Raw genomic sequence first — 140903 nt, 5'->3', positions numbered from 1 at the left:
ATCATATCAGAGAAGTGAATGCAGATATCACACTCAGAGAAACAAAGCAAATATAAAGATCAGTGATGTTTGTTAGTGTCCATGTGGTGTAATTTAAATTTAAAAGGTTAAAATGTGAAAATAATCGTATGAATAACTTCACACATTCTTTTTTTGTGGACCCAGCATCAAATTTCTGCTTTTAATCCATTTAGAGAGAATATATTAGAGGATTATGGTAAAAATGTCTAAGTGGTGTAACCATAAAAACTTTGGACCAAATAATTCAACTTGCTTAAAAACAGTAAATAGTCAATAAAACACCTTCCTTCCTTCCTTCCTTCCTTCCTTCCTTCCTTCCTTCCTTCCTTCCTTCCTAACACCATATCAACTAGTTTGGCATGATCTTACATCCTTCCTTCCTTCCTTCCTTCCTTCCTAACACCGTATCAACTAGTTTGGCATGATCTTACATCCCTTCCTTCCTTCCTTCCTTCCTTCCTTCCTACCTTCCTTCCTTCCTACCTAACACCATATCAACTAGTTTGGCATGATCTTACATCCTTCCTTCCTTCCTTCCTTCCTTCCTTCCTTCCTACCTAACACCATATCAACTAGTTTGGCATGATCTTACATCCTTCCTTCCTTCCTTCCTTCCTACCTAACACCATATCAACTAGTTTGGCATGATCTTACATCCTTCCATCCTTCCTTCCTTCCTTCCTTCCTTCCTACCTAACACCATATCAACTAGTATGGCATGATCTTACATCCTTCCTTCCTTCCTACCTAACACCATATCAACTAGTATGGCATGATCTTACATCCTTCCTTCCTTCCTTCCTTCCTTCCTACCTAACACCATATCAACTAGTTTGGCATGATCTTACATCCTTCCTTCCTTCCTTCCTTCCTTCCTTCCTTCCTTCCTTCCTTCCTACCTAACACCATATCAACTAGTTTGGCATGATCTTCCTTCCTTCCTTCCTTCCTACCTAACACCATATCAACTAGTGTGGCATGATCTTACATTATAACTTTTATATTAAATAAAGCTAATGGAATACTATTGTTCTAAATATTTCATTTAATCTGGAGAATCATGGAGATCAGGTTTACATTTAGTAATTATTAGTAGTCCACTTAAACACATTTAATATTTATCATTCTTTTGTGGTTACACCATTTGACATTTTCAGGTAAAAAATGGTGCAAATGTTGAATTTCTCATCTTATTTGTCACTGAGCCATGAAGAGTTCCTTATGTCACATTTTCTCAGATTGCTTTTTCTAATGTGGGACAGTTCAGGCTGAAACATTTCACCTTCATTCATACAATAAAACCTTCTCTGTTCAATAAAACTCAAGGCCAAAGTTACACATAGTCATGTATTATATTATATATCAATATTAGTAATAAAACATTTGTATTCTGCCTTAAAATAACAACATATTTTAAAGGAACATATATGACTGCTCCACATTAATAAAACCATATTTTTCAAAGATAGACAATAAAAAATTCACTTAAATAAAACAATTAACATGTTTTCATTATATTACAGCACATTTTGATGCATGAATATATAATAAACTCAGTCTGATGGTTTAATTTGACATCAGTCCCGTTTGAAGAGACTGATGCGTTTTAGTTGATCTGTCCCACTTTACTCCACTAAAACTGACGGAAAGAGGATTTCTCTAAATGTTGCATAGTTCCTTTATGGATCTTGTATCAGTGCTTTAATGCTGGTCGTCATTTTAATGAAGGATTTATGGAAGTAGATGAAGAACAAAGTGTCTCCTCTAATAATTCCTTTGGCTGGCTGCAGGTTTGAAGATGTTTTTATTCGTTATTTATAATAAAATAAAATAAAACTGACACATTTCAGTAGGAACACATTTGATATTTCTCCAGCCAGACAACAAGGTGGGGACAAAGGCTTTTATATTTAGATGTGATTGTTTAAAAATCCCTTTCACGCACGTTTTAAGACATAAAAATGCTCCTCTTTGTGTTCTTTGAACCGGCTTTAACTGAACACAGCTGCTGGTTGTCTTTCAGCCACAGATTCAGGAAAGGATTCATTAAAATGTTTCACCTTTAATATAGAAATTATACATTAAATTATATTGGTGTACTCTGCATAAAAGGAGCTTTATTTAACCTGTAACCCTGAAAATAAAAACCGTTGGAGTGAAATGTGCTCAGCCTTGTAGTCATGATGGTGTAAAACTCACAGCAGAGCACATAAACACACATTTAATCCATTTTAAAACATTTAAACTGTGTTTTTACTTCTAGAAACCATCCAAGCTCTTTATAAAGCCATTATCACTCTTCCTTGCCTAGTTACAGTTGCTAAGCTATGATTGGACAATCACTATCCAAGGGGGCGGGTTTAACACACAGTCAATCAGAAGGCCTTTGGGTTTATACATTTAAAAGTTGGGTTCTGAATTTAGGTTTTATACAAAAAACATCCTCATAATTAAACAACTGCTGGTAAAAAACTAGGTTTAGTTTCATTACGCCATCTAGTGGACAAACAGTCGCATCACTGTTAAACTATAATGATGTTTAATGATCATGTGACAGCTCTGATTAGGTTTGAGCTTAACCCCCCTGTTGTCCTTGTGTCAAGGAAGGAAAGGAGGGAGGAAGGAGGGAGGAAGAAGGAAGGAAAGGAGGAAGGAAAGAAGAAAGGAGGGAGGAAAGAAAGAGAGAAGGAGGGAAGGAAGGAAAGGAGGGAGGAAAGAAGAAGGAAGGAGGGAGGAAGGAAAGTAGGGAGGAAAGAAAGAAAGAAAGAAGGAGGGAAGGAAGGAAAGGAGGAAGGAAAGAAGGAAAGAAGGCAGGATGGAAGGAAGAAGGAAGGAAAGGAAGGAGGGAGGGAGGAAGGGAGGAAAGAGAGAAGGAAGGAAAGGAGGGAAGGAGGAAGGAAAGAAGGAAGGAAGGGAGGGATCATAATTTGAGTTAAATTAATACTTCCTTAAAGTTACATCCACTGTGTTTTTTAGATGTTTTTATGTCTTTTAGATATTTTTTTTGTTACTGCAGAGCATTTTACTGGCATACCCTGCTTTATCGTCACATATAAAATCAGGGAGGCCAAAATGTCCCAAATGAACATCATACTGCATTGAAGAAGGCTTTAAACTAGCGATTGAGACCATAAACACATTTTGAAAACGTTTACTGAGGTTAGAAATCAAGTGAGAAGTTGGTGAATTCTCCATTGACTTGTATAGAGACGGTCGCCCCCTGGTGGCCTTTTGATAGAATGCAGCTTTAAGTTACTTCCTGGTTGGCCTCATTTCAGAGAACTGGAACTCCCCGCCTGGTGCAGCTAAACTGATTTCTTTGGATTAAACTTAAAATATAAACATACTATAAAAGACAGATTGATGCGACACTTTTGATTTTTGATTGATTTAACCTCATCAGTTGGTGGTTAATCCTTAATGAAGCTTTCAGAAAGCAGAGAGATGGAGAATAAAAGAATAAAATGATACTATAATATAATAACATAGTGGTTTCAATAAATGACGATGATGAAGGGTGAATAAACGTATTTTTGAATGGTAGTTTTTGAATTTTTGAATAAATGTGAGTCGATCTCTCAACAAAAATCTGCACAAATATTCCCATTTTTCTATAATCTGAGTCACATGAAGATAAATCATCAGTTTCTGCCTAAAAGTAAAGTTTTTAAAGATGTTTTTTTGCTTCTATTAAATATAAAAATGGGTCAAATGGGACCCTGAACAGTATGTACGGGTTAATATTAAAGGGATTGTTCATGACTTTGACCTTTGACCTGTACTATATCCACACATAGAGTCAGAATAATTAAAACAGCTGTGTGAGTGTTTTAAAATATACTAGAAATAGAAATATAGACTTAAAGGTTAAACACCCAAAAATCCTTCACAGTGTTATTAAAGGGCAACTTAACACTGAATACACTTTTATGATAAATAACTTATAATTTACTCTCAGTTCCTTTAAACAGTAATTAATTATTGGTTATTTCTCATTATTAGTCAGATTAAACTGAAACCACTGCAACTCCCTCTGGTCACAGTTAGTCTTCTGTTCTTTATTTAACCGTCCTGTTGTCCTCAGGTCAAGAAATGAGGAAGGAAGGAAAGGAGTAAGGAAGGAGGGAGGGAAGGAAGTGAAGAAGAAGGAAGGGAGGAAGGAAAGGAGGAAGGAAGGAAGTGAAGAAGAAAAGGAAGAAGGAAGGAGGAAGGAAGGAAGTGAAGAAGAAAAGGAAGAAGGAAGGAGGGAAGGAAGGAAGTGAAGGAGTAAGGAGGGAGCGGGGAAAAGAGGAATGAAGTAAGGAGAGAAGGAAGGAAAGGAGGAAGGAAGTGAAGAAGAAGGAAGGAAGTATGGAAGGAGGAAGGAGCAAAGAAAGAGGGGAAGAACGAAGGACAAATTAAAGAAAGAGGAAGGAAGGAAGGAAGGAAGGAAGGGAGGAAAGAAGGAACAGTCAAAAGAGATGGGAGGACGACAGGAGGGTTTTTAGTTTTTAGTCAGATTTTTCTCTTTCTACGTGGAATCAGCTGTTAGCAGCCGTGTTCAACCATCGCTGGATCACTTATTAGGGCTCCGATGTTTCCTGTTGTTTAATATTCTCACATCGTATCACATCAGGCGTTTAATCGTCTGCTGCCAAACTTCAGCGTGAGTTTGTGTCGAGTCGCTACACAAACTTCTAAAAAAAACTTCTGCATGCTTCCTCGCTCACTGCTATGTGTTTATTTATCCATTAATTTTTATTTTTGATTCCACTTTCCTCTCATGCACCTGCCACGACTCTACTCAGCTGTGCAGAGATTTCTTTCATAAAGTGAAAAGAATGAAAATCATGTCTTCTTTTATGTACTTCTACTATATAGAAAAACATTTTAAAAAATGTGTTAAAATGAAACTTCAATCACAGCTACTCAACCACAACTCACATTACAGTCTGAACTGGATTGTGAGTGTATTTTCTTTGTTAAGTTGCTCTTTAAGTGATATTTTGCACAGTTTGGTTCCGTTTTTAAAAGTAAAATCAAACAGAGTGAATCCTTCGCTGTGTTTCTGTCTGCACGCCTGTCACTTTCTACATTTCTGATTGGACGTGAGCTGGTCAGGTGACGGCAGGTGATGAGCTGAAGTGGGGGTGAGGTGGTGTGAGGGGCGGGGAGGGGGGCTCTAGCTTGACCCCGCCCCTGTGTTGCTGTTGGCTGACTTGTTGCGGGCGGAGCGGGAGCCGTTTCGGCCAATGGGAAGGAAGGGGCTGGTCTCGGAGGTGATGACGATGCTCGGGATGCGACCGATCGTACCTCTCATCATGTGACCGTCTGTGATGTCAGAGCTCTGTCAGACAGGAAAACACGAAGTCTCCCTTTAATCACCAAAAACTGAACAATGAACAACATGCAGCTTCAGTCAGAACTTTAAAAGTCACTTTTCAATCGAGTATGACCTAATTTCTGTTATGTAGACGAGATGCAGGCAGGCAAACCATATCAGACAATAAATATATAATAACCAGCGCTGTCAGCGTTAAAGTGTTAATCCTGATCAGATTAATGCAAATGGTTGCAGTTGGTTGATTGATTGATTGGTTGGTTGGTTGATTGGTTGAATGGTTAGTTGATTGATTGGTTGGTTGGTTGAATGGTTGGTTGGTTGATTGATAGAATGGTTGATTGGTTGATTGGTTGGTTGAATGGTTGATTGGTTGATTGAATGGTTGATTGATTGGTTGATTGATTGATTGAATGGTTGATTGGTTGGTTGATTGGTTGGTTGAATGGTTGATTGGTTGGTTGATTGATTGATTGAATGGTTGATTGGTTGATTGGTTGGTTGAATGGTTGAATGGTTGATTGGTTGGTTGGTTGGTTGAATGGTTGATTGGTTGATTGGTTGGTTGAATGGTTGAATGGTTGATTGGTTGGTTGAATGGTTGAATGGTTGATTGGTTGATTGATTGAATGGTTGATTGGTTGAATGGTTGATTGGTTGAATGGTTGATTGGTTGGTTGATTGATTGATTGAATGGTTGATTGGTTGATTGGTTGGTTGAATGGTTGAATGGTTGATTGATTGGTTGATTGAATGGTTGAATGGTTGATTGGTTGAATGGTTGATTGAATGGTTGATTGGTTGGTTGGTTGGTTGAATGGTTGATTGGTTGATTGAATGGTTGATTGGTTGGTTGATTGATTGAATGGTTGATTGGTTGATTGATTGATTGAATGGTTGGTTGATTGGTTGGTTGAATGGTTGAATGGTTGATTGGTTGAATGGTTGAATGTTTGATTGGTTGAATGGTTGATTGGTTGATTGGTTGAATGGTTGATTGATTGATTGGTTGATTGGTTGAATGGTTGGTTGATTGGTTGGTTGATTGATTGATTGATTGAATGGTTGGTTGGTTGATTGGTTGGTTGAATGGTTGAATGGTTGAATGTTTGATTGATTGAATGGTTGATTGGTTGAATGGTTGATTGGTTGATTGATTGGTTGATTGGTTGGTTGAATGGTTGATTGGTTGGTTGGTTGAATGGTTGAATGGTTGATTGGTTGGTTGAATGGTTGAATGGTTGGTTGATTGATTGAATGGTTGGTTGATTGGTTGGTTGATTGATTGGTTGATTGGTTGGTTGAATGGTTGATTGGTTGATTGGTTGATTGGTTGGTTGAATGGTTGAATGGTTGATTGGTTGGTTGATTGGTTGAATGGTTGATTGAATGGTTGGTTGGTTGATTGATATAACAGGACAAAACAGACATGCTTCCTGTCAGCTGGCTGGATGACATCACATGAACGCTGCTCTGTCTCTTCCTCTGACAGTCAGGACCGATAATATCAAACCATCATCAGCTCATGTTTTAACTCACTGACTCACATTTACACTGACATTTAACACGGCTCAAAGTGTTCAGAGAGTTAATAACTGTGTCTGTAAATGCATCTGTTGCTGTCGTACCACCCAGTTAAAATCTCTAATCTAGACAAGAAAATAGAATATAATCCTGTGGTCAGTTTAAAGAGGACATATTGAGCTTTATGTGCTGTTATCATGTCAGATAAACTTCAATCTGTGTGTTTTTTCTGCCTGAAGGGCCATCCTTGGTTGCTAAGGTGGTTGCTAAGGTGTTTCCATGTGTTGTTTGTCATATTTCAGACCTGATTCACTGTTTGTTTGTCCTCTCATTGTGAATAAATGTATTTTGACTCGTCCTGCTGATAAACTAGTGAGTGACTCACGTTTGGGACGCTGTTGCGTTCACTGACCCCGGCCATGGAGATATCATTGTCGTAGGACGTCTGCAAGGAGAAAGCAAACACACACTCAGTTTATTTCATCCTTACTGATCAGAGCTGTAAGAAATGAGACTCAGTGATGGTGATCTAAGAGGATTTTCTGCTCTGAGCTGAAAAGCACATCGAGCAGATTAACAAGCGGCGGTCCTCTGCCCACCCCTTAACATGAACACCGGTGGCTGCTGTATGGTTTATAGGAAGGATTCTGATTGGCTGTCAGGCTGCTGTAGGGTTTATAGGAAGGATTCTGATTGGCTGTCAGGCTGCTGTAGGGTTTATAGGAAGGATTCTGATTGGCTGTCAGGCTGCTGTAGAGTTTATAGGAAGGATTCTGATTGGCTGTCGCTGTTTTTCTGAAAGTGATCCAACGATATCGTTCAACACTGTCGATGTCTTTATAGTTGTGGTGTGAACTCCTCCATCCACTGCAGTTACAAACATTTAACTATAAATGTATAGTTATCGTTATAGTTATAGTACTTGGTGTGGACGGGAAAGCTTCAACTTCTTATTTTTTACTTGAATTTACACATTTTATACTTTTTTCCAAGTTTCCAAAATAAACAATAAAATCTTCATTTCAGTTTTAGACAGATTTCTTCTGCCGACATTTGTATGTATTTGGTTTAGCAAACAAAAGCTAGTTCAAGCTACTGAGGAAAGTCACAAAGCCACCACATTTGATTTGATTTTTTAAATAATCAGTTCATGAATGATGTGATTTCACCTTTTCAAAGATGCCTGAGTCGTGGCTCTTCATCTTGGACTTGAAGCTGGATGAAGGTTTGAAGTCGGGGAACTCAGCGGTGTCTCTGCTGATGTCACAGGACACCTGGCGGCTGGCGGGTCTGGAGCTCATACTGGACATATCGTTCTCCGTGTCCGTAAGACCCTGCAGAGGAAGAGGAAGGAGAAATTGTAAATTTGCTGCTCACCAGTACAATCACGCAGCTATCCATCAAAGTCCATCCGAGCTTACCGATTCGCTGTCGGAGGCGGAGGAGAGGCGGGACTTGTTGGTGCTCTGCCGCCTGAACTGGCTGCTGATGTCGGAGGTCTGACTGGTGACGGTGGAGCGACGCGTGGACACGAAGCTGCTGCTGGCTGAGCGCAAGTCACGAGGATGAACACACAGCAGGGTCCCAAGAAACGGGATGTACTTCGCCAACGCCACCCTGAAGATGGACACAGAGACAGAGGTCAGTGACAAATAAGCATTTAGTGTTTTTTTTTAACCAAAAGTAAGACTGAATGCTCCTGAAAATGTCAAATGGTGTAACCACAAAAGCTACAGTGTATTTAAGTGGACTTATACTGATAATGACTTCATTTAAAACATGTAAATGGTTCCTGATCTCCATGGTAACCAGATGAAATGTAATATTTAGAACAATAGTATTCCATTAGCTTTATTTAATATAAAAGTTATAATGTAAGATCATGCCACACTAGTTGATATGGTGTTAGGTAGGAAGGAAGGAAGGAAGGAAGGATGTAAGATCATGCCACACTAGTTGATATGGTGTTAGGTAGGAAGGAAGGAAGGAAGGAAGGAAGGAAGGAAGGAAGGTAGGAAGGAAGGAAGGAAGGTAGGAAGGTGTTTTATTGACTATTTACTGTTTTTAAGCAAGTTGAATTATTTGGTACAAAGTTTTTATGGTTACACCACTTAGACATTTTTACCATAATCCTCTAATATATTCTCTCTAAATGGATTAAAAGCATAAATTTGATGCTGGGTCCACAAAAAAAGAATGTGTGAAGTTATTCATACGTTTATTTTCACATTTTAACCCTTTAAATTTGACTAAACCACTCTGATCCCTTTGATTCTTGTGCATCTTGGCAGAAGTTTAAAGCCTCTATTAGCTACAGATCTGTAGCTGTTCTATCATTACACAGGTGACTTAGCACCTACTAAAACATCAAAAAATAAGTTATTACACAAGCATTAAGTCAAGTCTTCATATCTAAACTCATGTTCAGCTCTTTGATCAAAGTTACGTGTTTCATAAAAACCCACGAGTTTGTTTTCATCCTGCAGCTTTTAAGTCTCTCAACAATCAGGGTCATGTGTCCTGCATTAAACCTCTGTGTGTGTGTGTGTGTGTGTGTGTGTGATATTAATTCTGTCCAGTCCAGTTAACATTCAGGTTAATTGAGCAGCGGTTGGTTCAGCTGAGGTGTTAGAGCGCTTACGGCGGCCGAGCTCTCTCTGATTGGATCGATTGTCGGACAGCGTGACGGTTCACTGAGCCGCAGCGACGCAGGTTAGACGCATCAAAATAAACCAGTCGGTACAACAAAGGCTCGAATTAAAGAGTTCAGATACAGTCTGACTCTCCACATTATCTGTTACGCTCTGAAAAACGTGGAAGGTAGGTTTGAGACAGGATTATTGTGCTTTCGGTGATAAAGGTAGAAATAAGCCGCATTAAGTTTAAGATTTAGTTTCTTTCAGACCTGTTCTGTGCCTCAAATCTCTTCTTCTGTTCTTACACTTCTTAATATTTGGAGGTCATGAGTGTTCACACTGAGAAGTATAGAGACATGCAGAACTATGAGTACCTGGATGGTATGCTCAAAAGAGTCAAAATGGCAAGATGATGAGTACTAACCTGTACTTTGGGTGTGTGATGGTGTAGATGAGTACTAACCTGTACTTTGGGTGTGTGATGGCGTAGATGATGGGGTTGTGGATGGCCGAGGCCTTGGCGATGACAGCAGGCACAGAGTTCATGTAGGGCGTCAACATGTCGGCGTACCTGCAGCAGGAAACACAACGAGGAACCAAAATGACTCAAAGATATTTCAGCATTAGAGTTCCAGTTTAGTCTGAAACTAAAGACACAGAAATATCTCTAAGTATAGTTAAACATATAGTAGCATCTAGTGGACATTAGAGGAACTGCAGCTTTCTGAATAAACTGAAAATATTCACCAACAACATTCAACCAAAACAAACATTTCCTCTGATATACTTGGTAAGTTCTCGGAGAGAGCTACTGGTTGGTTTTTTACCCGGCGAAGGCGGTGAGGGCGACGCTGGAGTACGGAGACCAGGAGATGACGTACAGCAGGATGATGATCAGAGCAATCTTAGCCATCTTCCACTCGTTCTGCAGCCGATGGAAACTCTTCACTGAGTCTCGAGTGCTGCCGTGACTGTGAGTGCTGCCGTTAATCTTCCCCACGGCCCTGAAGACACACACAAAGACACACACACATAAATACACACAAACCTGTAGTTTACACTTACGTTACATTTATAGCTGCACATCTCCAAAAATGTGTTTCTTTGATAACAAATTTCAGTCAAAGCTAAAATACTGAGGACATAAAAACAGAAGGAGAGAAATTAACTACGAGTCTCAGGGTAATATACAGTAGAATACAGACAGTGTACAGAACATGAACATATATGCTGTTATCAGGGAGAGTCCTGACACGCTGTGTTCACTAACACTGAGGATATTCTTTAATGTAAAATTATCATAGAGATTTATTTAAGAATTATTTCAATGGGAGAACAGAAGAAAAACAATATGCTGCTCTATTTTTTCTTGTTGAGTGCTGCCTATTAGTGTTATTTAAACATTATAATTGGAACTCTGCAACATAAATAAAAATTAAAGCTGCTAGAAGCGGCCCTCGCCACCCCATGTATGTCGGTTTACAGATACAATAGGGCTTCGCATTGGTCAGCGTTCGGACCCTAATTATGATTTCAATCATGTAATTTTTGCAGCTCAAACACTGAAATCAAATGTAAAATCCAGAAGAAAAATCTGTTTAAACAAAGCTATTCTTTTTTAAATATTCAGTTGTACTGACTGGTTGGTGGCGCGGATGGCCCGGAAGATGAAGACGTAGCAGTAGATGATGATGAAGAGTGGCAGGAAGAAGACGAAGATGAAGAGCAGCATTGTGTACGCTCGCACCGATGGGGTGAAGGTCATGTAGTCCCACGTACAGGAAGTCAAAAGACCCTCGGGGACGTACGCACCTGCAGGACGAGACACACAAACACACACAGGAAGATAATTGTGATGTTTTAGATCATAATAAAAACATAATCTAGAGAGAAAACACTGAATGTTTAACCAGGATACATTGGAGGGGTTTAAATATCCTCACGTATGCAGACGATACCCAATTCTACATCTCCACTGAGCCAACAAACCCAGACAGCCTTAACTCTATAAGCGCCTGTCTAGTCTCCATAAGTGACAATTCTTTAAAACTGAATGAGGACAAAATGGACTTAAAAAAACTTATATTGGGACCAAAATCAAAGATTTTAAGTAAACTCTGAAGCCTCGATCACCAGACCAAATCTCATGTGAATAGTTTAAGTTTCATTTTAGATTCTGATTCTTTCTTTCTTCCACCTGAGAAATGTTGCAAAAGTACAAACAGGATGCTGAGAAATTAACTCTAATGAATTCTTTCATTACACGCAGGTTAGATTACTGCAATGCACTTTTTACTGGCCACCCAAAAAAAGTGTACAAAGAAATTACAACTAATACTGAACTCTGCAGTAAAAGAGAGAGCACATCACTCCCATCTTACCTGACCTGTACTGACTCTCTGTTTCTTTTGGAATTGATTTTAAGGTCTTTTAAATTACCTACAAAGCTCTACATGGTATAGCACCCTCATACATAGCTGAAGTTTTAATACTCCATTAGCTCCATAAACCTGTTTGATCATCCCCAAAACGTTTAATCTGTTTTTTCTTCTTATTTGTTTTAACTTTGTTTTTATAATCTATGCTGTTGATTTTAACTAGCAAAGTCTTCTTCAGTTCTGCTGCTACAGGCCTAGATTGCAGGGAGACTTCTCCATCTGTGCAGTCATGTACCATTAATGCATGTTATTAACTCGGCTTCTCCCCAGGAGTTTTTGTGATTTCTCATCTAAGCTGCAGACCGACTGCTGTCCAGCGTGACGCAAACCAAAAATAAAACATGTACTGTGAATATTTTACTTAAAGCTACAGCGTTACTCATCAGATGGACAAAATTCTGTAGGTGTGAACAGTGTTTGTCATGAGTTCATATCGACAGTTTTCTGCGCAGTAAGAAGTTAGAGTGTTTCAATCCACACTCCTAAATTTCTATATGTTTTCCAAAAGAGTGATGGTGTCTTTTATTCTGAAGGAAACACATCAGACCAGGAATTGTCTTCACAAAACACCTCCAGTTTAAAAGCAGCTCCTGACAATAAGGAACTTAACTTTAGAAACCTCAGTTTTTGCTCCAAGACTGACAAAACATTTAAGAGCTAAAAGTTGCTCCTCTGTCTGAGGAAAGACAGAAGAAGTCCAGAGGACCCTGAGTCACTGAGAGCTGCTCACAAGCTGAATGTTTGTGAACATGTTATTCCTATAGGCCTACATACTACATAACATCATTATAGTGTCCTATCAGAAGTACTACTCATGTCTCCACCCGGTTACCACAGTTATAATCAAGTGCACCTGCAGAGCAGCTGCCCAACATCTCCTCATGTTTAACCTGTTAGACCTTTAATGCTGTTTTTAATCATCAGTGATGTGAAAGCATCAGATCTGTGAGCGTCCTCGTGTTGTTTCAGTTAGAAAGTCCAAACGCAGCACGGAGCGTCTCTCTTTGTTAGTGTCCTCTGTCTCCATTGTCCCCATCTGTCTCCATCGTCCCCCTCTGTCTCCATCACTGTTATGTATTCAGGTCATTTAGTGATGAGAATCTGTAAAACTTTACCGCCTGCTGTGCTGTCAGGCCACGTTGTCTGTGTGTGTCGAGACGTGGCTAAAAAAAGGAGATTTGACTGACAAAATGTGACTCAACTGATGCATCAGCGACTTTTAGAGGAGCAATTAGGAGAAACTTTGAGCCTGAGGATGTTTGTGAATACGACCCCGGTTGTGTACCAGCCTTTTATTAACAACACTAAGTCTGTGTGTGTGTGTGTGTGTGCTCTGTCATAAGCTATTTAATTTTTGGGGACAAATGTCAGACTTGTGACCAGTTAATTGGGGACAGACTGAGCAGCTGGGGACAAAAGTAGATTTTTGGGTCAGTGGTTAAAATTGTGGTTAGATTATGTCTCCAGAAAATTAATGTAAGTTTATATAATGTCCCCAAAAGTGACCATGGTCTGATGTGTATGTTTGTGCATGTTATAGGCTACTTTTGGGGACAAATTTCAGACTTGGGACTAGTTAGTGCAACTGGAGACAAAAGTCGTCTCTCCAATCGAGAAAAGGGACCAATTTCAGACTTAGGACCAATTAACTGGGGACAAAAGTCATGCGCTCAACTGAGAAAAGGTAGATTTTTGGTCCAGTGGTTAAGGTTAGAGTCAGTCTCCAGAAAATGAATCTATGTATATGCAATGTTCCCAAAAGTGACCATAGTCTGATATGTGTGTGTGCTTGTCATAGGCTATTTTTTGGGGACATATTTCAGATTGTGCAACTGGAGACAAAAGTCGTCTCTCCAATTGGGACAAGGATGATTTTTGGGTCACTGGTTAAAGTTGAGGGTAAGTCTCCAGAAAATAAATGTGTGCTTTGTCATAGGCTACGTTTTGGGACAAATTGCCAACTTAGGACCAATTAACTGGGGACAGATTGCACAATTGGGGACAAAAGTTATGTCCTCAAATGGGTCAGATTTTTGGGTCAGTGTTGATGGTTATGGTTAGGTGAAGTCTTCAGAAACTTAATGCAAGTCAATGAAATGTCTCCCAACAATGGACCATGGTGTGTGTGTGTGTGTGTGTGTGTGTGTGTGTGTCCTCTCACTCCATCCGAAGAACGGCGGCAGGCTCCATGCCAACGAGTAGAGCCAGGCCGCCACGAGGATGACGAGGGCCCGTTTCCACGACAACATGCCGATGGAGGCCAGAGGCCGAGTGATGACGAAGTATCGGTCGACGGCGATGACGGTCAGCGTGATCATGGAGCAGATCCCGAAGAGAGCACCGCAGAAGGCGTACAGCTCGCAACCTGGAAGTCAGAAAGTAAAGGATAAAAGTTTCATTAAAGTTTCTTTTAATTGAATTTTTCAGTTTAAATGAACTCCATCACCTCCACATTAGAGCCGCAGCAGAGACTATCAGCACAGAGACGTTTGACTGGAGGGAAGAGACGTGACTGTGTTTAGCTTTTGGGGGTTAATTTGGTGAAGTGACCCTTTAAACACAAACTCAACACTGTGGGAAATTGATTTAATATGAAAAATGAGTCTTTTGCTTTTGAAGTTTCTGTAAATGTGATTAATGATAAAAAGCATGAAATCAACACGTGAGCTGCTTTCGCTTCCTGTCGCTCTGGAGATTAAAACCCCCCCACAGGAAATCTGTCGCTGGCAAATTAAAATGACCTCAAACACGACGCTGCTGTTTTCATACAACAACAGGAAAAAACAAAACGCTCACGTCAGATTATAACTTAAAAATAACACATTTAAAAAAAGTTGTTTTTCTCTCATCTTAAAACTAATTTCATGTTTCAGTAATCCATCATCAGCAGGACCAAAAACTGTCAGAGGCTTTTATTTTTTCTCCTTGTTTTAGGACGAGGAGTAAAATCATCTTATCAACTTTATCAACCTGGGAAATCACTCGTATCTCTGCTGACATCTGAGTCAGTTTTTATGTGTCCATGTGGTGTAGTTTAAATTTAAAGGGTTAAAAAGTGAAAATAAACGTATGAATAACTTCACACATTCTTTTTTTGTGGACCCAGCATCAAATTTCTGCTTTTAATCCATTTTGAGAGAATATATTAGAGGATTATGGTAAAAATGTCTAAGTGGTGTAACCATAAAAACTTTGTACCAAATAATTGAACGTTGCTTAAAAACAGTAAATAGTCAATAAAACACCTTCCTTCCTTCCTTCCTTCCTTCCTTCCTTCCTAACACCATATCAACTAGTTTGGCATGATCTTACATCCTTCCTTCCTTCCTTCCTTCCTTCCTTCCTTCCTTCCTTCCTTCCTTCCTTCCTTCCTACCTAACACCATATCAACTAGTTTGGCATGATCTTACATCCTTCCTTCCTTCCTTCCTTCCTACTTAACACCATATCAACTAGTTTGGCATGATCTTACATCCTTCCTCCTTCCCTCCTTCCTTCCTAACACCATATCAACTAGTTTGGCATGATCTTACATCCTTCCTCCTTCCTTCCTTCCTTCCTTCCTTCCTAACACCATATCAACTAGTTTGGCATGATCTTACATTATAACTTTTATATTAAATAAAGCTAATGGAATACTATTGTTCTAAATATTACATTTAATCTGGAGAATCACGTATTTTGTGGTTACACCATTTGACATTTTCAGGAGCATTCAGTCTTACGTTTGGTCAAAAATGGTGCAAATGTCATTTAAATGATATAAAACCAACAAGAATACTAAATGTAAATTTTTTTTAATATATTAATTATATTGAAGTGGGTGTAACCTCCATGATGTCTTGCTGCGGAGACGCTGATTTCAGTCTGAATTTATCTGCTGCTGTTTTAACCTGATGCTGCTTTTAAAACTAGTTTAACTGATTTATGAATTCATCCTCTCACCAACATTTATTGTTACTGAGACTGTCTTTAAACGTAAAGCACTTTGAGCTGCATTTCTTTTATGAAAGCTGCTTCACAAATAAAGTTTATTTTTTGTCTTTTTTCCTCCACACCTGCATCATCCTCGTTAACTCTGCACCTCGTTGGCTCGTTAAATCAATTAATATTTTAATTCCTGGTTTTCACTTCAGTCTTGTTGGATTCTTTGTTGTTTATACTTCAGGTTTGTTGTGTCATGCTGTTTGCTGCTCTGCCTGAAACCTGAGTGAAGGTATTCAGATGACTCATTCTGTCTGAGGATGAAATGCGTGAGAAAGGAAACATTTTTTATATGTTTCAGGATGAATCCCGACACAAGACACAATAACCTTGTTGTGTCGGGATTCATCCTGAAAAATACATTTCTTCACATCTGTCTCACGCGTTTCTTCCTCAGACAGGATGAGTCACCTGACAACAGTATTTACTTCTCTTTCATATATCAAGGCTGAAGTGATGATGATAAAATCCTGCTTGATTTTACACAGCGATCAATCACTGGATCATTAAACACAGTAACGATGAGCTGCTGTATAAATTAAAACTATTAAAGTCTTCACAGTAGATTGTTTTACCTTTCTCTCCAAAGATCCACCTCTTGTGCATGCTGGTGGTGAAGAAGATGGGCGACTGGGTGACACACATCAGCAGGTCTGTGATGGCCAAGTTAATGATGAACATGTTGGCCGGCGTCCGCAGGCTGCGACTCCTACACACAGACACAGACACACAGACACACGCACACGCACACACACACACACACACACACACACACGCACACACACAGACAGACAGACACACACACACACACACACACACACAGAGACACACACACACACACACACACACACACAGACACACGCACACACACATACACACACAGCAGTTTGTTATTTCACTGACAGACACATTCATCCAGCTCTGATCTTTACTGATGATTGTAGAACAAACTGAGCGTAGGAGTAAAAACATTTTATCAACTCTGGATATTTAAGATCTGAAGCATCAGTGAGCAGCATGTTACTGTTGTAGCTGCTGGAGGTGGAGCTAGTTTACACTACTTTATATACAGTTAGCTAGTTTATACTACTTTATATACAGTTAGCTAGTTTATACTACTTTATATACGGTTAGCTAGTTTATACTACTTTATATACAGTTAGCTAGTTTATACTACTTTATATACGGTTAGCTAGTTTATACTACTTTATATACAGTTAGCTAGTTTATACTACTTTATATACGGTTAGCTAGTTTATACTACTTTATATACAGTTAGCTAGTTTATACTACTTTATATACAGTTAGCTAGTTTATACTACTTTATATACAGTTAGCTAGTTTATACTACTTTATATACAGTTAGCTAGTTTATACTACTTTATATACAGTTAGCTATTTTATACTACTTTATATACAGTTAGCTAGTGTAGTCCAGTGGTTCCCAACCTAGGGGTGGGGCCCCTCCAAAGGGTCAGCAGATAAATGTGAGGGCTGCTGAGATGATTAACGGGAGAGGAGAGAAGAAAAAACAAAGTTCTGATACACAAATGTGTTTTCAGTAAAGTCAATATTGGATCATTTGAACAAATCAACAAAACAAAATTTGTTTGCAGGCACCCGAGTGTGATTGATGATTTCACACCAACGAAAACGAACCAAACTAAGAGCTTTTGGTCTGAATGGACTGTTTAGTGTGAAAGCTCCCTTAGTTACTCTCCATCTCTGATTTTAAGTCTCATTTGGTATTTACTGAGTGTAAAATCACTCAGCTTCTTCATTTCTATCAGAGGAACACTTGTCTGCTTTTAAAGGAAGATCAATATGTTTCCCATCAATGATCGGATCAATAAGTGTGTTGATGTGCCGAAGCTTTTCAAAGGATTCTGTGTTTCAGAGACATTTGTGTGCAGAGATAGAAGATGAAAGTGTTGGTCGATATGAGTCGAGCAGTGATGACTCGTTACAGACACACAGGTCCTGGTCTTATCACTGCAGGAGGCTCGGCTGAAGGTTTACAGGCCAAACAGCAGCTCACACCAATTACATCCTCATCAAACACAGACGAGATGATCTGTGTCCCTTCTTTTATAAAACATTACAGGAAGAAACTATAGAAGCAGCCGCAGAGGAAAAGAGATGTTTCTTCTTATTGATCTCTGCTTGTATGTCTCCTAATCATCTCTGATATTGTAAGCTTTAGAAATTGTTTTAATTATTCTTAATAATACAGAATATAAACTCTGCTTCATACGTTCTGACTGTGTTTCTTCAGGTTTCTTCTTGTAAAGGGAGTTTTTCCTCACTGCTGTCAGTAAGTGCTGTTAATGGAGGAATGTTGAGTCTCTTTAAATTAAATTACAGAGTACAGTTCAGACCTGCTCTATGTGGAAAGTGCCTTGAGGTGACTTTTGTTGTGATTTGCTGCTTTATAAATAAAATTGACTTTGTTAAAGTGTAATTTTTGCAGGTACGTCGATCCCTCCGAGAGAAGTGACGTCATTTAATGTGACTTTCTTTCATTTTATAAGTTTGTTTTTTGCCCTTTTAGGATAATCAGCTAAGAGGAAACCACTTACTGGAGATTTTTACTATCACATGCAGCTTTTTTCACATTTTAACCCAAACTCTGATCGTTCCGTCTCTGAGATGTTTTTTGTTAAATGACACAGAAAGGTCAGAAATGCAGCGTGCTCCTGTGTGACGGATCTCTGCTTTGTTCTGTCTGCAGGTTTCTGATTAACTGGAACACTGATCAGCAGGATGAGACACCTGAGCCCGATGTCACACCTCACACTACAGGACTGATTTTATGGACTAATCCCACCAAGCTGTCATTTTGACTGCTTTATTTTGATTAAATTTACTTTTGCATGATAAAATACCTGCTTTCTTTCTTCCCTCCTTCCTTCCCTCCCTCCTTTCCTTCCCTCCTTTCCTTCCTTCTTCCTTCTTTCCTTCCTCCCTCCTTTCTTCTTTCCACCCTCCTTTCCTTCCTCCCTCCCTCCTTCCTCCTTCCTTCCTTCCTTCCTTCCTTCCTTCCTCCCTCCCTTCCTTCCTCCCTCCCTCCTTTCCTTCCCTGCTTTCCTTAATTCCCTCCTTTTCTCTTTCTTTCCTCCCTCCTTCTTTCTCTCCCTCCTTTCCTTCCCTCCTTTCCTTCCTTCTTCCTTCTTTCCTTCCTCCCTCCTTTCTTCTTTCCTCCCTCCTTCCTTCTTCCTTCCTTCCTTCCTTCCTTCCTTCCTCCTTTCCTTCCCTGCTTTCCTTAATTCCCTCCTTTTCTCTTTCTTTCCTCCCTCCTTTCCTTCCCTCCTTTCCTTCCTTCTTCCTTCTTTCCTTCCTCCTTTCTTCTTTCCTCCCTCCTTTCCTTCCTCCCTCCTTTCCTTAATTCCCTCCTTCTCTCTTTCTTTCTTCCCTCCTTCCTTCCCTCCCTCCTTTCCTTCCCTCCTTTCCTTCCTTCTTCCTTCTTTCCTCCCTCCTTCCTTTCTTCTTTCCTCCTGAGACTCAGTCTCAGTACCACAGTCTGGAGCCAGGCTGTGACACCTGGTACATATGTTTGGTTTATTTGCACAAAAATAAAAGTCAGAGAAATATAAAACTAAAAAATCATGTATAGGTGAACTCATCTTAAAACCTCACCTATATGAGATAAAACACAATGCAAGGTGTATTAACAACAATAAACATTAATATAATTAATAAATATAATTAAATTTATTATGTACAAACAATGGAAAAATAAAATAAAGGAAAACAGCAAAGAATTGTAAGTTAAAACATTACAAAAATTTGACTTGAAATTCTAATTTATGCTCTGTAATTAATATATTTTTTAAGAATATTGGTTTCCTATGTTTAAATTTCTCAAATACATTTATTCACCTTGAAATTTAAACTAATCAAGAGAGTTTTATTTGTTTTATTTGTATAATTTTTGGGGTATTTTTAGTAATAAGTTGTATTTGTCTTTTTCTATTGGATAGTTATAAATGTGTTTCTGTGGATGTAGCTGTTGTAAACTGAACTATTTACAGTATAATCAATAAAGTATCGATCATTATTCATGTATTGATTTTGTTCTACAGTATATTTGCGTGTGTCGATTGATTGTCCTCTTAATCAATAATCAATATACAAAAACCTGAAATGAAATGTGCAGAAAAATTACATAAAAGTAGAAACATCTTTTAAATGAACAGCATCCATTAAAAGCATTAACTGAAACTCTGATTTCCGTGGTACCCTGAATGCAGCGTGGGTCTCACAGGAAGTATGTGACCATATTTGGGGCGCAGACTCACTTGCTGAAGGCATAAATGACCAGGAAGTTTCCGATCATGCCGGTGATGCCGATGGCGAGGATGACGGAGCCGATGGTGTAGTGCGCGTGATCGGGCACGTCCACGGTGGGGAAGGGGTGGGGGGCGTCGTGCACCATCGCCACCTGGTGGACAAAACACAGACAGACAGCTGTAAAACACCACAAATTACTTTTATTCTGAAATTTGAACCAGAGTTTCTTAGTCTCCCAGCTGGATGGAGATGTGTGTGATGCCCCCGCCCCCCCCCCCCCCCAATCAGGCTTCAAGTTTCCACATCACACCTGTGTGAGCTGAATCCTGGATCATGATTGGCTCCAGACTAGTGATGTCATGAATTAAGCACGTAGTTACACCTCGTTAACCCTTTACATACTGATGGTAAAAACATGCCAAATGTCTTTTATTCTGAAATTTGATGACTTTTCCTAAAATGGCCCAAAATGCACCAAAAATGTAAATATATTAAATGTTATATTTTAGTATAGATGCTACTGATGTTAGTCACTGAGGCTGTTCTGGGTCAGATTATCTCTGTATCTATGTCCTCCTTCCCTCCTTCCTTTCCTTCCTTCCCTTCCTTCCTCCCTCCCTCCTTCCTTTCCTTTCCTTCCTTCCTTGGAATGGATGTCCATGTGTTTTAGTGAAATGAATAGTTAATAGTTTTAATAAGATAGTAGTTATGAGGATGAAGACTGATGGCTCTAATGGTTCTACAATAAACCCCACACTTCCACAAAGCTCTGCTCATTTTACCTTTACATGAATAAAATCAACCTACAGTTAGTTTGAGTAACAGCTGCCATCTAGTTACCATGGCAACGTAGAGATGCAGAGACTAAAGAGACTCAAAACTACCAGAAAGAGACATTTCCATCATCATGTCTATGTTATATTTTCATGTCTGAGGTAAAACATGATATTGTGTGATAGGAGATGTTTAGTCTCTCTGCTCTCTAAGACATGAATCAAGGTTTAACTCTCCTGTTGTCCTCGAGGAAGGAAGGAAAGGAAGGAAAGGAGGAAGGGAGGAAGAAGGAGGGAAAGGAAGGAGGAATGAAGGGAGGAAAGGAAAGAAGGAAGGGAGAAAGGAAAAGAAGGAAGGAGGAAATAAGGAAGGAAGGCAGGGGGGAGGACAGAAAGAGAGAAGGAGGGAAGGAAAAAGGAGGGAGGGAGGAAGGAAGGAAGGAAGGAAGGTAGGAAGGAAGGAAAGAAGGACAGAGGAAAGAAGGAAGAGAGGAAGGACAGAAGGAGGGAAGGAAAAAGGAGGGAGGGCGGAAGGAAGGAAGGAAGGAAGGAAGGGAGGGAAGAAGGCAGGGGGGAGGAAAGAAAGAGAGAAGGAGGGAAGGAAAGAAGGAAGGGAGGAAGGAAGGATGCTTTCTAAACACATCTGTGCTTCAACATTTGGTATGAACACTTTTTATGAGGAGAACAAACTGTGAGGAGAGAATATGAACAGGATGTGAGGGTTATTAAAGAACAGTATAAATTATGATCTGAATGGTTTTATGTCGTATTATCTGCTGAATGAACATGAAAGTGTGTAAAGATGCTTCATTAAAGCTTTAATTCCCTCTGAAACGTTAATATCTTCACATCTTGTGCATCAGTGTTTCTAATTAACCTCCTAAGCGCTTCCCTCCCTTCCCTCTCCATCCTATCTCCCTTCCCTCTCCATCCTATCACCCTTCCCTCTCCATCCTATCTCCCATCCTATCACCCTTCCCTCTCCATCCTATCACCCTTCCCTCTCCATCCTATCACCCTTCCCTCTCCATCCTATCTCCCATCCTATCACCCTTCCCTCTCCATCCTATCTCCCTTCCCTCTCTATCCTATCACCCTACCCTCTCCATCCTATCACCCTTCCCTCTCCATCCTATCACCCTTCCCTCTCCATCCTATCACCCTTCCCTCTCCATCCTATCACCCTACCCTCTCCATCCTATCACCCTACCCTCTCCATCTTATCTCCCTTCCCTCTCCATCCTATCACCCTTCCCTCTCCATCCTATCACCCTTCCCTCTCCATCCTATCACCCTACCCTCTCCATCCTATCACCCTTCCCTCTCCATCCATCCTATCACCCTACCCTCTCCATCCTATCACCCTTCCCTCTCCATCCTATCACCCTTCCCTCTCCATCCTATCACCCTTCCCTCTCCATCCATCCTATCACCCTACCCTCTCCATCCTATCACCCTACCCTCTCCATCCTATCTCCCTTCCCTCTCCATCCTATCACCCTACCCTCTCCATCCTATCACCCTACCCTCTCCATCCTATCACCCTTCCCTCTCCATCCATCCTATCTCCCTTCCCTCTCCATCCTATCACCCTTCCCTCTCCATCCTATCACCCTACCCTCTCCATCCTATCTCCCTTCCCTCTCCATCCTATCACCCTTCCCTCTCCATCCATCCTATCACCCTCCCCTCTCCATCCTATCACCCTTCCCTCTCCATCCATCCTATCTCCCTTCCCTCTCCATCCTATCACCCTACCCTCTCCATCCTATCTCCCTTCCCTCTCCATCCTATCTCCCGTCCCTCTCCATCCATCCTATCTCCCTTCCCTCTCCATCCATCCTATCTCCCTTCCCTCTCCATCCATCCTATCTCCCTTCCCTCTCCATCCATCCTATCTCCCTTCCCTCTCCATCCATCCTATCACCCTACCCTCTCCATCCTATCACCCTACCCTCTCCATCCTATCACCCTACCCTCTCCATCCTATCACCCTACCCTCTCCATCCTATCACCCTTCCCTCTCCATCCTATCTCCCATCCCTCTCCATCCTATCTCCCTTCCCTCTCCATCCTATCTCCCTTCCCTCTCCATCCATCCTATCACCCTTCCCTCTCCATCCATCCTATCACCCTACCCTCTCCATCCTATCTCCCTTCCTTCTCCATCCTATCTCCCTTCTCTCTCCATCCTATCACCCTTCCCTCTCCATCCTATCTCCCTTCCCTCTCCATCCTATCTCCCTTCCCTCTCCATCCTATCTCACATCTCTTCATCCCGTCTCCCCGTTGCCATGTTAACGGCATAAATTGCTCACTGCTCTGCCGGCAGACGTATATCACACTGAGATCATAACAGGTGGAGGTCAGTCAGAGCAGCACAGAACTAACTGCAGCTTTATTAAAAATGTCTGAAACGTCTATGGACCCTGGCATGCCAATATAATCCCATTACCTTCCCAGTATACTGCCAGTCATGGCCGTAGCTATCATTGAGGACACCAAGTTTTAAAAGCAGCATCGGGTTTGTTAAAACAGCAGCAGATAAATTCAGACTGAACTCAGCGTCTCCGCAGCAAGACAGCATGGAGGTCCGAGTTACACCCAGTTCAATATAATTAATATATTTAAAAAAGATCAATAAGAGAAAACTGCATCAATGTGTAATTAAGATTTTGTTGTTTAGTAATTGTTTTATAAATGGATGAATGCAAATAAAGTAATAAATAAATAAACAGGAGGCTTGTGAGTGCAGCGGTGACGGTGATGGAGTCAGACTGGTTGTGACAGCAGCTGATGGAGCTGATGCAGCAGGAGACGAACCAACAAACACGTTCAAGGACAAGACGGCGACGTCCGAGTGAATCAGCAGGAAGAGAACTTCAAAATAGAACTCTCAAAAACTCTGTTATAAATATATAATGCTTCAGGTTTCAGTCGCAGTTATTTTAACATCTTTAAAACCTGTTTTTTAAAGTCTCATTCTGCTCAGAACTGCTGCTGTTGGTTCACGTCTCTGATATAATGAACGTTTTGTATATTTTGAAGCCTGAAGAGCTGCAATGATTCGTTTTCCAGCAAAAATGCTCAAATATTCTGTTTCTGATGCTCTTCTTTATCACACATGATCATTATCTCCTTTACTAAAACATTATCCTCTTATTGTCCTGTCAATAAACTCCAGATAGGAGAAACTCAGACTTCATCATAATATTAATATCTTTATATGAGTCACTGTTTGGTTGCTATTAATCTATAAGTTATTAATAAACAGTAAGTTATTTATTCTTTTTGGGTTTCACTTCCTGAATACATTCTGATAGAAATCCTACAGACGCTGCTCTCCACTTTAAAAAGCAAAAACAATCATTTCATCTGTTTATTTAAAGATAAATCTCCCAAAAAGACAAAAGAACGAAACAATAAAAGCAGTAAAGAGCACAGCTGTTTGTCGTAATGATGGAAGTATGTCATCATTTACTAAGTTTAAAAGTTCGATGCAGTTTTATTATCAATGAATCCGCCAAATATTTTCTTTATTAAGTTATTTTGTCTGTAAAATATCAGAAAAATGTCTGATGAAATATTATTTTCCAACAGTTTATTATCACGACATCGAAAAGATTCAAATCTTCATATTTGAGAAACATTTTTTTGATTAATTGATTATCAAAATAGTTTCTGATTAAATTCGGATTCATTGTCGATATTGGAAACATTTTTATGACTCGACTCAAAGGTTTATTTAAAAGGAGCAGTGTGTTCGATCTACTGACATCTAGTGGTGAGGTCGCAGATTACAACTGAATAAGAAAATTAATTACATTAGTATTCACCAGATTAATTAATTAATTTGTTGGTGTGTTTGTGGAAAGAAGAGTTTTCTAATTCACTTCAATGAGTCGGGTTTCATCACAGCAGCACCTGGTGGACATTAGAGGAACTGCAGCTGTCTTTCCCACAGACTGTATAAAAGAAACAGACGTAACATCTGTGACGTCACCCATTGGTTTGTGGACTGCTGCTCGGAAGCCAATAGTTTCTAATCTAGGCAGCGCCATCTTGAAAATTTCAGGTGCATGCTGGGAAAAATAAAAACACGGATTCTACTTATATGGGCATGAGGCGGAGTCATGGGCGGAGCGGGGAGGTCGCTATGGTTGTGAGGGCTGGATCTCGAGGACATTGGTCAATCAACCTGTCAATCAGGACGTAGCCACGCCCCCTAATGCATACCCTGCTTTATCGTCACATATAAAATCAGGGAGGCCAAAATGTCCCAAATGAACATCATACTGCATTGAAGAAGGCTTTAAACTAGCGATTGAGACCATAAACACATTTTGAAAACGTTTACTGAGGTTAGAAATCAAGTGAGAAGTTGGTGAATTCTCCATTGACTTGTATAGAGACGGTCTCCCCCTGGTGGCCTTTTGATAGAATGCAGCTGGTTGGCCTCATTTCAGAGGACCAGAACTCCCCGCCTGGTTTTAGTTTTATTTGAGACAAAAGTCGACTGATAGTGAAGCGCTGTTGTTGCTGTGAGGCAGAAAATCATCAAGTCACAGAATCATTTTAAACACGGATAAACGCACATTTCCACTTTCATCTAAACCTTCCTGCAGTCCGTCTCTCTGTGTTTGTTTTTTTTTCTGTAAACCTTCATTATTAAAATCTTTTCCGTCTCATCAGCAGCGACTGTTTTCATTTCGTGTTGTTTTTTTTTTTTTGCCGCAAGGTCACAAATCTCACAGCGAATCACATCGAAGCAGCGCAGCCGTCACAAAGATTCAGAGGAGCTGCGTTCAGGTCACAGAGGATCAGTCTGAGCATTACAGTCTGTCTCACTCTCTTCCCCTTCCTCCTCCTCCTCCTCCTCCTCTTCCTCCTCCTCACCCTCCTCCTCTTCCATTTCCCCTTCCCCTTACTCCTCCTCCTCCTTCTTCTCTTCCTCCTCCTCACCCTCCTTCTCCTTTTCCTCTTCCTTCTCCTCCTCCTCCTCTTCCTCCTCACCCTCCTTCTCCTTTTCCTCTTCCTTCTCCTCCTCTTCCTCCTCACCCTCCTTCTCCTTTTCCTCTTCCTTCTCCTCCTCCTCCTCCTCCTCCTCACCCTCCTTCTCCTTTTCCTCTTCCTTCTCCTCCTCCTCTTCCTCCTCACCCTCCTTCTCCTTCTCCTTTTCCTCCTCCTTAATAATAATCTCATAATCTAATATTCTATAATCTGAAATCCTCAAATTCCCAAAAACACTCTGGGAATAACGTTGCGTTCACTGCACGTCGGCAGGATGGGAAAATGTTCAACTTAATAGTATTTACACATTATTATTAATAAATTTATTATCCTCACTTAGAAAGTAAATTGGCTTCATTATTTAGCCTAAAAATAGTTTGCATGGTTATTCTGTGAACTTAATATTCACACATGAAGAGATAAAAACTGACTGAATATATTTCTTTAATTTACTACAGTTTCTTTCTAATTATAATGAGTTTTTTTTAACAGTCAGCATGTGTATTGTGACATCCTTAAACTCCCTTTTAGTTTAGAAAATTCTCATTAATATTCTAATTAATTTATACATTTGCTAAAATACTGATTAGTCTGCTAATCCTGATCATAATGCATGTTGGACCGTAACCGCTACATGAAGCAGGAACTCATTTTAACCCTTCATGATGAGATGAAGCGGCCCACAGCTCCCAGTCTGAGCTCATTAAACCATCAAAAGGAGCCGCTGATTGAGAAAATGACCATAATGAGAAAAACGACCTTTTCAGCAGAAAGTCACAAAGATAATTAACATGCGAGGCGGAGCAGCTTCCTCTTCTCATCAGCGGGTCATTAGCTCAACGTACAGAAACCGTTTAAAGCAGGAACATCTTCAGTCTGCTTATTTTATGTTTTATATCTGATGTCTCTGTCTGTGGCATAGTCTGTATAAAAGAAATGGACGTAACATCCGTGACGTCACCCATTGGTTTGTGGACTGCTGCTCGGAAGCCAATAGTTTTGAATCTGGGCAGCGCCATCTTAAAAATTTCAGGTGCATGCTGGGAAAAAAAAAACACGGATTCTACTTATATGGGCATGAGGCGGAGCCATGGGCGGAGCGGGGAGGTTGCTATGGTTGCGAGGGCTGGATCTCGAGGACATTGGTCAATTAACCTGTCAATCAGGACGTAGCCACGCCCTAATGCATACCCTGCTTTATCGTCACATATAAAATCAGGGAGGCCAAAATGTCCCAAATGAACATCATACTGCATTGAAGAAGGCTTTAAACTAGCGATTGAGACCATAAACACATTTTGAAAACGTTTACTGAGGTTAGAAATCAAGTGAGAAGTTGGTGAATTCTCCATTGACTTGTATAGAGACAGTCACCCCCTGGTGGCCTTTTGATAGAATGCAGCTCTAAGTTACCTCCACGTTGGTCTCATTTCAGAGGACCAGAACTCCCCGCCTGGACTGTGGCTGTGAGGTCATGTGATGCTTCAGCTGTCAGAGGAAAGGAAACATGATGGATGAAGGTGAAACGTTCCTTCATCCATCAAGAGTTTCCTTCAACGTCCAAACGTCCTTGAACGTTACTCACTGAGCCGCCGACTTTCTGAATTCAACTTTACGAGACAGGTCAACGAGGTACACACTCACACACACACACACACACACACACACACACACACACACAGGTAGGTGAGTCACTCTCTCACAGACTTTTTGTTTCTGTCACAAAATCTCTACAGCAGGGAGTCAAACATGAGGTCCGTGGGCCAGAACCGGCCCACCAAGGGGTCCAATCCGGCCCTCCTTCCTTCCTTCCTTCCTTTCCTTCCTCCCATCTGTCTTCCTTCCTCCCTTTCTTCCTTCCCTTCCTGCCATCTGTCCTTCCTCCCTTCCTTCCATCTGTCTTCCTTCCTTTCTTTCCTTCCCTCTTTTCTTCACTTCCTTCCTTCCTTCCTTCCTCCCTTTCTTCCTTTCCTCCCTCCAATCTATCCTTCCTCCCTTTATTCCTTTCCTTCCTCCCTCCCATCTGTCCTTCCTTCCTGGTTTAAGTTCCTCCAACGCTTCTTTTCATGTTTCACACCAACGTTTAGTGAAAGTTTAGTGTTAACATCCTGAAATATATCCTGTATATAAAGTAACTCATTAAAACATATATTAGTGAATATTAGTTTCTGTTTCTGCACCTTTAAGCATCAACTTGTGCTCGTTTCAGCTTCTGGAAACCATTTCAATCTGCACGCTCGTCTTTAATTTACTTCTCTTGTCTTTGAGGAAGCGAGGCCTTGAGCTGACAGAGAGAGAGAGAGAGAATGTGTCACTACAGGACGGTAAAACAGAAGCTGATGTCTGTGTCTGAGTTCATTCTGTTCACAGTTCAGCTTTGTTTTCATTGATTTTCTCTCTTTTTCTGTCCGTCAGTGGAAACCAAACAATCCAAGAAAGCTCCAACAATCAACAGCAGATTTACTCCGTCTGTCTTTCTGATCTAAATCAATACTTTCTCTTTTCTCTCTCTCTGATCCTTCCTGCTGTAAATCTCTGCAGCTCTGGTCCTTTAACTCATTGGCTGCCAACCATTTTCAGAGCAGAGGCCCATACTGTTCTATGACTATGTAAACACCAAAGGTACCAAAAGGGTTAGGGTTAGGGTTAGACAGAAAAACATAATTGACGTTAATGGCAGTGAACGGTTGTAATCAGATTGACGTCTATAGACTTCAATGGCAGCCTATGAGTTAAAGACCAACTAAAGCTGATGTTCATCCAGGTGAGAGTTTCATCTGCAGATTACTGATCATTAAAAGTCAGTATCTAGTAGTATATTTATATTGTTCTTAAAACATCCAGCACAGTTTGATTTAACATGTAGTTTATAATATCACGTTATATAAGAGTCACTGCTGTTTGTTTGTGTCCATTTAAAACACAGGTAGGTGAGTCACTCTCTCACAGACTTTTTGTTTCTGTCACAAAATCTCTACAGCAGGGAGTCAAACATGAGGTCCGTGAGCCAGAACCGGCCCGCCAAGGGGCCCAGTCCGGCCCACTTTCCTTCCTTCCTTCCTTTCCGTCCTTCCTTCCTCCCATCTGTCTTCCTTCCTCCCTTTCTTCCTTCCTTCCCGTCCTTCCTTCCTCCCATCTGTCCTTCCTCCCTTTATTCCTCCCATCTGTCCTTCCTTCCTTCCTCCCTTTCTTTCTTTCCTTCCCTCTTTTCTTCACTTCCTTCCTTCCTTCCTCCCTCCCATCTGTCTTCCTTCCTCCCATCTGTCCTTTCCTTCCTCCCATCTGTCCTTCCTCCCTTTATTCCTCCCATCTGTCCTTCCTTCCTTTCTTTCTTTCCTTCCCTCTTTTCTTCACTTCCTTCCTTCCTTCCTTCCTCCCATCTGTCTTCCTTCCTCCCTTTCTTCCTTTCCTTCCTCCCATCTGTCCTTCCTCCCTTTCTTTCTTTACTTCCCTATTTTCTTCACTTCCTTCCTTTCCTTCCTCCCATCTGTCCATCCTTCCTTCCTCCTTTCTTTCCTTCATTCTTTTCCATCCTTTCCTTCCTTCTGTATTTTTTCTGCTTTTAATCCATTTTGAGAGAATATATTAGAGGATTATGGTAAAAATGTCTAAGTGGTGTAACCATAAAAACAGTAAATAGTCAATAAAACACCATATCAACTAGTTTGGCATGATCTTACATCCTTCCTTCCTTCCTTCCTTCCTTCCTTCCTTCCTTACACCATATCAACTAGTTTGGCATGATCTTACATTATAACTTTTATATTAAATAAAGCTAATGGAATACTATTGTTCTAAATCTTATCACAGTGAGATTTGGAGCCTTGAAGGACAGCAGTCTGTAATGATTCGTAGCTCATAACAGAAGCAATCTGAGCGTCCTGTTTGTGTACTGTGTCGTTAATTCAGAGTTATTTTATTTATATTCTGCTCAGTTAACATTGAGTTAGAAACAAACTGTCTATAAAGTATTTATTTAGTTGTTAGTTGTCGTGTCTCGTGTTAAACGGTCCGTCAGTATAAATGTTCCCCTCAGGTGTCGTTAATGAGCTCAGTTTTATTTTGTTGACCTCTTTCAGGATCCAGTTTAGTTAAATTAATCACATTTGTTTTATTCTGTGTTATTTTGGAATAATTAAAACACTTAAACTTCATTAATATACTGTTATAGTGTTTCTACAGCAGAGTCACTTCTCTCTCAAACATCAGATCCACACAGTCAGAGAAACTGTTCATCATGGTTCAAACTGCTGCTCCTCGTACATCTCTGGTCTTTTATTAACCTTTTAATTATTTAACTACTAAACACAGAGACTGGAGTTAAAAACAGGCCTGAAGATAAAAAGTCTCTATTTTTTATGAATCGTAGACAAAACAGAGTAAAGAAGTGGAGACAGGAGACGAGACGAGACTAATGAGGCTGACACAGGACAGATGTGGAGGGAACACAAGTAAACTAGAAACATTCGTACTAAACCCAAAACATGTTAAACCATGCAAGACCAAAACCCATCAACATAAACATCAGCTAACCAATAACAGTCCAACTCAGAGGTAACCCTCCTGCTCTACGGCCGACGGTAAGGCTGCATTTTTATCGTAGCTTCTTCTTTCTCTTCCTTTTCTTTTAGTTTTTTCTTTCCTTTGGCCTCACTGAGCTTTCCGTCACCGCCAGCGTTCGTCCATTTTCCACTAGCTGATCATTTTTCCCACACGCTCGTTAATACGACAGCAGCGTGGCTTGTTAACCAATCATCACCTGCCCAGCTGTTGGCTTTTATTTGACTCTGATTGGATAATACTGCTGTCGGGTGTAAAACCTCATAACTCCATATTTCATTTGGGACACACTCGACTGACAGAAACCATAATAACCAACATCAACAGAACCGGTCAGACCTCGTGACATTTTCCAAAGCTGCACACATTATTCTTCCTCCTGTCACTGAGGTTTGTTAGATCCAGCCATGGTCAACGGGAAAACAACAGGAAGTATAAATAATCAAGAACAAACGACCAAAAGGACTGAACTATAATATCAGAAACTAAGAGAACAAAGAGGCAGACCTTCACTGTTTGTTTGATTGTTGGTGCATCATAGATGTTTCATGGTTTTTCTCCCAGAAACAGGAAGGAGTAAAAAATGAGATGTGAAAAATAAAATCCTAGTTCTCTAATGTGCAACGAAGTAAAAAACTATTGAAAGTTTTATTTAATAAAGAGAAGTGGTTCATTCATTGCTTTCCCTGGTCATTAATATCACAGTTTTATTATTTCTATCAAAGTATAAACCGATCACCAGCTTCATATTATTGAACAACCAGCTTAACCGATCACGCTCTTAACAAGGTGCTAAACAGTCTGTGTCTTTAACACACTGCCTGTTTAATGGGTTAATGGTTGTTTCACCATGTAGCTGCCTGTCTGTCTGTCCTGGTTATTTGGTTGTTTGGATGTTAGTTTAGTTGGTTGGTTGTTAGTTTAGTTGGTTGGTTGGTTGCTAGTTTAGTTGGTTGGTTGGTTGGTTGGTTGGTTGGTTGGTTGGTAGTTTAGTTGATACGTTGGTTGTTAGTTTAGTTGATTGGTTGGTTGGTTGGTTAATAGTTCATTGGTTGGTTGGTTGGTTGGTTGGTAGTTGGTTGGTTAGTTTAGTTGGTTGGTTAGTTTAGTTGGTTGGTTGTTAGTTTAGTTGGTTGGTTGGTTAGTTGGTAGTTTAGTTGGTTGGTTAGTTTAGTTGGTTGGTTGTTAGTTTAGTTGGTTGGTTGGTTGGTTGGTTGGTTGGTTGGTTAATAGTTCAGTTGGTTGGTTGGTTGGTTGGTAGTTTAGTTGGTTGGTTGGTAGTTTAGTTGGTTGGTAGTTTAGTTTATTGGTTGGTTGTTAGTTGGTTGGTTGGTTGATAGTTTAGTTGGTTGGTTGGTTGTTAGTTTAGTTGGTTGGTTGGTAGTTTAGTTGGTTGGTTGGTTGGTTGGTTGGTTGGTTGGTTGGTTAATAGTTCAGTTGGTTGGTTGGTTGGTTGGTAGTTTAGTTGGTTGGTTGGTAGTTTAGTTGGTTGGTAGTTTAGTTTATTGGTTGGTTGTTAGTTGGTTGGTTGGTTGATAGTTTAGTTGGTTGGTTGGTTGATAGTTTAGTTGGTTGGTTGGTTGTTAGTTTAGTTGGTTGGTTGGTAGTTTAGTTGGTTGGTTGGTAGTTTAGTTGGTTGGTAGTTTAGTTGGTTGGTTGGTAGTTTAGTTGGTTGGTAGTTTAGTTGGTTGGTTGTTAGTTTAGTTGATTGGTTGGTTGTTAGTTGGTTGGTTGGTTGATAGTTTAGTTGGTTGGTTGGTTGGTAGTTTAGTTGGTCGGTTGCGTGTTTGTTAAGTTGTTTGTTTGGTAGCTTGTGTGTGTGTGTGTGTGTGTGTGTGTGTGTGCGTGTGCGTGTGTGTTTGTTGCCTCTCTGCAGTGACGTGGGCTCAGCAGCCATCAGCAGAGATTTAAAAAGCACAGACTCAACAGGAGCATGATGGGAGGAATCAGAGCGAGGCGACGAAGAAGAAGAAAAAACAACTGCTTGATGTGTCAATTCCTGTTCCCATCAGCCCCTGGGAGGAGGGGGAGGAGGAGGAGGAGGGGAGGGGGAGGAGGACTACTACTACAAGTACTACTGTTGCTGCTGCTACCAAACACTGACCCCCCTCCTCTTCCTCCTCCTCCAGATGTTTCAAATTGAAAACACACTAAAGGCTCCAGAAGCTGTGTTTATGCGACCCTGAACATCTGCAGCTCGTTCTGGGCTTCATGACGTAACTCTGTGCTATTAATACAAAGTCACAGACAGCTGACCCACATCTACACACATGGATATGATCAATAAGTTTATATATTTATATCCAACATGAGCATGAATGAGGTCAGGAGCTTTTATTTTTGGTAAAGCAACAGTAGTCTAACCTCAGTGGATAATACCACATTACATAACATAACAGCTTCTTTCTAAAAGTTACCTAACACTGCTTATGATTGGCTGATTGTTCTTTCTGTTAATAAATAAAGTGTCTGATAACAGCGTGCAGCTCACATACACAACAGATTTACTGTGACATTAATGTCTCTCATCATCACGAACCAAGACAAAGTCAAAAACATTAACCCTCCTGTTGTCCTCGAGTCAAGGAAGGAAGGGAGGAAGGAAGGATGGAAGGGAGGAAGAAGGAAGGAAAGGAGGGAGGGAGGGTGGAAGGAAGAAACGGGGGAGGAAGGAAGGAGAGAAGGAAGCAAGGAAGGAAAGGAGGGAGGAAGGAAAGGGAGGAAAGGAAAGAAGGAAGGGAGGAAGGAAAGGAAGGATGGAGAAAAGAAGGAAGGAAGGAAGGTAGGAGGGAGGGAGGGAGGAAAAAAGGAAAGAAGGAGGGAGAAAGGAAAGGAAGGAAGGGAGGAAGGTAAGGAAGGAAAGAAGTACAGAAGGAAGGAAGAAAGAGGGATGGAGGAAAGAAAGAAGGAAGGGAGGAAGGGAGGAAGGACAGAGTCAAAACAGACGGGATCAATTTGACCCGGGAGGACGACAGGAGGGTTAATTATGTAACGCCTTCATGTCTCTGTTATCTGAAATAAAATTATAATAATGTGATTTATCAACTTAACGTTTCTCAATTATGAAATCAGGGTTTCATTATTATAAGAAAACGATGCTGTAACTCATATTAATTCTCACAGTGGAGAGAAATCTAAAACACTGATTCATAAATATTAATATAATACTTTATACATAATAATGAACATAAACGTATTTAAATCGCAGGTCTGATGAGTCTGAAGTCGTGAACGTTTGAACTCTGAAGTTAAGGAAGGAAGGAAGGAAGGAAGGATGGATGCAGGAAGGAAAGAAGGAAGGACCGATGGAAGGAAGGAAGGAAAGCAGGAAGGAAGGAAGAAAGGAAGGAAAGAAGGAAGGAAGGAAGGACAGATAGAGGAAAGGAAGAAAGGACAGATGGAGGGAGGGAAGGAAGGAAGGAAGGATGGACAGAAGGAAGGAAGGACAGATAGAGGGAAGGAAGGAAGGAAGAAAGGTAAGAAGGAAGGACAGATGGAAGGAAGGAAGGAAGGGAGGAAGGAAGGAAGGAAGGAACGAAGGAACATTTACTCTAACAGATGAAAACTTTGGTTAGAAAATGAGAAAAGTCATCAAATGTAATAAGTTACATTACTTTGATGAAGTCATTGAAATAGTTATATTACTTATTACATTTTAAACAGAGTAACTAGTAATCTATTACATTTTAAACAGAGTAACTAGTAGTATTAGTTAATAATCATTGTTGGATCAGAAGTCACTGCTCGGCCCCGCTGTGCATTAACGAGGGATTTCTCCTTCCTTTACAGTTTGATGGATTATGAGCAGAACTTTTGAACCCGACCCGTCAGTGAACCGCTTCATTCCTCAGAGAAGAGATCACAGCGTTATAATCACAGATGGAGGGAAGGAAGAAAGGAAGGAAGGACAGATGGAGGGAAGGAAGGAAGGACAGACAGATGGAGAGAAGGAAGTGAACCGCTTCATTCCTCAGAGAAGAGACGGATCAGCGTTATAATCACAGCGTTACCACACCGCCATCCTTCACTGGTAGAAAGATACAGCGGGAACCACACAGGGAGGAAGGGAGGGAGGAAGGACAGAAGGAAGGACAGATGGAGGTAAGGAAGGAAGGAAGGACAGAAGAAAGGACAGATAGAGGGATGGATGGCCCCGCTCTGAACCCGACCCGTCAGTGAACCGCTTCATTCCTCAGAGAAGAGACCGATCAGCGTTATAGTCACAGCGTTAACACACCACCATCCTTCACTGGTAGAAACATACAGCGGGAACCACACAGGGAGGAAGGGAGGGAGGAAGGACAGAAGAAAGGACAGATGGAGGAAAGGAAGGAAGGGAAGACAGATGGAGGGAAGGAGGGAAGGTAGGAAGGAAGGACAGATAGAGGGATGGATGGAAGGAAGGACGGATGGAGGGAGGGAAGGAAGGAAGGAAGGACAGATGGAGGGAAGGTAGGAAGGAAAGAAGGAAAGAAGGAAGGAAGGAAGGACAGATAGAGGGAAGAAAGGAAGGACAGACACGTGGAGGGAAGGAAGGAAGGACGGACAGATGGAGGGAAGGTAGGAAGAAAGGAAGGAAGGACAGAGGAAAGGAAGGAAGGACAGACACATGGAGGGAAGGAAGGACGGACAGATAAAGGGAAGGAAGGACAGATAGAGAGAAGGAAGGAAGGAAGGAAGGACAGATGGAGGGAAGGAAGGAAGGACAGATGGAGAGAAGGATGGAGGGAAGGAGTAACTAGTAATAAATAAGATGATCAATTCAATAAATCAGTTAAACTAGTTTTAAAAGCAGCATCAGGTTAAAACAGCAGCAGATAAATTCAGACTGAATTCAGCGTCTCCGCAGCAAGACAGCATGGAGGTCGCAGCAAGACATCATGGAGGCCGCAGCAAGACATCATGGAGGCCGCAGCAAAACAGCATGGAGGCCGCAGCAAGACATCATGGAGGCCGCAGCAAGACAGCATGGAGGCCGCAGCAAGACAGCATGGAGGCCGCAGCAAGACAGCATGGAGGCCGCAGCAAGACATCATGGAGGCCGCAGCAAGACATCATGGAGGCCGCAGCAAGACATCATGGAGGCCGCAGCAAGACATCATGGAGGCTGCAGCAAGACATCATGGAGGCCGCAGCAAGACATCATGGAGGCCGCAGCAAGACAGCATGGAGGCTGCAGCAAGTCATCATGGAGGCTGCAGCAAGACAGCATGGAGGCCGCAGCAAGACATCATGGAGGCCGCAGCAAGACAGCGTGGACATCGCAGCAAGACAGCATGGAGGCCGCAGCAAGACAGCGTGGACGTCGCAGCAAGACAGCGTGGACGTCGCAGCAAGACAGCATGGAGGCCGCAGCGAGACAGCATGGAGGCCGCAGCAAGACATCATGGAGGCATCAGCAAGACAGCATGGAGGCCGCAGCAAGACATCATGGAGGCCGCAGCAAGACATCATGGAGGCCGCAGCGAGACAGCATGGAGGCCGCAGCGAGACAGCATGGAGGTCGCAGCAAGACATCATGGAGGCATCAGCAAGACAGCATGGAGGCCGCAGCAAGACAGCATGGACATCGCAGCAAGACAGCGTGGACGTCGCAGCAAGACAGCATGGAGGCCGCAGCAAGACATCATGGAGGTCGCAGCAAGACAGCATGGAGGCCGCAGCAAGACATCATGGAGGCCGCAGCAAGACATCATGGAGGCCGCAGCAAGACAGCGTGGAGGCCGCAGCAAGACAGCGTGGACGTCGCAGCAAGACAGCATGGAGGCCGCAGCAAGACAGCATGGAGGCCGCAGCAAGACATCGTGGACGTCGCAGCAAGACATCGTGGAGGTCGCAGCAAGACAGCGTGGAGGTCGCAGCAAGACAACGTGGACGTCGCAGCAAGACCGCATGGATGCCCACTTCAATATAATTAATATATAATGTCTGTGTGTGTGTCTCTGTCTCTGTGTGTATCTGTGTGTCCCTGTCTCTGTGTGCGTGTGTGTGTCTCTGTGTGTGTGTGTGTTGAACTATATTACCTTGATCGATTTATCCTGCTTTCTGCTTTTCATTTCTCTTCATTCTCTTTCCTTCATATAGTTTCTTCTATCATTATTTCATAGATTTAGTCCATTTGTCTTGACTTGTCGTCTTCATGTCCAGATTTAGAAAAGTCGTGTTTCATTTGCAGGATTTTAAAACACCTGAAGAGGTTAAACGTGTTCAGCAGTGTTCATTTCATCAAAGAAACCTCTGATAATCCTGCATTAGTCTAATTAAACTGTTTGTTTAATCCAAACACAGAATGGGAAGGTCTGAGCTGGACAAACACACACACAGACAGACAGACAGACAGACAGACAGAGACACACACACACACACACACACACACACACACACACACAGAGAGACAGACAGAGACACACACACACACACACACACACACACACAGACAGACAGAGACACACACACACACACACACACACAGACAGACAGACAGACAGACACAGACACACACACAGAGAGACAGACACAGTCAGAGACAGACAGTCAGAGACAGACACAGTCAGAGACAGACACACACACACACACACACACACACAGACAGACAGAGACACACACACACACACACACACAGAGAGACAGAGACACACAGAAGTTCTAGTTTAGCTTCATTTTATGGCCAATTTAACACTTTTAATCATATTTAAATGGCTGGGAGAGTCTGGTGTTAAGACCGGGACACTATAAAATAATTCATAGATATTATTGGACTCTAGTCAGAGGTAAAAAAAATATTAAGAAAGTGTAATTTAAATGTAATTTAAAGCAACGACTGCTGGAAATATGACAGTGTCCCTCATGTGGGACAACCTGCTGGTTTTTTCCATTTTAGGGAATAAACAAAAAATGAGTTTTTCTGCCTGCAGGATTCACAAAGCTGCTGGCGGAGCTGAGCTTCACTAATCTGAACTCCAGACACTTCAGGAGGATGTCAACTACTGCTGACAAACTGAGCTCTGTGTGACTGAAAGCACAGACAGAGATTTAGAAACCTAGACAAATAATCTAGGGCTGTCAATGGAGAATTCACCAACTTCTCACTTGATTTCTAACCTCAGTAAACGTTTTCAAAATGTGTTTATGGTCTCAATCGCTAGTTTAAAGCCTTCTTCAATGCAGTATGATGTTCATTTGGGACATTTTGGCCTCCCTGATTTTATATGTGACGATAAAGCAGGGTATGCATTAGGGCTGAAAGCACAGACAGAGATTTAGAAAACTAGACAAATAATCTAGGGCTGTCAGCGTTAACACGTTAATTTTTTTTAATCACATTTTAATGTAGCAAGCCTTTTTGTCCCTTCTACTCCCCCGTAGACGGCTCCTCTAGCTGTAGCGCTATGCTTTGAAGTGGCCTCCTGCAGTAAACCTACCACGCTGATGGAAAGTAAGAGAGCTACTGGACTTTTGAACGGCTTGTTTAACTTTAAAACACTTCCAGACGCTTCAGTTGACAAGTCAAAAGTAAAATGCAACCTGTGTCAAACGGAGTTTAACTACCACCGGAGTACGTGGAGTTTGAGTTTACCAACACTTATTTATTACTGACCTTTTTTCTTCATATTTCCTCCTGCAGCACTTTTTATTTGACCTCTGTTTCTTTTCCAGACATACGATCACATCAGAGGCTTCAGATTCACCTTTTTGTGGTTTCCTCTTATTTATATCCTGTTCTGATGTTGGGCGTTAAACATGATCAAAGTTCAGAAACTTAAAGTGAACATATGTAGAAATGTCAGGATTCAGCCTTTTTTTTCTACCTTGCCGACGAGCTGACATCATTTTGTCTCACATGGTCATAAACAGCCGTCTGTTCTCTAGCTTTGGTTGCTAAGGTGGTTGCTAGGGTGGTTGCTAGGGTGTTTCCCCTCTCATATTTCAGCTCATGATTCAGCTCCAGCATGTACGGATGGATCTGAGAAGTTATAGAGACAAAAAATTAACTAAACTTTCACCCATCAGCATGTTAGCAGTGATTTAAAACAGATCAGAGTCCTCGTCCTCGTTCAAACCGCTCACATTTTCCTCACAGAAGAAGAAACGGCGGCGGCAAAATGTCATCAAAATGTCATCAAAAAAATACAGTTTACCGAGCGGCATCAACGTGTCACATTAACCTACATCTGTCTGACGGCCGCTTACAGGAAAACATGCTGTGTGTTCACATCCATCAACCTCCTGCTGCAGGCATCTCAACCTGCTCTCACACACACACACACACACACACACACACACAGAGACACACACACACACACACACACACACACACACACGGCCTGGTAATTGAAGTGTGTGTGTGACAGAACATTTCTCTGAACGCAGACCAGCCATTAAAAATCAAAAGCAGGAACTGAATGAGACATTTATGGGATAATGCTGCATTCAGGGTCCATCGGAATCACTGTAATTACCAGTTTCTGATTAGAAACAGCAACAATCAACATCTGAGTCATAATTATTAACTGGGACACTCAAACTCCACAACAGCTGCAAATCAAACCAACATGAATGAATCACATCAGCTGAAGTTCGTTATCTAAAGTCATTAAATCTGAATTTAAAGGACGGAGATTTACTGTCCGCATTTAACACTCACAGCTGCTATGATTAGTCCATCAATACAACATTTATAAGCTTCTATTTTAATAATCAAATAATCATTTTTTTGAAGCAGAAATGCCAATAAATCATCTGGTTCCAGCTTCTCTAAGAAGATTTTCTGCTTTCATGTAGATTAAAATATCCTTATATAACCTCTATATTTCATTTCTGCTGAGTCCACTTTATTAGATGATGCTAAATTCTACAAACTGCACCTTTAAACGCCACTAAAGAGCAATAAGGAGACTGTAACGTAACGTAAACCAACCAAACCCGCCTCACAATAATGATTATTTTCATTATTAACCCTCCTGTTGTCCTTGAGTCAAGGGAGGAAGGAAGGAAGGAAGGAAGGAAAGAAGGAAAGGACAGAGGAAAGAAGGAAGGAAGGAAGGAAAGGAGGAAGGAAGGATGGAAAGAAGGACAGAGGAAAGAAGGAAGGCCAGAGGAAGGAAGGAAGGAAGGAAGGAAGGAAGGAAGGAAAGAAGGAAGGAAAGGAGGAAGGGAGGATGGAAAGAAGGACAGAGGAAAGAAGGAAGGCCAGAGGAAGGAAGGAAGGAAAGAAGGAAAGAGGAAAGAAGGAAGGGAGGAAGGTAGGGGGGAGGAAAGAAAGAGGGAAGGAGGGAGGGAGGAAGGGAGGAAGGGAGGAAAGGAAGGAAGGAGGGAAGGAAAGAAGAAGGGAGGGAGGGAGGAAGGACAGACAGAAGGAAGGAAGGAAGGAACCGTAAAAACAAACAGGGTCAATTGGACCCGGGAGGACGACAGGAAGGTTAATTATTTTCCCAGTGAATGAAGAACATGGTGAAAAAGATCAATCTGACGTCCTCAAAGAGAATCAGTTCACTGTCAGAGACTCAAAGAAAGCTGGAAATATTCACATCTAAGAAGCTGAATCACAGAATATGAACATTTTAAGATGAAGACAGAAAACTCAGACACATATTTCTCTTCATATTGTAAGAAGCAGCAGAGTATTTAGGGGCCATCCACACGGAGACAACCTGGTCCCAGGGTGACGCAGCCCTTGAGTGTTCGTTTGGATGGTGAAGACGCATACCTGCGTTTCGATGATGTCATCGCCACACCCCTCGAGCTTAGCCTTCCACTGTGATAACATACAGTCAACAGGTACAGCCTCAGCCATGGATGTACGTCCAAGGCTTGAACAGGCTGTGCACATTCCCCTGGGCCCTAAACACAGTCTTTGAACGTACAACGGGCCCTTGAACGCACCGTGTGTTTGAACATACAGCGGGTCCTTGAACGCACCGTGTGTTTGAACATACAGCGGGCCCTTGAACGCACCGTGTGTTTGAGCATACAGCGGGTCCTTGAACGCACCGTGTGTTTGAACATACAGCGGGTCCTTGAACGCACCGTGTGTTTGAACATACAGCGGGTCCTTGAACGCACCGTGTGTTTGAACATACAACAGGGAAACAGCTGCAACGGAGTAACTATTGTGTTTGTGTTAGCAAACCGAGTGCTGCCTGTTAGAGTGTAACTCTGTTAAAATGACACAGTCACACTTAAACAGACTGATTGAGGATGTTAGATGTTGCGCCGCCTACAGGCTGGAATATGAAGTAGCGTGTTGAGTCGTGTTGAGGTGGATCCGTTTGTACGCAAATATTCTTGAAACGATGTCAGGGAAAACGGAGGGGGAAAGATCGTTTTGGTACGTGTGGACTTGGCCTTATTTTATCATTTTAGGTGAACTTACCCTTTAATAACTGAAACTGACACGATTGGCTCATTAACTGGTTAATTATCAGCCTTGAAGATGCCAAACATCCTGTGGCTGCTGATTGGTGGAGATAACACCTGTAGACTCAGGTCACGTGTGATGGATTGATGATTAATTGGAAAGAAAAGATGAACTGATGATGAAAATAACCCGAAGACACATCTGAGCTCTCTTATCATCTGCTGCTGTCTCTGTGACAAACGGGAGAGAGCCTCAGCCTGCAGAGTAAATACCAACCTGCCTGCTGAATATCAACACAGCTTCCTGTCACTCACACACACACACACACATACACACACACACACACACACACACACACACACACACACACACACACACACAGGAACACACTCATACAGACACACACACACGGGAACACACACACACACACAGGAACACACTCATACAGACACACACACACACACACACACACACACACACACACACACACACACAGGAACACACACACACACACACACAAACACACACACACACACACACACACACACACACACACACACACAGGAACACACTCATACAGACACACACACAGGAACACACAAACACACACACACACACACACACACAGGAACACACTCATACATACAGACACACACACGGGAACACACACACACAGGAACACACTCATACAGACACACACATACACACAGGAACACACTCATACACACACACACACTCATACAGACACATACACATACGACACACACACACACACACACACACACACACACACACACACACACACACACACACACACGGGAACACACTCATACAGACACACACACACACACACACACACGGGAACACACTCATACAGACAGACACACTCACATAAACCTAACTAACCTGACTACACACACACACACACACACACACACACACACACACACAGTCACACACACAGGAACAGTCAGTGGAAAGTTGGCCTGAGGATGAACCAGACTCGGCAGCACGAACCAGCTTTATAAAGCAACACATGTTGAATCAATACATGTACAGAAGCACAAAGCACTGCTGTCAATATGTGTGTGTGTGTGTGTGTGTGTGTGTATGTGTGTATGTGTGTGTGTGTGTGTGTGTGCGTGCGTGTGTGTGTGTGCGTACAACAACATGCAGCAGCAGGCTTGCAATTACACAATCAATATCAGACGCAACACTACACCGTCATGAAGGCGGCTGTTCAGGTTATCAAGGTTACTGTGGAAATGTAATAGATTACTAGTTACTCTGTTTAAAATGTAATTGATTACTAGTTACTCCGTTTATAATGTAATAGATTACTAGTTACTCTGTTTATAATGTAATAGATTACTAGTTACTCTGTTTAAAATGTAATAAGTAATGTAACTATTTCAATGACTTCATCAAAGTAATGTAACTTATTACATTTGATGACTTTTCTCATTTTCTAACCAAAGTTTTCATCTGTTAGGGTAAATGTTCCTTCCTTCCTTCCTTCCTTCCTTTCCTCTATCTGTCCTTCCTTCCTTCCCTCTATCTGTCCTTCCTTCCTTCCTTCCTTCCTTCCTTCCTTCCTTCCTTCCTTCCTTCCTTCCCTCCCTCCATCCTTCCTTCCTTCCTTCCTTCCATCTGTCTGTCCTTCCTTCCATCCTTCCTTCCATCTGTCCTTCCTTCCTTCCTTCCCTCCCTCCATCTGTCCTTCCTTCCTTCCTTCCATCTGTCTGTCCTTCCTTCTTTCGTAAATGCTTTATACAGTAAAATAAAACTGTTGTTCCCATACGAGGACAAATCTACTTTCTGTTTAAAAGATGTTTTAGTTTTTGTAATTATAAGCTCCTACTAATCCCAAATATCTAGGAGAGATTAAACATGCATACCAAACAAAAGCTCAGGTTGTGAGTCCTGAGTGGGATTGAACAGGGCAAATTATGCAGGTCTCACATGGTTTCAGTAGCATGGGCCCCATTTAAGGTCCATACTGATCCCACTTAGCCACCATACGAGCAAACACATGAGGCCTACATGGGTCTCACCCAGGCGGGGAGCTCCAGTCCTCTGAAATGAGGCCAACGCAGAAGTAACTTAGAGCTGCATTCTATCAAAAGGCCACCAGGGGGCGACCGTCTCTATACAAGTCAATGGAGAATTCACCAACTTCTCACTTGATTTCTAACCTCAGTAAACGTTTTCAAAATGTGTTTATGGTCTCAATCGCTAGTTTAAAGCCTTCTTCAATGCAGTATGATGTTCATTTGGGACATTTTGGCCTCCCTGATTTTATATGTGACGATAAAGCAGGGTATGCATTAGGGCGTGGCTACGTCCTGATTGACAGGTTGATTGACCAATGTCCTCGAGATACAGCTCTCGTAACCATAGCAACCTCCCCGCTCCGCCCATGACTCCGCCTCATGCCCATATAAGTAGAATCCGTGTTTTTATTTTTCCCAGCATGCACCTGAAATTTTCAAGATGGCGCTGCCTAGATTAGAAACTATTGGCTTCCGAGCAGCAGTCCACAAACCAATGGGTGACGTCACGGATGTTACGTCCATTTCTTTTATACAGTCTATGGTCTCACCCTCCTGAAACCCAGTCAGAACCCACCTGAAGCCCATTGGGGCAAACACAGGTGGGGTCGCCATGGAAACTGTTGACAAACCCACATTGGAACCATATTTACAGCCCAAATTTAACCCTTATGGGCCCACATGGACCTGCTGACTGGGATATTAAATATTAAAACATGAGTAAAATCTTAAAAGGTGACTTCAGATGTAACTTTGTAATCGTCAACATTTACAGATTACACTGACTCAGTCCTTCCTCTGATCAGCTGATCATCCTGCAGGTTTCCACGGTCGCCTCAGCAGCAGCAGCAGAGGAGAAAATACAGTCGACCTTTGAGCCGTGAACCGTGACGTCTGTGCAGCTGTGAGGTGTTGGTGAGGAGGAGCGATAACAGACTCCTGCATCCTTCTCTCTATATATACATACATATATATCAGCACACACACACTGAAGCTCCGTCCCTTTGTGCAGCCGTGTGTGTGTGTGTGTGTGTGTGTGTGTGTGTGTGTGTGTGTGTGTGTGTGTGTGTGTGTGTGTGTGTGTGTGTGTGTGTGTGTGGTCATCTGCTTGTGTTTCATTTTTTTCATTCAGAAGCACAAACAGTTTGACCGATGAACCAAACGAAGCCCACAGAGCAGAAAAGTTGCATTCATGCAGCTAATAAGAGACACAGTGTGCTGTCAGCGTGTCTGCCTCCATCTCTCAGCTCGTTAGTCACTCAAAATGACAAAAGCAGTAATGCAATCAAAAACCTGTTTAATATAATTATAATAATAGTGAAATACACCTGAGCAGACACAGTGTTTTACAGCCAGACACTAATAATGTAAAGAATGAATGCGAATGTCCAAACATCCTTTATTCATATTTTAACTTTTTAAATCAAATATCTGACCATCATAGCATCAAATTTAAATATTTATGACCATATAATCATATTCAACCCTCTGATATGGAGAGAAAACATTCTGCTTTACATTTTTTTTTTTTTGTACAGTGTGGTCCCTCGCTCTGCCGTCAAAGTGAATTTAGGTCATCGAAGTTTCCTTTTTATCTGATCAATAGGTGATCAATAGCTTATGTGCCTATATGATACAATCCAATAATCCTAGTCATAAAGATGAGCCAGTAATATATGTTCTATAAGTCAAAATATGGCACCTAATCTGATGAGAATCTGCATTTATATCGTCTTAATATGTTTTTAAGCACAATAAACCAAACTCAGTGTAAAAATGAAATGAGTTTTTAAAGAGATGTTAAATGCAGCTGTTGCACATCAGGGTTGCTCTCAGCTCCACACTGTGTTTCTCAGTTTCTATTTAACTGTAAATTAATATTTTGTGTGATCTTTGGATTGTTGATGAGACAAAACAAGACGATATTACATTTTAATTTTTCACCATTATTTGACATATTAGAGAGCTCAACTGCTTTTGTTGCATTTGTAGGGTTTGCTCTCACATCCAGACTGTTTTATAATGAACATTTCTCTTCTTTATTAAACAGTCTGATTGATTATTTTCATGCAGAATTGAAGAAAGACTCAATCATTTTGCTCATCTTCATGTGCACTGTATAATAAAACATTTCTAATAATACGCATTTGAATGTTAAATCGCTGCAGTTTTCTACACAGTTGGGTTAAAAACTCTCCAAACCAGCAGAATAAAAGAGGAAAGTTTGTGCACTCACCGTCTGGGCGGCCAAGGCGGGAAGCTGGAGCTCCACGAGCCGGTAAGCATCCACTGCAGAGCCGTTACTGCTCCATGTGCTCTGACCAACACTCATCCTCCTCCTCGTCTTCCTCGCTCCTCCTCACGAGCTCTGACTGCAGGAGGGGAGAGAGAGAGAGAGGGAGTCAGAGAGAGGGAGAGGGAGAGGGAGGAAGAGAGAGAGAGAAAGAGAGAGAGAGAGACACAGAGAGAGGGAGGGAGAGAGAGAGAGAGAGAGAGAGAGAGAGAGAGAGAGAGAGAGAGAGAGAGAGAGAGAGAGAGAGAGAGAGAGAGAGGGAGAGAGAGAGAGGGGGGGCGAGAGAGAGAGAGAGAGAAGCAGAGAGACATACAGAGACAGAGAGAGAGCGAAAGATACAGAGACGGACAGAGAGAGAGAGAGACAGAGACAGAGACAGAGACAGAGAGAGAGAGAGAGATTGACAGGTGATGAGGTCTCATTTATTTTTATTTTAATGTCTTAGCAGGAAAAACAGCATAATATTAAATACATGAACCTACAATGTTTGGTTGTAATCTAAACTTCACCACTAGATGCCACTAAATCCTACAGACTGCTCCTTTAATGAGTCATTTTATGACATTTTAAAACGGTGATGTGATTTGGTACAAATTAAGAAAAAAAGTAAAAAAGCATTAATTGGCCTAAAGCTCCGTCCACACTAAGAACGATAACTATAACTATAAAGATAACTGTGATGAACTGTAACTTCCTGTCTCTGCAGCTAATGAAAATAGATAAAGATGAGCTGTTACTGCTGTATGTTTATATATACATATATATTATAATTATTACTATATATTATATTATATTATATTATAATAATAAAGTTAGACAAACTGCTCTAAAGAAATCACCTCTGAATCGGCTGAGAGAGGAGCAACGCTGCTTTACTATAAATACGTATCAATAAATAAATAAAATCATAATTAAGATGATATTTGAAGGTTTTGAAGTTTTATTGTAAATGTCAGGCTGCTGTTTGGTTTATAGGAAAATATTCAATATTTGTTAAAAGTCTGTTTGTTGGAAATCAAACACTTCAACAACACAGCGCTGCGTGAGTTATCAGGAACGGTGATGTTACTTTAGACGTCAAGTAAGACTCCCTTATGTCTCAAGTAAGGCTCCCTTATGTCTCAAGCAAGACTCAGTTATGTCTCAAGTAAGACTCAGTTATGTCTCCAGTAAGACTCTTTTGTGTCTCAAGTAAGGCTCGGTTATGTCTCAAGTAAGACTCCCTTATGTCTCAAGTAAGACTCCCTTATGTCTCAAGTAAGACTCTTTTATGTCTCAAGTAAGACTCCCTTATGTCTCAAGTAAGACTCTTTTATGTCTCAAGTAAGACTCCCTTATGTCTCAAGTAAGACTCCCGTATGTCTCAAGCAAGACTCTTTTATGTCTCAAGTAAGACTCCCTTATGTCTCAAGTAAGACTCCCTTATGTCTCAAGTAAGACTCCCTTATGTCTCAAGTAAGACTCCCTTATGTCTCAAGTAAGACTCCCTTATGTCTCAAGCAAGACTCCCTTATGTCTCAAGAAAGGCTCCCTTATGTCTCAAGTAAGACTCCCTTATGTCTCCAGTAAGACTCTTTTATGTGTCAAGTAAGACTCCGTTATGTCTCAAGCAAGACTCCGTTATGTCTCAAGCAAGACTCCCTTATGTCTCAAGTAAGACTCCCTTATGTCTCAAGTAAGACTCCGTTATGTTTCAAGTAAGACTCCCTTATGTCTCAAGTAAGACTCAGTTATGTCTCAAGTAAGACTCCCTTATGTCTCAAGTAAGACTCCGTTATGTCTCAAGTAAGGCTCCCTTATGTCTCAAGTAAGGCTCCCTTATGTCTCAAGCAAGACCCAATTATGTCTCAAGTAAGACTCCCTTATGTCTCAAGTAAGACTCTTTTATGTCTCAAGCAAGACTCCCTTATGTCTCAAGAAAGGCTCCCTTATGTCTCAAGTAAGACTCCCTTATGTCTCCAGTAAGACTCTTTTATGTGTCAAGTAAGACTCCCTTATGTCTCAAGTAAGACTCCCTTATGTCTCAAGTAAGACTCCCTTATGTCTCAAGTAAGACTCCCTTATGTCTCAAGTAAGACTCCGTTATGTCTCAAGTAAGACTCCCTTATGTCTCAAGTAAGGCTCCCTTATGTCTCAAGTAAGACTCAATTATGTCTCAAGTAAGACTCCCTTATGTCTCAAGTAAGACTCCCTTATGTCTCAAGTAATACTCAGTTATGTCTAAAGCAAGACTCAGTTATGTCTCAAGTAAGACTCCCTTATGTCTCAAGTAAGGCTCTTTTATGTCTCAAGTAATACTCAGTTATGTCTCAAGTAAGGCTCTTTTATGTCTCAAGTAATACTCAGTTATGTCTCAAGTAAGACTCTTTTATGTCTCAAGTAAGACTCCCTTATGTCTCAAGTAAGACTCAGTTATGTCTCAAGTAAGACTCAGTTATGTCTCAAGTAAGTCTCCCTTATGTCTCCAGTAAGACTCCCTTATGTCTCCAGTAAGACTCTTTTATGTCTCAAGTAAGGCTCCCTTATGTCTCAAGTAAGGCTCCCTTATGTCTCAAGTAAGACTCAATTATGTCTCAAGTAAGACTCAATTATGTCTCAAGTAAGACTCAGTTATGTCTCAAGTAAGACTCAATTATGTCTCAAGCAAGACTCCCTTATGTCTCAAGTAAGACTCAATTATGTCTCAAGCAAGACTCCCTTATGTCTCAAGTAAGACTCCGTTATGTCTCAAGTAAGACTCCCTTATGTCTCAAGTAAGGCTCCCTTATGTCTCAAGTAAGGCTCCCTTATGTCTCAAGTAAGACTTCGTTATGTCTCAAGTAAGACACCGTTACATCTCAAGTAAGACTCCCTTATGTCTCAAGCAAGACTCCCTTATGTCTCAAGTAAGACTCCCTTATGTCTCAAGTAAGACTCTTTTATGTCTCAAGTAAGACTCCCTTATGTCTCAAGTAAGACTCCCTTATGTCTCAAGTAAGACTCCCTTATGTCTCAAGTAAGACTCCCTTATGTCTCAAGCTAGACTCCCTTATGTCTCAAGTAAGACACCCTTATGTCTCAAGTAAGACTCCCTTATGTCTCAAGTAAGGCTCCCTTATGTCTCAAGTAAGACTCCCTTATGTCTCAAGTAAGACTCCCTTATGTCTCCAGTAAGACTCCCTTATGTCTCAAGTAAGACTCCCTTATGTCTCAAGTAAGACTCCCTTATGTCTCAAGTAAGACTCCCTTATGTCTCAAGTAAGGCTCCCTTATGTCTCAAGTAAGACTCCCTTATGTCTCAAGTAAGACTCCCTTATGTCTCAAGTAAGACTCCCTTATGTCTCAAGTAAGACTCTTTTATGTCTCAAGTAAGACTCCCTTACGTCTCAAGTAAGACTCCCTTATGTCTCAAGTAAGACTCAGTTATGTCTCAAGTAAGACTCCCTTATGTCTCAAGTAAGACTCCCTTATGTCTCAAGTAAGGCTCCCTTATGTCTCAAGTAAGACTCCCTTATGTCTCAAGTAAGACACCCTTATGTCTCAAGTAAGACTCCCTTATGTCTCAAGTAAGACTCCCTTGTGTCTCAAGTAAGACTCCCTTATGTCTCAAGTAAGGCCCCCTTATGTCTCAAGTAAGACTCAATTATGTCTCAAGTAAGACTCCCTTATGTCTCAAGTAAGACTCTTTTATGTCTCAAGTAAGACTCAGTTATGTCTCAAGTAAGACTCCCTTATGTCTCAAGTAAGACTCCCTTATGTCTCAAGTAAGACTCTTTTATGTCTCAAGTAAGACTCCCTTATGTCTCAAGGAAGACTCTTTTATGTCTCAAGAAAGACTCCCTTATGTCTCAAGTAAGGCTCCCTTATGTCTCAAGTAAGGCTCCCTTATGTCTCAAGTAAGACTCTTTTATGTCTCAAGTAAGACTCAGTTATGTCTAAAGCAAGACTCAGTTATGTCTCGAGTAAGACTCCCTTATGTCTCAAGCAAGACTCCCTTATGTCTCAAGTAAGACTCAGTTATGTCTCAAGTAAGGCTCCCTTATGTCTCAAGTAAGACTCCCTTATGTCTCAAGTAAGTTTCTTTAAAAACAGCAGCTGCTTTCATCAAGAACTTAAAAATCTGTCTGTGACAAAGTGAGAACACACCAGTTGAACATTTATACCATAAAACTTATTAATTTAACTTGTGAATTGTTTGTTAAGCCATAAGTCAATCAGTAACTTGCAGACATTTACTCTCCCAGGTTTGTTTGTGTTTTATATTTGATTCTAATTCACATTCAACTTGACATTTCAGTTCATTTAAAACACAGACTTAAAGTTTTACATTTAGTTGTTTATTAATTTAGTTCTGAGTTTCATAAGTTAAGTATTTTCTTTCTGTGCTACTTACCCAGCATGTGCTCAACAGACTAAAGGAGGGGCCAAACAGCTACTTCCTGTATCCATATAGACTGGTGACATCATCAGTGATGTCAGTGGGTCAGACTAAATATGGGGGGGGGGGGTTATTAGTTAGTTAAATGTTTAGTTTCTATCTGATTTATTCTTGTTTTGTCTTGGAGGGACATATGAGGGGACAGATGGAGGTTTAGAGGGTGATGGTGTACCTGTGCCTTAGATGTTTATCCTGACTTAAGACAGTTAAATTTGATCGCTTTTATTCTTCTGAATTGAATAAATCAGTCTGGGTCCGTCTCCTAACACCTTACTCAGGCTTCATCACACTGTTAAAGAATTGTTAGGAATCTGATTTATTGAGATTTCCAAAATATAATGAATCAGCATTAATGACACTTCAAATTTAACACTTTTCTTCTTATAATTTGTCCAAAAAGAACCTTTAAAGCCTGCAAATGACTCAGAAAATGTCCAGGAAATAAAAAGAATAAAACATTATCAATTATTTTCATTACTGATTAATCAGACATTTGGCTACTGAGTTGTAACACAGTTAAATTACCTTTCTCTCTCCCTCCCTCCCTCCCTCCCTCCCTCCTTTCCTTCCTTTCTCCCTCCCTCCTTTCCTTCCTTCCTTCCTTTCCTTCCTTCTTTCCTCCCTTCTACCTCCCTCCTTTCCTTCCTTTCTCCCTCCCTCCTTTCCTTCCTTCCTTCCTTTCCTTCCTTCCTTCCTTCCTTCCTCCTCCCTCCTTTCCTTCGTTCTTCCTTCCTTCTTCCTCCCTTCCTTCCTCCCTCCTTTCCTTCCTTCTTCCTTCCTTCCTCCTTTCCTTCCTTTCTCCCTCCCTCCTTTCCTTCCTTCCTTCCTTTCCTCCCTTCCTTCCTTCCTTCCTCCTCCCTCCTTTCCTTCGTTCTTCCTTCCTTCTTCCTCCTTTCTCCCTCCCTCCTTTCCTTCCTTCCTTCCTTTCCTTCCTTCCTTGACTCGAGGACAACAGGAGGGTTAAAGTGATCAGATGCTTTTATTGAATGTGACTGTGGAGGTGGGTGAAACAAAGCTTGAGGAGAACAATGAAAGTGACGCAGACCTGAACTGATAATGACAATAACTGTTGTATCTGCAACCTTGAAGCAGTGGAAACGCTTTTATAATCAACACAACAGCTCATGCATCATTTATGCTACAGAAGTCACTTTTCTTATCATTATTATTGTCTAAGAAACAATTAGAAACTCGACCAGTTGCCACTTTAAGAAGGGAAGAAGCTTTTCAGACATTTAAATTGAAATCACAACACCTAATATAGCCCATCCATGAGAACTGAGATAAATCACGTCCAACCAAAAAACCCTTAAAAGTATTATTTATCACTTAACACATGTATTCAATTTTTAATTCAATAATTTACAACTTCAAATATTTATAAAAACATGTTAAAATCATTCAAAATCTAAAACTAACAATACTTATGACAATACTACTAATAAGATACTATTATAATCATCTTGGTTTTAAAATACCTTTTTCATTAAACTGTTGGCCCTTAAACGTTGTAATATGGTTCACCTAATATGTGTTATTTGTGGTATGAAAGATACTGTAAGCTGTTTATCACAAAGAGAAATTACAGGGCAACATCATAATGGTATTTATTTGTTAAATTAAAAAAGATATCAAACGTTTTGATTACACAGCTGATTAAATAAACTTCAAAAGCCCATTTAACATTTCCTTCATGTGTTCCTATCCCCATAGTCCTTAGCTTCAAAAGGTGCTATTTAAGAAAAGAAATGTAGAAAGCAGGATACTCATGACCATATTCTTTCAGCATAATTAAAGAGTAAAATTAAAGAATCCCCCAATAATAAGGATTTGTGCCAGTCCTCATGAATGGGTGATTTACAGATCTGCAGACAGAGTTTAACTGATTACCTGAACTGGACTTGAAAAGCCCGATCCTCGATCAGCCAGAGGAACAAAGTGCCACCAAACTCCAGCTGTCTTCTGGTGGATTATCTTCACTTTCAGATTCAGAAGTTTAAAAAAAAAAAGATCCTCAGAGTGGAAACTGTCTCTGCTTCAGCATCCAGACAGCTGTTAAACCAACAAGACACTCCAAGTTCACACCATGAAAAACCGACAGGCGTCCAGTCATCAGCTCCTGCGTCCTGATTATGAGATGATGGATCCTGACAGGACTGAAATGTTTGAGAGTCTGCAGAGACGGACAGCCGCAGACAGAGCAGATTAAGTGGAGTACACATGTTTATAAGGGAGAGAGCAGCACACACACAGCGTACACACACGATATGTGGGTCTTTAGGTCAGCACTCTGATGAACAGTCATTATGTTGATTATCTGCTGACCTGCTGCTGCTGTGACTTCATTCACATCAGAGGAAATTATGAGATGAGGTCAAACTCTCCCGCACACGATCACATAAAAACATTGGTGAAAAACTCTGATCACTTTAATGGGCAGCAGGGTTCAAGCTGAAATCCCCCTCAAATATATCAGGACGCCCACATCTGTCAAAGTAAAGAGATGATGAAGAAGATGATGATGAAGATGTGACTCAGACCGCCCAGACAGTCTGAGCTGAGGTGCGTTCAATGACATTGAAAACCAGCAAACATTAGAAAAGGCATTTTTACACACTGAACACAAAGGACAAACACTTACTCACTTTATAATGTGACAAGATTTACATTTATATCAAAAAATCCTCAATGAAAATATCGAAAATATAATATATCGATGAAAATAACAGTATAGACAATGTAAATAGCAGAATGGCCTTTGTTGGATAAAAAGCTAACCGTGATATGACCAAATACAGGTTTTTATTTAATGGAAACTTAACATCTGGCTGTGATGGCAGCTAAACCCAACGAGTCCTGAATGATTCCTCCATGATGTAAGATGAAGACGTGAGCGAGTGTTTGAGGTTTTTTGATGGACGACACATGTTGAGAGTTAATTTACAGCGAGCAGCAGATGTTTCTCTGTTTTCATGTCCCGAAAACAACTTTTACACCTCAAACCCAGAAGAAGAAGCCAAAGAACTACGTGAAGAAACAGGTTCAGTTCAGTTCAGTCACTTTATTATCCCAGATGAGAAACTCGACTTGCAGACAGGGGCACGAGAAAAAAAAACAAAAGTACTCAAATGTTTCCTGTTCAGAAAACATATAGAAAACAATAAGACATCAGAACAAGCTCTAAAATGCTACGTTACATGTGCAGATTAAGCAGGGTTATTGCACAGGGAACAAAGGCGTTTTTCCTCCTGCAGTAAGTCTCAGCCTGAGGGGAGACTTTCAGACTCAGTGAAGGGGCTGCTGGTCATTGCAGTCTAATATAGACCTGGTCTTGCAGAGATCCTGCTGGTCAAAGAAAGCCATTAGGGAGTCTGTGGGACACTTATCATCTTCATAATAATCTTCTTGATATAGTTTGGGAGGTTTTAGTCTCTGATGTTCAAGTTACTACAGCTAGCAATCATAGAAAAACTAACACACTCAATAATGCCTGTAACACATCATTTTGCTATCAACATTAAATATTCTATATTTAGAGTTTTTTTTGTGTATGTTGCTTTTAAAAGGCAGGAAACTTTCATTATGAAGAATTTAAATATGTACCTTGTAGTCATGTGTCTTCAAACTGCATCTCTGAGGTGCTGCTGGGATTTGAACCCAGGATCTCCTGTTTACAAGACAGGCGCTTTAACCAACTAAGCCACAGCACCTCTGGGAACTCTACTTCTCATATTAAAGTTGTAGTCGCATTCTGAAATACAGCTGAAAATAATAACTCTTTTCATAATCAATTAATTTAAAACATCTGACATGTTGAAGGTCTAATATAATATTTACTTTCACCGGATCCAAACTGGGCAGTTTCTTATTTTAGTGAGACCTATCATAGACTTGATCCCTGTGAGGTACTGCTGGGATTTGAACCCAGGATCTCCTGTTTACGAGACAGGCACTTTAACCAACTAAGCCACAGCACCTCTTGTGTCGCTTGTAGAGGTTGTTCAAACATTCATTGAGGAAGACATTTACGAAAACCAAATTGATACTGATCACTACAGTGAGATCAATAAAAAGGTCTAAAGCAGTGATCACCAACCCTGGTCCTGGAGAGCTACAGCCCTGCATGTTTTAGGTCTTGAACACAACTGATTCTGATTATTAACTTGTTATCAGTCCCTTGACAAGCTTCAGCTGCTTGAATACCTAAGGCCAACGCTGCAGACCACTTTTCGGTGTGTTCTTGAGGTTAGAGGTTCTCTCTTTTTCTTGATGCATCTTTGTTTTCATGGAGCAGACTCAAAGCACAGTATGAGGATTGAATTTCACTCAGGTAGTAGTGGATTTCAGGAGATATTTCAAAGAGGTACTGCTGGGATTTGAACCCAGGATCTCCTGTTTACAAGACAGGCGCTTTAACCAACTAAGCCACAGCACCTCCGATGCTCCTTTTAAGTGTTGTTCAAAGGTTCATGAAGAAGACATTTACCAACAGATTAGTGAGAAGATTTATAGATTTTCTCCTTTTCTTGTGGTTGATTCGTAAAGTTTCAGGATACTGTTATATTGTGTTTTATAGGTACAGTAACAGTAATCACTTGTGTGTTTCTTACAGAGAATCAGCATTATAACTGTGAAAGGGATCCACCTTTGATTCTGTAAACTGAACTATCTTTCATACGGAACAGAGTCGGAATATCAAGGAGATATTTACTCTGTAAATCAGGTGCTGCTGGGATTTGAACCCAGGATCTCCTGTTTACTAGACAGGTGCTTTAACCAACTAAGCCACAGCACCGGTGTTTGATTCTTCATTTGATTGAAATCTGAAAAGTTATCTATGACCAGAACTGAAAATATAATCAAGAAGAAAACAAACTCCTATGTGGGTTTTGATGCATATGAGTGTTTATTCATGGAAGCAATCACACCAGTGGCGGCTGGCCCATAGGGGGCGCTGGGGCACCGCCCCACCAGCTGTTTAGGGGAAAACATATCTTTTACATTTAAAAACAATAATCAATGCCAGTTTTACTTAATAGTGTGTGTGCCTACATGCAATTTAAATCATTTAAACAACATTTCCACCAACTGACACTCATTAAACAGTGAATTTCCACTGACAGACAGTGTATCATTCTCTCATGGGGCGCTCAGCAGAAGTGCCCCTGACCTGCAGCTAAACAGCCAATCCGGTATGGTTGCTAGGGAGAAATTATGAATAATTGGCCTATCAACGTCGCCAAATTTAACGCCGGTGGGGCGCTGGAAATTTCAGCCCAACTGCTACGTAAAATGCATGAAGGTTTAGGATTGCTAAAGCTACATGAGGAGCCAGCGATGGTTTTTTTCGTATTGCGACTCCCAGACTCTGTCCTACGCTACGGCGGGGAAAAAAATACGTGCTACGACGATGGCGGTGACAACCGGAGTTCAAGAGCAGCTTCCACCAAATTCGGTTAAACCATTATTAATCTACCCTTTTGCAAGACGGACGACGGAGGAAAAACTTCTCGTTAAGGAGCTGGAACTGGAACTGAAACATCGATGCTGTCTACATCGCAGGAATCACCCAGGCATTCATTAACCGCATGCAGGCTATCAGGTATGTTAAATGCATTATTAGGTAGCCTAGCCTAATTGTTAATTCTCTGCATAAATTATGTGTAGCCTAAAATGCTTATGTCATCTTATTCAAATTATTAATTTATCTGTGAAGTTTAGATGAAATAATTATAACAACCTTGGGTTTGGTTAATATATCCCTAACCAGTTTTCACAACTGACTCATAAAACTTATGTATTGGATCAGGGAGGCTGTTCCTAATCTGACTGAGGATGAGGAGTACAGGGGACCTGTTCAGGAGCCACCCACAAAGAAACGGAGAACATTGGGAGAAGACATGCAGAGGAACAGACACACAGAGGACCAGAGACATTCTTGTGTCTTTTAAGTTGTGTATATATAGCTATATGTTGTCAATATGTAATATTATGTAATTGTAATATAGTTGTGGAGAATGCTGTGACAGGCTGTGACAAATGTATGACACTGATGCTGCTTTTTGTCTTGATTAGAGAGGGTATTAAAATCATCTGTTTTATGTTTAATTTTTGAAAATAACTTGGTTCTAAATTCTTTGTATATGTTACACTTTAATAGGAAAAGTTCTCTTTCATTCTCTCTTCTCAACCCACACTCACCTTAGACACTCCCCCCCTCCACTCACTCATTCACTCACTCACTATTGATTTGTATAGATTCAGCTGAAATCATACCCTTGTTGTGAATTTATCCCTTGATTGTATTGTATAGTATTTGATAGCATAAAGTCTAATTATAGCTGTAAATTGTTACTTTTTCTATGAAATTAAATTATTATTGTGGAACTGTAGTCATTTTCCGACTGTTCATTTGAATGCTTATGCTAGATTAGGCAGGGAAATCTGTTGGCACACCAGCCCCACCAAAAAAAAATTTCACCAGCCGCCACTGAATCACACAAAGGCACTGCTGGGATTTGAACCCAGGCTCTCCTGTTTACAAGACAGGCGCTTTAACCACTAAGCTACAGCGCCACAGATGTGCAAATGTAATCCAGGTGAAAATAGGAAGTATTTAATAACTAAAGAAAAAAAATTACATTCTCAAACGTTGTAAAGATAATCAGCTAATGGATAGATGTTAACTTCCTGAGAGAGCAGCCTATTTTTAGTATCTTTGTGGTGGATGCAGAATAGAGAAAGACTATATGGAGGTGGTGCTGGGATTTGAACCCAGGATCTCCTGTTTACTAGACAGGCGCTTTAACCAGCTAAGCCACAGCACCTCTGATCACAGCTACTTTCATATGAACTTTATGAACTGAAATGATAAAGTTATGTTATTGACTTGGTCATCAAGCAAGGGGATAAGATGTACCCATCTGTTAGATTGGTACTACTGGGTTTACTGATGATGCAAACGCAAGATTTCTAGCTTTGCTGCTTCAAAATAAAATGTTTCTAATGACAGGTTCTTCATTCCTCCTTGCAATGTGTCTTTAAACAGCATCTCGCAAGTAGTGCTGGGATTTGAACCCAAGATCTCCTGTTTACTGAACAGGCACTTTAACCAACTAAAACACAGCACCTCTGAAGGACGTGTGTCAGAGTCGTGTTCAGTTACTGCTGATGCAAACCAAATATTTCCTGATTTAGTGCTTCAAATTAAAATCTTTTAAAAGGCAGGAAGCTTTCATTATGAAGAATTTATAGGAAATTAAGTCAGACCATGTAGTTCCCTACATAACTCACAGGTACTGCTGGGATTTGAACCCAGGATCTCCTGTTTACAAAACAGGCACTTTAACCAACTAAGCCACAGCACCTCTCTATGAAGCGTGTCAGAGTCGTGTTGAGTTACTGCTGATGCAAACCCAACATTCGCAGCTTTAATCCTTCATTTTAAAACGATTATCTGAGAGGAACATTTCATTAGGAAGAATTTATAGAAAAGTGAGTGTGTTCCTCAGTGCCATGTGTCTTTGAACAACATCTCACAGGTGCTGCTGGGATTTGAACCCAGGATCTCCTGTTTACTAGACAGGCACTTTAACCAACTAAGCCACAGCACCTATAAATGATTTGCCTTTTGCTCTCATTTCATCCAAATGTGCAAAGTCCTTAAGGCATACAGAGGTACTGCTGGGATTTGAACCCAGGATTTCCTGTTTACAAGACAGGCGCTTTAACCACTAAGCCACAGCACCCCCTACATTCCCTTTAGATGTTGTTCCAAAGTTCATTGACGAAGACATTTACCGAAAATAAACAAGATACTGATCACTACAGTGAGACCAATAGGAAGTTTCAGAGGTTCCCTGCTTTTCTTCTTGTGGCAGGTATATCAGGTACTACTGGGATTTGAACCCAGGGTCTCCTGTTTACAAGACAGGCACTTTAACCAACTAAGCCACAGCACCTCTGACACTCCTTTTAAATGTTGTTCAAACGTTCATGAAGAAGACATTTACCATCAGATCAGTGAGAAGATTTACAGATTTTCTCCTTTTCTTGTGGTTGACTCGTAAAGTTTCAGGATACTGTTATATTGTGTTTTATACGTACAGTAACAGTAATCACTTGTGTGTTTCTTACAGAGAATCAGCATTATAACTGTGAAAGGGATCCACCTTTGATTCTGTAAACTGAACTATCTTTCGCACCGAACAGAGTCGGTCTTAATGAGATGCTTTCTCTGTAACTAAGGTACTGCTAGGATTTGAACCCAGGATCTCCTGTTTACTAGACAGGCACTTTAACCAACTAAGCCACAGCACCGGTGTTTGATTCTTCATTTGATTGAAATCTGAAAAGTTATCTATGACCAGAACTGAAAATATAATCAAGAAGAAAACAAACTCCTATGTGGGTTTTGATGCATATGAGTGTTTATTCATGGCAGCAATCACACAAAGGCACTGCTGGGAGTTGAACCCAGGATCTCCTGTTTACGAGACAGGCGCTTTAACCACTAAGCTACAGCGCCACCGATGTGAGTATGTAATCCAGGTGAAAATTGGAAGTATTTAATAACTAAAGAAAAACTTGTGATGAGTGTTCCCCACAGTCCAAGCTGACGTTCTCAGACGTTGTAAAGATAATCAGCTGATGGATAGATGTTAACTTCCTGAGAGAGCAGCCAACTTTCAGTATCTTTGTGGTGGATGCAGAATTGAGAAAGACTACATGCAGGTGCTGCTGGGATTTGAACCCAGGATGTCCTGTTTACTAGACAGGCACTTTAACCAGCTAAGCCACAGCACCGGTGCTTGATTCTTCATTTGATTGAAATCTGCAAAGTTATCTATGACCAGAACTGAAAATATAATCAAGAAGAAAACAAACTATGTTGTTCAAAGGTTAATTGAGGAAGACATTTACACAGAAACAACAAGATACTGATCACTACAGTGAAACCAAATGGATGTGTTAGAGGTTCTATCCTTTTCTTGTTGTGTCAGGTAGATCAGGTACTGCTGGGATTTGAACCCAGGGTCTCCTATTTACAAGACAGGCACTTTAACCAGCTAAGCCACAGCACCTATAGCTGATTTGCCTTCTCCTCTCATTTCATTCAAATCTGTAAAGTCTCTATGAACAGAAATAAAGTGGGTTTTGATTTATGCAAATGAGCCTTTAATTTTCGGTAATAATTCTCTCTGAGGTGTGTCAGGGTCGTGTTGAGTCACTGCTGATGCAAACCCAACATTTGCTGCTTTGCTCCTTCATAATAAAACATTTTAAATGATTATCTGAGAGGAACATTTCATTAGGAAGAATTTATAGAAAAGAAATTGTGTTCCTCAGTGCCATGTGTCTTTGAACAGCATCTCACAGGTGCTGCTGGGATTTGAACCCAGGATCTCCTGTTTACAACGCATTACCTTCAAAGTGGGTTTTGATTTGTGCAGATGAGTCTTTTATTTTGGTAAAGGAAAGCAAGGCATACAGAGGTACTGCTGGGATTTGAACCCAGGATTTCCTGTTTACAAGACAGGCACTCTAACCACTAAGCCACAGCACCGCCTACTTTCCCTTTAGATGTTGTTCAAAAGTTCATTGACGAAGACATTTACCAGATAATAAACAAGCTAATGATCACTACAGTGAGACCAATAGGAAGTTTCAGAGGTTCCCTGCTTTTCTTCTTGTGTCAGGTAGATCAGGTACTGCTGGGATTTGAACCCAGGGTCTCCTGTTTACAAGAGAGGCGCTTTAACCAGCTAAGCCACAGCGCCACAGATAACATTTTTTCTTACTTTAAAGGTGCAGTCACACTCAGGTGAAGACATTTATGAACTGAAATGATAAGTTTTTGTCTTGATTTCTGATCCATATTGTTACTTTGGTTGTAAATGAGGAAAGAACATTTTAAAGCAAATTGGTCTCCAAACAAGTGTCCAAGGATAAGATGGAGATATAAAGCCTCGAAGAAGATAATGAGTTGTCTCTTTACTATCATAGTAACCCAACAACCATCAGGTACTGCTGGGATTTGAACCCAGGATCTCCTGTTTACTAGACAGGCGCTTTAACCAACTAAGCCACAGCACCTCGGGGAACATGGCTTCTCATAATAAAGTTGTAGTCGCATTCTGAAATACAGCTGAAAATAATAACTCTTTTCATAATCAATTAATTTAAAACATCTGACATGTCGAAGGTCTAATACAATATTTACTTTCACAGGATCCAAACTGATGATTTCGTGCATGTCAAAGTGGGCAGTTTCTTATTTTAGTGAGATCTATCTCAGACTTGATCCCTGTGAGGTATTGCTGGGATCTGAACCCAGGATCTCCTGTTTACGAGACAGGCACTTTAACCACCTAAGCCACAGCACCTCTTGTGTTACTTGTAGAGGTTGTTCAAACATTCATTGAGGAAGACATTTACGAAAACCAAATTGATACTGATCACTGCAGTGAGATCAATAAAAAGGTCTAAAGCAGTGATCACCAACCCTGCTCCTGGAAAGCTACAGCCCTGCATGTTTTAGGTCTTGAACACAACTGATTCTGATTATTAACTTGTTATCAATCCCTTGACAAGCTTCAGCTGCTTGAATACCTAAGGCCAACGCTGCAGACCGCTTTTCGGTGTGTTCTTGAGGTTAGAGGTTCTCTCTTTTTCTTGAGCATAACAATTGAATTTCACTCAGGTAGTAGTGGTTTTCAGGGGATATTTCAAAGAGGTACTGCTGGGATTTGAACCCAGGATCTCCTGTTTACAAGACAGGCACTTTAACCAACTAAGCCACAGCACCACATACATTCCCTTGAGATGTTGTTAATAGGTTAATTGAGGAAGACATTTACACAGAAACAACAAGATACTGATCACTACAGTGAAAGCAATTGGATGTGTTAGAAGTTCTCTCCGTTTCTTCTTGTGTGAGGTATATCAGGTACTGCTGGGATTTGAACCCAAGATCTCCTGTTTACAAGACAGGCGCTTTAACCAACTAAGCCACAGCACCTCTAATGCTCCTTTTAAATGTTGTTCAAAGGTTCATGAAGAAGACATTTACCATCAGATTAGCAAGAAGATATACAGATTTTCTCCTTTACTTGTGGTTGACTGGTAAAGTTTCAGGATACTGTTATATTGTGTTTTTTAGGTACAGTAACAGTAATCACTTATGTGTTTCTTACAGAGAATCAGCATTATAACTGTGATATATATAACTAACTTATATCTTTCGTACGGAACAGAGTCGGTATCAAGGAGATGTTTTCTCTGTAACTAAGGTACTGCTGGGATTTGAACCCTGTTTACTAGACAGGCGCTTTAACCAACTAAGCCACAGCACCGGTGTTTGATTCTTCATTTGATTGAAATCTGCAAAGTTATCTATGACCAGAACTGAAAATATAATCAAGAAGAAAACAAACTCCTATGTGGGTTTTGATCACAGACTGTATAAAAGAAATGGACGTAACAACCGTGACGTCACCCATTGGTTTGTGGACTGCTGCTCGGAAGCCAATAGTTTCTAATCTAGGCAGCGCCATCTTGAAAATTTCAGGTGCATTCTGGGAAAAAAAGAACACGGATTCTATTTATATGGGCATGAGGCGGAGTCATGAACGGACGTATGGGCGGGACCAACGGCGGAGCGGGGAGGCTGCGATTGGTTGCGAGGGCTGGATCTGGAGGACATTGGTCAACCAACCTGTCAATCAGGACGTAGCCACGCCCTAATGCATACCCTGCTTTATCGTCAAATATAAAATCAGGGAGGCCAAAATGTCACAAATGAACACCAGACTGCATTGAAGAAGGCTTTAAACTAGCGATTGAGACCATAAACACATTTTGAAAACGTTTACTGAGGTTAGAAATCAAGTGAATTCTCCGTTGATTTGTATAGAGACGGTCACCCCTTGGTGGCCTTTTGATAGAATGCAGCTCTAAGTTACTTCCGCATTGGCTTCTTTTCAGAGGACAGGAACTCCCCACCTGGTTTTGATGCATATGAGTGTTTAATCATGGAAGCAATCACACAAAGGCACTGCTGGGATTTGAACCCAGGCTCTCCTGTTTACGAGACAGGCGCTTTAACCACTAAGCTACAGCGCCACAGATGTGAATATGTAATCCAGGTGAAAATAGGAAGTATTTCATAACTAAAGAAAAAATTGTGATGAGTGTTCCCCACAGCCCAAGCTGACATTCTCAAACGTTGTAAAGATCGGCTGATGGATAGATGTTAACTTCCTGAGAGAGCTGCCTACTTTTAGTATCTTTGTGGTGGATGCAGAATAGAGAAAGACTACATGTAGGTGCTGTTGGGATTTGAACCCAGGACCTCCCGTTTACTAGACAGACACTTTAACCAGCTAAGCCACAGCACCTCTGATCACAGCTGCTTTCATATGACCTTTATGAACTGAAATGATAAAGTTATGTTTATTGAGTTGGGCATGAAGCAAGTATTCTGGGATAAGATGTAGAAATAATGCCTCAAAGAAAGTTTGACAGTCATTTTGTTCATTAGGAGAATCAACATTATACCTTTCTAGAGAATCCAACAAGGCCGATTGAAGACACAATATTCATTCCTCGACCTAGCGTTGAAGAACGTGCTGTGAAAGTAACCCAACAACCATCAGGCACTACGGGGATTTGAACCCAGGATCTCCTGTTTACTAGACAGGCGCTTTCACCAACTAAGCCACAGCACCTCTTGCCCTTCCTGTAGATGTTGTTCAAAGGTTAATTGAGGAAGACATTTACCAAAATCAACATGACACTGATCACTACAGTGAGACCAAACTGGAGGTTTTGAGATTTTCTCCTTTTCTGTGCTTTCATGAAGTAGACTCATAAAGTTTCAGGATACTATGAAGGGTTTGTTGATTTCTTGGAGATAATCTGTTAGATTGGTACTATTGGGTTTACTGATGATGCAAACGCAAGATTTCTAGCTTTGCTGTTTCAAAATAAGATTTTTCTGATGACGGGTTCTTCATTCCTCCTTGCAACGTGTCTTTAAACAGCATCTCACAGGTAGTGCTGGGATTTCGAACCCAGGATTTCCTGTTTACTAAACAGGCGCTTTAACCAACTAAGCCACAGCACCTCTGAAGGACGTGTGTCAGAGTCGTGTTCAGTTACTGCTGATGCAAACCAAATATTTCCTGATTCAGTGCTTCAAATTAAAATCTTTTAAAAGGCCGGAAACTTTCATTATGAAGAATTTATAGGAAATTAAGTCAGACCATGTAGTTCCCTACATAACTCACAGGTACTGCTGGGATTTGAACCCAGGATCTCCTGTTTACAAGACAGGCACTTTAACCAACTAAGCCACAGCACCTCTCCGTGAAGTGTGTCAGAGTCGTGTTGAGTTACTGCTGATGCAAACCCAACATTCGCAGCTTTAATCCTTCATTTTAAAACGATTATCTGAGAGGAACATTTCATTAGGAAGAATTTATAGAAAACAAAGTGTGTTCCTCAGTGACATGTGTCTTTGAACAGCATCTCACAGGTGCTGCTGGGATTTGAACCCAGGATCTCCTGTTTACAACGCATTACCTTCAAAGTGGGTTTTGATTTGTGCAGATGAGTCTTTTATTTTGGTAAAGGAAAGTAAGGCATACAGAGGTACTGCTGGGATTTGAACCCAGGATTTCCTGTTTACAAGACAGGCGCTTTAACCACTAAGCCACAGCACCCCCTACATTCCCTTTCGATGTTGTTCAAAAGTTCATTGACGAAGACATTTACCGAAAATAAACAAGATACTGATCACTACAGTGAGACCAATAGGAAGTTTCAGGGGTTCCCTGCTTTTCTTCTTGTGGCAGGTATATCAGGTACTGCTGGGATTTGAACCCAGGATCTCCTGTTTACAAGACAGGTGCTTTAACCAACTAAGCCACAGCACCTTTGAGAACTTGACTTCTCATATTAAACTTGTAGTCGCATTCTGAAATACAGCTGAAAATAAAATCTTTTCATAATCAATTAATTAAAAACATCTGACATGTTGAAGGTCTAATACAAAGTTTACTTTCACCGGATCCAAACTGATGATTTTGTGCATTTCAAACTGGGCATTTTCTTACTTTAGTGAGACCTATCATAGACTTGGTCCCTGTGAGGTATTGCTGGGATTTGAACCCAGGATCTCCTGTTTACAAGACAGGCGCTTTAACCAACTAAGCCACAACACCTCTTGTGTTGCTTGTAGAGGTTGTTCAAACATTCATTGAGGAAGACATTTACGAAAACCAAATTGATACTGATCACTGCAGTGAGATCAATAAAAAGGTCTAAAGCAGGGATCACCAACCCTGCTCCTGGAAAGCTACAGCCCTGCATGTTTTAGGTCTCGAACACAACTGATTCTGATTATTAACTTGTTATCAATCCCTTGACAAGCTTCAGCTGCTTGAATACCTAAGGCCACTGCAGCAGACCGCTTTTCGGTGTGTTCTTGAGGTTAGAGGTTCTCTCTTTTTCTTGAGCATAACGATTGAATTTCACTCAGGTAGTAGTGGTTTTCAGGAGATATTTCAAAGAGGTACTGCTGGGATTTGAACCCAGAATCTCCTGTTTACAAGACAGGCACTTTAACCACAGCACCTCTGAGGGTTCTTTTAAATGTTGTTCAAAGGCTCATGAAGAAGACATTTACCATCAGATTAGTGGGACTTCTTTTCTTGTGGTTGACTGGTAAAGTTTCAGGATACTGTTATATTGTGTTTTATAGGTACAGTAACACTAATCACTTGTGTGTTTCTTACAGAAACTCTGTTTCTTACAGAGATTCAGCATTATAACTGTGAAAGGGATCCACCTTTGATTCTGTAAATTGAACTACCTTTCGTACGGAACAGAGTCGGGCTTAAGGGGATGTTTTCTCTGTAAATCAGGTGCTGCTGGGATTTGAACCCAAGATCTCCTGTTTACTAGACAGGCGCTTTAACCAACTAAGCCACAGCGCCACAGATAATGGTCTATTTCACTTTAAAGGTGCAGTCACACTCAGGTGAAGACATTTATGAACTGAAATGATAAAGTTTTTGTCTTGATTTCTGATCCATATTGTTACTTTGGTTGTAAATGAGGAAAGAACATTTTAAAGCAAATTGGTCTCCAAACATGTGTCCAAGGATAAGATGGAGATGTAAAGCCTTGAAGAAGGTAATGAGTTGGCTCTTTATTATGACAGTAACCCAACAACAATCAGGTACTGCTGGGATTTGAACCCAGGGTCTCCTGTTTACAAGACAGGCGCTTTAACCAACTAAGCCACAGCACCTCCGCTGTTCCTTTTAAATGTTGTTCAAAGGCTCATGAAGAAGACATTTACCATGAGATTTACAGATTTTCTCCTTTTCTTGTGGTTGACTCGTAAAGTTTCAGGATACTGTTATATTGTGTTTTATAAGTACAGTAACAGTAATCACTTGTGTGTTTCTTACAGAGATTCAGCATTATAACTGTGAAAGGGATCCACCTTTGATTCTTTAAATTGAACTATCTTTTGTAGGGAACAGAGTCGGGCTTAAGGAGATGTTTTCTCTGTAAATCAGGTGCTGCTGGGATTTGAACCCAAGATCTCCTGTTTACGAGACAGGCGCTTTAACCACTAAGCCACAGCACCCCCTACATTCCCTTTAGATGTTGTTCCAAAGTTCATTGACGAAGACATTTACCGAAATTAAACAAGATACTGATCACTACAGTGAGACCAATAGGACGTTTTAGAGGTTCTCTCCTTTTCTTGTTGTGTCAGGTGTATCAGGCACTGCTGGGATTTGAACCCAGGATCTCCTGTTTACTAGACAGGCGCTTTAACCAACTAAGCCACAGCGCCACAGATAATGGTCTATTTCACTTTAAAGGTGCAGTCACACTCAGGTGAAGACATTTATGAACTGAAATGATAAAGTTTTTGTCTTGATTTCTGATCCATATTGTTACTTTGGTTGTAAATGAGGAAAGAATATTTTAAAGCAAATTGGTCCCCAAACAAGTGTCCAAGGATAAGATGGAGATGTAAAGCCTTGAAGAAGGTAATGAGTTGGCTCTTTATTATGACAGTAACCCAACAACAATCAGGTACTGCTGGGATTTGAACCCAGGGTCTCCTGTTTACAAGACAGGCGCTTTAACCAACTAAGCCACAACACCTCCGCTGTTCCTTTTAAATGTTGTTCAAAGGCTCATGAAGAAGACATTTACCATCAGATTAGTGAGAAGATTCACAGATTTTCTCCTTTTCTTGTGGTTGACTCGTAAAGTTTCAGGATACTGTTATATTGTATTTTATAGGTACAGTAACAGTAATCACTTGTGTGTTTCTTACAGAGAATCAGCATTATAACTATAAAAGGGATCCACCTTTGATTCTGTAGATTGAACTATCTTTCGTATGGAACAGAGTCGGTCTCAAGGAGATGTTTTCTCTGTAAATCAGGTACTGCTGGGATTTGAACCCAGGATCTCCTGTTTACTAGACAGGCGCTTTAACCAACTAAGCCACAGCACCTCTGGGAACTCAACTTCTCATATTAAAGTTGTAGTCGCATTCTGAAATACAGCTGAAAATAATAACTCTTTTCATAATCAATTAATTTAAAACATCTGACATGTTGAAGGTCTAATATAATATTTACTTTCACCGGATCCAAACTGGGCAGTTTCTTACTTTAGTGAGACCTATCATAGACTTGATCCCTGTGAGGTACTGCTGGGATTTGAATCCAGGATCTCCTGTTTACGAGACAGGCGCTTTAACCAACTAAGCCACAGCACCTCTTGTGTGGCTTGTAGAGGTTGTTCAAACATTCATTGAGGAAGACATTTACGAAAACCAAATTGATACTGATCACTACAGTGAGATCAATAAAAAGGTCTAAAGCAGTGATCACCAACCCTGCTCTTGGAGAGCTACAGCCCTGCATGTTTTAGGTCTTGAACACAACTGATTCTGATTATTAACTTGTTATCAATCCCTTGACAAGCTTCAGCTGCTTGAATACCTAAGGCCACTGCTACAGACTACTTTTCAGCGTGTTCTTGAGGTGAGAGGTTCTCTCTTTTTCTTGATGCATCTTTGTTTTCATGGAGCAGACTCAAAACACAGTATGAGGATTGAATTTCACTCAGGTAGTAGTGGTTTTCAGGAGATATTTCAAAGAGGTACTGCTGGGATTTGAACCCAAGATCTCCTGTTTACAAGAGAGGCACTTTAACCAACTAAGCCACAGCACCTCCTACATTCTCTTGAGATGTTGTTCAAAGGTTAATTGAGGAAAACATTTACACAGAAACAACAAGATACTGATCACTACAGTGAAAGCAATTGGATGTGTTAGAGGTTCTCTCCTTTTCTTGTTGTGTCAGGTATATCAGGTACTGCTGGGATTTGAACCCAGGATCTCCTGTTTACAAGACAGGCACTTTAACCAACTAAGCCACAGCACCTCCTATGGTCCTTTTAAATGTTGTTCAAAGGTTCATGAAGAAGACATTTACCATCAGATTAGTGGGAAGATTTAAAGATTTTCTCCTTTTCTTGTGGTTGACTCGTAAAGTTTCAGGATACTGTTATATTGTGTTTTATACGTACAGTAACAGTAATCACTTGTGTGTTTCTTACAGAGAATCAGCATTATAACTGTGAAAGGGATCCACCTTTGATTCTGTAAACTGAACTATCTTTCATACGGAACAGAGTCGGTATCAAAGATATTTTCTCTGTAACTAAGGTGCTGCTGGGATTTGAACCCAGGATCTCCTGTTTACTAGACAGGCGCTTTAACCAACTAAGCCACAGCACCGGTGTTTGATTCTTCATTTGATTGAAATCTGCAAAGTTATCTATGACCAGAACTGAAAATATAATCAAGAAGAAAATAAACTCCTACGTGGTTTTGATGCATATGAGTGTTTAATCATGGAAGCAACCACACAAAGGCACCGCTGGGATTTGAACCCAGGATCTCCTGTTTACGAGACAGGCGCTTTAACCACTAAGCTACAGCGCCACAGATGTGTATATGTAATCCAGGTGAAAATTGGAAGTATTTAATAACTAAAGGAAAAATTGTGATGAGTGTTCCCCAGAGCCCAAGCTGACGTTCTCAAACGTTGCAAAGATGATCAGCTAATGGATAGATGTTAACTTCCTGAGAGAGCAGCCTACTTTTAGTATCTTTGTGGTGGATGCAGAATAGAGAGAGACTACATGCAGGTGTTGCTGGGATTTGAACCCAGGATCTCCTGTTTACTAGACAGGCGCTTTAACCAGCTAAGCCACAGCACCTCTCTATGAGGTTTGTCAGGGTCGTGTTGAGTTACTGCTGATGCAAACCCAACATTTGCTGCTTTGCTCCTTCATATTAAAACATTTTAAATGATTATCTGAGAGGAACATATCTTTAGGAAGAATTTATAGAAAAGTGAGTGTGTTCCTCAGTGCCATGTGTCTTTGAACAGCATCTCACAGGTGCTGCTGGGATTTGAATCCAGGATCTCCTGTTTACAACGCATTACCTTCAAAGTGGGTTTTGATTTGTGCAGATGAGTCTTTTATATTGGTAAAGGAAAGTAAGGCATACAGAGGTACTGCTGGGATTTGAACCCAGGATTTCCTGTTTACAAGACAGGCGCTTTAACCACTAAGCCACAGCACCCGCTACATTCCCTTTAGATGTTGTTCAAAAGTTCATTGACGAAGACATTTACCCAAAATAAACAAGCGACTGATCACTACAGTGAGAACAATAGGAAGTTTCAGAGGTTCCCTGGTTTTCTTCTTGTGGCAGGTATATCAGGTACTGCTGGGATTTGAACCCAGGATCTCCTGTTTACAAGACAGGCACTTTAACCAACTAAGCCACAGCACCTCTTGTGTGGCTTGTAGAGGTTGTTCAAACATTCATTGAGGAAGACATTTATGAAAACCAAATTGATACTGATCACTACAGTGAGATCAATAAAAAGGTCTAAAGCAGTGATCACCAACCCTGCTCTTGGAGAGCTACAGCCCTGCATGCTTTAGGTCTCGAACACAACTGATTCTGATTATTAACTTGTCATCAAGCCCTTGACAAGCTTCAGCTGCTTGAATACCTAAGGTCACTGCTACAGACTACTTTTCAGCGTGTTCTTGAGGTTAGAGGTTCTCTTTTTTTCTTGATGTATCTTTGTTTTCATGGAGCAGACACAAAGCACAGTATGAGGATTGAATTTCACTCAGGTAGTAGTGGTTTTCAAGAGATATTTCAAGAGGTACTGCTGGGATTTGAACCCAAGATCTCCTGTTTACAAGACAGGCACTTTAACCAACTAAGCCACAGCACCTCTGATGCTCCTTTTAAATGTTGTTCAAAGGCTCATGAAGAAGACATTTACCATCAGATTAGTGAGAAGATTTACAGATTTTATGCTTTTCTTGTGGTTGACTTGTAAAGTTTTAGGATACTGTTATATTGTGTTTTATAGGTACAGTAACAGTAATCACTTGTGTGTTTCTTACAGAGAATCAGCATTATAACTGTGAAAGCCTTTGATTCTGTAAAGGAACTATCTTTCATACGGAACAAAGTCAGTCTCAAGCAGATATTTTCTCTGTAAATCAGGTACTGCTGGGATTTGAACCCAGGATCTCCTGTTTACTAGACAGGCGCTTTAACCAACTAAGCCACAGCACCTTTCTATGAGATCTGTCAGAGTCGTGTTGAGTTACTGCTGATGCAAACCCAACATTTGCAGCTTTAATCCTTCATTTTAAAACGATTATCTGAGAGGAACATTTCATTAGGAAGAATTTATAGAAAAGAAAGTGTGTTCCTCAGTGCCATGTGTCTTTGAACAGCATCTCACAGGTGCTGCTGGGATTTGAACCCAGGATCTCCTGTTTACAACGCATTACCTTCAAAGTGGGTTTTGATTTGTGCAGATGAGTCTTTTATTTTGGTAAAGGAAAGTAAGGTATACAGAGGTACTGCTGGGATTTGAACCCAGGATTTCCTGTTTACAAGACAGGCGCTTTAACCACTAAGCCACAGCACCCGCTACATTCCCTTTAGATGTTGTTCAAAAGTTCATTGACGAAGACATTTACCGAAAATAAACAAGCTACTGATCACTACAGTGAGACCAATAGGGCGTTTTAGAGGTTCTCTCCTTTTCTTTTTGTGTCAGGTACTGCTGGGATTTGAACCCAGGATCTCCTGTTTACGAGACAGGCGCTTTAACCAACTAAGCACCAGCACCTCTTGTGCTGCTTGTAGAGGTTGTTCAAACATTCATTGAGGAAGACATTTACGAAAACCAAATTGATACTGATCACTGCAGTGAGGTCAATAAAAAGGTCTAAAGCAGTGATCACCAACCCTGCTCCTGGAAAGCTACAGCCCTGCATGTTTTAGGTCTTGAACACAACTGATTCTGATTATTAACTTGTTATCAATCCCTTGACAAGCTTCAGCTGCTTGAATACCTAAGGCCAACGCTGCAGACCGCTTTTCGGTGTGTTCTTGAGGTTAGAGGTTCTCTCTTTTTCTTGAGCATAATGATTGAATTTCACGCAGGTAGTAGTGGTTTTCAGGAGATATTTCAAAGAGGTACTGCTGGGATTTGAACCCAGGATCTCCTGTTTACAAGACAGGCACTTTAACCAACTAAGCCACAGCACCTCTGAGGGTTCTTTTAAATGTTGTTCAAAGGCTCATGAAGAAGACATTTACCATCAGATTTTACAGATTTTATGCTTTTCTTGTGGTTGACTCGTAAAGTTTCAGGATACTGTTATATTGTGTTTTATAGGTACAGTAACACTAATCACTTGTGTGTTTCTTACAGAGAATCAGTATTATAACTGTGAAAGGGATCCACCTTTGATTCTGTAAACTGAACTATCTTTCATACGGAACAGAGTCAGGCTTAAGGAGATTTTTTCTCTGTAAATCAGGTGCTGCTGGGATTTGAACCCAAGATCTCCTGTTTACAAGACAGGCGCTTTAACCACTAAGCCACAGCACCCCCTACATTCCCCTTAGATGTTGTTCCAAAGTTCATTGACGAAGACATTTACCGAAAATAAACAAGATACTGATCACTACAGTGAGACCAATAGGACATTTTAGAGGTTCTCTCCTTTTCTTGTTGTGTCAGGTGTATCAGGCACTGCTGGGATTTGAACCCAGGATCTCCTGTTTACTAGACAGGCGCTTTAACCAACTAAGCCACAGCGCCACAGATAATAGTCTGTTTCACCTTAAAGATGCAGTCACACTCAGGTGAAGACATTTATGAACTGAAATGATAAAGTTTTTGTCTTGATTTCTGATCCATATCGTTACTTTGGTTGTAAATGAGGAAAGAGCATTTTAAAGCAAATTGGTCCCCAAACAAGTGTCAAAGGATAAGATGGAGAGATGTAAAGCCTTGAAGAAGGTAATGATTTGGCTCTTTATTATGACAGTAACCCAACAACCATCAGGTACTGCTGGGATTTGAACCCAGGATCTCCTGTTTACAACGCATTACCTTCAAAGTGGGTTTTGATTTGTGCAGATGAGTCTTTTATTTTGGTAAAGGAAAGTGAGTCACACAGAGGTACTACTGGGATTTGAACCCAGGATTTCCTGTTTACAAGACAGGCACTTTAACCACTAAGCCTCCCCACCGCCTACTTTCCCTTTAGATGTTGTTCAAAAGTTCATTGACGAAAACATTTACCAGAAAAACAACAAGCTACTGATCACTACAGTGAGACCAATAGGAAACTTTAGAGGTTCCCTGCTTTTCTTCTTGTGTCAGGTACTGCTGGGATTTGAACCCAGGGTCTCCTGTTTACAAGACAGGCGCTTTAACCAGCTAAGCCACAGCACCTACAACTGATTTGTCTTCTCCTCTCATTTCATTCAAATCTGTAAAGTCATCTATGTATAGCAATAAAGTGGGTTTTGATTTATGCAAATGAGCCTTTAAATTTCGGTAAAGGAAAGTGAATCACACAGAGGTACTGCTGGGATTTGAACCCAGGATCTCCTGTTTACTAGACAGGCGCTTTAACCAACTAAGCCACAGCGCCACAGATAAACGAGTATTCTACTTTAAAGGTACAGTCACACTCAGGTGAAGACATTTATGAACTGAAATGATAAAGGTCACCAAACAAGTTTCCAAGGATAAAATGGAGATATAAAGCCTCGAAGAAGGTAATGAGTTGTCTCTTTACTATCACAGTAACCCAACAACCATCAGGTACTGCTGGGATTTGAACCCAGGATCTCCTGTTTACAAGACAGGTGCTTTAACCAGCTAAGCCACAGCACCTCTTGCTCAGTGTGGAGAAGCTTTTTATGAAAATGGAAGGTATTTTGTACCTTTGGTTGTATTTAAGGTTTGTTGTTGCATTTAATAGGAGATCATTTGTGTCATATGAGCCTGTAATAGTCTCACACTACGAGCACACACTGATGAGATGGAGTTTCTAATTTCTATATAGAGAACCTTTAAAAACATTTAACTTTAACACATGCTGCTGTCCTTTCTTACAGACCACAGAGATGTTTATAATGTTGTAGAAACTCTGATGAAGGTCTGAGATGATGAGCAAGATGATGTCCTTTGTCTTTGTGGCATTTAACTGGAGAAAAGCTTCATTACACCATCTGACAAACTAATCTACCACCAGCTCCGGCTCAGATTCATCTTTATGGCGCAGGATGATGATAACTGAATCAGGATGTGTCAGTAACACTTCAGATTACAGCCTGTTACATACAGCGTAATTACTCTGTACTAACAGTGTACCAGTACAGTATGTACCGGTACATGTGTCTGTGTACAGGGAGACAAGATAGGAAATTATAGAAGAGGGTGAATAAGAAATCAGGAATATATTTATTACTGTGTATGTACGACCTATTGAGCAATAATATGTGGACAGACTTTAGAAACTCCCATCAGAGTCAATTTCTTCTTCTACGATATCAAACCACGTTGTTAAATTTCTTTTCTGTGATTAAAGCTGCATGTTAATGAGGGTTTACAGTGTGTGAACAGCAGATACCTGCCATCCTGTAATTCAGATCACAGAGGAATATAAAGAAACACTGATTTGAAAGAGTTTAATCACATCTTCATTTTATCACCAGGTTGCAGTTATAGCTTATATAAGAAAAATATAAACTAAACAAGATAAGTTCACAAGATTAAATTATATATTTGTGTCAGGTTTTTATGTACATCCTTCCTGCTCAAGGTGAGTTTTCCAGTTATGAATCATGTGACACTAAAGGTTGTTTTTATAGAAAAAGTAAATTATATAAAAATAAAAATTGGACAATTCGAATAGTTTTAGTTATTTGATGTCTGCTGCTTACATCGACTGGTGGAAGAATAATTGCAATCAGTGCGTGTGTGTGTGTGTGTGTGTGGTTGCTGATGACAACCACACACACACACACACACACACACACAAACACACACACAGAGGGTAATAACAGAAACCCTTCGTCCATTTAATCAACAGTTAAACTGATGGAGGCTGTGAGAAATGTAGGACACTGAATGATTGACAGGTAGGATGGTACACAGGCACACACACACACACACACACACACACACACACACACACACACACACACACACACACACTTGAAGGTCATCTCTCAGGTTGAACAGAAAGCCTTTTCACTGACATGAAAGTAATGACAGTGAACATCAGAGCATTACACACAGACTTCAGCCTGCAGGTTTTCAGGGTCATAACTGCTTCGTCCTGTCAGATGAACTCAGCTCCTCCATCACCCGCAATCTGCTCCTGGATCTCATTAAACACCATTTATTATACAAACATTAATGGTAGCTCGTTTGTTCAAGTTTGCATTAGCCAGAGTGAAACCTGGAGCGACAGAAACTGAATGTTTCCTCTGTTAGATTAGAATAATCACTGATTATTACTTTACTGTAGTACAGTTTGAGGTACTAGTACTTTACTGTAGTACAGTTAGAGGTACTTGTACTTTACTGAAGTACAGTTAGAGGTACTAGTACTTTACTGTAGTATTTCCACGTGATGCTACTTTCTACTCCACTACATTTATTTAACAGCTTTAGTTACTTTTCAGATGCAGATTTGACTCAATGGAAAATATAACAAGCTTTTAAAATCCAACACATTGTTAAAGATGAAACCAGTCAGCAGTGTGCAGTCGGCTCACATTTCAGATGTCTATGAGTTGTTAACAGCTCCACCAAATACTGATTCTTCCCTCTAAACTTCTCACATGCTTTCATTTCAATAAATGTTCAAATGATCCAAGCTTCTCACCCTATCTCTAAGGGAGAGCCCAGACTGGACCATGGACTCGGATTTGGAGGTGCTGATTCTCATCCCGGCCACTTCACCCTCGGCTGCGAACCGATCCAGTGAGAGTTGGAGGTCACGGTCTGATGAAGCCAACAGGACCACATCATCTGCAAAAAGCAGTGCCCCAATCCTGAGGTCACCAAACCGGACCCCCTCAACGCCCTGGCTGCGCCTAGAAATCCTGTCCATAAAAATTATGAACAGGATCGGTGACAAAGGGCAGCCCTGGCGGAGTCCAACCTTCACTGGAAACAAGTCCGACTTATTGCCGGCAATGCGGACCAAGCTCTGACACCGGTCATACAGGGAACGGACGGCCCTTATCAGGAGGTCCGATACCCCATGCTCCTGGAGAACCCCCCACAGGACTTTCCGAGGGACACGGTCGAATGCCTTCTCCAAGTCCACAAAACACATGTGGACTGGTTGGGCAAACTCCCATGCACCCTCAAGGGTGCAAACAGGATCCGTCCCCCCACCCAAAGCGGAGGGAGGCTACCCTCTCGTCTACCGGGGTAAACTCCAACATACAGGCACCAAGCCAGGGGGCAATAAGTATTGGCAAGGGACACGGAAAACCATTTCTTTTGGTCGTCATTAGGGTCTTCTGAGCTACCCTTTGTCTGGCCCCTCCCCCCGGACCTGTTTGCCATGGGAGACCCTACCAGAGGCATAAGAGCCCCCGACAACTGAGCTCCTGGGGTCATTGGGACACGCAAACCCCTCCACCACGATAAGGTAGTAGCTCAGGGAGGGATCCAATATTTCAGCAAAAATCAAAGATTAGAGAAAAAGTCCAAAAACTGAAAACACATTTGTGTATCAGAACTGAGGCTGACAGGAATCTTAAGCCACCATTGTGCAACCAAAAAGGTTTTCTGGGTTGTTTCAGGTCAAAATATTTGAGTGCATTTAGTGAAAGTAATAAAAAGTAGCTGTAATCCAGAGAGCAGATAATCTTTGTCAAACCTCTTTGTGTGATTCTTTTATCAGCTCTTGGCCTAAATATATATAAGAGATAGACTTTAACATAAACAAATCTCTACAGTGCTTTTTCAGTCTGAAGCATCTTTAAAGAACAAATATCTGCACAGTTTCCATCAGACTGTCTGAGATGACGGAGTGTCGTCTGTGTCTCAGGACTTCTGCCTGATTGGTGAGTGACGCAGGAAGCAGCAGGTGGACAGTTAACCTGCTTCCTCCCAGGACACATCAACTCTGTGACACACCAACACATGTTAATTCATTTTATTTAAAACACAAAGCTCACTCTACAAGACAAAAATAATCCTAGTGAATATATGAATCATGTCAAGAAATCCCCCCAGCGTTGGACTGATGTGTGATGTTCTTATTTGCTTGATTTTCATGCATTTCTAGTGATGCATCAAGTCCGATATATCAGAGTTTAAATATAACACTGATATTGATGTTATTTACAAATCTGAATCTCATATTTCCAATATTACCTGAATGCAGCACCTGATTCTGATTAGAAACTCAAAACAAACATTACTTTCAGGCTCAGGAGGCGGAGCGGTCGTCCTCCAATAGGAAGATCGATGGTTCGATTCCCGGCTCCTCCAATCCACATGTTGATGTGTCCTTGGGCAAGACACTTAACCCCAAATTGCTCCCGTTGCTGTGCCAACGGTGTATGAATGAGAATAAATGGTTAAATTCCCCCTGATGAGCAGGTTGGCTCCCTGCGTGGTAGTATCAGTGTATGAATGAGTTGTCATGTAAAGCGCTTTGAGTGGTTGCAAAGACTAGAAAGGCGCTATATAAGTACAGAACATTTACTTTTATTTGTTCCAATACAGCGATGTAGAAATACTTAAATACTCAAAAGTAGAAAAGTATTAAGTGTAGAAAGTAGCATCACATGGAAATACTACAGTAAAGTACAAGTGCCTCAAACTGTACTCGAGTAAATGTACTTCTTCAGCCAATCAGAGGTGATGCAGACTGATGCCACCGCCTGCTGTTTCTGTATCAACTGCCAATCAGGCTGAAGTCCTGTGTGTGTGTGTGTGTGTGTGTGTGTGTGTGTGTGTGTGTGTGTGTGAACTGAGCAGCTGCATAAAGGACCAGTAGAGGATAAATAAGTAGTTTTTAACTATAAATCATGTAAAGATATTCCAGTAGAGACTCAATGTCTCCAGATTTGGACTCAAACTTGTCTGGTATGAATGGACAGTACCACTACATACAGTACAGAGTGCAGGAGGCTTTAAAAGTGAACACAGTGATGAAATGAAGGTTTAATTTTCCTCTGAAGGTTGTTTCTTATTGTCTCATTCAAAGTGCTTCAGCCTCTGTTCAACACACACACACACACACACACACACACACACACACACACACACACACACACACACACACACACACACACACACACACACACACACACACACACACACACACACACTCTTCTACTCTATTCTTGTTTGAGCAGCAGTGTCTCCAGTGAGAGCGCCCTCCAGTGGTCACTCACTGCACCAGTCTGTGTGTGTTTGACTTCTTTATTAACAGTAAAGATGTTTTTCACTTATTAGTAAAGTTAAAATATTCCTGATGCAGAAAAAAATGCCCCTGAGTAGAATATAATTACATATTTTAATATTTGATTACATTTAATGATCTTATATCATGAAGTCATTTCCACATTCATATCCAGAATGAAAAAACAGTTAATACAGTTAAATGATGAATCACATTACAGTCATTTTCTTTACTAATGACGGAAATGCTTCATAAATAAATGTGGAATAATGTCAACTAATCAAATAAATGTTACTTTTATTTGACATTTTGAAGTGAAATTGTATGTTGTTGTTTTTTAAGTGAAGCAGTTGACATGTTAAATTCATATTTCAAAATTAAGAATCTAACAATAAAAAACAATAACATCATTTTAATTGTTAGTATCCAAATAAAAGCGATATTTAAAATGTATTTAATGTGACAAGGTACAAAAATGAATCGCAGGTCTGAATAAAAAGGATAATAATATTAATAAGGATTTTATGCCTTAGGTGGGAAAATATGTTTCTTTGGAGGTTTAACATGTTTTTTTATATTGTAGATTTCTTTAAAAACCAAAATAAAAAAAGTTAGTGATGAAAAATGTGTAAATGAGGTTTGACAGAATGAGCCATGCATGTACTGATGTGATGAAGTTAAAGATTCAACATGGTAGCTTGTTTATGGGATTTCAATCCATGTTATCTACAGTGTAATCTACATAATGCATCATATTTTATATGCTGGTATGTTTTGCATTTCAAAGTCTTAATCAGCAGATTGAATAACTGCTGTTGCCCCTGAAATGTAGTGAAGTAGGGTTAGGGTTAGGAGAGAAGGAAGGGGGAAGGAAGGAAAGGAAGTAAGGAGTAGAGGCATAATTATATTCTACTAGTGATTAACCCTCCTGTTGTCCTCAGGTCAAGGAAGAATTTAGAGAGGAAAAGAGGAAGGAAGTAAGGAGAGAAGGAAGGAAGGAAGGAAGGAAGGAAGGAAGGAAGGAAAGGAGTAAGGGAGGAAGGAAGGAAGGAAGGAAGGAAAGGAGTAAGGAGTAGAGGCATAATTACATTCTACTAGTGATTAAACTAATGATGTTTTATTAGTAGTTCAGTCCTTGTGCTGCTTTCAGTAAATGATCTGAATACTTCATCCAGGGTTTGAAGGAAGGAAAGGAGGAAGGAAGGAAGGAAGGAAGGAAGGAAGGAAGGAAGGAAGGGTTTGAGCCAAATATACTTTCTCTCTTATTCATTAAACCCAAATTATTGTACCTGTGTGTGATGTTGGAGCATTTTAACACTGATGTAATATGTAGATTAGTTTCTGCACAGTTTTGGTCTTTCTGCACTTTTGGCCTCTTTAACCCAGTTTGGACCCAAATGTCACAGTTTTGTAATGTTCATTTGCTAAAAGAGCTCAAAGAGCGGCTTGGCTGAGCTGTGACTGCCACCTTGTACTCTGCATTAAAGCGGGTCATCGTAGTGAATTAATGCTCCATCCATTATAGATGAATATGTTTTATAACACATATTGTTCAGGGGAAAGTGGAGCGCTGTAAAGTGTCCTTGATGTCTGCTTTGTGACAGACGTCATTAACTCCTGAACACATAAAGAACATTTCACTGATGGAAACACTGAAGTCTGTAGAATCAGTGAAGGAAGGAAGGATGGAAGGAAGGATGGAAGGAAGGAAGGAAGGAAGGAAGGAAGGAAGGAAGCAAGGAAGCAAGGAAGGAAAGGAGTAAGGAGGGAAGGAAGGGAGGAAGGGATTAATGAGCAAAAGAGGAAGGAAGTAAGGAGAGAAGGAAGGAAGGAAGGAAAGGAGTAAGGAGGGAGGGAGGGAGGAAGGAAAGAGGGAGGGAGGAAGGAAGGAAGGGAGGGAGGAAGGAAAGGAGGAAGGAAGGAAGGAAGTAAGGAGAGAAGGAAGGAAGGAATGAAAGAAGTAAGGAGGGAGTGAGGAAGGAATAAATGAAGGAAGGAAGGAAAGGAGTAAGGAGGGAAGGAAGGAAGGGAGGAAGGAAATCAGTGAAACCAGGGTTAGGGTCATCAGGATCAGGATGGAAAATCTACACACTTAGCTTCATATTTCATTTTGTGTATTTAGAGAGAATATTGGATTTAAAGGTGTTCATGTAGAGATGTTAAAGATCTCCTGCAGACATTTAATCCTTTATTTAAGGCTCAGTGACAAGAAGAGTTGGTAAGATGATGAATTCAATAAATCAGTTAAACTAGTTTTAAAAGCAGCATCAGGTTAAAACAGCAGCAGATAAATTCAGACTGAACTCAGCGTCTCCGCAGCAAGACATCATGGAGGTCGCAGCAAGACAGCATGGAGGTTACACCCACTTCAATATAATTAATATATTAATAAAAGATCAATAAGAGAAAACTGGATCAATGTGTAATTTAAGATTTTATTGTTTAGTAATTGTTTTATAAATGGATGAATGCAGAAAAAGACCTTAAACATCTTTAAAAATAGTTTTAAAAGTCATATTTTAATAGTCAGTATGAACAGGAGGAACATGTGTCAGTGATAATAAATGTTGGTGAGATGATGAATTCATAAATCAGTTAAACTAGTTTTAAAAGCAGCATCAGGTTTGTTAAAATGTACATTTAGTATTTTTGTTGGTTTTATATCATTTAAATGACATTTGCACCATTTTTTACCAAAAGTCAGACTGAATGCTCCTGAAAATGTCAAATGGTGTAACCACAAAAGAATGATAGATATTAAATATGTGATCAGCTACAGTGTGTTTAAGTGGACTTATACTAATAATGACTTCATTTAAAACATGTAAATGTTTCCTGATCTCCATGGTAACCAGATGAAATGTAATATTTAGAACAATAGTATTCCATTAGCTTTATTTAATATAAAAGTTATAATGTAAGATCATGACAAACTAGTTGATATGGTGTTAGTTATGGCTGGGTCCACAAAAAAATAATGTGTGAAGTTATTCATACATTCATTTTCAAATTTTAACCCTTTAAATTTAAGTTACACCACATGGACAGATACAATTTCCTCATCAGCGTTGTGCGTTAGTTTTATAGATATTATTTTAATGTGTTTTAATGGTGAAAACAGGACTGTACCAGCTGCTGATATGATCATCAAAACTTAACTGGAATCATAAAATACAAACTGTTTCAGCACAGGCTTGATGTTGTTATGAACAGAAGCAGGATATGATTTGACCTGCATGTTCCATAACCTTGGTAAGTTACCTGCCTGGTTACCTGTCTATACACATAATATACCAAATGACCACTGTTTCATATTTCCAGCTGAGACTGTGAGAAAACTACAACACGTCATCATTATTTCTACTCTGCTGCTCTGACTGTGGTAAAACAGCCACGTCTCACTCTCTCCCAGCAGTAATCCTTCTCCTGCTGAAAGTCACAGTCAATTCTCTTCTGCTTCATTCATTAGTTTTAGTCCTCGTTAACTCTCAGTGTGATTCTGAGACGCTTGATAAATATGAGCCCAGGCTCACAGTCTGACTTATAACACCTGTTTTTATCTTTTCTGCATCAAACAGCTCATGTAGAAAACATCTGTAAAGTGCTGACTTCAGCTAAATCCAGAGATAACTGTTCAGTTTGGAGTCAGTTAAGAGACTTAAGTGAAGACGACAAAATCCAGATCCAGACTCCAGATGGATCATCAGGATCCAGCTGATCCTCTCTCAACACTCCTGGATGTTCTCTCTCACTCTGACAGAGATCAATCCAGTACCCTCCATCTGATGAGAGAAGAAGAAAGAACAGAGGACATAAATGAGACTCACTTGATCAGCTGTCAGTCAGTGATGCAGCACATCCAGTATAAAGAGCAGCAGGGACTTCAGTCCTGTTCAGACCAGAAGTGGAACAGCTGTGCAGTGTAGCTTGCTTCCTTTCAGCTCTCATGTTAACGTGTTGGAGTGAACACACTGAGCTCCAAGCTCACACACCTGCACACACTTTTACTATCAAGTGTGTTTCCTCTGCAGATTTCACTCAAGTACACAGAGGAAATAAAGTGCTGAGAGTCATGAACACATCATTACTGCAGAAACAGAGACATTCACTCATCAGTTTACTGATGGATTTACTGCTGATACATGTCAACTCTTATCAAAGTTTAAAGCTACAGAGTCTCTGTGGGATTTGAAGATGTTTCCTGCTGTTAAATCATCACATGACAATCAGTCAGAGCTCTCAGCTAAACAGCTGCTGTGATTCCTGGACTTCAGCAGAGGTTCTGGTCTGTATAAAGACCACATGGTTACTAAACGTAATGATGCTTGTGTGAAATCAGAGCCAGTGATTTGCAGGCTGCAGTCAGACTGATCTTAGAGCTCTGACAAAGATGAACTGATCAACTCAAACACATGATCACAACAAGCTTCTGGCTCATCTGATTGGCTGAGCACTGAGAAGGTTGGAGCTTCACCAGGAAATACTGGATCTTTGCTTTGATACTGACTGTGTTTAATACTAAACTGCTGAAACCAGCACAGACTGACTCCAACTCTCTACTGACCTCAGAGTCTTCAGTCTGCAGTCTGGACTCTGCTGAAGATCAATCAGCTGCTTCACGTCTGATTCCTGCAGGTTGTTTCCACACAGATCCAGATCTCTCAAATGGGAGGGGTTGGCCTTCAGAGCTGAGGCCAGATAATCACAGCTGATCTCTGACAAACTGCAGACACACAATCTGAATAAACAATAAATGAAGTCAGTTTAGAAACAAAGTTCATGTTTGAAATTATTAAATGTTTCATAATCTGTTCAGAGCTGAAGAAGATTTAAATGTAGAAGTTTAGAAAATGTGTCTGTTTGTGTGAGTGTGTGTTTGTATGAGTGTGTGTCTGTGTGTGAGTGTGTGTGTGTGTGTGTGTGTGTGTGTGTGTGTGTGTAATTGTCTATGTGTGTGTGTGCATGTGTTTGTGTGTGAATGAGTGTGTGTCTGTGTGTAAGTGAGTGTGTCAGAAACATATGAATACACACACACTTCACAACATGTATGAGTGTGTATTTGTCATTGTGTGTGTGTGTGTGTGTGTGTGTGTGTGTGTCTGTGTGTGTGTGTGTGTGTGTGTGTGTGTAATAAGTCCAGTTGAAGCTAATATGAGGCTTTGACAGTCTGGTAGACTCACACTTGATTAGTGTGACTCAAAGTTTCAGAATATTTAGAACTAAATTCCCTCTTTGAGTTTGGATCCCTCCACTGCAGCTCAGCAAGGAAACACTGAAGAAACACAAACATACTTACTTGATATGTGGAACTCAGACTGCTGAAGCCTCATATTAGTTTACACTCTGGAAGTCATTTTTACTCACAACAAGACTGTGGATTTTAAATCCCTGAAAACATTTACATTCTACACATTTGTGTTCAACAAATCCTGAAAATTATGAACCAAACATTTGAAACTTCACTGAAGAATTTGAATTTAATAAATAGAAATAAATCTACCAAAGCTACAGTCAGTGAACTCACCTCAGAGTCTTCAGTCTACAGTTTGGACTCTCCAGTCCAGAAGACAGACGCTTCACTGATGAATCAGACAGTTTGTTGAAGCTCAGGCTCAGATGTGTCAGATGAGGGTTGGACTTCAGAGCTGAGGCCAAAACTTCACAGTGAGTCTCTGAGAGTCCACAGTCCTTTAGTCTGTCATGACACAAATATTACAACATATGTTATCATGAAAGAGGACGCTTTATATTTACTTCATGCATTTGATGATCAAACAGTTTGACATTCATTATTTTGCAGAGAGGAACCATGGCCTGAGACCCCTTAAACAGAAAGAGCCACTCCATGATAGGAGAAAAGAAATGTGCACTTCTTTTGTCAGGCTCCACAGAAATATGACACAAAGCTTTGAAATCTTGTATGTCCAAAACTAAATATGGAGTTATAAAGTTTCCACCCGACTGCAGCATTATCCGATTAGAATAAAATAAATGTTTCCAAGAAAGTCTTAAGATTGACAGTTTTATTTGTCAATTTGACAGCTGGGTGATGATTGGTTAACAGGCCACAGTGTGATGTGGTTAGTTCACCAGAGCATGAGCTTCAGCGCCCCATGGCTACTAATCCAGCCTTGAGGGGAACCTTCAGGGCCTTCTAGAGCAGAGGTCACTAATAGACGGACCGCGGTCTGGATCTGGACCTGTAACTGATGAAATATTGAGGATTATTACATTTTGTCAGAGTGTTTCTATTTTAACGGGCGCAGCTTCTCCAGCTATTACGGTAAAAGTGGAGCGGCCCTCAGAAACTCACAGACCACTGTGCTTAGCCAATCTGCTCACCTGACGCTAATCAACCAATCAAATCTGTGCATTAGGACACGCGGAGAGAGTCGACTGTCAGTGAGATACACAGAGAAAAGAGTTCATATGTGTTGAGATGTTTTATTATAAAGTTATTAGATGTTAAATTAAGTTTATGGTTTAAGTTTAAAAGTAAAATTATTAATATGGACTGTCCCTGACTAATAAACTAATAAAATAAAATAAGAAAAAAACCCTAATAAATGAATTCTACTGTATTTATTTACTGTCTATAATCTGCTCACTAGACACAGACGCTGATGGAACTACAAAGCTACTTCAAGGTCCTGAAAAATAACACGGACATTAAGATGTTCTGGATCTTCACTTGAGGAAATGTTCACAAATTGGACCTCAGTGCATTTTAATTGAATACCTCTGTTCTATATCAGCATATATGAGCATATAAAATGTTAACATTTAATTTTGTTTATTCTTTAATTTCTTTAACTTTTTCATAATAAAAAGTACCAGGTACTATCTGTAATGGAAACAAAAAAAACAGAGTAGAGTCGAGTTGAGTAGCGCTAGAACTGTGTAATGGAAAAGCACCATGAGGCAAGTCAGTTGTATTTAAATATGTGTATGTCTTCTATTATTTTGTGCTGCAATCTTATATTTAATGCTCTATTCTAGCATTTTATTTATGTCTTTCTATTTTTCTGTACTTTGTTTTTATTATGGGGGTGTGGGGTTAATTGTATGTTTTACTCTTTCTCAAATGACATGTTTTTCTGTTTTATGTAAAGTAGGGCTGAACGATTTATTGTTTTCTGATCGAAATTGCGATTTCAGACAACGCGATCATGTGATTGCCAAAGCTGTGGTTTTTGCAGCGCTCCTGACTGACCCAGGATCTGTTGTGTCAACTATTTTACACATACATGCCGCCTCCCTACCATCCTGCCAAGCTCACCAATCAGAAGTGGCATGCTACTCCTGGACAGGTCACGCTAACCAATCAGTATTAACCTGCTCCTTAATTATAATTATTCAGAAATAGCTTCAGCTTGACCAGAAGCAGAGTTAGGGGATTTAATCCCCAAGAAAACCAAAATTACAGCATTTTTTGCCAGTGTAACTCCGTATGATAAGAGCAGCGGAGACACCGAGAGATGTCACTGTGAGATTTAAAAACCTCGTCCGCACGCTGGACAGAAGATATATGATTCCCTCCTGCACCTACTTCAACCAGGTTGCCATCCCACAGCTGTACGCAGAGTGTAAATGCTGAGTGATGTAGAGATGTCAGGGAAGAGAGTACTATTGTTAATTGTTAAAAGTACTTTTGGGATTTTATTTGTTATGCACTTCACCCTGACTTGTGGTGTTAGCCTTTGTTTAAAAAAAGGTATTTGAGTTTTATTTTATTACCATTACTTGTCAAATTCACTTAAAAAGATAGTCCAGGTTTCTTAATATACAGTAGGGTTGAATAAAGTACGTTAACTGCTGCGAGATAAGCTAGCTCTCTTGAGCCATAAAAGACTGACCTTGACCTACCTACTTGACTGTTGGACAAGATCCTTTTTTCCTTTATTGGAATTGTTGAATTTAGTTTTTCTTATTACTTATTTAGCATTGTTTAGTTTTTTTGGAATTGTTTTGTATTCTATTTAACTTCTTTTTTTTTAAATGAACACAATTAAGGACTCTTTTAGTTCTTCATTTGTAATAACTACCATTGGTCTTTAGTTTTTACCCTTGCATTAGAATAATAGCATTTAATGTTTTAATGTTAGTGTACATTGTGAATATTGCACTGAAGCTTGATTTAAAGGAAATCGTGAATCAAATTGAAATCGCAATATCTGCCAGAAAAATCGCAATTAGATCTTTTCCTACAATCGTTCAGCCCTAATGTAAAGCACATTGAGTAACTATTGTGTATGAAATGCGCTATATAAATAAAACTGCCTTGCCTTGCCTTCTGTGTGTGTGTGTGTGTGTGTGCGTGTGAGTGTGTGTGACTGTCTAAAAAGATTCATTCAGCTATAAACAAGTAGAGCACTATTTTAACAATAAGAATTTTATATTATTTATATTTGAAGAACTAAACTACTAATCTACACTGATTTATAATGTTAATCACATCTGGACTTACTGAGCCTTTCTGCAGTTCCTCACAGCTGGGATCAGTCTCAGTCGTCCCTCCTCTGATGTGTTGTACTTCTGCAGGTCAAACTCATCCAGAACCTCCTCTGACATCTGCAGCATGTAGGCCAGAGCTGAGCAGTCAAACACAGAGAGTTCCTTCTCTGATCTGTTCTCTGACTTCAGGAACTCTTGGATCTCCTGATGTACTGAGCGGTCGTTCATCTCCATCAGACAGTGGAAGATGTTGATGCTTCTGTCAGGAGAGATATAACGACTGTTCATCTTCTTCAGGTTGTTGATGACTCTCTGGATGGTTTCTGGACTGTTGTGTGTCTGACCCAGCAGGCCTCCTAAGAGACTCTGGTTGGACTCCAGAGAGAGGCCATGAAGGAAGCGGACAAACAGGTCCAGGTGGCCATTTTTACTTCTGAGAGATTTCTCCATGGCTCTCTTCAGGAAGTCATCCAGAGATGTTAAATCATCATTACTGTCAGGTGGATTGATTCCGAAATAAGCTGAAACTTTCACGAGGAAAGACTTTGGTTTTGGTTCTCCCAGGAAGTCCTTCAGTACCTTTGTCTTCCTGCTGGTGTAACAGTGGTACATGTAGACTGCAGCCAGAAACTCCTGAACGCTCAGATGAACAAAGCTGTAGACTGTTTTCTGGAAGATCACACTCTCTCTTTTGAAGATCTGTGTACAAACTCCTGATAACACAGAGGCCTCTGTGACATCAAGACCACACTGCTCCAGGTCTTCTTGGTAGAACATGATGTTTCCTTTCTCCAGTTGTTCAAACGCCAGCCTCCCCAGCTTTAGAAGAAGGTTCCTGTCAGCCTCCGTCAGTTCCTGTGGACTCGTCTCATGTCCCTCATCATACTTGTTCTTCTTCCTCTTTGTCTGAACCAGCAGGAAGTGTGAGTACATGTCAGTCAGGGTCTTGGGCAGCTCTCCTCTCTGGTCTGGAGTCAACATGTGGTCCAGAACTGTAGCAGTGATCCAGCAGAAGACTGGGATGTGACACATGATGTGGAGGCTCCTGGATGTCTTGATGTGTGAGATGATTGTGCTGGACTGCTTTTTATCACTGAATCTCCTCCTGAAGTACTCCTCCTTCTGGTCGTCAGTGAAGCCTCGTACTTCTGTTACCCTGCTAACACATGAAGGAGGGATCTGATTGGCTGCTGCAGGTCGAGAAGTTATCCAGATGAGAGCTGAGGGAAGCAGCTTCCCCTTGATGAGGCTTGTCAGCAGCACACTGACTGATGACTTCTGTGTGACATCAGACACGACCTCACTGTTGTTGAAATCCAGTGAAAGTCTGCTTTCATCCAGGCCGTCAAAGATGAACAAAACTTTACAGCCAGCGAGCTTCTCTGCTGTGAGCTTTTGTAATGTTGGATAGAAAACATGGATCAGCATGAGCAGACTGTACTGCTTATCTTTGATCAAGTTCAGTGACCTGAACGAGAACAGAATCAGCAGACTGATATCTTGGTTGTTGGAGCGCTGTGCCCAGTCCAGAGTGAACTTCAGCACTGAGAAGGTTTTTCCAACGCCAGCGACGCCGTTCATCAGAACCACTCTGATGTGTTTCTGTTGGTCAGGTAAGACTTTAAAGATGTCCTGACACTTGATTGGAGCGTCATGGAGGGTCTTCATCTTGGAAGCTGTTTCAAGCTGCCTCACCTCATGTTGGGTATTAACCTCTTCACTCTGTCCCTCTGTGATGTGGACCTCAGTGAAGATGCTGATGAGGAAGGTTTTAGTTCCTGCTTCATCAGTTCCTTGAGTCACACATTCACATGTGCTGCTCAGACTGATCTGATGTTCATCTAAAACCTCCTGCAGACCACTTTCTGCTGAAAGAGAAGAAAAAAGGTAGAATGAAACAGAAATCAGTGTGACTGTTAATGTTCAGTAGGATAGAGGAGGTAGATTCCTGTTTTCAGAGATGATGACATCAGCAGACAGATCTTCAGTCTTACTTTGTACAGTGCTGGTCTGACTGTCTGTCTGCAGTCCAGGTCTGGTTCTGGATCTTTCTGCACACTGGGGACAGGAGGAGTCTCCTGATGAAGCAGACTGGTCCCAGTATGAGGTGATGCACTGTCTGCAGAACCAGTGTCCACAGCTGGTAGAGACTGGATCCTTCAGGACGTCCTGACACAAAGAACAGCAGGACAGCTGCTCCTCCACAGAAACAGCCCTCCTCTTCCTCTCTCTGTGGACATGAACACATTCTTTATGTCACATGACATTAGTGGAGGCCAACCGACAGCTCACAAGCTGCATGCAGCTCTTTCCCCACATAATAATAATAATAATAATAATAATAATGCATTTTATATAAAGGCGCCTTTCAAAGCACTCAAGGTCACCTTACAAGGCAATATGAACGAGACGTCAAAGTGCATTAGTACAATAAATAAACAAGAATGAAGATTGCATAGTTAATGGGAGATAGAGTAGGCCACTCTGAATAGGTGCGCTTTCAGGCGGGATTTAAAGGTGGAGACAGAGTCTGAAGTGCGAATGTCTGGTGGGAGAGAGTTCCATAGGGGGGAGGGGGGGGGGGGGGGTAAACAGTCCAGACTGTCAGTGTATTTACTTACACAGTTTCTGTTCTTCAGACTCCGAGATTCAACACATTCAATTTGAAATTAAATAATATATAGTAAGAATACAAGAGTTCAACAGTAATTAAACAGAGAAGAAGAAGAGGACTGCAAGCTAGTAAACATGGATGTAAACAATGCAGGATTTAAAATAGATGTTTGATGAGGAGGGAAGTGGATTCAACACATTAGTTCGACCACAAGGAGACACACAATGTGTTTTAGTAAGTAAGTCAATGTGAACATGACTTTAGTCTGTTAGAAAACTCCACAGGCTCCTTTAAGCTACTCTGATCCATTAAAAGTCAGGAACAATAAGCAGGAGGAAACTGAGCCAAACAGAAAAGTCCACTAGTGAAAAATAACAGACTGCTGCTCTTTTGTGTTGTGCTGCTGAACAGAGAGCTCTGCTAAATATCTTCATAATGCATCTTTTCATGAGTGTTTCTCTCTCTTTTTCTGCTATAGTCTCTCTCCCTCTGTGTGAGTGTGATACAACACTTTGACACATTTGACTTTTCCCAAACGTTAAACATGAGACTCAGTTTCCTCTGCTGCAGTGGTCAGTCTGCAGTGATAAATCAGCTGCAGCAGGCTGTTTCTATACATTTACATGACCTCCTCCCATATTTAGTGTCTTTGAACAGGAACACGTTAAGACACAGTCTGTATTACATGAGACCAAACATTGTACCTGCTGCTGCAGTCCTTTAGTAAATAAGGACAGACACAGTTTGACTTGTTAGTAAATCCAATACCAACCCTGTCTCTGTCTCTGTACAGGGACACAAAGATATATAAAACTCTGAAGTGAAAACCAGGATGCAAATACAAAGTGTTCATATAATCATTGATTTACTGGCACTTAAACTAAAGACACTGCTGCTGATGCTGGACTGTCACATTAACTTGTTCATGTCTACAAAGAAAACTAAACTATCTGACCTCTGCAACTTAACCTGTATTAAATATTGGTTCAAGCTACTAATAAATATTTCAGAACAGCATCAAACACTCTTTCCACTAAATGAAAGATATAAACAAAGAAATAATGCAGTCAATCAAATGATATTAAACTGAATCATCTTCAGGTCAGTTTACAGTAGAAACAGTCTCTTACTTTGTGTCTGAGGGTCCAGGTTCATTACTGAAGACTAGAGGATGCTCTTTAGACTGGTCACTCTTCATAGACAGACAGCTGGATATTACAGACTCTGCTCCGTCCTCCTCTTCCTCCTCTTTCTTCATCTTCTGGAGTCTGAGAGGTAAACCAGTAACACTGGAGACACACACACATACACAGTATAATAAACCCAGTCCTGCCTCTCAACTTAGTAGCTTCTTATTAGTTGACATGACTTTAACTACAACCATGTGTGTTTTCTAGTCATCACAAAGAGAAACTTTGACTCTGGTTTAAATCCAACAAACAGACTTCAGATAAACATGTGTGTGCTTCTTAACTGTGACTTCTCTCTATTTAGAGCTCAGCAGCGAGTCACGTTACATCGCTGTGAGGACGCACAAACCAGGAAAACAACAACAGGAAACAATGTTTCAACGCCTCAAACTCTGTCATTTCACATTATTCTGACACACTTTAATCAACTAAACAATGAATGTGATAAATAATCATCAGATTGATCAATAATGACAGTAATCATTATTTACAGTCCTGATATTAACACTCACCTGCCTCAGACTTGCTGTTTTCCTCCTTCTGCTCTGATGACTGTGAAATGGCGTCTAAATGCACTCCACCCTTCTTTACTTAGTGTGTGTTTGTCTTGGTGTGTGTATTCCATTGTGAAGGGGTGTGAATATTTTCCTGATGTGGGCCGGATCATTAAAAAGAAGACAGGAAGGAAAAGAAGACAGGAAGTAAAGTGGGCTGGATTGGACCCCTTGGCAGGCCGGTTCTGGCCCATGGACCTCATGTTTGACTCCCCTGCTGTAGAGGGTTTATAGATACTTCGGAGCTCCTGAAGAAACAACAGTCAGGTGACTATCAGAGGCTGCTGAATGAAGATGTGACTTAAAGAAAGAAAGGATGAGGAGGAGTGAAAGCAGAGGGCAGCGAGCCTGGAGTCACTGTGAGGAAACATCAGAGTACACACACACACACACACACACACACACACACACACACACACACACACACACACACACACACACACACACACACACACACACACACACACACACACACACACACACACACACACAGTAAAACACACATCCAGCTGAAGGAAGAGGAGAAACTGGTTTTGGCTGATGAGACTTTAAATAAACAACCTGACTGATTATTTCACTGCTGAGACTTTTTAGAAGTGATTTCCTCTGAGATATAATTCATCATCACTGACTGAGAGACTCACACTATCAACTTTACTCCAACATGAAGAAAACAACATCACATTTATTCATTTAAATACACTTTGAAGTCAGCAGCAACACACACACACACACACACAGTAAAGCACACACACAAACATACACACACACACGCACACACACACACACACACACATATACAGTAAAGCGCGCGCACACACACACACACACGCACAGGTAAGCGCACACACACACACACGCACAGTAAAGCACACACACACACGCACACATATGCACAGTAAAGCGCACACACACAGACACACACACACACACACACATATGCACAGTAAAGCACACACACACACACACACACACACATATGCACAGTAAAGCGCAAACACACAGACACACACACACACACACACACACACATATGCACAGTAAAGCACACACACAAATATGCACAGTAAAGCACACACACACACAAACACACACACACACACACACATATGCACAGTAAAGCGTACACACACACACACACACACACACACACATATATATGCACAGTAAAGCACACACACACACACACATATGCACAGTAAAGCACACACACACACACACATGCACAGTAAAGCACACACACACACACACACACAGACACACACAAACATATGCACAGTAAAGCACACACACACACAAACACACACACACACACACACACACACACACACACATACACAATGCTTTTTTGTCATGAAAATACAGAGAACATTTCACCTACACACCTGGTAGAGAAGCAACATCAGAGTGCAGTGACAGCTTTGTTTACCATCAACAAGCTGCTTTCAGACTCCACGTCTGGTTAGAACAAGCATCTTCATTTAAGTTGGCTAATTAGCGTTAGCTAGCCGGTCTGGTGATGTAAGTTATAACCATTAGGTGAGGAGTGGAGACAAAACAACGGAGACATTAACCCGGTAACTATTAACCTCTGAAGCCTGAGAGCCGCCGGAGGGGAAACAGCGCCCCCTATAGATTAAAAACGTCTCAGGGCAGTTAAACAAGCACGAATATATTCATCCAAACAAACTTCCCATTGTAAATGTACAACTACAAATGATGTCTTACCTTCGCTGTTTTCATGGTTAAAAGTTGTGTCTGGTCTCATAATATTCCTAGTAACAGCTTCAAGTCAGATTCAAGCTAGTTTCCATTTATTTCCATGAGGGATGAAGAGCAGATAGCTGCCGCGTCCTCCTCAATGCGGACACACGGTTTCTGTCGCCATCTAGTGGTTGAACTGTGCTATTGCGACAGACTGCACTACTTTCTAGAGGGCGCGAACTTGCTGCTGGAGCCCAATCTTTTCTTCATCAATACTTTTAATTTAAATTTCCCTCATTTCTGAGCTGTGTAAATTAATGAAGATAAAATAAATTGAAGATTGTTGACTCTTGGAAGCCATTTTCTTTAAATAGTATCAGTTGCAGGACAAAACGTACCACATTTGTGTTTTGTATATTTGCATAACTTTTTCTCTGAAGACAGAAATAAGATCGTTCTCTAAAGCAAGTGTTAACTAAAATCAGTGTCCCAGATAAACACGTTCAATAGATGATTTAGTAGTAAGCTAAAAGTCATCTAAAAGTATTTAGAATACATTACTTTACTTGAGTAATCCAAGGGAATACATTACAGATTACATTTTAGGACATGTGATCAGTAACCCTCCCAACACTGTAAATAAACAAGTTTCAACCATAACGTCTGATGAGGTTTTGTACCTTTGCTCCTCTTTTGACTGGAGATCAGCTGTTGATTGACTTTTTGCTCTGATTTTTAACCTGTAATGTGCTTTTTCGACCACGAGGTGGCAGAAAAAAAGCATTTATACGAATGAGGACAACAGGTCAAAGTTCAGCAGTAGATTTTATTTGTGGGGAAAAAGACATTTAAAATCACAACTTAATGATCCAGGAGAACATTTTATAGAATATAATGAATACAGCAATATGTATGAATGCTGATTTTTTAAAAATGAAAACAGTGAATATGAATAACTAAACACACATCAAGTCATCTTAAAACCATCAAAGAGTAAATATGATTATCATTCTTTGGTAAATACATTCTGCCTAGTCAATCAATTATATACATATAGGCATTACACTTATAACTTCTCATAATATACTCTATAATTAAAAAAAAGGAAATAAATGCTCATGAAAATATACAGAATACAACTAATTATCAACTCTGAGCGTTAAATACTGCAAACTAATTAAAGCACCAATGTTTTAAAATCTACAATCAATACAATCAATATTCAGCATATGGAGTAAAAAGTAAGATTTAATAATATTAAAACATTTCAATACAAAGTCAAAATCAAAACACTGAACACACTGAATCACATGGTAGAGTGAGTGACACACTTTCCACACAGTAGAGGGTCACCAGCATGAAGAGGTTACTAGCTCTTATGATGCATGCTGGGATGGATCCCATCTTGTGTCATTGCTCTAACATTAAACACAGCTGGGAGCAGTTGGGGAGGAGCTTACCATAACAGCTGAAGCTTTGTTAACAGGCTCACATTTCCTCCACAATATTTTCATTCTCACTTATTTCAACTTGTTCATTTTCCTCCTGACAAATGATAAACAACCATCTGATGTTTCATTACTTTAACAATATGATCTCTGTTCCTGGTTTGAGTTCAAGTGTGACAGCAGCAGTGTTCTGTGTTAGTTTTATAGATATTATTTTAATATGTTTTAATGGTGGAAACAGGACTGGACCAGCTGCTGATATGATCATCAAAACTTAGACTGGAATCAATAAATACAAAGTTGTTCAGCACAGGCTTGATGTTGTTATGAACAGAAGCAGGATATGATTTGACCTGCATGTTCCATAACCTTGGTAAGTTACCTGCCTGGTTACCTGTCTATACACATAATATACCAAATGACCACTGTTTAATATTTCCAGCTGAGACTGTGAGAAAACTACATCACGTCATCATTATTTCTACTCTGCTGCTCTGACTGTGGTAAAACAGCCACGTCTCACTCTCTCCCAGCAGTAATCCTTCTCCTGCTGAAAGTCACAGTCAATTCTCTTCTGCTTCATTCATTAGTTTTAGTCCTCGTTAACTCTCAGTGTGATTCTGAGACGCTTGATAAATATGAGCCCAGGCTCACAGTCTGACTTATAACACCTGTTTTTATCTTTTCTGCATCAAACAGCTCATGTAGAACTAATCTGTAAAGTGCTGACTTCAGCTAAATCCAGAGATAACTGTTCACTTTGTAGTCAGTTAAGAGACTTAAGTGAAGACGATGAAATCCAGATCCAGACTCCAGATGGATCATCAGGATCCAGCTGATCCTCTCTCAACACTCCTGGATGTTCACTCTCACTCTGACAGAGATCATGACCATCTGATAAGAGAAGAAGAAAGAACAGGGAGATAAATAAGTGTTTAGTGAGACTCACTTCAGCAGCTGTCAGTCAGTGATGCAGCACATCCAGTATAAAGAGCAGCAGGGACTTCAGTCCTGTTCAGACCAGAAGTGGAACAGCTGTGCAGCGTAGCTTGCTTCCTTTCAGCTCTCATGTTAACGTGTTGGAGTGAACACACTGAGCTCCAAGCTCACACACCTGCACACACTTTTACTATCAAGTGTGTTTCCTCTGCAGATTTCACTCAAGTACACAGAGGAAATAAAGTGCAGAGAGTCATGAACACATCATTACTGCAGAAACAGAGACATTCACTCATCAGTTTACTGATGGATTTACTGCTGATACATGTCAACTCTTATCAAAGTTTAAAGCTACAGAGTCTCTGTGGGATTTGAAGATGTTTCCTGCTGTTAAATCATCACATGACAATCAGTCAGAGCTCTCAGCTAAACAGCTGCTGTGATTCCTGGACTTCAGCAGAGGTTCTGGTCTGTATAAAGACCACATGGTTACTAAACGTAATGATGCTTGTGTGAAATCAGAGCCAGTGATTTGCAGGTTGCAGTCAGACTGATCTTAGAGCTCTGACAAAGATGAACTGATCAATAGTTTAGTGTTGAAATGAGAGAACAAACACTTTGAGATCAGATTTGATGATGAGGATCACTGTTTCTATACATCTTGTAAGGCTGTCAGATGTAATCCAGCTTTATTTCCTGCAGACATCAACACAACAACAACAGTCGTCTTCACATCAACTCAAACACATGATCACAACAAGCTTCTGGCTCATCTGATTGGCTGACTGTTCTCTCTCTCTCTGTCTTTCTGTCCAATCCTGAAGCCTGTCACCATTCTCCTCTCACAGCTTCACTGAGGAAAGCAGCACTGAGAAGGTTGGAGCTTCACCAGGAAATACTGGATCTTTGCTTTGATACTGACTGTGTTTAATACTAAACTGCTGAAACCAGCACAGACTGACTCCAACTCTCTACTCACTCCAGAGTCTCCAGTCTGCAGTCTGGACTCTGCTGAAGATCAATCAGCTGCTTCACGTCTGAATCCTTCAGGTAGTTTAATCTCAGATCCAGCTCTCTCAGATGGGAGGGGTTGCACTTCAGAGCTGAGGCCAGATAATCACAGCTGAGCTTCGACAGACTGCAGCGCCACAATCTGAATAAAGAATAAATGAAGTCAGTTTAGAAACAAAGTTCATGTTTGAAATTATTAAATGTTTCATAATCTGTTCAGAGCTGAAGAAGATTTAAATGTACACGTTTAGAAAATGTATATATATATATATATGTGTGTGTGTGTGTGTGTGTGTGTGTGTGTGTGTGTGTGTTTTCTGAAGGATCAATATCAATGATCAATTATTCATTAAAACACATTATAGAAAATAAAGAAATATCTCTCCATCAAGTAAACTTGATCAGTTTCAAACAGATATTAGTTGAGAGGATCTTCTGTATACAGATGTGACTCTTTACCAACAATTATAAACTTCACTTTAACAACTAGCAGTGGACATTTTCTACATTTTCTTTAACAATCTTTTATAACTACACACTACACTTTGTACAGTAAAAACATGAAAACATTCAAATAAATTAAGTTGAAACAAGTGATCCTCATTATGTAAGTTATGTATGAACATAAATTAGGTTCAGTTGTTAAACATTAAGATCAACAATAGTAACAGAATGTTAGTATGTATTTTCATAGCCATGCTGTTCACAGCATAATAGACTGGAATGAAGATATCTGACCCTCTCTGACACAGTATAAGGAATGCAGACCTGCACCGAGCTTGTATTAAAACATGTATTAAGACAAAACTCCTGATTTTATTCATCTTTGCCGATCAACTGACACACAGTTTTCGCATTATCACAGACAGTCAGTGAACTGACCTCAGAGTCTCCAGTTTGCAGTGTGGACTCTTCAGAAAACCAAACAGCTGCTTCACGTCTGAATTCTCCAGGTAGGTCCAGCCCAGATCCAGCTCTCTCAGATGGGAGGGGTTGTCCTTCAGAGCTGAGGCCAGATAACCACAGCTGATCTTTGACAAACTGCATCTCTCCAATCTGAATAAAGAATAAATGTAGAAGTTTAGAAAATGTGTTTTTCTGTTTGTGTGTGTGTGTGTGTGTGTGTTGTGTGTGTTTGTGTGTGAGTGTGTGTGTGTGTGTGTGTGTAATAAGTCCAGTTGAAGCTAATATGAGGCTTTGACAGTCTGGTAGACTCACACTTGATTGGTGTGACTCAAAGTTTCAGAATATTTAGAACTAAATTCCCTCTTTGAGTTTGGATCCCTCCACTGCAGCTCAGCAAGGAAACACTGAAGAAACACAAACATACTTACTTGATATGTGGAACTCAGACTGCTGAAGCCTCATATTAGTTTACACTCTGGAAGTCATTTTTACTCACAACAAGACTGTGGATTTTAAATTCCTGAAAACATTTACATTCTACACATTTGTGTTCAACAAATCCTGAAAATTATGAACCAAACATTTGAAACTTCACTAAAGAATTTGAATTTAATAAATAGAAATAAATCTACCAAAGCTACAGTCAGTGAACTCACATCAGAGTCTCCAGTCTACAGTTTGGACTCTCCAGTCCAGCAGACAGACGCTCCACTGATGAATCAGACAGTTTGTTTCCACTCAGGTTCAGATCTGTCAGATGAGGGTTGGACTTCAGAGCTGAGGCCAAAGCTTCACAGTGAGTCTCTGAGAGTCCACAGCCAGACAGTCTGTAGTGACACAAATATTACAACATATGTTATCATGAAAGAGGAAACTTTATATTTACTTCATGCATTTGATGATCAAACAGTTTGACATTCACTATTTTTGATGAACATTTGATCTTCAGTGGTTCAGATCATCTTTTAGTCTTGTATGACCAGTTCTTTACGGAGGTTAATGTTGGTTAACGTTAGCTAACTAACATATTCAATTAAAAAAACATTTAATAATAAAAGGAAAAAAAACTGTTTACAAGTTGTGATTGCAGGATATTTAGATATTTAGTGAACAGTTCCAGTTGAGAAAACTCATCTCTCTTTGCTACCTGCTGCTGTCAGGTTCACATCCATAAGCAGCTACATTTACTGACTGTTCACAAACACTAATGAAACTAATGACCTGACAATATTACACCTGTACATCATTAAATATGAATGGATTCAATATTTAGATGTTTAGTTGTCCACTTTCTTTTCTGAGAATCTGAACAACTGATTCAGCACAAACACAATGAACAAACCAATCAGGTTGAATTATTTGAACATGATGTCATCAGAAAGATGTTATCAGGGTATCAGCATTAAAATATAACATTGAGCTTTAATGTGGTATGTATTTGATGACTACATACTGGAATTTAAAAATAAAATAAATACAGTTCAATTCAGAAACAGATCAAAAATGATTCAGATTTTATTTTAAAGCCTGCAAAATAAAATCAGGTATTATCTGTATGGCTGATTATATATCATGTAATAATAACTTTACTGCTTTCACTGATAACTGTAAAATACTGATATATGTGGTGATAAAATGCTGCTGTAATAAAACCTCAACCACAACCTCTAAAGTCCTTCATGTGTTTCACCAGGTTTGAATGAATCCCCCAACACACAAAGGAAGAGAAAGAGAAGAAAAAACTGTAAAATCCAATAATTACTAGAAATAAATAAGAAATACATTCATGACCTATTTAATGTGTTTATAAGAAAATGTCTGAATTAAACATCAACATTATTTAAACTAACAACATTTAAACACCTCAAGAACATCTGAGACTAAATATAACTGACAAGTTATTTCATCTAGAAACAAGTAGAGCACTATTTTAATAATAATAAGAATTTTATATTATTTATATTTGAAGAACTAAACTACTAATCTACACTGATTTATAATGTTAATCACATCTGGACTTACCGAGCCTTTCTGCAGTTCCTCACAGCTGGGATCAGTCTCCGTCGTCCCTCCTCTGATGTGTTGTACTTCTCCAGGTTAAACTCATCCAGAACCTCCTCTGACATCTGCAGCATGTAGGCCAGAGCTGAGCAGTGGATCTCAGAGAGTTCCTTCTCTGATCTGTTCTCTGACTTCAGGAACTCTTGGATCTCCTGATGTACTGAGCGGTCGTTCATCTCCATCAGACAGTGGAAGATGTTGATGCTTCTGTCAGGAGAGATATCACCACTGTTCATCTCCTTCAGTTTGTTGATGCTTCTGTCAGGAGAGATATCCTCACTGTTCATCTGCTTCAGGTTGTTGATGACTCTCTGGATGGTTTCCGGACTGTTGTCTGTCTGACCCAGCAGGCCTCCTAAGAGACTCTGGTTGGACTCCAGAGAGAGGCCATGAAGGAAGCGGACAAACAGGTCCAGGTGGCCATTTTTACTTTTAAGCGATCTAACCATGGCTCTCATCAGGAACTCATCCAGAGATGAGTAAATGTAGTATCTTCCCAGGAAGTCCTCCAGTACCTCTGTGTTGCTGCTGGTGTAACAGTGGTACATGTAGACTGCAGCCAGAAACTCCTGAACACTCAGATGAACAAAGCTGTAGACTGATTTCTGGAAGATCACACTCTCTCTTTTGAAGATCTCTGTACAAACTCCTGATAACACCGAGGCCTCTGTGACATCAAGACCACACTGCTCCAGGTCTTCTTGGTAGAACATGATGTTTCCTTTCTCCAGCTGTTCAAACGCCAGCCTCCCCAGCTTCAGAAGAAGGTTCCTGTCAGCCTCCGTCAGCTCCTGTGGACTTGTCTCATGTCCCTCATCATACTTGTTCTTCTTCCTCTTTGTCTGAACCAGCAGGAAGTGTGAGTACATGTCAGTCAGGGTCTTGGGCAGCTCTCCTCTCAGGTCTGTAGTCAACATGTGGTCCAGAACTGTAGCAGTGATCCAGCAGAAGACTGGGATGTGACACATGATGTGGAGGCTCCTGGATGTCTTGATGTGTGAGAAGATTGTGCTGGACTGCTCTTCATCACTGAATCTCCTCCTGAAGTACTCCTCCTTCTGGGGGTCAGTGAAGCCTCGTACTTCTGTTACCCTGTCCACACATGAAGGAGGGATCTGATTGGCTGCTGCAGGTCGGGAAGTTATCCAGATAAGAGCCGAGGGAAGCAGCTTCCCCTCGATGAGGCTTCTCAGCAGCACGCTGACTGATGACTTCTGTGTGACATCAGACACGACCTCACTGTTGTTGAAATCCAGTGAAAGTCTGCTTTCATCCAGGCCGTCAAAGATGAACAAAACTTTACAGTCAGCGAGCTTCTCTGCTGTGAGCTTCTGTAATGTTGGATAGAAAACATGGATCAGCATGAGCAGACTGTACTGCTCATCTTTCATCAAGTTCAGCGCCCTGAACGAGAACAGAATCAGCAGACTGATATCTTGGTTGTTGGAGCGCTGTGCCCAGTCCAGAGTGAACTTCAGCACTGAGAAGGTTTTTCCAACGCCAGCGACGCCGTTCATCAGAACCACTCTGATGTGTTTCTGTTGGTCAGGTAAGACTTTAAAGATGTCCTGACACTTGATTGGAGCGTCATGGAGGGTCTTCATCTTGGAAGCTGTTTCAAGCTGCCTCACCTCATGTTGGGTATTGACCTCTTCACTCTGTCCCTCTGTGATGTGGACCTCAGTGAAGATGCTGATGAGGAGGATTTCACTTCCTGCTTCATCAGTTCCTTGAGTCACACATTCACATGTGCTGCTCAGACTGATCTGATGTTCATGTAAAACCTCCTGCAGACCACTTTCTGCTGAAAGAGAAGAAAAAAGGTAGAATGAACCAGAAATCAGTGTGACTGTTAATGTTCAGTAGGATAAAGGAGGTAGATTCTGTTTTCAGAGATGATGACATCAGCAGACAGATCTTCAGTCTTACTTTGTACAGTGCTGGTCTGACTGTCTGTCTGCAGTCCAGGTCTGGTTCTGGATCTTTTTCCACACTGGGGACAGGAGGAGTCTCCTGATGAAGCAGACTGGTCCCAGTATGAGGTGATGCACTGTCTGCAGAACCAGTGTCCACAGCTGGTAGAGACTGGATCCTTCAGGACGTCCTGACACAAAGAACAGCAGGACAGCTGCTCCTCCACAGAAACAGCCCTCCTCTTCCTCTCTCTGTGGACATGAACACATTCTTTATGTCACATGACATTAGTGGAGGCCGACAGCTCACAAGCTGCATGCAGCTCTTTCCCCACATAAACAGTCCAGACTGTCAGTATTTACACACTTACACAGTTTCTGTTCTTCAGCTTCTGAGATTCAACACATTCAATATGAATTAAATAATATATAGTAAGATTACAAGAGTTCAACAGTAATTAAACAGAGACAACAATGTACCAGCAAAGACAGAGAAGAAGAAGACGAAGACTGCAAATTAAAGTTTCAAGCACAAAGGTTTCCGTTAGGGGCATTTAGATAATAAGTAGATATACATTACACACACACACAGACACACACACACAGACACACACAAACACAAACAGACACACACTCACACACGTGTTTGATCTAGACTTTGACAGCAATGTCAGTGAAATAGCTGACAGACTGCACAGATATCTAAAAACATAATAATACAGTCAATAAACTCGAACTAGAAACAGAAAACTGAGGCACCTTTTCCTCATCAGGTAGCATGAGTCATTACAAGTTTTCTCCACTGGGTGGCACACTAAGACCACAATTGAATCAGGATGACTGCACAGCACAAATGAGCCAGCTGCGCGCGCGCACACACGCACACACACACACACACACACACACACACACACACACACACACACAGACACACAGACACACACAGACACACACAGACACAGTCGTTGCCATGGTAGTTAACGACATAACAGCATGAGGACAGAGCATGCATAGACGGTATGGAGATTTGAATGGGACAGGAACAAGGTGCACATGTGGGTCCGCAGATCAAGAAGTGTAAAACATAGCCAGACCAAATTACACACATCTATAGATGAGATTTGTGGCTACATTTTGACATGGAGTCTGTAGATGAAAGTATGCAGGAATAATGTATATATTTTAAAATGCCTGAAAAATCGTCAAAAATCATACATTTAAAGGCAAAATGTGCACTTCCTGTCGGATTTAGGTCAGGTGTGTCAGCACGTGATTTGTAGGTCTTGATAAGACAAATAATTGAGTTTTGGTTTGATCTCTCTATGACATTCCTATCAGGTGTAGTGGCTGGTTTAGTGTTTTTAGGTGGTGCTAGAGGGTTCAACGTTGTTTGTTTTTCCATTTTATCGAATTTTTTGCCAGACCTGATGTATGTTCCAAATTTGGTGAGCTTTCGAGCAGGTTTAGGGGGTCAAATTAAGGTGCAAAGAGGCGGTAGAATAAAAAACGTCAAAAAAAAAAAATAGGGTCCTTGCCTCCAGGCAAGGGCAGGACTCCAGAGTCAATCGCTTGGAACCTCAGCAGAGTAGGTACTAAAAAAGTGCCAGGTACTAAGTTGAGTCAAGTCGAGTAGTGCTAGAACTGTATAGTGGAAGCGCCATTAGATGTAATTTGGTTTTCCACATACTTTTGGTCATATAGTGTAACTGCAGAGGTAGAGGGAGATTTAGAAAGGTGGAAAGAGGAAGAAGGAAATGAGAAAAGTGGACTGACAAGCCAGAGAGATGAATAAATGAAGATGGGAGGAGGAGGTGGGGAGGAGGCGTTTGGTGGTTCAGACGGAAAGAGAGAAATTGAAAGTGAAGTGGGCAGCACAGGGAATGAGATTGAGAGGGTGAAAGACTGAAAGAGGGGGAATGGTGAAGAATACACAATGAGGAGAAGGGGACGTGAGGTATCGAGTCAACACATCTATCCAGTAAACCACATGTGGCAGACACACTCACACAGCTGTTTCATGCATTGTTGAAACCAGTTTCTGATGTTGGAAGAGTCTCACAAATAAATTTTATATCTACGCTTTCTCTCTCTCAACCAGACGCATTTTAATCCTCCTGTCGTCCTCCCGGGTCTCGTTCCTTCCTTCCTTCCTTCCTTCCTTCCTTCCTTCCCTCCTTCCTTCTTTCCTTCCTTCCTTCCTTCCTTTCTTCCTTAATCTTTTCCTTTCTCCCTCCCTCCTTCCTACCTTTCTACCTTCCTTCCACTCTTTCCACTAAATGAAAGATATAAACGAAGAAATAATGCAGATTATCAAATGATATTAAACTGAATCATCTTCAGGTCAGTTTACAGTAGAAACAGTCTCTTACTTTGTGTCTGAGGGTCCAGGTTCATTACTGAAGACTGGAACAAGACCTTTAGACTGGTCACTCTTCATAGATGGACAGCTGGATATTACAGACTCTGCTCCGTCCTCCTCTTCCTCCTCTTTCTTCATCTTCTGGAGTCTGAGAGGTAAACCAGTAACACTGGAGACACACACACATACACAGTATAATAAACCCAGTCCTGCCTCTCAACTTAGTAGCTTCTTAATAGTTGACATGACTTTAACTACAACCATGTGTGTTTTCTAGTCATCACAAAGATAAACTTTGACTCTGGTTTAAATCCAACAAACAGACTTCAGATAAACATGTGTGTGCTTCTTAACTGTGACTTCTCTCTATTTAGAGCTCAGCAGCGAGTCACGTTACATCGCTGTGAGGACGCACAAACCAGGAAAACAACGTTTAACACCTCAAACTCTGTCATTTCACATTATTCTGACACACTTTAATCAACTAAACAATGAATGTGATAAATAATCATCAGATTGATCAATAATGACAGTAATCATTATTTACAGTCCTGATATTAACACTCACCTGCCTCAGACTTGCTGTTTTCCTCCTTCTGCTCTGATGACTGTGAAATGGCGTCTAAATGCACTCCACCCTTCTTTACTTAGTGTGTGTTTGTCTTGGTGTGTGTATTCCATTGTGAAGGGGTGTGAATATTTTCCTGATGTGGGCCAGATCAGGAAGGAAAAGAAGACAGGAAGTAAAGGCCTCATGTTTGACTCCCCTGCTGTAGAGGGTTTATAGATACTTCTGAGCTCCTGAAGAAACAACAGTCAGGTGACTATCAGAGGCTGCTGAATGAAGATGTGACTTAAAGAAAGAAAGGATGAGGAGGAGTGAAAGCAGAGGGCAGCGAGCCTGGAGTCACTGTGAGGAAACATCAGAGTACACACACACACACACACACACACACACACACACACACACACACACACACACACACACACACACACACACACACACACACACACACACACACACACACACACACACACACACACAGTAAAACACACATCCAGCTGAAGGAAGAGGAGAAACTGGTTTTGGCTGATGAGACTTTAAATAAATAACCTGACTGATTATTTCACTGCTGAGACTTTTTAGAAGTGATTTCCTCTGAGATATAATTCATCATCACTGACTGAGAGACTCACACTATCAACTTTACTCCAACATGAAGAAAACAACATCAAATGTATTCATTTATACACTTTGAACTCAGCAGCAACACACACACACACACACAGTAAAGCACACACACAAACATACACACACACACGCACACACACACACACATATACAGTAAAGCGCGCGCACACACACACACACGCACAGTAAAGCACACACACACACGCACACATATGCACAGTAAAGCGCACACACACAGACACACACACACACACACACACATATGCACAGTAAAGCGTACACACACACACACACAGTAAAGCACACACACACACACACACACACACACACACACATATGCACAGTAAAGCGCAAACACACAGACAGACAAACACACACACACACATATGCACAGTAAAGCACACACACAAATATGCACAGTAAAGCACACACACACACAAACACACACACACACACACACATATGCACAGTAAAGCGTACACACACACACACACACATATATGCACAGTAAAGCACACACACACACACACATGCACAGTAAAGCACACACACACACACACACACAGACACACACAAACATATGCACAGTAAAGCACACACACACACACATACACAATGCTTTTTTGTCATGAAAATACAGAGAACATTTCACCTACACACCTGGTAGAGAAGCAACATCAAAGTGCAGTGACAGCTTTGTTTACCATCAACAAGCTGCTTTCAGACTCCACGTCTGGTTAGAAGAAGCATCTTCAGTTAAGTTGGCTAATTAGCGTTAGCTAGCCGGTCTGGTGATGTAAGTTATAACCATTAGGTGAGGAGTGGAGACAAAACAACGGAGACATTAACCCGGTAACTATTAACCTCTGAAGCCTGAGAGCCGCCGGAGGGGAAACAGCGCCCCCTATAGATTAAAAACGTCTCAGGGCAGTTAAACAAGCACGAATATATTCATCCAAACAAACTTCCCATTGTAAATGTACAACTACAAATGATGTCTTACCTTCGCTGTTTTCATGGTTAAAAGTTGTGTCTGGTCTCATAATATTCCTAGTAACAGCTTCAAGTCAGATTCAAGCTAGTTTCCATTTATTTCCATGAGGGATGAAGAGCAGACAGCTGCCGCGTCCTCCTCAATGCGGACACACGGTTTCTGTCGCCATCTAGTGGTTGAACTGTGCTATTGCGACAGACTGCACTACTTTCTAGAGGGCGCGAACTTGCTGCTGGAGCCCAATCTTTTCTTCATCAATACTTTTAATTTAAATTTCCCTCATTTCTGAGCTGTGTAAATTAATGAAGATAAAATAAATTGAAGATTGTTGACTCTTGGAAGCCATTTTCTTTAAATAGTATCAGTTGCAGGACAAAACGTACCACATTTGTGTTTTGTATATTTGCATAACTTTTTCTCTGAAGACAGAAATAAGATCGTTCTCTAAAGCAAGTGTTAACTAAAATCAGTGTCCCAGATAAACACGTTCAATAGATGATTTAGTAGTAAGCTAAAAGTCATCTAAAAGTATTTAGAATACATTACTTTACTTGAGTAATCCAAGGGAATACATTACAGATTACATTTTAGGACATGTAATCAGTAACCCTCCCAACACTGTAAGTAAACAAGTTTCAACCATAACATCTGATGAGGTTTTGTACCTTTGCTCCTCTTTTGACTGGAGATCAGCTGTTGATTGACTTTTTGCTCTGATTTTTAACCTGTAATGTGCTTTTTCAACCACGAGGTGGCAGAAAAAAAGCATTTATACGAATGAGGACAACAGGTCAAAGTTCAGCAGTAGATTTTATTTGTGGGGAAAAAGACATTTAAAATCACAACTTAATGATCCAGGAGAACATTTTATAGAATATAACGAATACAGCAATATGTATGAATGCTCATTTTTTAAAAATGAAAACAGTGAATATGAATAACTAAACACACATCAAGTCATCTTAAAACCATCAAAGAGTAAATATGATTATCATTCTTTGGTAAATACATTCTGCCTAGTCAATCAATTATATACATATAGGCATTACACTTATAACTTCTCATAATATACTCTATAATTAAAAAAGAGGAAATAAATGCTCATGAAAATATACAGAATACAACTAATTATCAACTCTGAGCGTTAAATACTGCAAACTAATTAAAGCACCAATGTTTTAAAATCTACAATCAATACAATCAATATTCAGCATATGGAGTAAAAAGTAAGATTTAATAATATTAAAACATTTCAATACAAAGTCAAAATCAAAACACTGAACACACTGAATCACATGGTAGAGTGAGTGACACACTTTCCACACAGTAGAGGGTCACCAGCATGAAGAGGTTACTAGCTCTTATGATGCATGCTGGGATGGATCCCATCTTGTGTCATTGTTCTAACATTAAACACAGCTGGGAGCAGTTGGGGAGGAGCTTACCATGACAGCTGAAGCTTTGTTAACAGGCTCACATTTCCTCCACAATATTTTCATTCTCACTTATTTCAACTTGTTCATTTTCCTCCTGACAAATGATAAACAACCATCTGATGTTTCATTACTTTAACAATATGATCTCGGTTCCTGGTTTGAGTTCAAGTGTGACAGCAGCACTGTTCTGTGTTAGTTTTATAGATATTATTTTAATATGTTTTAATGGTGGAAACAGGACTGGACCAGCTGCTGATATGATTAGGGTTGCAAAGGGGTGGAACATTTCCAGTGAATTTCCGAAAAGTTTCTGGTAAATTTCCATGGGAAGTTAAGCTCGGGATTTTGGAAATAATCCAAATTGGAAATTTTCCATGGGAATTATGGGAATTAAATGGGACATATTTATAAGTTGAACGATCAAACAGTACAAAAACATGAACGTGGAGTTAAATATTACCCAAAAATGAACTTTGTGCAGTCCACATGCTCAAAAGTCTGGTTTTAGTCAGGATTATGCTAAAATATTATTTTACACAACTATATTTAAGTTCCCTAATAAGAACGTACCTTCAGTTTAGTAAATTCCCGGTTTATTCCCGTTAAGTCCCATGGAAAGTTTCCAAGTTTGAACATTGCCGGAATTTTGCAACCCCAGATATGATCATCAAAACTTAGACTGGAATCAATAAATACAAAGTTGTTCAGCACAGGCTTGATGTTGTTATGAACAGAAGCAGGATATGATTTGACCTGCATGTTCCATAACCTTGGTAAGTTACCTGCCTGGTTACCTGTCTATACACATAATATACCAAATGACCACTGTTTCATATTTCCAGCTGAGACTGTGAGAAAACTACAACACGTCATCATTATTTCTACTCTGCTGCTCTGACTGTGGTAAAACAGCCACGTCTCACTCTCTCCCAGCAGTAATCCTTCTCCTGCTGAAAGTCACAGTCAATTCTCTTCTGCTTCATTCATTAGTTTTAGTCCTCGTTAACTCTCAGTGTGATTCTGAGACGCTTGATAAATATGAGCCCAGGCTCACAGTCTGACTTATAACACCTGTTTTTATCTTTTCTGCATCAAACAGCTCATGTAGAACAAATTTGTAAAGTGCTGACTTCAGCTAAATCCAGAGATAACTGTTCAGTTTGGAGTCAGTTAAGAGACTTAAGTGAAGACGACGAAATCCAGATCCAGACTCCTGATGGATCATCAGGATCCAGCTGATCCTCTCTCAACACTCCTGGATGTTCACTCTCACTCTGATGGAGATCATGACCACTTCAATCTGATGAGAGAAGAAGAAAGAACAGAGGAGATAAGTGAGTGTTTAGTGAGACTCACTTGATCAGCTGTCAGTCAGTGATGCAGCACATCCAGTATAAAGAGCAGCAGGGACTTCAGTCCTGTTCAGACCAGAAGTGGAACAGCTGTGCAGCGTAGCTTGCTTCCTTTCAGCTCTCATGTTAACGTGTTGGAGTGAACACACTGAGCTCCAAGCTCACACACCTGCACACACTTTTACTATCAAGTGTGTTTCCTCTGCAGATTTCACTCAAGTACACAGAGGAAATAAAGTGCTGAGAGTCATGAACACATCATTACTGCAGAAACAGAGACATTCACTCATCAGTTTACTGGTGGATTTACTGCTGATACATGTCAACTCTTATCAAAGTTTAAAGCTACAGAGTCTCTGTGGGATTTGAAGATGTTTCCTGCTGTTAAATCATCACATGACAATCAGTCAGAGCTCTCAGCTAAACAGCTGCTGTGATTCCTGGACTTCAGCAGAGGTTCTGGTCTGTATAAAGACCACATGGTTACTAAACGTAATGATGCTTGTGTGAAATCAGAGCCAGTGATTTGCAGGCTGCAGTCAGACTGATCTTAGAGCTCTGACAAAGATGAACTGATCAATAGTTTAGTGTTGAAATGAGAGAACAAACACTTTGAGATCAGATTTGATGATGAGGATCACTGTCTCTATACATGTTGTAAGGCTGTCAGCTGTAATCCAGCTTTATTTCCTGCAGACATCAACACAACAACAACAGTCGTCTTCACATCAACTCAAACACATGATCACAACAAGCTTCTGGCTCATCTGATTGGCTGACTGTTCTCTCTCTCTCTCTCTCTGTCTTTCTGTCCAATCCTGAAGCCTGTCACCATTCTCCTCTCACAGCTTCACTGAGGAAAGCAGCACTGAGAAGGTTGGAGCTTCACCAGGAAATACTGGATCTTTGCTTTGATACTGACTGTGTTTAATACTAAACTGCTGAAACCAGCACAGACTGACTCCAACTCTCTACTGACCCCAGATCCTCCAGTCTGCAGTCTGGACTCTGCTGAAGATCCATCAGCTGCTTCACGTCTGATTCCTTCAGGTCGTTTCCCCACAGATTCAGTTTTCTCAGATGGGAGGGGTTGGACTTCAGAGCTGAGGCCAGATAATCACAGCTGATCTTTGACAAACTGCAGTTCCACAAGCTGAATAAAGAATAAATGAAGTCAGTTTAGAAACAAAGTTCATGTTTGAAATTATTAAATGTTTCATAATCTGTTCAGAACTGAAGAAGATTTAAATGTAGAAGTTGTTTGTATGTGCGTCTGTGTGAGTAGTGTTAGTGTGTGTGTGTGTCTAGTTTTAGTTTAGTTTATTTAAAATATGTTAAAATAGCGAAACAAAACCAATAGGCAGTGGTTTTCCTCCATTTTTTTTCCCTTTCTCCTTTTTCAGGCATACAACACACAGTAAATATCTAATGTTCAAATGGGTGTAGGATGAAGCTATGAGCTTTTCTAGTCCAAGCATTCAAAACAATATGAGTGAATATCTCAGTCCACCTCTTTGTTCATCCTGTCTGTATTGGTCAAAAGTGTTATATGTGTCTGTGTGTGTGTGTGTGTGTGTGTGTGTGTGTGTGTGTGTGTGTGTGTGTGTGTGTAATAAGTTCAGTTCAACCTAATATGAGGCTTTAACAGTCTGATAGACTGACACTAAAGGACGTGCACAGGTACAGGCTATTGTTGCCCTGGCAACAGCCCATTTGCCCTCTTTAGCTGAGCTGCCCCTCCAGAGGGGAAACAAAGATTTTAAATGTATTAATTTAGCTGTTGTATGAATAAAGACAAGTAGTGTTTTCTGAAATGAGACCAAATGAATTTAAAATAATATAACTCAAACTTTTATGACTTTGTGATTGACTGTGTGACAGATGGGAGGGGTCCAGAGCAGAGCTGCTTAATCCGGCCCAGGCCCAAAAAACTATCAGACGCAGCTTTCAGGAAGACGCTGTAGTGTGACACTGAAGCTGTTATGAGAACACCAGGTGAGTTTAGAGTTATGGAAATGATTAACGATGGATGATATAACCTGTCAGATGATCTGTGAATAAACATCTATACATATACTTCTGAATGTGAAGCCAGATGGTCACGTGTGCACCAATATTCCCTTATATTATATTATATTATATTATATTATATTATATTATATTATATTATATTATATTATGTTATATTATATTATATTATGTTATATTATATTATATTATATTATATTATATCATATTATATTATATTATATTATAGCTTAGCTAGCTTTAGCTAGCTTTAGCTTGCTGGATATATCAGGATCATTCTTCAGCTCTGTTGTGATTACATGAAGTGTAACTGTTGAATCATGTTAGATAACAGATAGTTTACAGTCAGTATGAAGCTGTTTGATGTTCAGCTTCTTTCTAGCTGAGACATGAACTGCTAGCTTTGTTCTTCATTCATTCAGGTTGTGATTCATTTTCAACCAACAAGCAGACGGAGCTGATAGAAGTCTTATTATTATTATTATTATTATTATTATTATTATTATTATTATTATTCACCTCATTATGAGATGACTCAAATTGGTTAAAATGTGTTATGGACTGGGGTCAGTTTTGTTCTGTTTTTACTTTTGTTTTGGCTGTGGTTATGTTTTTCTCTTTTCTCTTCCTGTCTCCTGCAGGGCAGGTGGTGGCTCAGGGGGCGGGGCTGACCTACTTCCTGAAGAGCAAGGAGCACACCTGAGTTCAATCCACTAATCATCTCACACCTCCATAAAAGCCTGGTTCACCTCCACACCACTGCCAGAAGATTTTTCAGTCACCGAGCCTCATGGTCAGCCAGCCTCCTGCCTCCAGCTACCACTGCCTGCACCACCGCCTGAAGTGGCCCGTTTTGAGTTCGTTCTTCCCCCGTGAGGAAGCCCTGCCCGACCCCCCTATACCGCTGCTTCCAGCGGCTCCTTGAGTTTTGGTTTTTGCAATTAAACCGCTGTTTGAATTGCTCCCTGGTCTCCTGCCTTTTGGGTCTACCCTGCACACAAACCCTCACAGAATCTTCTGGCCAAAATGGACCCGGCGGAGACGGACCACCTCAAGCGAACGCTCGCTTTGCAGGGCGCTCTGGTGAGCAAGCATGACTCCACTCTCCGGCAAGTTATGGACAACCTGCAGCAATTAGCTGCGGGCATTACGGATCTTGGAGGGAGGATTGATGCCATCACAGGCCAACTAGCTGCTCTCGCTCATGCCATCCCCCCTCCTCCTCCACCTGCTCCAGCTCCAGAACCCGCCGCAGCACCCATGCTTGCGCCCCGGGAACCCTACATCCCCACACCTGCCAGGTATCCCGGTCACTTAGGGACTTGTTCTCAGTTTCTGCATCAGTGTTCACTAGTTTTTCAACAACAACCAGGCACTTATGCCACCGATCAGTCAAAAATAGCCTTTATCATGAGCCTCCTGTCCGACCAAGCCTCAGCCTGGGCTCTAGCCATCTCTACTCACTCCCCAGAACTCACCCAGGAGTATGATGTGTTCACCCAGGAAATGAAAAAAGTGTTTGACCATCCTGTTAAAGGGAAGGAGGCAGTAGGCCAAATGCTTAGGTTGAGACAGGGCACACAGTCAGCTTCACAGTATGCACTTGAGTTTCGCATTTTAGCTGCTGAAAGTGGGTGGAATGACACCGCCCTGCAGGGGATATTCCTCAAGGGCTTGTCAGAGGAGTTAAAAGATGAGTTGGCCACCAGAGATGAGCCTGATAGCTTAGAGGCCTTGATACACTTAACCATTAGGTTAGATAATAGGATTAGAGAGAGACGAAGAGAAAAGTTCCAGGGACAGAGGTCTCGGTCCCTTGCCTCTGCTCCAGCCACCCAAGTGGCTATATTCCCTCCCACCATTGCCTCACCATCTAGCAGTCCCACAGCAGACACTGGCCCTCCTGCTTCCACGGCGGAGGAACCCATGCAGTTGGGGCGTGCTAAGTTGTCCCCAGAGGAGAGACAGCGACGCTTCATGAACCGGCTCTGTATCTACTGTGGCCAGAAGGGGCATTATCGAGCACAGTGTCCCGAAGCGCCAAAAGGACAGGCTCATCAGCAGGAAGGAGGACGCTGGTGAGCCGAACCTCCACGGCTTCCTCCACTAACCGCATCCGATTACCAGGTATGATACACTGGACCCAACATACTCTCCCGGTTGACGTGTTAATTGACTCTGGGGCTGACGATAATTTCATAGATATTGACTTAGTACGAGAACACAATCTCCCAGTTCATCAACTAGTCCGACCCAAACGAATCCTAGCAATTGACGGCCAACACATTGACAGCGTCACACACAAAACCCAGCCTATTAAACTCACCCTGTCAGGTAACCATCATGAGCAGGCAGAGCTATTTGTCATTTCATCCCCTTTAACCCCCATCGTTCTTGGTTTGCCCTGGCTACAAACCCACAACCCCCATATAGACTGGGTGACAGCCTCGATTCGCAATTGGAGTGATCACTGTCACCGACACTGTCTTTTTTCGGCCATCCCCAAACCCTCTGCTGATTTGCCTGTACCTCCCGAAGACATAGACTTGACTAATGTTCCCTGTGAATATCATGAGCTGAAGGAGGCATTCAGTAAAGATCGAGCTCTCACCCTTCCACCACACCGACCATATGACTGCGCTATTGATCTGCTCCCTGGCTCATCTCTTCCCACACAACGACTATACAACATCTCCAAACCTGAAAAGGAAACCATGGAAACATACATCAATAACTCATTAGCGTCAGGTCTCATTCGTCCCTCCTCTTCCCCGGTTGGCGCTGGTTTCTTTTTTGTTGAAAAAAAGGACAAAACTCTGCGGCCCTGCATCGATTACACTGGTCTAAATGCTGTCACTGTCAAAAACAAGTACCCTCTTCCGCTGCTAGTTTCGGCCTTCACACCACTTCATGACTCAGTCATTTTTACAAAGTTGGACTTGAGAAATGCTTACCACCTAGTCAGAATTAAAGAGGGGGATGAATGGAAAACAGCATTCAACACACACTTGGGACACTTTGAATATCTGGTGATGCCTTTTGGTTTAACAAATGCTCCTGCTGTTTTCCAGGCCTTGGTTAACGACGTGCTCAGGGACATGCTGAACAGGTTTGTTTTTGTGTACATTGACGATATTCTGATTTTTTTCTCGCAGTCATGAAGAGCACGTGGACCATGTAACACAGGTATTGAAAAGATTGCTCGAGAATAAATTGTATGTAAAGGCAGAAAAGTGCGTCTTTCATACCACATCCATTAGCTTTTTGGGGCACATAGTCGAAAAGGGGCAGCTCAAACCTGATCCTGAGAAAATCAGAGCAGTGGAACAGTGGCCTGCCCCGGCCACCCGTAAACAGCTACAGAGGTTTCTGGGTTTTGCCAATTTCTATAGACGATTTATTCGTGACTACAGTCGCCTTGCTGCCCCTCTCACCCAGTTAACCTCCGTCAAGAAGACATTTGTTTGGTCACCGGAGGCACAGGCAGCTTTTGAGAAGCTGAAAACTAAGTTCACTGCAGCCCCTGTGTTAATTCATCCTGATCCAGACCTCCAATTCATAGTGGAGGTTGACGCCTCAGATTCGGGGGTCGGGGCTGTCCTCTCCCAGCGCTCACCTGCAGACCACAGAATTCACCCATGTGCTTTTTTCTCCAGACGCCTAACTCCAGCAGAGAGAAACTACGATGTGGGGAACCGAGAGTTGCTTGCGGTGGTCTTGGCCCTTCAGGAGTGGCGGCACTGGTTGGAGGGGACGGTCCAGCCATTCATCGTCTGGACTGACCATAAAAACCTGGCCTATCTCCGTTCGGCTCGCCGACTGAACTCGCGCCAAGCCAGATGGGCCCTCTTCTTAGGAAGGTTTGATTTCACCCTCTCCTACCGCCCAGGCTCGAGAAACACTAAGCCAGATGCCCTCTCTAGGCAGTTCACTCCGGAGGGAGAGGAGGGTCTGGAGGAAACCATCCTACCATCGTCCTGTGTGATCGGGGCAGCCAGGTGGGAAATCGAACAGAGTGTCCTAAAGGCTCAACATGGGGAAATGGTTCCAGATGGGTGTCCGCCTGGACGACTGTATGTTCCCCAGTCTAAGAGAAGCCCTGTGCTCCAGTGGGGGCATGCATCCAAGGTAGCCTGTCACCCCGGAATACACCGCACCCTCTTCTTGCTCCAGCAGCGTTTCTGGTGGCCGACCATGACCACCGACACAAGGGAGTTTGTCACAGCCTGTACCATCTGCGCCAGAAATAAAGCCTCTCACCGTGCACCAGCGGGTCTCCTCCAACCCTTACCCATCCCACACCGCCCCTGGTCACACATAGCTGTGGATTTTGTCACCGGCCTCCCTCCCTCCAAAGGTAATACCACTATTCTAACCATCATTGACCGTTTCTCCAAGTCTGTTCACTTTGTTCCACTTCCCAAGCTCCCCTCGGCATTGGAAACCTCTGATCTCCTGGTTCAGCATGTTTTCCGTCTACATGGTATCCCCCAGGACATCGTCTCGGACAGGGGTCCGCAGTTCACCTCTCAGGTGTGGAGGGGTTTCTGCCGAGCCCTTGGGCTGACAACAAGCTTAACATCTGGATATCATCCCCAATCTAATGGTCAGACAGAGCGGGCAAATCAGAGCCTGGAATCATCGCTGCGGTGTGTGGCGGCACGTCTCCCGGCCTCCTGGTCCACGAACCTGCCATGGGTGGAATACGCCCACAACTCCCTGGTCAGCTCTGCTACGGGTATGTCTCCTTTCATGGTCTCCAATGGTTTTCAACCTCCCTTATTCCCCAGTCAGGAAACAGAGGTTACTGTCCCTTCAGTCCAGGCCCACTACCGTCGTGCTCGTCGTGTCTGGAGGGAGGCCCGGGCTGCTCTGGTCCGGACAGCTGCCCGAAACCAGCGGATCGCTGATAAACACCGCACCCCTGCCCCAGAGTACAAGGTGGGTCAGCAGGTCTGGCTTTGCTCCAGGGACCTTCCTCTCCAGACAGAGTCCCGAAAGATGGCGCCCAGATACGTCGGCCCCTATATCATTGAGCGCATCATCAACCCAAACGCTGTCCGGCTAAAACTCCCTGCGGCACTCAAGGTACATCCTGTTTTTCATGTGTCCCTGTTAAAGCCTGTGTTTCACAGTCCCCTGCATCCCCCATGCGACCCGCCCCCTCCTCCTCCTCGTCTCATCGACGGCCACCCGGCGTTCACGGTCAACCGCATCCTGGATGTTCGCAGGCGGGGCCGCGGCTACCAGTTTCTGGTGGACTGGGAGGGGTACGGCCCGGAGGAACGCTCTTGGGTTTCGCGCTCCCTGATTCTGGATCCCGGCCTGTTGACTGACTTTTATCGCAGGTTCCCTGACAAGCCTGGTAGGACGCCAGGGGTCGTCCCTTAGTGGGGGGGTACTGTTATGGACTGGGGTCAGTTTTGTTCTGTTTTTACTTTTGTTTTGGCTGTGGTTATGTTTTTCTCTTTTCTCTTCCTGTCTCCTGCAGGGCAGGTGGTGGCTCAGGGGGCGGGGCTGACCTACTTCCTGAAGAGCAAGGAGCACACCTGAGTTCAATCCACTAATCATCTCACACCTCCATAAAAGCCTGGTTCACCTCCACACCACTGCCAGAAGATTTTTCAGTCACCGAGCCTCATGGTCAGCCAGCCTCCTGCCTCCAGCTACCACTGCCTGCACCACCGCCTGAAGTGGCCCGTTTTGAGTTCGTTCTTCCCCCGTGAGGAAGCCCTGCCCGACCCCCCTATACCGCTGCTTCCAGCGGCTCCTTGAGTTTTGGTTTTTGCAATTAAACCACTGTTTGAATTGCTCCCTGGTCTCCTGCCTTTTGGGTCTACCCTGCACACAAACCCTCACAAAAATGTGTCTTAATGAAGGTTTTCATGTTAATTGTGGGAGCTTACAGTATGGGCTATAATGCCCTCTTAAAAGACTCCAACAGAGAAACAGCTGAGGGAGGCAGCAAAGGGCAGAAAACTTTACAGAGCTGGATTCAGACCAGCAGGTGAAGAAAACATGATCATGAAATCCTTTATGTCATTTCTGTATTCTAGTACATATTTATACATACAAGACTACATAAACCCTGCTCCAGTCTAAGTCCTGGGCTTCACCAGGAATCATTGAGTGAAGCTGTTGTCAGTGTTCATGAAAATTCAACTGGCTGCATTTAAGTGTTCAATTGTGTGAGTGCATTATTTACCAGTTCAACAGTTTTAATCATTTCAATTACTAACATTTGACTGAAGTAGAAGTACAATCAAATACTTGGTTCATGTTAAATTTCCAATTATTCATATTTGATAACCCTACTTTTAGATATTTACTTTACATGATGAATATAATATCAACTTATAATCATCTGATTTCAATGGTTTATGTTTGAAGTTTGAATATTGTGGTTTTCACATTTTTGTAAATGTTTCCTCAGAGTTTGAATGTTTCCACAGTCTGCTGCTGTCCATAAGTAGTGAAATGAAGGACCATGTTAGGACCGTGGCAGTGTTCAACTCAAGAAGCAAAATCATGTTGCTGCTTAAACTAGTTACAAGAACCTGTATGAGCAATAATATGCTAGCTTAATTATTTCATTAATCTTTAGAATTTAAAGTTGATTTGTGGTTAGATAAACTGTGTTTTACACCGTTCTGATACATGTTGACAGGAGATATGTAAAATCAGGGTGGGACATTTTTTCCAGTTGGAGCAACAACCCCTCAAAATATCTGCTCACACTTGATTAGTGTGACTCAAAGTTTCAGAATATTTAGAAGTAAATTCCCTCTTTGAGTTTGGATCCCTCCACTGCAGCTCAGCAAGGAAACACTGAAGAAACACAAACATACTTACTTGATATGTGGAACTCAGACTGCTGAAGCCTCATATTAGTTTACACTCTGGTAGTCATTTTTACTCACAACAAGACTGTGGATTTTAAATTCCTGAAAACATTTACATTCTACACATTTGTGTTCAGCAAATCCTGAAAATTATGAACCAAACATTTGAAACGTCAGTGAAAGATTTGAATTTAATAAATAGAAATAAATCTACCAAAGCTACAGTCAGTGAACTGACCTCAGAGTCTCCAGTCTACAGTTTGGACTCTCCAGTCCAGCAGACAGACGCTTCACTGATGAATCAGACAGTTTGTTCTTACTCATGCTCAGATCTGTCAGATGAGGGTTGGACTTCAGAGCTGAGGCCAAAACTTCACAGTGAGTCTCTGAGAGTCCACAGCCCCAAAGTCTGTAATGACACAAATATTACAACATATGTTATCATGAAAGAGACACTTTATATTTACTTCATGCATTTGATGATCAAACAGTTTGACATTCACTATTTGGATGAACATTTGATCTTTACATCAGTGGTTCAGATCATCTTTTTAATATTTAAATCTTTGTTTTGTGAGGCATTTTATTCCTTTAATGGACAGTTGAGAGATAAACAGGAAACAAGAGGAGAGAGAGACAGAGAATGACATGCAACAAAGGTCCAGCACCAGAATCAAAGCACAGACCAGTAAGCTACCAGAACACTCCCAGTTCAGCTGATGCTGTCTCACTGTGCTTGAATGAAACAATCCTTCTCATCACTCTCTCTCAGACCTGCACACTTTGAATCTTTGTTTAGCTTTAATCTTGCAGATGAAGGAGAGAACATGGAGTTACATTGAGGCTTCCATAATGTGCACAGTGTGTGTGTGTGTGATCTGATCCCATGTCTGTCTCCACTAAGTTAACATGAGGACATCTTGATTAGAAAAGCACTTTTACTGTCCACTATGTTTAATATGACTGCAGGATATTTAGACTCAGTTCAGCTCAGTGAACAGTTCCAGTTGAGAAAGATCATCTCTCTTTGCTACCTGCTGCTGTCAGGTTCACATCCATAAGCAGCTACATTTACTGACTGTTCACAAACACTAATGAAACTAATGACCTGACAATATTACACCTGTACATCATTAAATATGAATGTATTCAATATTTAGATGTTTAGTTGTCCACTTTCTTTTCTGATAATCTGAAAAACTGATTCAGCCCAAACACAATGAACAAACCAATCAGGTTGAATTATTTTAACATGATGTCATCAGAAAGATGTTATCAGGGTATCAGCATTAAAATATAACATTGAGCTTTAATGTGTATCAGATCTCTTTAAACAGGCTGAATTCTGCCATTCTGCTCTTATATATTGATCAGACCTCTGTGCATTTCCTGCTACTACTCTTCTCTACACCAACAAGAGAGAAAACAGCTGAGAGTTTCTTTCTGTGAGCAACAGAATATCAGAAAGACTTCAGAACAACACCATGTAACACCACTTCCCTCTTTACAATAAAAAGATGAACTGATGAGAAATAAAAGGCTCCATTGCTCGGTTCAACACACTCAGGGGTTTAGTCTCTATGACCAGTAGTTTACGGAGGCTAATGTAGGTTAACGTTAGCTAACTTTACATATTGTTGTATAACTGACATTACTGAACCAGTTTGATGATTAAATGACTATTCTCTACTTGTAATACTAAACCACTGTGTGTGTGTGTGTGTGTGTGTGTGTGTGTGTGTGTGTGTGTGTGTGTGTGTGTGTAATAAGTCCAGTTGAAGCTAATATGAGGCTTTGACAGTCTGGTAGACTCACACTTGATTAGTGTGACTCAAAGTTTCAGAATATTTGGAACTAAATTCCCTCTTTGAGTTTGGATCCCTCCACTGCAGCTCAGCAAGGAAACACTGAAGAAACACAAACATACTTACTTGATATGTGGAACTCAGACTGCTGAAGCCTCATATTAGTTTACACTCTGGAAGTCATTTTTACTCACAACAAGACTGTGGATTTTAAATTCCTGAAAACATTTACATTCTACACATTTGTGTTCAGCAAATCCTGAAAAATATGAACCAAACATTTGAAACTTCACTGAAGAATTTGAATTTAATAAATAGAAATAAATCTACCAAAGCTACAGTCAGTGAACTCACTCCAGAGTCTTCAGCCTACAGTTTGGACTCTCCAGTCCAGCAGACAGACGCTTCACTGATGAATCAGACAGTTTGTTGTTACTCAGGTCCAGATCTGTCAGATGAGGGTTGGACTTCAGAGCTGAGGCCAAAACTTCACAGTGAGTCTCTGAGAGTTCACAGTAAGAAAGTCTGTAACGACACAAATATTACAACATGTTATCATGAAAGAGGACACTTTATATTTACTTCATGCATTTGATGATCAAACAGTTTGATGGGCAATCTGCGCCCCTTAAACAGAAAGAGCCACTCCATGATAGGAGAAAAGAAATGTGCACTTCTTTTGTCAGGCTCCACAGAAATATGACACAAAGCTTGGAAACCTTGTATGTCCAAAACTAAATATGGAGTTATAAAGTTTCCACCCGACTGCAGCATTATCCAATTAGAATAAAATAAAAGTTTCCAAGAAAGTTTTAAGATTGACAGTTTTATTTGTCAATTTGACAGTTGGGTGATGATTGGTTAACAGGCCACAGTGTGATGTGGTTAGGGGGGAAAAGATCAACTAGCAAAAAGAGCTTCAGTGCCCCATGGCTACTAATCCAGCCTTGAGGGGAACCTTCAGGGAAATATTGAGGATTGAGGATTATTACATTTTGTCAGAGCATTTCTATTTTAACAGACGCAGCTTCTTCAGCTATTACGGTAAAAGTGGAGCGACCCTCAGAAACTCACAGACCACTGTGCTTAGCCAATCTGCTCACCTGACGCTAATCAGCCAATCAAATCTGTGCATTAGGACACGCGGAGACAGTCGACTGTCAGTGAGATACACAGAGAAAAGAGTTCATATGTGTTGAGATGTTTTATTATAAAGTTATTAGATGTTAAATTAAGTTTATGGTTTAAGTTTAACATTAAAATTTGATTGTTTTATTTTTCTAACACTAAGCACTTTATTTGAGAAGCACAATCAAAAGCTTTATTTTTAAAAGCCAACTTTATTTGATATAAGAAATGTTTTTTAATCATTTTTATTCTTGTTATTTTTATTATTTATTTGAATCCCACAGGTTGAGTGTAAATGTTAATCTGGGTTAGGGTTAAATCTGTTTCTTGATTTTAGGCTGCCAACTCACACCTGGTCAGGGACAACAGATGAAAACTAGCCTTTGGGATAATTCTGGCATATTTACAGATATGTTTATTAATTTGCACTGTCCCTGACTAATAAACTAATAAAATAAAATAAGAAAAAAACTCATTTGCACTGTATGTCCTTTAATGATTTTAAATGCAAATCATTGTTTTATGCTCTATTTTAATCTCGAATTTTATTTTCTTTCTGTCTTTCTATTTTTCTGTACTGTGTCTCATTTTTTTAATAATTGGGATTTTTTTTAATTGTATGTTTTAATGTTTACATTTTTTACGATAATTGGGTTTTTAATGTTTTAATTTATTTTTTTATTGTATTTGTTATGCTTCCAATTCTTACTGTCAAATGTTTGTTTTTATGTAAAACACATTGAGTTGACTCTGGGTATGAAATGATCTACATAAATAAAGCTGCCTGCCTTGATGCTACTAAACCATTGTCACAGTAACATACTCCATTTAATTACATTCACGAGCAAGGAACACATCACTAATGAGATATGATTTAACAGATTTATTGACAGAATGAATGAATGAATGAATGTGCGTGGTTGATGATGCGTGGTCTTCGTATGGAGATCTGGATGCGGTGTGGGGAGGTCGAATGAAGGATCCGCCGCTGCGCCCGGGCAGCGACGAACCCCCAAAAAACCTCCAGTTATAAGGCGTGCTTGTGCGGATCCATGGTCGTTGAGGTCTGAGCGGATATATCGATGGTACGTTAACGAGGCCCAACGGCCCATGATTTGAATGAAGTGCTCAGGTATGCCGTTACGGGATGCTGAAGTCGCGGCACCGATCCTAAAGAAGTGCCCGGAGTAATGCGTGGGTGATAAACCGGACAAAGACAGTATTTGGCGTAAATGATGATGGAACCAGGACCGAGTGGTTATTTGACCGGATTCGGAGATGAAAAGAGGGTGAGATACAGGTGTGCCGTGGGATTTTCTGTAGAGAAGATAGTTAGAAAGGATGGCGAATGGATCTAAAGAAGACTGGTTTTTAAAGTAGAAGACGGGAGTAGGATGGCTGGATTGATTCGTTTTTGTTTTCTTGAGATGGAGTACTATAGTATTGTCAGAAAACAATGATAAGTCGGAGATGCAAGCATGACGGCACGGGTCGAAGTGGGATGATGATGCGGTGAACTCTGAGCATCTGAGGAAACCGTAAAAGGTTAAAACGAACATAGCTTTGAGGGTCAGGGCGATGTGAGGAGTTTGGTAACCGGAGCGAATAGTGTTTATGCAGGCGGACAGTAGTTCGGCGGTAAGAGGAAGGCGTTTAGGAGGTTTGGCTGGTTCTTGGCGGAGGAGACCGGAGAGAAGAGACTTTACTTGGGGATGGTTTAAGGCTGGGCTGGGAGTACCGGTGATGAGTTTATAGAAGAAACTAATGCCGCTGAGGTAGGATTTGATGGTAGATGTTCTTATCCTCAAGACAGAATGAGAATAAGTAACGTAGCAGATTACGGTGGTGAGATCAAATGAGGGGAAAATAATGTTATGTCGGTTATGAAATTGATGAAAATTATTCCAGGCTGTCCAGTATGAGGAGAGTGTTACGGGTGATAAACTGTTAATGATGAGCTTTTGAGATTCGATGATAAGGGGTTTCAGAGATGGATTTATACGTTGAAAGTCAACGCTGAATACGGAGGAACTGGAGTCGGCATCGGGTCGGCGTTCGGAGCCAAGTTTCTGAACTTCTGAAATAGGAAGCGAGAGAGAGAGTCAGCAAAAGCATTATGGTGGCCTGGGATGTGGGCAGCGCGGAGGATGTATTGGTGGGTAACAGAGTGCCATGTGAGGCGACGCATGAATGGCATGATTGAATGAGAGTTGGAACGACCTTTATTGATGATGTCGACTACTGAGAGATTATCGGAGTGTATGAGGATGGATTTTTTTGGACCATTCGTGTCCCCATAGGACGGCGGCAGCTACGATTGGGTAGATCTCGAAGAGCGCGGAGGAAGCGACCTCGCAATTGTTCGTGATCTCTGGGGGCCATGAAGAAGCAAACCATCTACCATTAAAGAAACCCCCAAAACCGGCTGAGGGAGCGGCATCGGTAAAGAGCTGAATATCGAGGGAGTTGGTTAATTGATCGTCGTAGAAGAAAGAAATACCGTTCCAGTTTGAGAGGAGATGGAGCCATAAGCGCAGCTCGGCGAGACAAGATGGGTTCAGTGAGACGGATGACAGGAGCGACGGTACTGATGAGGCGATGGACAGAAGGTGAGAAATGAATGCCCGACCCTGGGGGATAATGCGTAGGGCGAAGTTAAGGTGGCCAAGGAGTGAGAGTAATTGTCGTTTGGTGCAAGATGGGGCCATGAGGAAGTTAGAAATTAGACGATAGATACGTTTAAGCTTTTCGATGGGGAGGGACGCTTGGAACGAGGTAGTATCCAGCGTGATGCCCAAGAACTCTAGTGAAGTGGATGGGCCCTCCGTTTTCTCCGCCGATAGTGGGACGCCAAGGTCGGCAAACACAGTGGTCAGTGTGGCTATGCCAGATGCGGGAGGAGAAGAGGGTGGGCTGATGAGCAGAAAATCATCTAAGAGATGAACGAGGAATTGGATGCCGTGATTATTACATAATATCCAGCATAGGGCTTCTGATAAAGAGTCAAACAGTTTGGGACTACTTTTGCAGCCGAAGGTGAGTCTCACTGCAAAGTAGTAAGCACCTCGCCATTTTACGCCAAAAAACCTCCAGAAATCAGGGTGGATATGGAGGACTTTGAATGCACTGGTGATGTCGGTTTTTGAAAGCCATGAATTTTTGCCTGCAAGTTTAATGAGAGCGATAGCGTGGTTTATTGTAGCGTAATGAAGTGAGTAGTCTTCGCTAGGGATGAGGCTGTTAACGCTGGGGACGCTGGTGCCGTGCGGAGCTGAAAGATCAATGATGATCCGCTGCTTGCCTGAGTATTTTCGGGTAGCTACGCCGAGAGGGCTGATACGTAAGGTAGGGAAGGGAGGTTGAGAGAAGGGGCCGATCATGAAGCCTTGCTCGATCTCTTTAGAGAGTAGGCGATCGAAAGAGCTAGGGTCGTTGATGGCTGATTGCAGATTATTACATTCAAATGAAACAGATGGTTCTACTGATATACCGGGGTGGAAGCCTTCCTTGAAACCGGTAACAAGAAATTCGACAAAAGCGGGATCAGGATGGTGACGGAGAGCAGCTTTCAGTGCCATGATATTGATAGGTGTTGAGGGGTGCTTACCTGACTTGAAGGAAGTAGGATTATGCGGGCATGCAGACCTGGCATGTCCGCCGCCGCATAAAGAGCACACGTGAAGGTAGCGGCATTGTGACATTTTGCACCCCTCTTCGTTAAAGTTGTTGCATATTGTGCGCCCGCCTTGATGGAGGATAGGTCTGCCCCTCTTGTCCACACCATTAATATTAGGTGAAAAGAGGGGGCGATTAGGTGCGACTGGCCTGGGAATAAGAGTCGCTGGAGGGGCTGGTGATGGTGTATGGGAAAGAGCATAACTCCTGGTCGGATTATGTTGAATATTGATCTTGGCCGGGATAGAGCAGGCGGATGCGGGATGGGAAGGTGCGCCGCAAAGGCTACAAGGCTGAGCGGCGCGGGCGGCAAAGATACGACAATAAGTCTCTCTGTCTAGTGTGCCCCATGTACCTCATTAAACTGTTGGAGGCGGGCTGCTGCTTCGGAAGCAAAGTGGATATGATATTGATAGAAGCCGAAATCACCAAAACGGAGTGCCAAATTGAGGACGATTGACATGTAGTCGTCCAGTTCTTGGCGTCGTGCCGGAAACCTGGAGCAGAGGACGTCTCTGTATAATGAAAATGTATAGGCAAATTCTGTGGGATTAAGTTCCCTGAAACCGGAGGATGGTTTTTGGTGGGAACACCTTACTGGACCATCGGTTTGTCTATTGACCGGAGATTGGTGAAGGGAGGGAAGGAGTAATAAGGCTAGTGTGGCATACAGAGCCAATATCCCTACATTATTATTATTATTTACATGGTTAATATAATTTACATACAGGACAGCTCATGTTCAGAGTGTGTTAATAATTGTCTGTGTGTTTATGGTGAGAAAAGAGTGGTTTATTGTCTGAAAAATGTGCAGTACTAACTCCGACCAGCAGAGGGCGCGTTCGCTACACGATGTGTTCAGGAATAAGGAAGTCACGCGTGAATCTGTTCAGTGAATGAGAACACACACTTGAGTCTGAAGTTAATGTGTGTGTGTGGCGAACTGTGATGATAAAATACATATTTTTGCTCTTTGCAGAACAAAAATAAAGACATTCAAATTAAATGTGTAGTGGAAGGTAGCTTCACTCTGCACCACGCTACATATTTTGGTAGCAGAGGATGGTTGATTCAGCCCACGGCCCAGTCGCATAGGAGCATAGACGGACAGAGCAGAGGAGGACCATGGAGAAAGAAAGGGACGAAGTAAGCAGGATACTGCTGACGCTGGAGGAGAAGGAGCTCATTACCCTGTGTGAGCATCTGAAGTGTAACACACCTGTTGGGGGGTTTGCCAGCAAAACAAGACGCTCCCTCATCAGGTTGGTGGAGACGACGTTAGATGAAATCGAGGAGGGTGAAGAATCCGAGTCGTATCAGCAGTGTCTGCAGAATATACTGTCCAACCTGGTCCCTCTGAAGCCGGCACCGGAGGAAACTGAGGCTGAGATTGTAGTTCCAGAGACAAGTGAGTTAGAGAAGTTGAAAATACAGTACCAGAAGTTACGGCAGCAGATGGCAGAGGAAATCGGGGCATTGGAGGAAAAGATCCATCGGAAGACACAAGCAGCAGGAGGAGACACTGCGCCTGCCATCACGACTGCAAAGGACGAGGACACAAGGACTGCCACCACAGCACCAACCAGACTGCCCGAGGTGATGCTGAGGCGGGAGTTCCGGATCATTGGACAGATTGGTGAAGTTGGGCAAAAAGAAAAATTGTCCTACACAAGCCTCATCAACCAGATCGAGTCTGGACAGCGGAAAGGACATGGAGAAGCGGAGATCATTGAAGCAGTCACACGTGCGGTGAGTCCAGGTCTTCATCTGCGGGAGATGTTGGAAATAAAGCGAGAGCTGACGCTGCACACCCTCAAGACCATACTCAAGGGTCACTACAAAGTGGACTCCTCCTCTGACTTACTGCATCGCCTGATGAACATGACACAAGATCCAAAAGAGTCAACACAGAATTTCTTATTCAGAGCAATAGAACTGAAAGAGAAGTTAATGAGAAAATCTAGTGATGAGGATGCAGGTGAGGAAGGTGAGCCGTTTAGTCCAGAGCTAATTCAGAGAAAATTCCTCCGCTCCATAGAAACTGGTCTTTACAGTGATGCGGTTAAGTTTCAGCTCAAGCCGTATCTCAGTAACCGTACTGTCACAGATGAGGTGTTAATTGAGCGAATCAGTGAGGCTGCAAACTTAGAACAGGAGAGACAGCAAAAACTGAGAAAGACAGTCATAAACAAGCCCCCGAAAGTCAGTGAAGTGCAGGCGGAGGTGTATCCACCTGACGCCTCAGCGACAGCAGTTGACACTGTTACTCACCGTGAAGCAGGGGGAAAGAGTAAGAAAAGTCAGGGACCCAAAACAGAGACAGACCCTATAGAAGCGCTCAAAGCTGAGGTTCTAGAAATTAAAAAGTTGATGTTACAGACAGTGGAGGCCACACAAGCTAGAGCGACAGAGAAAACGTTCACACCCAGCCGTAGTCAGCCCAGGGGTTGTAGGGCGTGTCAGGAAGCTCAGATAGGTGACTCCTGTAGACATTGCTTTAAGTGTGGGCAAGAGGGGCATCTCTCCAGAGGATGTCGACGGACCAGAGAGCAGTAGGGAAACGGGACCGGGCTGCCGAGCCGGGACCCTCGGTAGCCCGTGAATCATCCAGTCTCAACATGCAGCAACCTGTCCCCCCTCCAGCACCGCCTCACATCTCATCAGTCAACTACCTCCCACCACGACGCAAGGAAAGACTCATCAAGTTGATCGCAAAGAGACACATTGTCCATTGCACACTGGACACGGTTCCAGTAGTAGCATTATGGGACTCAGGCGCTCAGGCGACCATCATTAATGAAGAGTGGAGAAAGCTGCACTTACCACACAGCACAGTGCGACCTCTCAGTGAACTGTTAGGCTCAGACATTTTATTGGGAGTGGCAGCCAACCAGACTGAGATCCCCTTCATGGGCTGGGTGGAGGTAGAGTTTAGACTAGGGAAAGAATCTGCTTTGACAAAGCCACTTCTCGTCCCTATTTTAGTGTCAAGTGACCCACACGTAGCAGCAGAGCCCATAATTGGCTACAATGTGATAGAAGAAATAACGGGAGAGGGTAGTCAGACAACAAAGACAGAGACCATCCATACTGTGTGTCAAGCCTTCCAGATAACAGTCAAGACAGCACAAGCAGTACTTCAGCTTATCCATGCCCCTGTTAGTGAGGAAGATGTAGGAATTATACACACAGGAAAAAGAACACTTACCCTAGGCGCGGAACAGGTCACCACAGTGTATGTTAACGTCAACACTGGGGCTCAGTATCAGGGCCAAGACCTGCTTCTAGTCCCAAGTGAAGAGCCGACATTGCCAGAGGGGGTAGTGATAGAGGAGGGTCTAGTCAGTGTCCCCAGTAACAGGTCAGGTTATGTGCCAGTCCCCATCGCCAACACAAACAAACACAGTGTAACCCTGGCCCAGCGCACTGTTTTTGGTCACCTGCAAACAGTCAAAACTGCCTATGCAGCCAGTGTGGAGCAGATGAACAGAGGAGAGGGATTAAAGCCACCAAGTAACACAGCATCATCCCCAGGCGGTGACAACTCAAAGAAACATAAACCTGCCTGGTGGGACCCTCCGGTCGACCTCAGTCATCTGAACGAGGAGCAAAGGAGGATCACAAAGCAGCTGCTGAGAGAGGAGTGTCACGCGTTCGCGTACGATGATGATGACATCGGCTCAATCCCCTCACTGAAACTCCACATCACCCTGCATGACACTACTCTAGTAAGAAAAACATACATGGCAGTCCCAAAACCATTACACCAGGAGGTGAAAGAGTATATCCAGGACCTGTTGAATCGGGGCTGGATTACTCCTTCACGCTCTCCGTACGCCTCACCGGTCGTGTGCGTGCGAAAGAAGGACGGGACTTTAAGACTGTGTTGTGACTACAGAGAGCTGAACAAAAAGTCAGTCCCTGATCGTCACCCCATACCCAGAATCCAGGACATGCTGGACTCCCTCACTGGCAGCTCCTGGTTCTCCGTCCTGGACCAGGGAAAGGCTTATAACCAGGGGTTCCTGGACAAGGAAAGCCAGCCCCTGACCGCTTTCATAACCCCCTGGGGCCTGTACCAGTGGTTCCGAATCCCGTTCGGGTTGAGTGCAGCGCCCGCAGAATTTCAGAGGAATATGGAAGACTGTTTACGTGGTTTGAGAGATATCATGTGTCAACCGTATCTGGACGACAATCTGGTCCATAGCCCAAGCTTTGAGGACCACATTGAGCACCTGAGAACTGTGTTGCAGAGATATCAGGAGCACGGGGTTAAGCTCAGCCCCCGCAAGTGTGAGGTGTTGAAGAGGAAGGTGAGATTTCTGGGACGGCTGGTGTCGGGACAAGGCTACACTATGGACCCATCTGAGGTGGCCCCAGTCCAGGCCTTAAAGGAGAAAGCGCCTACAACAGTGGGAGAGCTGAGAAGAGTAATGGGATTCCTCTCATACTACCGAACATACATCCCAAACTTTTCCAGAATAGCCCAGCCTCTCTACCAGCTGCTCTCAACACCACCTGATCAAATGAAAAGAGAGAAGGTCGAGGACTTCCGGTTTGGACATGGAGTGGTACGCTGCGTGGCATCAGAGCTCTCGATAGTCAAGTGTAAAACTCCCCGAAAACTCGAATAACTACAGCTAGAAATCACACAGACTTTAATGTGAACGGGGAAAAGCTGGAATGGGAAGGAAAACAAGACAAACTCATACTAAAAACACGACGACAGACGAAACGGAGGAACCGCTAGCTAACGGTGAAATGGAGGAAGACGGCGGCCATGACACAACACACCTCACTGCAAGTGAGGCGGACATGGGGTCAGACATTGAAATCATCAGCAAGGAGATAAGGGATTTAAAAACAGAAATAAAAGATGCCCTTCGCTCATTTGGTGAAACGCTGAGGAGCGACGTGAAAAAAGACTTGGACGATTTCAAACAGGACATAAACCAACAACTTGCTAAAGTCGCCACTGAGCAGCAACTACAGAGCGGTAAGATCAACGAGGCTGAGTCGCGGATTGAAAAGCTGGAACATTGGGCACAGGAGGCTAACGACGCTCTTATCATTTCACTGCGAGAACAAAAAGCCCTGCAAGATAAATTAACTGATCTGGAATCCAGATCGAGGAGAAATAATCTCCGTATCTACGGAGTTACGGAGGGAGAAGAGGGCGAATCTGTGGCCAAGTTTGTTCAAGACCTGCTCAGACGTGAACTCCACCTGCCGGAAGATTTTAACTTCAAAATTCAAAGAGCGCATCGGTCACTTGCACAGAAACCTGCAGACGGAACCCAGCCGAGACCCATCATTGTGAACTTTCTGGAATTCTCCACTAAAGAGAAAGTCCTGAGAGAGGCATGGAGAAAGAAAATACAGCTGGGGAATAAAGTCCTGTCATTCGACCACGATTACGCGACAGAGGTTGTGCAAAAGAGAAAGGAGTATAACCTGCAAAAAGAATCTTGAAGGAGAAAGGCGTCCGGTTCCAGACGCCGTTCACCAGGATGAGGATCCATTGGGAGACGGGAACTCGAGTCTACAACAGCGCCGGGGAGGTCAAGCAGGACCTAGAGAGACGCGGACTCGCAGAGAAGACACCGGCGACACCGACAACACCGACGACCGCGGCGGCGGCGGCGGCCGGACTGGAGTCACGGCTCCGCTCAGCCATGGAGTGGCAGCGTAACGAGGGATCCCGGAGGAGCTACTCATCAGCAGCAGCACGAGCCAAGGAAAAGCTGCAAGAGTACCGAAGATTCTTTGACTAAAGATCACTGATTACATAATGAAGCAAAACCGGTAGGAATATTCTGATAAAACCTGTGTTTTTAGTTGTCAGAATAATGGCTATGATGCTATTCCTATGCTAAAAGAAAAGACACTATCTGAGGTCTGGGTTACTTAATTTTCTCTTTAAGTTCTAACGTTGGACTCATTTAGAATGACTATAACCCTCACTGTAGGTCCTGTCATTTCTAAGTTAGGCGGCCCCTCTTTATCTAAGGGGGTTTTCCCTAGATCCACCAACGGGATCAGATCGTGGGAGGACGGAAAGATCCTCCTCTACTGTTTGGAAGTTCACCTGTTATATTTGACCTGTTTGTTTCATGCCACTGTTTTGGCATTGTTAGTGGGGCTACTGATGTTTGTCTTTTCTTTTTGCAATAAGTGATGCAGAGTAACAACGTGAGAATAGCGTCCTTAAATGTGAATGGGTTAAACAATGTGATTAAAAGAGGAAAAGTAATGGCAAAAATTAGGAAAGAAAAAATTCAAGTGATATATTTACAAGAAACGCATCTAACTCAGCAAGAACATGATAAACTGAGGAAATTTGGATTTAAAAATACCTTTTTCAGTTCATTTAAGAAAGGTCCTAAGAGAGGAGTCGCCATATTAATTTCCAACTCTGTTAATTTTGAACTCATTAAAGAAATAAATGACAAAGAGGGGAGATATGTAATAGCAAAAGGGAAATTGGATAATCATTTGGTTACTTTGGTCAATGTCTATGTGCCACCTAACTCTGATAGAACATTTTTGAAATTATTGTTTGAGATCATAGCCCAGGAAAATGAAGGAATTCTAATATGTGCGGGGGATTTCAACATGATTCTGAATATTAGACTGGACACAACTAATAACAAGAGAACTAAGACACATCTATCGAAACTTGTCAACACCTCTCTAGCTGAATTGGGGATGTTCGATGTTTGGAGAGAACTCCATCCGTTAGAGAAGGACTTCACACATTATTCTGCTCCACATTCGGAGTACTCCAGAATAGATTATTTTTTTATGAACACAATAGACAGATATAGAGTAGAGGAATGTAAAATAGGGGTAACTGACTTATCTGACCACAGTATTATTTACCTCAATATCCATCTAACTAGGAGAAATAAAAATACACTCTGGAGATTAAATGTGGTTATGCTGAATAACCAGAAAACACAGGAGGAGGTTAAGAAAGAAATTAAATGCTGCATTGAGGACAACCTAGACAGCCCAGTGGATCCTACCATACTTTGGGATACGGTAAAAGCTGTAATGAGAGGGAGGTTAATAGCGAGGGCAGCTTACCAAAAAAAGACTAGAGAGGAAGACTATAAGAAATTGGTTAAACAATTAATAATACTGGAACAGCAACACAAAAATAAAAAAGACGATCCGGCTTTACAACAAATAATCAATATGAGACGGCAGATAGATGACATCCTAAGTCAAGAGGTCGAGAAAAAACTAAGATTCATTAAACAGACCTATTATGAATCTGGATCTAAGGCAACTAAATATCTAGCAAGAAGACTTAAGGTCCAGCAAGCTTCTCACACAATACATAAGATTAGAGACCCTGTTACGAAACAATTGCTGTTTGAGCCTGAAGAAATAGAAAGTGTTTTTAAAGATTACTATGAAAACCTATACACCCAACCCACAGCAAAAAGAGAGTGTGAAATGAAAGAATTCCTTGATTCCTTGGACTTGCCTGCTATTGGAAAAGAGCAAAATAAAAAATTAATTTCCAGCATCACAAAAAAAGAACTAGATGCCGCAATTAGTAGATTAAAATCAAACAAAACGCCAGGTAGTGACGGATTCCCCAGCGAGTGGTATAAAACATTTAGGGAGGAATTATCCCCGCTACTTCTGAATTCCTTCAACCAGACACTGACAGAGGGCAAACTGCCTCCCTCTTGGAAAGAGGCCATAATCTCAGTTATTCCAAAGCAAGGTAAAAATAAAGAACTTTGCGAATCCTATAGACCTATTTCAATCCTAAATGTGGATTATAAAATTTTTACTTCAATAATTTCCAAAAGATTTGAAAATTTTATGTCTAACTTGATAGACGAAGATCAGTAAGGTTTTATTACAGGTAGGCAGACTCAGGATAACATCAGACGTATTCTGCACATGATAGATCAGATCCAAAGACAAGGCCTGAGAGCAGTACTAGTGAGCCTCGACGCAGAAAAGGCCTTTGACTGTGTCAATTGGAGGTTTCTGTATCAAGTTTTGGGAAGACTAGGGATTCATGAACAAATTATACAATGTATCCAAGGCCTCTACCAAGAACCAACAGCGAGGATAAAAATTAATGGACACCTAACTGACAGATTTATTTTACAGCGAGGAACTCGCCAAGGATGTTGTTTTAGCCCTACCTTGTTTGCTATATTTATTGAGCCGCTGGCACAATTGATCAGACAAAGTAACAACCTAAAAGGAATCCATATAGGACAGCAGGAGCATCGGATAGGGCTCTTCGCTGATGATGTTATTGTGGCTCTTCAAGACCCAGATAGAACATTTCCTAATTTGATGTTGATATTAGAAGATTACGGCAAATACTCTGGCTATAAATTAAACATAACAAAAACACAAATTCTTACACTAAATTATTCCCCAGGCCGAGAAATTAGAGAAAAATATAAAATAAAATGGAATTCGAAAGTAATTAAATACCTGGGTGTGGTATTGGCAAGAGACCACATTAAAACATTTGAAATTAATTATAAAAACATTAACAATAATATCAAGACAGATATCGGGCGGTGGTCTGCTTTTAACATGGACTCTGAGACACGAATCGAGGTAATAAAAATAAATGTGGTACCGAGACTGTTATATCTTTTCCAATCCATCCCACAGATGATTCCAGAATCACAATTCAGACAGTGGGATACACTTATTTCTAGATTTATCTGGGCCGGTAAGAGACCGAGGGTCAGGTATAAGACACTTCAATTACCAAAAGAAGAGGGGGGGCTGTCCTTGCCTAATCTGAAACAATACTTTTACGCAGCTCAAGTAAAGTTCCTGGTTTCTACATGCTGCCCTCTATATCAGGCAAGATGGAAAGACATAGAGGCCCAGATGGAAGGTTTCCAGATCCAGGCAATATTAGGGGACATGGGAAACAAATTGGCTCGACAAAGCAAAAATGAAATTATTAAACAAACATTGACAATATGGAACAAGATGGTAAAAGAATACAATATGGAGGGAGACATCAAATTATTAATTTGGCCTGCTCTAGATCCCAGATTCGAACCAGGAATCAGTGATGCTGGATTCAGGCGATGGTGGGACAGAGGCATCACAGCAGTATGCACAATAACTCATAGGGGGCTCTTAAAAAGTTTCAGTGAGTTACAAAAAGAATTTGGGCTGGAAAACAAAGATTTTTTTCGTTACCTGCAAATTAGAGATTTTTTCGACAAGAGAATCAAACCAACATTGTCCAGAGAGGGCAATACAGTGATAGATACTCTAACTGAAGCCTATAAAAAGAAGAATAAAAAAATAATATCTAAAATATATCAAGGCCTTCAGAAACAGAATGGGATCAACACAGGATACATTAAAGCAAAATGGGAGAAAGAACTAAATATAGAAATATCAGAGGAGGAATGGCGTTCTATGTGGAGTGCACAGCATTCATCTACAAATTCAAAGAAGTGGAGAATATTTGGCTGGAAGAACTTGATTCGTTTTTTCATTACACCTCTTATAAAAAGCAAATTCTCTCAATCACAAGAACAGTGCTGGAGGCAATGCGGAAACATGAACGCTGATCATTCCCATATATTTTGGCTATGCCCAAAAATTCAAACCTTCTGGGATCATGTATGTACTACTGTGACAAAGATCCTGGGATACACAATCCCTAACAATGTGACGGTCCTCTATTTCTGTGTCCTAAATGAAAATGTGGTTCTTAAAAATGACTGGTATCTGTGTAAAATACTGCTGATGGCTTGTAAAAAAGTTATAACAAAATGCTGGTATAAAACAGAACCTCCAAGCATTAACCAATGGATGGACAAAGTGAAGGAAATGTGTTTAATGGAAAAGATGACTTTCTCTCTCCGATCTAGAGGAGCAACCTTCTCCAGGAAATGGGAGAAATGGACTGCTTTTATCAAAACAATTGAGGACACTACACACTAATCAAGTAAAGACACTGGACATTATATATAGGTCTTTCAACTGAGGAGCCCCCATGTTTTTGTTTTTGTTTTATTGTCTTGACAGTCTGTTGTCAACTTGTTCATTTCTGAAAACACTAAATAAAAAGTATCAAAAAAAGAAAAGAGAGAAGGTCAGGGCCACAACAAGGAAGAAAGGTAACCTCCCACCTAACACTCCTATACAGTGGACAGATAACCACCAAAAGACATTGAACTCTCTCATAGACAAGCTGATAGAGCCCCCCCTGCTGGGATACCCAGAGATGACCCAACCGTTCGTCCTCCACACAGACGCATCCCAGGAGGGATTGGGAGCCGTGCTCTATCAGAGACAGGATGGCAAGATGGTAGTTATAGGCTATGGGTCCAGGACTCTAACACCACCTGAGAAGAACTATCACATGCACTTGGGAAAATTAGAGTTTTTAGCACTAAAATGGGCGATATGTGAACGTTTTCGGGATTATCTTTATCATGCCCCACACTTTGTGGTATATACAGATAACAATCCCTTAACCTATATCCTCTCAACAGCTAAGCTTAACGCTACGGGTCATAGGTGGGTAGATGAGCTATCCGAGTTTGACTTTTCCATTAAGTATAGGCCGGGAAAAAGCAACGCAGATGCGGATGGCCTATCCCGCATGCCATTAGACATAAATGCGTTCATGACACAGTGTACAGAGGAGGTGGGTCAGGAAGTGTTCAGTGCAGCAGTGCAGGGAGTCAGTGTGCAGGGAGACACTCCCCCAGTCTGGGTAGCAACAGTCCCCATAGAAACACTAAACTTAGTGAGAGATACGAGTGCACACCCACGAACCAAGTCCCTGACACCAGAACAGATACGAGACAGTCAGAAAAGAGATCCGGTCATAGGCCAAGTTCTGCATTATAAGAGGAACAATCAGCACCCATCCAGGAGAGCTCTTAAAGCAGAACCGGCGGACGTCAGAGTATTAATGAGACAGTGGGCAAAGTTGTATGTCAATGAGGATGGAATTCTCTTTAGGAAAGCAGGAGATAAACAACAGCTTGTCCTCCCAAAAGAGCATCATCAAACAGTCTTCCACGAGCTTCACAGAGAAATGGGACATCTCGGGGTCGAGAGAACGTTGAACCTGATTCAAGATCGATTCTATTGGGCCCGTATGTACTCTGACATAGAACACTTTGTCACACAAGAGTGTGAGTGTCTCAAGGCAAAGCGACCTCACAAAGCAACCAGGGCTCCCATGACAACCATTGTCACAACACGCCCAGGTGAGCTTGTATGCATTGACTTTTTACACTTAGAGACATGCAAACAGGGGTTTGAGTACATTCTTATTGTGATCGATCATTTCACTGGTTTCGCCCAAGCCTACGCCACGAAAAATAAGTCTGCCAAAACTGTTGTTGACAAACTATTCAATGACTTTGCACTCCGCGTCGGATTCCCAGAGAGAATTCACCACAACATGGGGCGAGAGTTTGACAACCAGCTGATGGACCAACTACAGAGGAGCTGTGACGTACGGGGATCCCACACAACATGTTACCACCTCCAAGGCAACGGGAAGTGTGAGCGATTCAATAGAACTATTTTATCAATGCTCCTTTTTGGATTGAAGGCTGGAGGCTGGGAATAAATGACATCTCTGGGCGGGGTTCTGATGTCATCCCGTGCGGCGTGCGTGGTGACGTCGCTTGGAGGGATGCCAGTGGGGACGGTGGTGTGGGAGCAGCAAGCGGCCATGAGGCAGTTGAAAAGTTTGGCCTTGTTGTCGGCACAGCTGAAATGGATTCCCCTCTCTCGGAGTGTCTTTTGGAGGGTGGCCACGGTCCAGTCTGAGATTTTTGAGGAGAACTGGCTGGCAGTGGACCTTGGTGGGGCATGGTGGCGCTTCGAGCGGCTGCGGGTGGAGACGCCGGTGTCGGAGCGCAGCTGGGGGGCTGGAGTTATCCTTGCAGGTGAGGGAGTTGGATGACTGCAGGGTCTTCTGGAGGAAGTCCTCGAAGCGCCGCGTCCTCTTTTGGCTGGTGGAGGAGGTGTACCTGGCGAGGTGGAGGAGTCGTCAGATGAGCTGTAGTCTTGGAGGTTTAGGAGAGACAATCCGGGCGGGATGGTGATGATGGAGGACATGGAGCTAGCGGGAGTCGACCGCTTCCTTAGCTGGTTTAGGGGCCGGGAAGGTGGTGCCTCGGACGTCGAGGCTATGGCGACTTCTTCGGCTGGTTGGAGACCCTGGCGTTGGGTAACCGGTATACCTCCGAAGGCCTCATCGTCGGAGGGAGACAGAGACAAGAAATCCATGCCGTGGAGACTGGTAAGTTACTATTAATTAGTAACTTGTTGATCGAGGTTGTTTGTTCTAGCACAGACGGGAGAAACACGAATGCAAGCGAACGAGGGGGCAGCTGGTTAGGTCTGCTTATATAGGAGGGTTGTGATTGGTGTGTGTTCCCGCTCCCGAAACTGTGCTTGTCAAGCTTCGATTAAAATAATAATCAAGTGTGTGTGTGTGTGTGTGTCTCTGTGTGTGTGTGTGTGTGTGTGTGTGTGTGTGTGTGTGTGTGTGTGTAATAAGTCCAGTTGAAGCTAATATGAGGCTTTGACAGTCTGGTAGACTCACACTTGATTAGTGTGACTGAGTTGAGTTTGGATCCCTCCATTGCAGCTCAGCAAGGAAACACTGAAGAAACACAAACATACTTACTTGATATGTGGAACTCAGACTGCTGAACCCTCATATTAGTTTACACTCTGGAAGTCATTTTTACTCACAAGACTGTGGATTTTAAATTCCTGAAAACATTTACATTCTACACATTTGTGTTCAGCAAATCCTGAAAATTATGAACCAAACATTTGAAACTTCACTGAAGAATTTGAATTTAATAAATAGAAATAAATCTACCAAAGCTACAGTCAGTGAACTCACGTCAGAGTCTTCAGTCCACAGTTTGGACTGTCCAGTCCAGCAGACAGACGCTCCACTGATGAATCAGACAGTTTGTTGATACTCAGGTCCAGATGTGTCAGATGAGGGTTGGACTTCAGAGCTGAGGCCAAAACTTCACAGTGAGTCTCTGAGAGTCCACAGCCAGAAAGTCTGTAATGACACAAATATTACAACTTACTGTATGTTATCATGAAAGAGACACTTTATATTTACTTCATGCATTTGATGATCAAACAGTTTGACATTCACTATTTTGATGAACATTTGATCTTCACATCAGTGGTTCATAATGTGCACAGTGTGTGTGTGTGATCTGATCCCATGTCTCTTTGCTACCTGCTGCTGTCATCCATAGGGATGTATACCGAGGACCAGTATTTTTTGGTTCCGGTTCCTAATTGGGTCGGTACCAGAGTCCTGTTAAGATTCTGGACAAACGATACTGTTATCTGTACTTTTTGAACGTCTACCTAACCGTCACGCAATTATGACACCGCCGTCGACAGGTGATGACGAGAAGTTGCGTCCAAGGGGGGTAACACCAGCAACATCTTCAAACACTTGCAGCGCACTCATAGTATAAAGCTGAAGGAGTGCAGTGTGTTTGACTGCTTAAACAAAGTGGCTAAAATTAGCATCCAGGCTAAAGTTAGCAGCCTGGCTAACGCTAACGAGTGCAGCGCTGTCACGGCACCCGGTTTCGTTCCTGCTTCGACATGGTCACTGGTGGTGGGATAAGACAGACACACTTCCCTTACTCTCACAGCTGTCCTTCAAAGTGCTGTACAGTATTAAAATACAATGTAATCACACACAATATAATAATGAATAAAAACAATAAAGGAATAGTAAGGGCTCAATTTAAAAACTAAAATTGTTGTTTTTTTCATATGTAGAAACTTCAGACCATGCAGGAATAGATGAAAAAACAGAAATCTGCCTTTTCACAAATAAGTAAAAGAAAAAAGTACTAGGTACTATCTGTAATGGAAACACAAAAAAAACAGAGTAGAGTCCAGTTGAGTAGAGCTAGAACTGTATCATGGAAAAGCGCCATAAAGAAAGTCAGTAGTATTTAAATATGTGTATGTCTTCTATTATTTTATGCTGCAATCTTATATTTAATGCTCTATTCTAGCATTTTATTTATGTCTTTCTATTTTTCTGTACATTGTTTTTATTATGGGGGGGCGGGGATAATTGTATGTTTTACTGTTTCTCAAATTACATGTTTTTCTGTTTTATGTAAAGCACATTGAGTAACTATTGTGTATGAAATGCGCTATATAAATAAAACTGCCTTGCCTTCTGTGTGTGTGTGTGTGTGTGCGTGTGAGTGTGTGAGAATATCTAAAAAGATGAATTCAGCCATAAACAAGTAGATCACTATTTTAACAATAAGAATTTTATATTTATATTTGAGGAACTAAACTACTAATCTACACTGATTTATGATATTAATCACATCTGGACTTACAGAGCCTTTCTGCAGTTCCTCACAGCTGGGATCAGTCTCAGTCGTCCCTCCTCTGATGTGTTGTACTCCTTCAGGTTAAACTCATCCAGAGGCTCCTCTGACATCTGCAGCATGTAGGCCAGAGCTGAGCAGTCAATCACAGAGAGTTTCTTCTCTGATCTGTTCTCTGACTTCAGGAACTGTTGGATCTCCTGATGTACTGAGCGGTCGTTCATCTCCATCAGACAGTGGAAGATGTTGATGCTTCTGTCAGGAGAGATATAACTACTGTTCATCTCCTTCAGGTTGTTGATGACTCTCTGGATGGTTTCTGGACTGTTGTCTGTCTGACCCAGCAGGCCTCCTAAGAGACTCTGATTGGACTCCAGAGAGAGGCCATGAAGGAAGCGGACAAACAGATCCAGGTGGCCATTTTTACTTCTGAGAGATTTCTGCATGACTCTCTTCAGGAAGTCATCCAGAGATGTTAAACCATGATCACTGTCAGGTGGCTTGTTTCTGAAATAAGCTGAAACTTTCTTGAGGAAAGACTTTGGTTTTGGTTCTCTCTGTTTGTCCTCTTCTTCCAGGAAGTCTTTCCTGCTGGTGTAACAGTGGTACATGTAGACTGCAGCCAGAAACTCCTGAACACTCAAATGAACAAAGCTGTAGACTGTTTTCTGGAAGCTCACACTCTCTCTTTTGAAGATCTGTATACAAACTCCTGATAACACTGAGGCCTCTGTGACATCAAGACCACACTGCTCCAGGTCTTCTTGGTAGAACATGATGTTTCCTTTCTCCAGTTGTTCAAACGCCAGCCTCCCCAGCTTCAGAAGAAGGTTCCTGTCAGCCTTCGTCAGCTTCTGTGGACTCTTTTCATGTCCCTCATCATACTTGTTCTTCTTCCTCTTTGTCTGAACCAGCAGGAAGTGTGAGTACATGTCAGTCAGGGTCTTGGGCAGCTCTCCTCTCTGGTCTGTAGTCAACATGTGGTCCAGAACTGTAGCAGTGATCCAGCAGAAGACTGGGATGTGACACATGATGTGGAGGCTCCTGGATGTCTTGATGTGTGAGATGATTGTGCTGGACTGCTCTTCATCACAGAATCTCCTCCTGAAGTACTCCTCCTTCTGGTCATCAGTGAAGCCTCGTACTTCTGTTACCCTGCTAACACACAAAGGAGGGATCTGATTGGCTGCTGCAGGTCGGGAAGTTATCCAGATGAGAGCCGAGGGAAGCAGATTCCCCTTGATGAGGTTTGTCAACAGCACGCTGACTGATGACTTCTGTGTGACATCAGACACGACCTTCCTGTTGTTGAAATCCAGTGAAAGTCTGCTTTCATCCAGGCCGTCAAAGATGAACAAAACTTTACAGACAGCGAGCTTCTCTGCTGTGAGCTTCTGTAATGTTGGATAGAAAACATGGATCAGCATGAGCAGACTGTACTGCTCATCTTTGATCAAGTTCAGCGACCTGAACGAGAACAGAATCAGCAGACTGATATCTTGGTTGTTGGAGCGCTGTGCCCAGTCCAGAGTGAACTTCAGCACTGAGAAGGTTTTTCCAACACCAGCGACGCCGTTCATCAGAACCACTCTGATGTGTTTCTGTTGGTCAGGTAAGACTTTAAAGATGTCCTGACACTTGATTGGAGCGTCATGGAGGGTCTTCATCTTGGAAGTTGTTTCAAGCTGCCTCACCTCATGTTGGGTATTAACCTCTTCACTCTGTCCCTCTGTGATGTGGACCTCAGTGAAGATGCTGATGAGGAAGGTTTTAGTTCCTGCTTCATCAGTTCCTTGAGTCACACATTCACATGTGCTGCTCAGACTGATCTGATGTTCATCTAAAACCTCCTGCAGACCACTTTCTGCTGAAAGAGAAGAAAAAAGGTAGAATGAAACAGAAATCAGTGTGACTGTTAATGATCAGTAGGATAGAGGAGGTAGATTCCTGTCCTGTTTTCAGAGATGATGACATCAGCAGACAGATCTTCAGTCTTACTTTGTACAATGCTGGTCTGACTGTCTGTCTGCAGTCCAGGTCTGGTTCTGGATCTTTCTGCACACTGGGGACAGGAGGAGTCTCCTGATGAAGCAGACTTGTCCCAGACTGGATCCTTCAGGACGTCCTGACACAAAGAACAGCAGGACAGCTGCTCCTCCACAGAAACAGCCCTCCTCTTCCTCTCTCTGTGGACATGAACACATTCTTTATGTCACATGACATTAGTGGAGGCCAACCGACAGCTCACAAGCTGCATGCAGCTCTTTCCCCACATAAACAGTCCAGACTGTCAGTATTTACACTCTTACACAGTTTCTGTTCTTCAGACTCTGAGATTCAACATATTCTTTATGTCACATGACATTAGTGTTAGTAAACATGGATGTAAACAATGCAGGATTTAAAATAGATGTTTGATGAGGAGGGAAGTGGATTCAACACATTAGTTAGACCACAAGGAGACACACAATGTGTTTTGGGAAGTAAGTGTAATAATTCATATTATTCATCTTCTGATATTCAGTCATAAGCATTCACTGTCTCTGTGTGTCATAGTCTGCTGAGTGAACATCATGTATGTTATAATCTACTGACTAACATTGTCCTGATTGTACACACATTATGACGTGACTATTGTGCTGACATTGTTCTGATGGTAGATAATGTATTGTATATAATCTGACAACTTCCCCTGCTCTGGGCAGCAAAGAGACCGTCTGCAGGCGACCGAATAAACTCTCAGAAAGATAACAAATAGTTTTGTGCTTCTAATATAAAATTGCTGAAACAAAAGTCAATGTGAACATGACTTTAGTCTGTTAGAGAACTCCACAGGTTCCTTTAAGCTACTCTGAGCCATTAAAAGTCAGGAACAATAAGCAGGAGGAAACTGAGCCAAACAGAAAAGTCCACTAGTGAAAAATAACAGACTGCTGCTCTTTTGTGTTGTGCTGCTGAACAGAGAGCTCTGCTAAATATCTTCATAATGCATCTTTTCATGAGTGTTTCTCTCTCTCTGTTTCTGCTATAGTCTCTCTCCCTCTGTGTGAGTGTGATACAACACTTTGACACATTTGACTTTTCCCAAACATTAAACATCAGACTCAGTTTCCTCTGCTGCAGTGGTCAGTCTGCAGTGATAAATCAGCTGCAGCAGGCTGTTTCTATACATTTACATGGCCTCCTCCCATATTTAGTGTCTTTGAACAGGAACACGTTAAGACACAGTCTGTATTACATGAGACCAAACATTGTACCTGCTGCTGCAGTCCTTTAGTCAAAGGACAGACACAGTTTGACTTGTTAGTAAATCCAATACCAACCCTGTCTCTGTCTCTGTACAGAAAACCAGGATGAAAATATAAAGTCTGACAAGTGTGATGTAAAAATATGAAATGATAAAAAATATTTATTTTATAATCATTGATTTACTGACACTTAAACTAAAGTCACTGCTGCTGATGCTGGACTGTCAGATTAACTTGTTCATGTCTACAAAGAAAACTAAACTATCTGACCTCTGCAACTTAACCTGTATTAAATATTGGTTCAAGCTACTAATAAATATTTCAGAACAGCATCAAACACTCTTTCCACTAAATGAAAGATATAAAGAAATAATGCAGTCAATCAAATGATATTAAACTGAATCATCTTCAGGTCAGTTTACAGTAGAAACAGTCTCTTACTTTGTGTCTGAGGGTCCAGGTTCATTACTGAAGTTTGGAGGAGGATCATTAGACCGGTCACTCTTCATAGACGGACAGCTGGATATTACAGACTCTGCTCCGTCCTCCTCTTCCTCCTCTTTCTTCATCTTCTGGAGTCTGAGAGGTAAACCAGTAACACTGGAGACACACACACATACACAGTATAATAAACCCAGTCCTGCCTCTCAACTTAGTAGCTTCTTATTAGTTTACATGACTTTAACTACAACCATGTGTGTTTTCTAGTCATCACAAAGAAACTACATTTTCCTGTAAAACCAGTTGTAGCACAAATGCAACCCCTATAATAAATTCTTATGATAAAAATAAAGATTATGAACAGTGCTAAATCTTTATCATAATTTAGCATTCTTCAAATGTTTCAACATGCTTCAGCAGGCAATAAAACCACAGCAGATTACATAAAAGTAAAGACAGTAAAGTAACGGATGGTTACATGGTAACCTAGGTTCTCTGAGTGGAGAGACTATCTCGCCACCCTACATATTCCATATGTACGGGGACTGACCCCACAGGGGCAGCTGTTGTGGATTACTCTTTAAGACACATCACCTGTGGTGGCCACTCTGATTGACCTTGATTGGAATGCGTTTCAGAGCGGCTA

General features: G+C 41.5%; 2 protein-coding genes, 52 non-coding genes and 1 pseudogene across 54 annotated transcripts; all 55 read right to left on the bottom strand.

The window, feature by feature from the left end:
- Nucleotides 1-5182: 5182 nt before the first annotated feature.
- LOC128373243 (melanopsin-A-like) lies at nt 5183-20358 on the bottom strand. Its single transcript, XM_053333534.1, has 10 exons — nt 20222-20358; nt 16499-16632; nt 14101-14304; nt 11142-11313; nt 10329-10505; nt 9965-10072; nt 8287-8482; nt 8035-8199; nt 7251-7310; nt 5183-5347 (listed from the first exon to the last, which is right to left on the bottom strand). The coding sequence occupies exons 1-10, from the start codon at nt 20356-20358 to the stop codon at nt 5183-5185; spliced, it is 1518 nt and encodes a 505-aa protein (XP_053189509.1).
- Nucleotides 20359-53310: 32952 nt separating this feature from the next.
- trnat-ugu (transfer RNA threonine (anticodon UGU)) lies at nt 53311-53384 on the bottom strand. Its single transcript has one exon. It is a non-coding gene; the product is annotated as a tRNA-Thr (tRNA).
- A 193-nt stretch (nt 53385-53577) lies between these two features.
- Nucleotides 53578-53651, bottom strand: trnat-cgu (transfer RNA threonine (anticodon CGU)). The gene has a single exon. It is a non-coding gene; the product is annotated as a tRNA-Thr (tRNA).
- A 384-nt stretch (nt 53652-54035) lies between these two features.
- On the bottom strand, nt 54036-54109 carry trnat-ugu (transfer RNA threonine (anticodon UGU)). The gene has a single exon. It is a non-coding gene; the product is annotated as a tRNA-Thr (tRNA).
- Nucleotides 54110-54395: 286 nt separating this feature from the next.
- trnat-agu (transfer RNA threonine (anticodon AGU)) lies at nt 54396-54469 on the bottom strand. Its single transcript has one exon. It is a non-coding gene; the product is annotated as a tRNA-Thr (tRNA).
- A 1708-nt stretch (nt 54470-56177) lies between these two features.
- Nucleotides 56178-56250, bottom strand: trnat-ugu (transfer RNA threonine (anticodon UGU)). The gene has a single exon. It is a non-coding gene; the product is annotated as a tRNA-Thr (tRNA).
- Nucleotides 56251-56427: 177 nt separating this feature from the next.
- On the bottom strand, nt 56428-56501 carry trnat-agu (transfer RNA threonine (anticodon AGU)). The gene has a single exon. It is a non-coding gene; the product is annotated as a tRNA-Thr (tRNA).
- A 466-nt stretch (nt 56502-56967) lies between these two features.
- trnat-ugu (transfer RNA threonine (anticodon UGU)) lies at nt 56968-57041 on the bottom strand. The gene has a single exon. It is a non-coding gene; the product is annotated as a tRNA-Thr (tRNA).
- Nucleotides 57042-57213: 172 nt separating this feature from the next.
- Nucleotides 57214-57287, bottom strand: trnat-agu (transfer RNA threonine (anticodon AGU)). The gene has a single exon. It is a non-coding gene; the product is annotated as a tRNA-Thr (tRNA).
- Nucleotides 57288-57349: 62 nt separating this feature from the next.
- Nucleotides 57350-57422, bottom strand: trnat-ugu (transfer RNA threonine (anticodon UGU)). Its single transcript has one exon. It is a non-coding gene; the product is annotated as a tRNA-Thr (tRNA).
- Nucleotides 57423-57561: 139 nt separating this feature from the next.
- On the bottom strand, nt 57562-57635 carry trnat-ugu (transfer RNA threonine (anticodon UGU)). Its single transcript has one exon. It is a non-coding gene; the product is annotated as a tRNA-Thr (tRNA).
- A 284-nt stretch (nt 57636-57919) lies between these two features.
- Nucleotides 57920-57993, bottom strand: trnat-agu (transfer RNA threonine (anticodon AGU)). The gene has a single exon. It is a non-coding gene; the product is annotated as a tRNA-Thr (tRNA).
- A 135-nt stretch (nt 57994-58128) lies between these two features.
- On the bottom strand, nt 58129-58201 carry trnat-cgu (transfer RNA threonine (anticodon CGU)). Its single transcript has one exon. It is a non-coding gene; the product is annotated as a tRNA-Thr (tRNA).
- Nucleotides 58202-58405: 204 nt separating this feature from the next.
- trnat-agu (transfer RNA threonine (anticodon AGU)) lies at nt 58406-58479 on the bottom strand. Its single transcript has one exon. It is a non-coding gene; the product is annotated as a tRNA-Thr (tRNA).
- Nucleotides 58480-58683: 204 nt separating this feature from the next.
- Nucleotides 58684-58757, bottom strand: trnat-ugu (transfer RNA threonine (anticodon UGU)). Its single transcript has one exon. It is a non-coding gene; the product is annotated as a tRNA-Thr (tRNA).
- Nucleotides 58758-59166: 409 nt separating this feature from the next.
- Nucleotides 59167-59239, bottom strand: trnat-ugu (transfer RNA threonine (anticodon UGU)). Its single transcript has one exon. It is a non-coding gene; the product is annotated as a tRNA-Thr (tRNA).
- A 140-nt stretch (nt 59240-59379) lies between these two features.
- Nucleotides 59380-59453, bottom strand: trnat-ugu (transfer RNA threonine (anticodon UGU)). The gene has a single exon. It is a non-coding gene; the product is annotated as a tRNA-Thr (tRNA).
- Nucleotides 59454-59695: 242 nt separating this feature from the next.
- Nucleotides 59696-59769, bottom strand: trnat-agu (transfer RNA threonine (anticodon AGU)). Its single transcript has one exon. It is a non-coding gene; the product is annotated as a tRNA-Thr (tRNA).
- A 216-nt stretch (nt 59770-59985) lies between these two features.
- Nucleotides 59986-60059, bottom strand: trnat-cgu (transfer RNA threonine (anticodon CGU)). The gene has a single exon. It is a non-coding gene; the product is annotated as a tRNA-Thr (tRNA).
- A 348-nt stretch (nt 60060-60407) lies between these two features.
- Nucleotides 60408-60481, bottom strand: trnat-ugu (transfer RNA threonine (anticodon UGU)). Its single transcript has one exon. It is a non-coding gene; the product is annotated as a tRNA-Thr (tRNA).
- Nucleotides 60482-60620: 139 nt separating this feature from the next.
- trnat-ugu (transfer RNA threonine (anticodon UGU)) lies at nt 60621-60694 on the bottom strand. The gene has a single exon. It is a non-coding gene; the product is annotated as a tRNA-Thr (tRNA).
- Nucleotides 60695-61724: 1030 nt separating this feature from the next.
- On the bottom strand, nt 61725-61797 carry trnat-cgu (transfer RNA threonine (anticodon CGU)). Its single transcript has one exon. It is a non-coding gene; the product is annotated as a tRNA-Thr (tRNA).
- A 201-nt stretch (nt 61798-61998) lies between these two features.
- On the bottom strand, nt 61999-62072 carry trnat-agu (transfer RNA threonine (anticodon AGU)). The gene has a single exon. It is a non-coding gene; the product is annotated as a tRNA-Thr (tRNA).
- Nucleotides 62073-62328: 256 nt separating this feature from the next.
- On the bottom strand, nt 62329-62402 carry trnat-agu (transfer RNA threonine (anticodon AGU)). The gene has a single exon. It is a non-coding gene; the product is annotated as a tRNA-Thr (tRNA).
- Nucleotides 62403-62725: 323 nt separating this feature from the next.
- Nucleotides 62726-62800, bottom strand: trnat-agu (transfer RNA threonine (anticodon AGU)). Its single transcript has one exon. It is a non-coding gene; the product is annotated as a tRNA-Thr (tRNA).
- Nucleotides 62801-62963: 163 nt separating this feature from the next.
- trnat-ugu (transfer RNA threonine (anticodon UGU)) lies at nt 62964-63037 on the bottom strand. The gene has a single exon. It is a non-coding gene; the product is annotated as a tRNA-Thr (tRNA).
- Nucleotides 63038-63325: 288 nt separating this feature from the next.
- Nucleotides 63326-63398, bottom strand: trnat-ugu (transfer RNA threonine (anticodon UGU)). The gene has a single exon. It is a non-coding gene; the product is annotated as a tRNA-Thr (tRNA).
- A 139-nt stretch (nt 63399-63537) lies between these two features.
- trnat-ugu (transfer RNA threonine (anticodon UGU)) lies at nt 63538-63611 on the bottom strand. The gene has a single exon. It is a non-coding gene; the product is annotated as a tRNA-Thr (tRNA).
- Nucleotides 63612-63825: 214 nt separating this feature from the next.
- Nucleotides 63826-63899, bottom strand: trnat-ugu (transfer RNA threonine (anticodon UGU)). The gene has a single exon. It is a non-coding gene; the product is annotated as a tRNA-Thr (tRNA).
- A 700-nt stretch (nt 63900-64599) lies between these two features.
- Nucleotides 64600-64673, bottom strand: trnat-agu (transfer RNA threonine (anticodon AGU)). Its single transcript has one exon. It is a non-coding gene; the product is annotated as a tRNA-Thr (tRNA).
- A 243-nt stretch (nt 64674-64916) lies between these two features.
- Nucleotides 64917-64990, bottom strand: trnat-ugu (transfer RNA threonine (anticodon UGU)). The gene has a single exon. It is a non-coding gene; the product is annotated as a tRNA-Thr (tRNA).
- Nucleotides 64991-65262: 272 nt separating this feature from the next.
- On the bottom strand, nt 65263-65335 carry trnat-cgu (transfer RNA threonine (anticodon CGU)). The gene has a single exon. It is a non-coding gene; the product is annotated as a tRNA-Thr (tRNA).
- A 139-nt stretch (nt 65336-65474) lies between these two features.
- On the bottom strand, nt 65475-65548 carry trnat-agu (transfer RNA threonine (anticodon AGU)). Its single transcript has one exon. It is a non-coding gene; the product is annotated as a tRNA-Thr (tRNA).
- A 243-nt stretch (nt 65549-65791) lies between these two features.
- Nucleotides 65792-65865, bottom strand: trnat-ugu (transfer RNA threonine (anticodon UGU)). The gene has a single exon. It is a non-coding gene; the product is annotated as a tRNA-Thr (tRNA).
- A 284-nt stretch (nt 65866-66149) lies between these two features.
- On the bottom strand, nt 66150-66223 carry trnat-agu (transfer RNA threonine (anticodon AGU)). The gene has a single exon. It is a non-coding gene; the product is annotated as a tRNA-Thr (tRNA).
- A 193-nt stretch (nt 66224-66416) lies between these two features.
- On the bottom strand, nt 66417-66490 carry trnat-cgu (transfer RNA threonine (anticodon CGU)). Its single transcript has one exon. It is a non-coding gene; the product is annotated as a tRNA-Thr (tRNA).
- A 384-nt stretch (nt 66491-66874) lies between these two features.
- Nucleotides 66875-66948, bottom strand: trnat-ugu (transfer RNA threonine (anticodon UGU)). The gene has a single exon. It is a non-coding gene; the product is annotated as a tRNA-Thr (tRNA).
- A 139-nt stretch (nt 66949-67087) lies between these two features.
- trnat-ugu (transfer RNA threonine (anticodon UGU)) lies at nt 67088-67161 on the bottom strand. Its single transcript has one exon. It is a non-coding gene; the product is annotated as a tRNA-Thr (tRNA).
- A 282-nt stretch (nt 67162-67443) lies between these two features.
- Nucleotides 67444-67517, bottom strand: trnat-agu (transfer RNA threonine (anticodon AGU)). Its single transcript has one exon. It is a non-coding gene; the product is annotated as a tRNA-Thr (tRNA).
- Nucleotides 67518-67651: 134 nt separating this feature from the next.
- On the bottom strand, nt 67652-67724 carry trnat-cgu (transfer RNA threonine (anticodon CGU)). Its single transcript has one exon. It is a non-coding gene; the product is annotated as a tRNA-Thr (tRNA).
- A 204-nt stretch (nt 67725-67928) lies between these two features.
- Nucleotides 67929-68002, bottom strand: trnat-agu (transfer RNA threonine (anticodon AGU)). Its single transcript has one exon. It is a non-coding gene; the product is annotated as a tRNA-Thr (tRNA).
- Nucleotides 68003-68299: 297 nt separating this feature from the next.
- On the bottom strand, nt 68300-68372 carry trnat-ugu (transfer RNA threonine (anticodon UGU)). The gene has a single exon. It is a non-coding gene; the product is annotated as a tRNA-Thr (tRNA).
- Nucleotides 68373-68511: 139 nt separating this feature from the next.
- Nucleotides 68512-68585, bottom strand: trnat-ugu (transfer RNA threonine (anticodon UGU)). Its single transcript has one exon. It is a non-coding gene; the product is annotated as a tRNA-Thr (tRNA).
- Nucleotides 68586-68968: 383 nt separating this feature from the next.
- Nucleotides 68969-69042, bottom strand: trnat-ugu (transfer RNA threonine (anticodon UGU)). The gene has a single exon. It is a non-coding gene; the product is annotated as a tRNA-Thr (tRNA).
- A 276-nt stretch (nt 69043-69318) lies between these two features.
- On the bottom strand, nt 69319-69392 carry trnat-agu (transfer RNA threonine (anticodon AGU)). The gene has a single exon. It is a non-coding gene; the product is annotated as a tRNA-Thr (tRNA).
- A 288-nt stretch (nt 69393-69680) lies between these two features.
- On the bottom strand, nt 69681-69753 carry trnat-ugu (transfer RNA threonine (anticodon UGU)). The gene has a single exon. It is a non-coding gene; the product is annotated as a tRNA-Thr (tRNA).
- A 130-nt stretch (nt 69754-69883) lies between these two features.
- trnat-cgu (transfer RNA threonine (anticodon CGU)) lies at nt 69884-69957 on the bottom strand. The gene has a single exon. It is a non-coding gene; the product is annotated as a tRNA-Thr (tRNA).
- Nucleotides 69958-70305: 348 nt separating this feature from the next.
- On the bottom strand, nt 70306-70379 carry trnat-ugu (transfer RNA threonine (anticodon UGU)). The gene has a single exon. It is a non-coding gene; the product is annotated as a tRNA-Thr (tRNA).
- A 273-nt stretch (nt 70380-70652) lies between these two features.
- On the bottom strand, nt 70653-70725 carry trnat-ugu (transfer RNA threonine (anticodon UGU)). The gene has a single exon. It is a non-coding gene; the product is annotated as a tRNA-Thr (tRNA).
- A 139-nt stretch (nt 70726-70864) lies between these two features.
- Nucleotides 70865-70938, bottom strand: trnat-agu (transfer RNA threonine (anticodon AGU)). The gene has a single exon. It is a non-coding gene; the product is annotated as a tRNA-Thr (tRNA).
- A 565-nt stretch (nt 70939-71503) lies between these two features.
- On the bottom strand, nt 71504-71577 carry trnat-ugu (transfer RNA threonine (anticodon UGU)). Its single transcript has one exon. It is a non-coding gene; the product is annotated as a tRNA-Thr (tRNA).
- A 128-nt stretch (nt 71578-71705) lies between these two features.
- Nucleotides 71706-71779, bottom strand: trnat-agu (transfer RNA threonine (anticodon AGU)). Its single transcript has one exon. It is a non-coding gene; the product is annotated as a tRNA-Thr (tRNA).
- Nucleotides 71780-71950: 171 nt separating this feature from the next.
- Nucleotides 71951-72024, bottom strand: trnat-ugu (transfer RNA threonine (anticodon UGU)). Its single transcript has one exon. It is a non-coding gene; the product is annotated as a tRNA-Thr (tRNA).
- Nucleotides 72025-80144: 8120 nt separating this feature from the next.
- On the bottom strand, nt 80145-98167 carry LOC128373190 (ribonuclease inhibitor-like). Its single transcript, XM_053333486.1, has 7 exons — nt 98069-98167; nt 97413-97706; nt 96047-96217; nt 95367-95540; nt 94453-94626; nt 81135-81308; nt 80145-80352 (listed from the first exon to the last, which is right to left on the bottom strand). Exons 1-7 carry the CDS (start codon nt 98125-98127, stop codon nt 80334-80336), a joined length of 1065 nt encoding a protein of 354 aa, XP_053189461.1. The 5' UTR covers nt 98128-98167; the 3' UTR covers nt 80145-80333.
- A 22329-nt stretch (nt 98168-120496) lies between these two features.
- Nucleotides 120497-122201, bottom strand: LOC128373242 (uncharacterized; annotated as a pseudogene).
- Between the last annotated feature and the right edge of the window lie 18702 nt (nt 122202-140903).

This window comes from Scomber japonicus, chromosome 14 (assembly GCF_027409825.1).
Source record: "Scomber japonicus isolate fScoJap1 chromosome 14, fScoJap1.pri, whole genome shotgun sequence".
In the NCBI taxonomy this organism is placed as follows: domain Eukaryota; kingdom Metazoa; phylum Chordata; class Actinopteri; order Scombriformes; family Scombridae; genus Scomber; species Scomber japonicus.
Note: the sequence above shows the minus strand (reverse complement) of the source record. Positions and strands in the feature narration are given on the sequence as shown.

What these genes read in the sequence shown, in the direction of transcription:
- LOC128373243 (XM_053333534.1), bottom strand. Translation starts at nt 20,358, where the DNA reads ATGGTGCACGACGCCCCCCACCCCTTCCCCACCGTGGACGTGCCCGAT. An exon ending in GCCATCCGCGCCACCAACCA is followed by an intron (nt 10,506 to 11,141) that starts GTCAGTACAACT and finishes GTGTGTCTTCAG; the next exon opens with GGCCGTGGGGAAGATTAACG. An exon ending in ACTCAGGCATCTTTGAAAAG is followed by an intron (nt 7,311 to 8,034) that starts GTGAAATCACAT and finishes TTCTCCTTGCAG; the next exon opens with ACGTCCTACGACAATGATAT.
- LOC128373190 (XM_053333486.1), bottom strand. Translation starts at nt 98,127, where the DNA reads ATGTCACAGAGGCCTCGGTGTTATCAGGAGTTTGTACAGAGATCTTCA. An exon ending in TGTAGACTGGAGACTCTGAT is followed by an intron (nt 95,541 to 96,046) that starts GTGAGTTCACTG and finishes TTCTTTATTCAG; the next exon opens with ATTGGAGAGATGCAGTTTGT. An exon ending in TGCAGACTGGAGACTCTGGA is followed by an intron (nt 81,309 to 94,452) that starts GTGAGTAGAGAG and finishes TTGTTTATTCAG; the next exon opens with ATTGTGTGTCTGCAGTTTGT.